Genomic DNA, 110,561 nt, shown 5'->3' on the forward strand with positions numbered 1-110,561 from the left:
TTGATAGTAACCAGATGCAGGTAGTCAATATATACAGTCTATATCCTTATCAAAATAGAAAACAAAATGAACAAAACAACAACAACACATAAATAACAAATCTTCAAATGAATAGAAGGAAAACCAAATAACCAAAATAATCAAAACTCAAGCAAACTTTAAATAGAGGAATTTCGCTAAGCATTCTTTTGCTGCTCCTTTTGCAGAATTGGCTTATAGCCTGTGGCTTGCCTTGGAGACATAGTAGACAAGCAGTTACTGATGGTAATAATATTTTCAAGAGAAGAGGAAGTAGGTCTGTTTTGTTGGAGTGGGGGTATTAAGGAAAAAGCCTATCAATACTGAGTATAAATGATATTACAGACTTTGTTTCATAGTCTGTCCAATGTTGTGAACTGATCTCCATGAAACTCTTCTGCATGACCCATCAGGACAAGTACAAATTTTCACGTGCACAGTCTTTCTGGATGACCAGCAGCTCTTGATTGATGTGCATCAACACTTCTCTGACTTCCTCCAAAAGTATACACTTGCTGGAGAGAGCTGAGGTGAAAGTAAGGCCTATTCAATCCAAAGAAGTTAAACTAAAGGAGGAAAATGCAGTCCACAATTGTGATGGACATTACAGATGAGATACAATAGTGGTGTATTTGCTGTGCACACTTAGTTCTCCTCCTGTAGCTCTTCTCTCCAAGAGAGATCTTGTCCTGGTCTGTGCCATGTTCGAGTTTCTGCTGGAGAACTTCAGACCTAGCAGAGCAAGGGAATAAAGGTTTAGTGAGTGGTTGTCAATTCAGCTCTCCCTCTTACATCAGCTCTGTTCAGTTGGACAATCCAGCATGACCTGTCAGCTGAGGTCAGTCCCTGCATCCCCAAGTGTCATAGAGTACCTCAGCTTTATATCTCAGCTTTTCAAACTGCTAGAATTTGAACTGTGGAATATGCACTGTACTGGGGTTAAGAGAAAAATGAGCATATTTTGTCACTGGTCCAGGTTTATTATATTGAATAATAACATTGTAGCTGGGTCTGAATCTGAGTTCAAGAATGGTATGAGCAACCTAGAATACCATGTGGATTCCTTCTGGAGAATATGTCCAGAAATGTGGTGAAAGTTCTGATTATGTTAGCACTGAAGGAACCTGCGTAGGTTCAATTTGTAACCACTGAATCTGCAAATACACAGAGAAGCCATCTCACTTCAAATCCATTCTCACTGAACAGATCCTGTAATCACTGAGAATGTGCTCACAGCATACACAAGGAACAGTAAAGTTTATTGTGATGGACATACATAACAGCACCCCTGTAAGACTATGCTTATTGTAATGCAAATTGTGAGACGACAGAAGAGAAAATGTTCTCAGATCTTATCAGAGAGTTAACAGGAAGAAAGAAGTACAAAATACAAAGAAATCCTGAGGATTATACATATCCTGTCATGGACAAAATTGACATAAACTGTACCAGAACAATACTCTGGGTAGTTCTTTAGGTGACTGAAGGTGAAAACCTTGTCAGTGATCAGCCATCCAAAAAGGATAGTTATATAGGGACAGGAAATCCAATTGGCTTCTGCCAGTCTGTGTTCCTGCCTGATCTCAAAAATATCAGAATGCTTCTACAATGTTCCTCCCAAGCCACTTTCCTGGGTGATCGGTTCTTTCTGCTTCAGAATGCCCTGCATTCTTTCCTCTAATCCTTCCTTATTCTGGTCATCAGATGAGTGTACTGTCAATGGAAGCATGCATGCATGTGTGTACACACAAACACACACACAGACACACAGACACACTAATACTAACTCGCAAACACACAAGCCATTTGTGTTTACACAATATAAACATAGTACATTGCAGTGTTTACTTTCCCTTTTAATGCTTAATATAATGATTCCCCAGGATACTCTGCAGGCCTAAAAACAAATGTTGAGTGGGTTATGAACATAGTGGTCATAGCCTATAGACAGCTCAGTCAGTGATGTGCTGTCCTCCCATAAACCGACATAGAATCAGGGTTCTTTCCCTATTACCAATCTGGCTTAGCAAGTTTCCAAGGCTGTGTAGAGCAGTCTTGTTTCCCAGCACATGATCATATGTTGGTGGTGGACTAGACTCCTGTTCTTGTTCACTGTTTCAGACTTTCCCCATAGAGTGCAGCTTCTTCTAATAGGAGCTCTCTTTACCATACCCTGAGTGACTTCATGCCCAAAGCTATGCCCCCAGAATCATAGGAAATCTCCATAACCAGGATCCAAATGAACAATGTTTCTACCTATTATGTGATTGTGTCACAGATATTTGGAGTAAATAAATAAATGCTTACATGGATTATCTCACACTGAGTCATAATCCATTGAAAGGCTCCAACCTCTCATACAGTTTCCCTCCTTGGACCACTACAACCCAGATGTGCTCTAGTTGCACACCTATTCTTTTCTCTGGGATCTCTGGGTCAACTAAGACTTCTGTTCCACTTAAAGAACATGGCTTCTCACAGGCCTTTCTGATTGTCCACTAACAGACCCGTCTGAATTTCATCATTTCTCCTAACTCCATTAAGGCTGAAATTAACTGAGAGAAAATGATGTTGATTGACAGCACTTGCAGAATGCTACACAGATAACATAGGGGAGCGCTTTAGATTATCTGTACACCTAAAGGGGCTCCTGAAACTGCCCTGTTCTTGCACCACAGCATAGCTATGGGGCTTTTGCTGGATGATGATACAACTCCAAGCAACTCAAATTCTCAATGAATAAAATCCAAGGCAAACTCCCAGCGGAAACTGTAGTGTGCCAAGGTAGCTGGAAAGAAATGGTAGCAGGCAATGTGGAAAGCAACCTTGGAGAAGACACAGTGAGTGACACAACCTTCCAGTGGGCTTTCACCATTCACAAAGGACAGAGAAGGATCATAAATCAATGGATTTTATAAAGCAGCCCCCCTTACCTCCATGTACTCCATTCCTTTGATGTGCTCCAAAGGATTTTGATGCAGACCAGTCATTTTTCCCTAATCACTTGAAAATCTAACTTTACACGTGTTTTGGGTTCTTTTGCTGTACAGAGCTAGGTGGAGATTCCAAGTGATTGGGGTGCTATATTTGATATTCATGAAGGCAAAGTGAACTCTTAGATTGTTTTTCTCATGAAACGGGGCAATAGAGACTCACCTGTGCAATTATGCACAGGGAAACACACACACACACACACACACACACACATACATACACACACACATACACACACACACACACGCGCACAAAAGAACCCATACTAGATCAGATGAGATCGGGTGCGTTCAGGGTGGTATGGCCGTAGACAGAACCCATACTAGAAACACTTGGAAAATCATCCAGAATTAAACCCACAACATGAGCATAAACATGCTGAGCCACAGCTGGTACACACAAACAGACACACACACACACACACACACACATACACACACTCACACACACAGAGTCTCATATACACACCCTAACACACACTCACAGACACACTCACACACACTCACACACACATACACACATACACACACTCACACACACATACACACACTCACACACACATACTCTATCACACACCCATACAGACACACACACAAACAAGCACAAACAGACACACACACACACACACACACACACACACACACACACACACCAAAAATCACAAGTCGGCAGAAAACAATGAAGATCCCATCATGCTGGAGGAACAACATAATATAGACTATTCAAAGCAGGTATTTTAAGAGAGAATCACTACTCAGCCATTTTTCCTGAGAGGAACAAAAAGGCCTAGATAGCACTCTTCTTGATGAGAATGGGGGTAGATAACTCTGTTCTTGAAGTCTCAAATCTCTCATGCCAATTGTCAGGTTTTGAGAACACCTTTCCACATCCCTGCTTTTCCAAGCATCTACAGAGTATAACGTCAAGATATGAACTCTCCAGCAACACTCGAACAAAACAGGACTGACATGCTGCTACTCTTTCTCTGTCAGGTACCATGATTTAGGAAGCATGAAGAGATGGTCTTGATATACAGGGAAAATGGTGGAGAAAGAACAAATCCACCAAAAGATGACAATGACAACCATTTCTTTGGCATTTCCACCAGGCTCTCCTCCTTCTAAACTATTTAGTTCCTGGAATCTCACAGGACCCCTGCAAAGAAAATGGGCTCTGGGCTTTTGCTTCATCCCTCAAAGCCCTGCTCTAGTCTAAAGAGGGGCTCCCACATAGCACCCTCCACACATATGGCATGTAGTGCTGTGATGTGTGATCAACCCATCTCCCTTAATAAACTGCAGATTCTCGAAGAGCAGGAGCATTTGCTTTCCAAACACGCAGTTTCTTGAAGAGGGGCTATCTCCACAGAAAGCCTTGTAAACCATCACATAAATGAACACTTGGATGAGACCTAGGTCAGGACATAGATCCCTCAATAGACAGCTACATTGGTTGTCTATGTTTATGGTAAGAAATGAGGACAGCCTGACCCTGAGTCCTAACCCTACCTGCTGTTGCTTGGCACTGGGGTCACAGATGTTCATTCCGGCCTCTTCACAGAGCCTCTTTGCCTCCACAGAGGATGCTGGCAGTTCAGTCTGCTCCACCAGCAGTTTTCTCTTCTCATTCAGCAAAATCTGTATATTGTTCCTCAATTGAGCTTGTTCACGCAGGAGCTGGGAGTGCCTCACGCTGAACCACAAACAAAAAATGGTAAATGCCTGCCAGCTTCTATTTGCCTGACACTCTTGCAAGTACAATCATCCCTTTAAGGGTCCTCATCCCCAGAAGTCCCTAGACTAGAGCCACAGTATACAAGTTAGCACCAATTAGAGGAGGTCAAATCCAGAGGACACATTCCCTGTGAATGAAAGTACTTCTGAAAATCCTGACACTAAGACGGTTTATATAAATCAAGGTAGAAGAAATGGTCCATAAGGGAGCTCATATGTCCATAGTATGCTGAAACCATCTGCAAGTAGAGGTCACATCCCCTCTGAGGGAGGATAGAAGACCCAATAGCTATATAGTCTTTCCATGTGTTTCTCATGGATCACAGATCTTTAAATCTCCTGTCAGAGTCCTAGAGATTCAGAGTTGATTGATATTCCCATCATGGTGCAAACCTTTTCTATCTAGAGGATCCTTAATGGGGAAAATAACAATTGGAGGGTCTTCTACACCCTTCACATGTAGGACAACTGAGTCCAAGAGCTACAAATCTAAGACCCTTGCCAGGAGGCAGGCTTCTTGTTAAGAATCAGACACCATGGAACCAGAGCCCTGACTTTTGTTCAAAGTCATACAGGACAGAAGCATTTCCTGCCTAGTGCTGGGTTCTCATCTCTGTCAGCGACTCACGGGTAAGAACTGTTCACTTGTATGAGCTCCTTGTACCTCTCCATGGCATCACTTATTGAGTTGGTCATCATTTGCATAGCCATCATTCTCATCTCATGTTCGGATTGAAGTACTGGCAATTCGACATGCAGCCTGGGTTAGGTCATGGCCAAAGGAACAAATAATGTTTTGAAGTCACGATTTCAGAATTAGGTGAAAGGTAAATAAAAATATATAATAAAAAATTTCAAGTTCAAGGAATGGTGGAAGGGAAGAAAATGGCAAACTCAAAAACCAGACCAAAACCCAACAGTGAGACTCAATCCACAGAAAATATTTCTATGTAAATAAGCAAACATTTGTTTTGAAATAAGGACGCCTTGGAATCCTGAGAGATCTGGTTCTGCAAAGACTCACTATATAGGAGTGGGCAGAGCCTGAGAGCTGCCTGTTTGGGAATAACAATGGTCAAGACCACAGTGACCATTTCTAGGTCACAATAAAAAATCCCTGGATAGTTAAAAAAATAAAAAATAAAGATCAAAGCAGGTGAAACAAATTAGGTAAAATCAGACTGTTCTATTACTCAAACTCAGTATGTACCACATACTTGCTCCTTCAAAGTATTTGTACTGGTTAAGTTTATTATCCTGGGCACAGGACAACAGAGCCACGGTACCAGTTGCAGGGACCTGACATTCAAGAGCTGGCAAGGTGAGCATGATGGAATTGACTAGTTCAGGAAGAAGATTCCTCCAGTCTGTGCCACATCTTTGGGCCCAAGAGAAAGCTGTGATGACATTTCTCTTGTTTTGAAAGCGGGTATACTCAATCCTTGGTTTCTATCGTTACATGAATTCCCAGAGGGCATAACTAAGTTTGACAGTGAAGAGGATTTATAGCACCTCCTCCCCTCAGGAGAGTCCTGGGTGCCACCAAGGTATAGAGAAGGAGCAAAGTGCTCTGTTGATCAATGTGGGCCTCCACGTACTCATCACTATCATGACCTGCAAACAGTTGATCAAACAAATCCTCAGACCCCATCAAAGGTCCCAGACGTCCTGATCCTGAGTAAAACACCACATATACTTCCACATACATACATAGCAACCCATATCCAAACACATTTAGAATGCCATCTACATGCATGGAGGTGCCATAGAATCAGTGTATAATGAACAAATTCAGAGGAAAGAGTGATGACGTGTAGGCATTTCATTCACACACACAGTTGCAGCAAGTGTGACAAGGTCCTCCTAGCTGTTGACAGAACCAATGCTAATCCAAGAGGCTCAGGGTCAAGTACAAAAGAGGTTGACCCTAAACACACAGCACCTAGCTCATCTCACAAGCAAATGCCTGCCAAAGCTCCTTAAAATCCAGGATGAGAGGTGAAACTTTCTCGTGCTATGAGTAAATCTTGAGGTAGCAGAGAGAGAGCGCAAGACAGTGAATAGGTTACTGGGCATAATGACTACCTGTGGTCCCACTCATCATAGATATAAAGATCCAGGATTTGATAAAGTTCATCCCTCTCGAATTGACACTTCTGGATTTCAAATTTGAGTTCCTCCAGTTCCTTTAGACACTCCTCTTGCTTACTGATGACAATTTGGGATGACGCCTTCCTACCAAAACCTGTAGACAGATAAACCCAAGTGAATTTGCATATTTGAAGCAATGGGCAGAATAGATCATTCTGAATCAGAAAAGGAGGTTGAGGAAGGGGAAATGGTAGAGACTGGGTGAATCCCTGAAAGAGCAGAAAAGCTTTCTTAAAGGTTGATTCTTAAGCTATGTACCTCTTCCCAACCTCTAATGCCATACACGTGCCACACTCACTATTACACAACCTCCCGCACTGAAAGTTATAATCTGACTGAGACATAAACATCTGCGACATTGTTATCTCATATCAGATGTGGTGCAGATAATCCTAGAGTTCATAATGACTTCATAATGCTTAGCACCATCAAGCTCTAATCATGTGTATTCCAGCCCAAAGTGTCTGAGAACTCAATTCATGACTAGGGGTGCATCCTTCTTTGTTCTCGCCATCAGAGACTTATGTAACCTACAGTAATCTAGAGGATGAAGTGCTTCAACTCCCAACCATGGATGGTCACATTGTTAATCTCACAGTGCCTCCTCCTGCCAATCATTGACACTCACAGTTAAAAAGCTTCAAGAAAAGACACTGAAGTCTTACAAATTTATGGCTTTCTCTCAAATTAAAGATCAGGAACTCCTGACTCTTGGTTTGTTTTTGAAAAATCCCAAGGCTCCTGCTTGTAAGGCCTAGTCTTAGAAGGCACATCTCAAACCTACCTACTTGAGGATGTTCCCCAACTCTGCCCACGACTTACCAAGCCTTCCCCAGAATGATTTCCTCCTTCCTGTTTCACTAGAGAGGGGGTCAGCTTCCCTTTGACCTGGTGCGGTCTCTCCTTGATCAACACTTTCCTTCCGAAATAGCCTGAGCAGCTGGTGAAACATGCATGCTTGTGAACCCAAAGGGAACTAAAGTAATATCCCAAAGGCAGTTGGTGTCACCACAACACTGGTGACATCACAGAAGATTCTAGGGAGCTCTTAGATACAATAGAGTGTCCAGTGAACGGCTTGCTGTTGATGTCACTGGAAAGTTCTATGGCCTACCTACTAACTAGCTCTCCCCACACTGATGAATTTCTGTGGGGACCCTTTCCTCCAGTCTCCCATGTGTCACTAGGAATACCATTTGGCAACCTCTATTTCAAAGCTAGATATGTCTCTCTGCTTCATTAGAAGTCAACAATGCTTTTGCTGGGGAGGGTTGCTTACAACCCTGAATTGGAGAACAGATTTTTCTTAGCACCCAAATCTCTAGGGACCAAGGAGGAGGGAGACTTTTCTTAAAAGTAAATCTACTACTCGAGACAATGCATGTGACATACATTTCGATTCCTGAGCTTTTCCCTTTTTCTGGAGGCCAATATGTTTCTTCTAGACCTCTGAATGTATAAAACCTGGAAATATTTGCTTACTGTGCAGTCCTTGACAGCTGACATTGTTTCCATTTACTTATCCATGTATTTCACAAAATCAATGGTCTATAATCCTATTTTTTTGCAATAAAAACTCCTTTTACTTGGGAACATAGGGATCAACTACAGGGCATATATAAAATAATAAATTTCTGTCTGTTTTATATATTATGGAGGACATCCTCCCTTTCTCAAATATAACAAGACAATTAAATTGGACATCAGTGAGCAAATGTCAACCTGGACCTTGTGTTACTGCATTGTAACTATATAACCTTCACTTCTCCAATATCATTCTTCGTGAATAGACAAGTCTAGGCATGAGAATATTGGGGACTACACCATGATCTTTTACTTGTAGCAAACATAAGAATCAGGAGGATGGAAAGGGAGTGGAATGGCCTGAATTCAGGTTGAACCTCAATTTTAATGGGTCCATACGTTCAGGAGGGAGTCTATTTGCCATTGTGATATATGGATTCTGTCTTCTTATCATAGGTGTTATAATAATTCAACATGAATGTGTGCTATAATGCCACCCCACCTCAGAGATGTAAGAGTGAAAATCATGTCTGACCTTTCTTGGAAGAACTCTGCCTTTTACTACCATCTGGAGTTATACAACATCACTATACAAAGCTCAGAAGAGAGGGGTGCAGATGTGCGGGCCTTAGAAGTTGAGGATCTTTTCTTCTGATTAAGCCACTTGTTTTTCCTATGTAATTTTTCCCTTGCTCTTTTACTAATGGTGGCTGACTTCTTTCCTGGCCTGAGGTAAACTGGAGTCCAATCTTTTGGATTACGGAACTTTCTATTTTTGAGATGACAGTCCCACCAAGGGTCCTACTGCATACAGAAGGTAGAATAAGTCTCATGGGCTGGAGTAAGTTAAAAACGTCTGTGACAGCAAAGAACTGATTAAGAAAACAAGAGCCCAGCTGCTCATCAAGATCACAGTTGTATGATAGTAAGAAAATGTGAATAGGGCATCAGGTGAAAAGATAAATTAATTAGGAGGTCATAGGCCTAGAAGGGTTATCATTTGCTCTCAGTGGAGCTGCCATTCTTTCTGCCATTCCTTGCCCTCTGCCACAGGACCAGAGACTTCCCCATACAACTGGCTGGCCTTGCCAAAGACCTGACAGGGCTCCTCCCTGTAGAATATGACACGTAGAGTCCTTGAGGACTCACCAAGAGGTCTCCTCCACACAGGTTCCTTGTTGTCAAAGGGAAATGTTCCTGCAGAATCCTACCATGGCAGCAGGAATTTCAACCTGGCTTCTCTTGGTCCAGCTCACTGGGTGCAGGCCTGAGGCCCATGGGTATCTGGGGAAAGAAGCAGTACGCACTACCTCACAGCTCTCTCTTTGTTGGATGCAACTGCTAGGACTGTGATAGGATTTTTGTTTCTTTGTGTGTTTATTAGAAATACCTACAAAGCTGATTAAAGTTGCAACATGCCTTCATACCCAGCGTGCAGAATGTTTTTACATCGTTGTTGTTCCTGTTTTATGTTTGGATTTTGTTTTTTAATCCCCTCAGGAAATTTCCCTGTGCTTAGTATGTTAAGCACATGCTCAGAAGGGATTGATTATTCATTTTCGGCAAAGCTTTTGTTCTTACCATCCACTCCACAGATGATGCCATTACGTACTTTGAAATAAGAAAACAGTTATAGAGAAGTAAATTAACCTGTAAGCTATCACAGAAGAAACACATCATGATTGTGGAATGGCACCCCAGTATTTTGTATTTCCTAAGTTATTTTTATTTTAAACTTTTTATTGGATTTTTTTGGGTACATTTCATCTTTTTTAAATCCTTAAAGGTATCTTTTATTCCTCTCCTCCCATTTACAAGGTGGAATTTCACCTGTGATTGTTAGTCCAGATAGTTTGGTCAATGGCTTAGATATCACCTTGGCCTAGTTTCCTTGGCATAAGCTGAGTTAGAAGCAGACTCAAAGATTCAGGATTCAACAAATAATGAATTCCACTACATCTGGATCCCTAGCCTCACAGCCAGGAAGGGACTGTATTTCCATTCACTATTTAAAAAAAAGATGCAGTTCATTAACATGTAAAAAATTTCTCAAGTATATTAAAGTGTTTACCATGGTCATACAGTTTTTCAAATACCTGGCATTCATCTTTTTCCAAAACCTAAAATTTCTTTCTTATTCACATTTTTTTAATTATTTTTTGGTATTAGTATCATTTTTTTAAATTTCAGTTTTTTTAATAGATATATATGTTTTATTCAAACGTTATTCCCTTTCCCAGCGTTTGGTCCATAAGCTCCCCTGTCTTTCCCTCTCCCATATGTATGGTCCCCCAATCCATGCCACTTAGAAACCCCTTCCTGGACATTCCCCCGCACTCAGGGTCCAACCTTGTTAAGAACAAGGGCTTCCCCTTCCACAGGTGCCCCAACAAGGATATTCTCTCCTACATATGCAGTTGGACCCCTGGGTCAATCCATGTATAGTCTTTTGCTAGTGGTTTATTTGGTTGGCATTGCTGTTCTTATGGGGTTGCAAGCCCTTCAGCTCTTTGAATCCTTCTTCTAATTCCCATAAAGGGTGTCCTGTTCTCAGTTCAGTAGTTTACTGCCAGCACTGACCTCTTTATTTGACATGCCCTGGATGTGTCTCTCAGGGGAGATGCATATTCTGTCCCTTTCAGTAAGCACTTTTTAGCTTCATCAATCTTACCTAGTTTTGGTGGCTGTATATATATGGGCCACATGTGGGGCAGACTCTGAATGGCTGTTCCTCCAGTCTCTGCTTTAGATTTGGCCTCCATATCCCCTCCTATGGATATTTTTGTTCCCCATTTTAAGAAGAAGTGGGAGCATCTGCACTTTGGTCATCCTTCGTCTTGAGTTTCCTGAGATCTGTAGATTGCATCTTGGGTAAATCGAGGTTTTGGTCAATATCCACGTATCAATGAGTGCATACTGTCAATGAGGGGTGCTGAGAATCTGGAAGAGAATGGGGGACAAGAGACGTGACGAAGGACTCCAAGACAAGAGTCTGATCAAGGCGACAGTTTTATTTTTCCCCAAGGCTGAATTTGTACCATAAAAAGGGTAACAGAGAAAGGAGAGAAGTAAGAAACATTTACCCACGCCAAGGACACAATATTCATGTGGTCAGGGAATCGGCTGATGTTGACAGGTTGTCAGAAAGGTCACAGGTTTGTCACATCTATTAGTTAGCAGGATGTTGGTTTTTCAGAAAGGTTACAGGTCATGACATTGGGTATCTTAACGTCACACATTATCATATGATTATTCATCTTGACCACCACATTTGTATTAGTCTTCTGCAGCTGGCTGGGGATTTTCCATGAACCCAGTCATACTTAATGCTAACCATAATAATAACATCAATAATGGAGGGCTTCAAGGCCATCGCTCCCAACAGCATACCAAGTGTGTTTTTCTGTGATTTGATTACCTCATTGTGGATGATATTTTCTAGTTCTTTCCATTTGCCTATGAATTGAACGTAGTCATTGTTTTTGATAGCTGAGTGGTACTCCATTGTGTAGATGTACCACATTTTTTGAATCAATTCCTCTGTTGAAGGGCATCTGGGTTCATGCCAGCTTCTGGCTATTATGAATAAGGCTGCTATAAACTTAGTGCAACATGTGTGTTTGTTTTATGTTAGAGTATGTTTTGGGTATATGCCCAGGACAGGTATAGCTGTGTGCTCAGGTAGTGGAATGTCCAATTTTCTGAGGAACCTTCAGACTGATTTCCAGAGTGCTTGTACCAGTTTGCCATCCCAGCAACAATGGAGGAGAGTTCCTCTTTCTCCACATCCTCACCACCATCTGTTGTCACCTGAGTTTTTGATCTTAGACATCCTGACTGGTGTGAGGTGGATTCTCAGCTTTGTTTTGATTTGCATTTCCCTGATGACTAAGGATGTTGAGCATTTCTTTATGTGCTTTTCAGGTATTTGATATTCCTCAGCTGAGAATGTTTTCTTCAGCTCCGAACCCCATTTATTAACAGGGTTGTTTGGCTCTCTGTACTCTAACTTCTTGTGTTTTGTGTATACTTTGGATATTACCCTCTATCAGAAGCAGGATTGGTAAAGATTTTTTCCCAATCTGTTGGTTGCCTTTTTGTCCTAATGACACTGTCCTTTGCCTTACAGAAGCTTGTCAGTTTTATGAGGTTCCCCCATTTGTCGATTCTTGATCTTAAAGCATAAGCCATTGGTATTTTGTTCAGGAAATTTTCCTTAGTTCTTATGTCTTCGAGACTCTTCCCTACTTTTTATTTATTACTTTTATTGTATCTGGTTTGATTTGGAGGTCCTTGATCCACTGGGACTTAAGCTTTGTCCAGGGTAATAAGAATGGGTCAACTTGCATTCTTCTACATGCTGACCTCCAGTTGAACCAGCTCCATTTGTTAAAAATGCTCTCTTTCTTCCATTGGATGTTTTAACTCCTTTGTCAAAGATCAAATGACCATAGGTGTGTGGGTTCATTTCTGTGTCTTCAATTATGTTCCACTGAGCTGCCTGTCTGTATGCCAATACCATACAAACTATTGCTCTGTAATACTGCTTGAGGTCAGAGATGGTGATTCCCCCAGAAGTTCTTTTATTGTTGAGTATAGTTTTGCTATCCTGGGTTTTATGATATACGAAATGACGGCAAATTGCACTTTCTACCTTTATAAAGAATTGAGTAGGAATATTATTGGTGATGGAATTGAATCTGTAGATTGCTTTTTGCAAAATGGCCATTTTTTACCATAATCATCCTGCCAATCTATGAGCATCGGAGATCTTTCCATCTTCTGAGATCTTCGTCAATTTCTTTCCTCAGAGATTTGAAGTTCTTGTCATACAGATTTTTTACTTGCTTAGTTCAAGTAACAGCAAGTTATTTTATATTATTTGTGACTATTGTGAAGGGTGTCATTTCCCTAATTTCTTTATCAGCCTGTTTACCCTTTGAGTAGAGGAAGACTACTGAATTGTTTGAGTTAATTTTATACTCGGACAGTTTGCTGAAGTTGTTGATCAGGTTAAGTAGTTCTCTGGTGGAATTATGGTGTTGCTTAAGTAGACTATCATATCATCTTCCAATATTACTATTTTGACTTCATCCCTTCTAATTTTTTCAATGACCTACTTTCATTGTTTGATTGCTATGGCTAGGACTTTAAGTACCACATTGAAAAAGTAGGGAAAGAGTAGGCAGCCTTGTCTAGTCCCTGATTTTAGTGGGATTCCTTCAATTTTCTCAGTTTAGTTTGATGTTACCTACTGGTTTGATGTATTTTGCATTTTCCTATATTTAGATTTAGGCCTTGAATTCCTGATCTTTCCAGGACTTTAATAATGAAAGGGTAATGAATTTTGTCAAATGATTTCTCAGCATCTAATGAAATGATCATGTGGTTTTGACTTTGTTTATATGATGAATTTCGTTGATGGACTTCCGTATATTAAACCATCCCTGAATCGTTGCCATGAGGCCTACTTGATCATGATGGATTATTGTTTGGATGTGTTCTTGGATTCAGTTTGCAAGAATTTTATTGAGCATTTTTGATCAATATTCATAAAGCAAAAGGTCTGAATTTCTCTATCTTTGTTGTATCTTTGTGTGGTTTAGGTATAAGAGTAATTGTGGCTTCATAGAAGGAATTTGGTAGTGCTCTGTCTGTTTCTATTTTGCGGAATAGTTTGGACAGTATTGGTATGAATTCATCTACGAAGGTCTGATAGAATTCTGCACTAAATCCATGTGGTCCTGGGCTCTTTTTGGATGGGAGATGTTTAATAGCAGTTTCTATGTCTTAATGAGTTATGGGTTTGTTTCAATGGTTTATTTGTTCCTGATTTAACTGTGGTACCTGGTATCTGTACAGAAAATTGTCCATTTCCTCCACATTTTCCAGTTTTGTTAAATATATGTTTTTGTAGTAGGATCTGATGATCTTTTAAATTTCTTCAGATTTTGTTGTTATATCTCCCTTTTATTTCTGATTTTATTAATTTGGATACACTCTCTGTGACCTCTGGTTAGTATGGCTAAGCGTTTATGTATCTTGTTGATTTTCTCAAAGAACCAGCTCCTGGGTTTGCTGATTCTTTTGATACTCGGTTTTGTTTCTTCTTGTTTGATTTCAGCCCTGAGTTTGATTATTTCCTGCCTTCTACTCCTCTAGGGTTTATTTAATTTTTTCTAGAGCTTTTAGGTGTGCTGTCAAGCTGCTGACATATGCTCTCTCTTGTTTCTTTTTGCAGGCACTCAGAGCTATGATTTTTCCTCTTAGCGCTGCTTTCATTGTGTCCCATAAGTTTGGGTATGTTGTATCTTCATTTTCATTAAATTCTAAGAAGTCTTTACTTTCTTTCTTATGTCTCCAATGACCAAGTTGTCATTGACTTTAACTTCCATGTATATGTGGGCTTTCTGTCCTACTTGTTGTTATTGATCAGCAGCCTTAGTCCGTGGTTTTTTGATAGGATGCATGGGATTATTTCTACCTTCCTGTACCTGTTGAGGCCTGTTTTTATGGTCAATTTTGGAGCAGGTACCATGGGATGCTGAGAAGAAGGTATATCCTTTGGTTTTAGGGTGGAATGTTCTATAAATATGTTAAATTCATTTGTTTCATAACTTCTGTCAGTCTTTCTGTGTCTCTGTTTAATTTCTGTTTCCCTGATCTGTCCATTGATGAAGTGTGGTGTTTAAATCTCCTACTATTATTGTTTGTGGTGCAATGTATGATTTTTTTTGAGCTTTAGAAATGTTTCTCATTGTTTAGGGACACAACTGCTATATACTTGACAAATATAACAATCACCCAGAACATCCGTAGGAAGCCTGTGACTGTTGGCCACATGAGGATGAGTTTCTTTCAAAGATCATCATGATTTTTGGTAAGATCTTCCCTGTAATTGGTGGCATGGCTTCCCACAAACATGTTTGTCTAGAATCTCCTCTTTGGTCAGCATCTCTTTCTTGTATTTATCTGACTCATACACCAGATGCCGGGCCTCAGCCTGTGCATGGTCATAGTCCTGGGGGAGGATCCAATGGTGAATCTCATCCTAGTCCAGCTTCCCATCCTTGTTCAGATATGGGAAATCATTGAACTGCTCCCCAGAAAAAAAACCCTGTCTGTCGCAGGGCAATTGTCCTCGTGAGAAAAAGATGTCCACAATGTACTCATCCTGGTCCACAAAACCATCCCCGTTCTTGTCAATATCCTCCAGGGTTTCCAGAACTACAATCTCCTTCATATGTTCTAAATCCTCTTAGTGTAGAAAAGCAATGAACTGGTCCTGAGTAGCTGTCAGGTCACCGTCAAGACCTTAAGCCTCCTCTCATCTCGTGGAGGCAACTTTTTAAAGTTGTGATGATCAGAGCCATCTTGGAATTCAGCAAGGTTAACCAGGTAGTAGCCATAGGTGGCCTGCTTGTATTCTTTCCATGAGATCTTTTCGTATATGTCCCTATCATAATCCTTCCAGAGTTTAGCCACATTATGGTTGATGTATGTTTTCTATACCTATTTGATCCAAACTTTCAGGTCTTCAGTAGTAACAAGGCCACCTCCATCACTGTCAATTGGATCAACGATTTTCCCCAGCCTCTCCTGCTCTTGTCCAAGCTTAGCTATCAAAGGTCTTGGAGTCCTCCTTGCCCAGGAAGTCCTCATGATCATACAGGAAGCTGTGCTTGTTCTCTGGTAGCCACTCTCCCTGCTCTGAATCGGGACAAACCATGTGCTCCTTGCTCATCATGCTCTTGGCCCTGAATGCCAGGACCAGTGCCAGCAGTAGCCTATGGAGAGTCCCAGGCTGACACCTGGCACCAGAGTCGGGATCAAAGGGAGGCAGCCAGGAAGTAGGGGCTCAGAGCACCTTAGCTGCTGTCCATCCCCAGAGAGGGCTTTTGTTACATTTCAAATGTTATCCCTTTTCCCGGTTTCCCATCCACAAAGCCCCTTATAAAGCCCCCTCCCCCTTCTACTATGAGGTTGTTACCACCCACCCAACCACCCAGGTCTAACTGCCTCCCTGTTCTGGTTTCCCCTACACTGGGGCATCAAGCCTTGACAAGACCAAGGGCTTCTCCTCCCATTTGTGCCCAAGAAGGCCATCCTCTTCTTCATTTGCAGCTGTAGCCATGGGTCTGTCCATGTGTACTCTTTGGATGGTGGTTTCGGCTCTGGGAGCTCTGGGTGTTTCTTATTGTTGTTCTTATGGGGCTGTAAACCCCTTCAGCTCCCTCAATCCTTTCTCTTACTCCCCCATTGGGGACCCTGATCTCAGCTAAATGGTTGGCTGCAAGCATCTGCCTCTGTATTTGTCATGCTCTTTACCCCACTCTTTTGAGAAGATCCCCACAGAGTAACGAAGATGTATTGTATTGAAGTGATTATGTATAGACAAATAGATGATGTCTTAATTCCTAATGATGGTTCTATAAAAATTCCTAAAATTAGATGAGTAATTTTAAGCTTTTATAATGAGAATGCTATTATGTTTTCTCTCGTAATCAAAATTGCATTGAGAACTCTGCCATTCTTAAAGTGTCATGAGTGAATTGCTTCTGCAATACCAAGCAGGATCTACAAATTAGAGCCCATCCTAAGAGGGTATAAACCAATTAACCAAAGTTCATAAAAAGGGAATGAGTGATTTACTATAGGTGCAAAGACTGAACGTAAATAATTGACTGGATTTGCCTATAGGTAATTTCACTTATTCTTTTCTCATAAAAATTACATCTTTTAACTCTCCATGAATGTGCAGAGCTAGTGACAGCTGGTGATGATTTATCCTGATGATTACTCTTCATGGATGTGCATGTAAACATTCTCTGTTGTAAACTGATTATCCAACTTATGATTTGAATTCCTGTGCAAACTTGTGCTGAACTTTTCACCATGTGATGCTGTGTTCAGAAAGATATACAAATGCTGAGGACAAAGAGACAGAAAGCTTTTTAGACAGAACTGAACTGAAGAGAACAGAACACAAGAAGAACATAGAAGTAAAGGCATAGCGTTGAGAGTAAGGCATTGAGAGTAAGGAAATTATTGTGTCATAAGACCAAGAGGAAAGGAGATAAGAAGAAGAGAGCAAGGAGAACCTTCTAAGTCAAACTTTATGGAGGCAGACTTTTGTCTTTTAGGAAAACTGAAGAACTTAGAAATAAAGGTTAAAATCACTGTTCTTCAGCCTTCAGCCTGGCTCACTGGCTAGCCTGTGCTCTTCAGTCAGGCTCACTGGCTAGCCTGTGCTCTTCAGTCAGGCTCACTGGCTAGCCTCTGCTCTTCAGTCAGGCTCACTGGCTAGCCCCTGCTCTTCAGCCTGGCTCACTGGCTAGCTTCTGTTCTTCAGCCTGGCTCACTGGCTAGCCTCTGTTCTTCAGCCTGGCTCACTGTCTAGCCTGTGCTCTTCAGTCAGGCTCACTGGCTAGCCCCTGCTCTTCAGCCTGGCTCACTGCCTAGCCTCTGCTCTTCAGCCTGGCTCACTGGCTAGGCTCTGCTCTTCAGCTGGCCTCACTGGTAGCCTCTGCTCTTCAGTATGGCTCACTGGCTAGCCTCTGCTCTTCAGCCTGGCTCACTGACTAGCCTCTGCTCTTCAGTCAGGCTCACTGGCTAGCCTCTGCTCTTCAGTAAGGCTCACTAGCTAGCCTCTGCTCTTCAGTCAGGCTCACTGGCTAGCCTGTGCTCTTCAGTCAGGCTCACTGGCTAACCTCTGCTCTTCAGTCAGACTCAATGGCTAGCCTCTGCTCTTCAGCCTGGCTCACTGCCTAGCCTCTGCTCTTCAGTCAGGCTCACTGGCCTATGGGGCCCTGGCACATCGCTTAACCATCTGCTCATGACTGCCTGACCACAATGACTACCTGACCGCCCTGACTTCTTAAAGCTGTCCTGTAGAAAGAGCACAAGAAACCAAAGAGAAACACCACAGGGACCTTTTCCAATGGGCTTTTTTCCACCTTAAGTACTTTTGTTATTTCTTTAAAAAAGTGAAATATAATTTCTGTAATTCATATGTTCAAGAGAGCTGTGCAGTAGTCATTGCTTTATGGAATTTTGTGCTAAATCAAAAGATTCCTTTATTCTATTACGATGTTATCTGTATGTTATAAGATGTATCTTTGAAAAACACAACACCAAATTCCTAAAATCTAAATGTTTTAAGACATCAGATGATAGAGAAACATAACTGCTTACCTATCTAGACTGGACTCTTTTGCTATACTGCAGGTACTATGAATTTTCCACATTACTTCCATGATTTTCAAGAATGATTAAGAGAAAAATAGGTTGAACATAATGGCCAGAAATGGGATTCTGTCAAGTTGTCTTATATTGGACAAGATACCAAGCTATAACTGGTCAACCTAAAACCACCTATTCCCAAAACTAACAGAACTTAAAGAAAATACATACTTTCTTATCATTCCTCCTCCCCGATGGTCAGAGATTTATTGAGCACCTACTACGATCCTAGCACTGTGCATCTAAGGGTGTAATGGTGAATAAAAAACTTAATAAAAAGCCTCATTGAGGAATAAAAAAATGAACCATAATTTTGGAACTCATGATTCAATATTAGCAATAGCACCATTTCTTTAACTGGTGATGTATGAAAACTTCATTATTTTTTCCATGGGCTTCTACCGTAATGATACTCAGTCTTGATTTTGTAAGTCACAAAAAGCAACTCACACTTCTTTCTTGGCTCCCACAACTGTCAAAGAGAACAACATTGTCGCTGTCCATTGTGCTTCCCTATAAATCCTGCTATGGATGGTAATACATTCCAGTCTTTTAAATGTGTAAACAGGCCACCACTTGAGGGGAAAGGTTATTATAATTACCCAAACCTGTATATTCTCTAAAATTTTCACATAGCATTTTACTGATATCACAATGCAAATTCACCACAAATATTTAACCAATGAAAAGAGAAATATTGAATAGCTCTGCAAATAGGATCAATAATCATATACACTTGAAAACAACTATCATGGAAACAAACGACATACTAGGAGAAAAGATACATCATTAAAAGGTACAGAAGCAGCAAAAAAGACACTACATTTCTTGGTTTAAAAGTTAGGTGATACACTTGATCTTTAAAGACAGACAATGTACTTGATCTTTAAGCCCTTCAACTGTGCCCTGTCCACATAGAAACTGCAGTAGATGACAATCTTTTGTAAGATTTATTTATTTATATGTCAGAAAATGCATCTGTCTTCAGACACAACAGAAGAGGGCATCAGTACTCATTACAGATGGTTATGAGCCACCATGTGATTGCTGGGATTTGAACTCAGGACCTCTGGAAGAACACTTGGTGCTCTTACCCACTGAGCCATCTCTCCAGCCCTCACATCGGCCTCTTACACAGCATCACAGTGGTCTATTTCACTAGATGGCTCCAGGATGATAACAGAGAAACTTTCACAGTTCCTGAGCACTTCTGAGTTCAAATACCATCAGTGCCAACTCTGTGCTGTTGGCACATTCTGACCTGTCTCCTAAGGGTTGTCAGCAACAAAAGGGACGGGTTAGCACCAGACAGTATTCACTGCCCTATCCTAAAAACCCCCTTGATTCTGAAAAAGCCACATTCCATGCTTGCTCCATATTTGAGGAAGCCAAATGGTTGATCTGGCTCAAGGCTCGACTTTTCTTAGCTCATCAACTTTCTTTTTCCACTTCTTGTCACAAGAAGTATTTTTTTATGTTGCAACTACAGTGCAATGTGTGAAGGAAACCACCATAAACTCTGGGTGCCACCTCTTGAAATTTAAAATTCACAAAACAATTCATGGCTTTCTAATCAGCACCATGGAAAATAAACAAAAACAAGCAAAACCATTCCAAAGGAACTTGCTGATCTGAAGGTCTGCTCATAGCAGGTAGGAAAGAATTAAATTATGCAGAACTGTAATCTCTCAGAGCTTTGGAGGCTAAAAAAGAGGAAATCTCTGTTTATGTTCCCTTTCTCCGAGTAATTGAAGGAGGGTATTTTACATCCTCCAAATACAATCTCTTGCAAGGGGCAACCAATTACAAAGTAGATCAGAAGAAATCTATTAAATAATACATTCATTGCCTAAGGTTTTTAGAAAATATTTTCCCTTGATCCCAGGCCTTTAACTTACATTAGAAACATTACAGGGAGTGTGCCACCAGGCTAAGCTGCCTCTGAAAAGCCTATCCTGCCCTGGCAGGTACTGGCCATTTAATTCCAAATCAACTGGAGAGAGGTGACAGCCCCAATTTGCTCTGGGGATGTCAGAGCACAGCTCTCATGCACACTCCAGATTACCTCTCCACTCTTTCCCAATGCCATAGGCTTTCCAATCCCTGCTTCAGCTCTCCATACATCCCTGAACCCTCTCTTCCCCTACCCAATGGGCTCACTTTGCATTGCCTCCTTCTGTCACTGCTTTCGCAGGGCGGGGGAGGGCGGGCAGAACCAGTCCAAGGAGGGGAGCAGGTCTCCTACCTACCTTGATGATGCTGCTCTTAAGGTGCAGCCCGCCCTGCTTGCTGCTTGCTGTCCCTGGGGACCAGACCGGAGGTCGGGCTAGGGGTCAGCGCGAGCACCAGGCCTCGAGGTCCCCTGGCAGGACTGGCCTCTTCCTTGGACACTGTGAGGCTGTAGTCTCCATTGGAAACCCCGCCGCTGTCATAGCACGCCCTCTGCTGGCCGAGGTGATGTCCAAAGGCGCTAAGGCCCCCTTCCCTGGCCGCTTCTTCTGCTTTTTCTTTTTTTTTTTCTTTTTTTTCTTTTTTTTTTTTCTTTTTTTCGTTCTCAGCTGGGGACCGACCCAGGGCCTTGTGCTTGCTAGGCAAGCGCTCTACCACTGAGCTAAATCCCCAACTTCTGCTTTTTCTTTTCTTTTCTTCTTTCTCTTTTTGTTCTCGATGTGGCTGCCCCTCTGCTCACTTTTCTGTTTCACAGACACAAGGCTTTTTTGTCCCAAGAAAGCCTCCTGGCTTAGCTGTGTGACTAAATGCTATTTGCCCTCTTCAGTGGACCTCTATTCTCAAGATTCTCTTGTTTTCTCAGCATCCCATTTGAGATGCTTGTTAGTAACTGTTACAGGTCTTCTTTACCACTGAGGAAAGACGGAATCCTACTGGAGGCCAGAAAGAATGTTCCAGACATGGATACAAGGCCTTCACTTCTGCCTGTTGAATTCAATACGCCTAAAGGTAGGGAGTGCTCCAGGTCTGCCGCCAGGCTCCAAGGGTGGGTCTCTGAGGGGTTGGAAAATGCCCCACCAATCTGGCTAAGATAAGGAAAGGATATGAAGAGAAAGTTACAGAAATTTGAAGGGCTAAGCTAAGTCGCTGAGAGTTAGTATAAGTTACAGAGAAAGTAAGGTTAAAAGAGAAAGAGGTAAAAAGAGCAGGAAGCTAGGGAAGAGAAGAGATAGAAAGTTAAGAAGAAGTTAGAGAGCTAAAGAGAGATAAAAAACGAGAGAGGAATATATACTGGCCACAGTAGTTAGGGAACCTAGGAAGATAGTACCTGGCAACAGAAGAGAATTCCTGGCTAAAGATCAGTGTGCCTAATGCAAAGAAAAAGGACACTGGGTCAGGGTCTGCCCAAGAAAGAACAAGAGGGGCCACTGGAGAGCTTCTTGGTCCTAGTGTGCTGGACAGGGACCCAATGCTCTGTGCTCCTATGCCCACCAGTGGGCCAATATCCAAAGACCTTGAGTGCAAGGGGCTACTGAAAACGAACAATACCTATGGACTGCCCGAAGAACAGTGGACCTTGGCGTGGGCTGGGTAACCCACTAGTTCATAGTCATCCCTGACTGCCCCAATCCCTTGCTCATGAGAAAATTGCTCTCCAAAATGGCTTGCGTGGGCCAAAATGGCTGGGTGAGGCCATGTGTATGCATATCTACAGACTGTGTATGTGGAGCTTAAGACCTATCTCAGTGCACCAGTACCTGATGCTGGGAGATGTGTGACTTAGTCCTGTTCTGCCTGGAACACATCACTCCTGCCAATCGGGCACTAACAATTATCACCCAATCAGGGCACTAACAATTATCACCCAATCCAGGACTTAAACTGTGATAGAGTGGCTGATGTTTTGCTTTTAAATAGAGTGTCCCAAAAGATGGGACCACTGGTCAGCTTCCATGGACTAGGTTCTCCACCAGTTGGGGACAATCTGGTCACCTTGCTGCCCAATCCAGACCTGGAGCCACCACAGCACGAGTGTCAAGTACTGGTAGAAGCCCATGGGTGGAGGAAAGACCTCTGCGACTGGCTGATTGACCCCTGCTGAAAGCCGAGGACCTTGTCCCCAGACGGGAACAGTTCTCTTCATGAATGAAGGTCAGAGACAAGTGGGTGCTGCCATGGTGGACAACACAATGTCATCTGGGATGGCTGAACCTCTACCCCCCAGCACATCAGCGCTGCAGATGCCTTTACCATCTCTTGGATGCCCTGGTGAAGCCAACAACTGCAAAAGACAGCCTCAATAATCATCAAGAAGATACTGGAAGAAATCTTCCCCAGTCTGGAGTGCCCAAGGTAATCTGGTCAGACAACAGCCCTATTTTCGTTGCCAAGGTAAGCCAGGGTGTGGCCAAGTATTTAGAGGTCGATTGGAAATTACATTGTATCTACAGACCTCAAAGTTCAAGACAGGTAGAGTAAATAAATAAAATTTTAAAAGAGACCCTGACCAAATTAAATTAACCATGGAGACTGGCGAAGACTGGGTGACACTCCTTCCCTCTTGCTCTCTTCAGAGCAAGAAATACCCCTTCCAGATTCAGCCTTACCCCCTTTGAGATCTTATATGAGGCCTCAGCCCCCCTGACTGTATTAGATGATGTTACTGAACCAACACGTCATGGTGCCATAGTAATAATGATTTGTGTGCCAGACAAAAAGACCTACAGGTGATACAGAAAGAAATCTGCTCATAGCTGACAGCAGCCTATGCCCCGGAGACCCCTGAGACATCCCATCAGTTCCAGGTCGGAGACTGCAGCTACACTGAGCCCAGACACTCGAGCCACGCTGGAAAGGAACATACCTGGTGCAGCTGACCACCCTGACAGCTGTCAATTCTCAGCCCTCACCAGTCGTGTACTAGCTGTTGGGGCTGAGAGCTGGGACCTAGAGGGAAATTCAGTCATATTTGTCCTTGGTTCTATCAGGATAGGTGTGGGATAGGCTTGATTTCCATTACAAATGATGTAACATTACATATGTTTGTACTCCTAATACTTCTTGGGACTGTGCTTCAGGGATCACAGTCTGTATAAGTTTAGAAGTTCTAAAAGCTAGTCATGACCTTGGTGTATAGGCTTAGATAGTGTCCAGATTAGAATCCTCATGTTAAGACAACAATACCAAGCTGTTATGCTAGATGAAGCTGAGTTCTCCATGAAGTTCTAGGATTAGAACTACTCCCAAAAGGAAGTGGGGAATGAAGAATTAAAATTTCAAAAAGTTAGGACATGCCTGAGAGGGTATTAGAGATAGGACTTGCCAAACCAGCTATCAGCTCCAAGGACATTGACCATCTATAGCCACCCCCTCCCCTTCCTTCACCCCCCTGAGTGAGATGAGCCACCCTACCTGCCTGCCGAGCTGCTAGAGAGCACGTACACCTTGCTGATGTAATTTCGCGCAGAAAGTAACTGTGCACCATTTGAAATGACCAATCATGTGTAACCTCGCGAATGCCCCTATATAAACCCCTGAGTTTGGAAGCTCGGGGTCGATTCCTCTGTCTCCTGTGTGGGATACGTGTCGACCCAGGATCCCGCTATACCGGGGATCTCGTTAATAAAAGCTACCTCCTGCTATTACATCAAGATGGCTACTCGTGATTCCTGGGGGCACCCCATCCCGCGACTGGAGTGAGAGACGCGGCTCCCAGTTTATGGTCTTTCACCAGCTGCCCCAGGCTTGAGGCTTGGGCATGGTGATTGTGCTTGCCACTCTCCTAGGCCGGCTCAGCAGGGTGCAAGCCACCACCTGCTGTCCTCACCTGAAGGCATCCTGATGGGGCTTCAGAGCCCAGGTCCAGCAGGCGAGCCTCAGGGCACGGGGCTGGGGTCTTGGCTCTGCACTTGTTGCCAGCCCCACACACATATGGCAGCATCACACATATGGCTCCTTCTACCAACCGCCACTAATTACCATTTGGACATTCCATCACAGTGTTCTCAAGAAGAAAGATTGTAAACAAACACAAAAAGAATGAAATTTAAAATCTTTTTTATCAGGCTGGAGAGATGGCTTGGTGGTAAAGAGCGCTGCTTCTCCAGTGCACCCATGTTCAATTCCCAGCAACCACATGGTGACCGACAACTATCTGTAGTGGGATCCAATGCCCTCTTCTGTCTGAAGCTCTCTTCTGACATGCAGGCACACTCGCACACAGAGTGCTCATGTACATAAATAAATAAATCTTTAAAAATAAAACCTTCTAATCAGTTAATGTATCTACATCTAGAAGCTAGAAAAGGGTCACAGCAATATTAAAAATAATTCAGAAATAGTAAAGGGATGTACGAGAGTCACAAAATTCACTGGGCAAGATGGTGTATACCTGCAATCCCAACACTCACAAGGCTGAGGTAGGTGGATTGCCTTGAGTTCAAGGCTAGCCTAAAGTGTGAGACCTTGTATTAGAAAACAAAACAAGTGGGGAGGGGATGGAGAGAGAGACAGAGAGACAGAGAGACAGAGAAAGACGGAGAGGGTGACAGAGACAGAGAGCCAGCGCCAGAGAGAGACAGAGAAAGAGACCTCGATGTCATTTCTTGCACTGATGACAAGCTACTGAAAAATGTGAATGTCTCCTACCAAGCACAGAGAGTGCTAATGACAGAATGGGTTTCTTATTAAGATATCATAAAATGTAGATGGAAAAATAAAGGAATGTATAATAAATAAAAGAGAAATCCTAAATTTGGAAAGCCTAAATTTAGAAGATTGTATAAGTTTCAGTCATACGGGTGGGGATGAGACGATGTGGGGGGAGAGAATAATCACAATAAATTATATATGTGTATGAAAATGTTAACTAAGAGCAACCAATGAAAAGAGAAAAGCAGGTTTGTTTTACGATGAAATTGATTTCCCATATGACACTATATAACATTTTGTAAATGGATTATATAAATTATCTGCAATAAAAAAATCAATTGTTATTAAAGATGTGGTGGTGTTCATATTAATTTCAAGTGTTTTAAATTCTTTTTTTATTTGCTAATTTATTGATTGATTTTTTTAAGATAGGGTTTTTCTATGCAGACCAGGTTGACTCAAAAAAGAGATTCACCTGCCTATGCCTCCAAAGAGTTAGGATCAAAAGTATATACACACACATGAAATTTACATTCTTAAAGTGATAAAAAATTACAGCTATAACTTGGTACAATTTTTGAACAGTGATCAAGTGAATAGAAATATCAGAAACACATGTAAGGCATTAGGTTACTGTTGTTAAAAGGATCTTGAGCAGCATATATAATTCAAATCATCCAGGAAATACATTGTAAAAAAAAACATGAAACTGGGTAAAGATGATTTAAATTTTTTTAATATTTAAAATTTTAAAGTGCATTCGATATGAAAGCTCTACATGATATACTTCACACTTTTGCTTATATACCATCTTCAATTTTATGTGCATTCTGCAGATATTGTCCATGTTTATTCAGGCTCTTAATATTTCCCTATGACTGATAACATTCACAGAAATCATATTGAGCAAACTGTATATGTTGACGTATAATAGAATTGTATTCTACACAGTATAGCATGGAAATATGTATACATAACTTCCCATATATGTGTGTATATACATATGTAAATGGCTCAAGAAAATGAGTATCACTTTATCATTGTGGTATTTTTGTCATCAAAATCCTGAGAACATTGAAATGGCATCAAATAGTGACCAGATCGGCAAAAAAATCCACAAAATAAAACTCTTACAAAGAATCTAACAATACTAGTAAAAGATGCAAAAATATTAAAGTCTCAATGAAATAAAAAGCCCAGATGAAATATTGTATAATATTTTCTCAACTCTAGGAAAATGTATTTTTGTAAAACTATCAATAAAAGGCCTGAAGTTTGAAGAAATCAAAAGTAGTACAGTATAACTTTGCAGTGGTCAATATTGATGCATACCATTTTGCATAACTGCATAAACTGTCTTTCTTTTGTTCCGTGGTCTACCGTCGAACTCAGATAGATTTATGGGGAACCATTACATTGTAGACTTAAACTGGATTAATTTGGGTGTGAGTAAGTCATATTTTGGTAAAGTTGCTTTAAAAATAAACCTTTTGATATTAGTACAGCAAATAATTCTCCCTGAAGGAAAAACCAGACACCAAGAACCTAGACCACTGCTGTCCAGGAGAAATTTCTAGATGATAGAAATATTCTATATCTGCTGTGTTTCTGGCTACGGATTCTGGCTGGCTGTTTGCCTCCTGGTTTGCCTGCTGTGACTAAAGAGGCAGATTTTAGTTCTAAGTTTAGTTCATCTCAAATAGCCATGTGTGACCAGTGGGTGCCATTTGGACAGTGTAGCCACAGAAAACTGAAGCAGTGTAACCAAAGACTCACCTAGGAGTCAGTTGACCTCCTAGAAGGTGACTTGGGAAAACGTTGGCAATGATAGCCTCTTGGGGAGCTCACCTTCACCAAAAGCAAACTGTGAATCCTTTACTCTTCTGCAATAGTCATAATGCAACTGGTCTCACACCCACCCCAACCCTCACCAAAGACACTTGAGAGGGAGCCTTACCCACTGTGTGCTTTAGATTTCAGTTTAGAAAGCACTTCCTTCAAAGTGGAGCAGACTGAGATTGCCAAGTCCTTTGTGTGGCTCCAGGGACTTGGGCCTGACCAGGGGTGAGGAGGAAATGAAGAATGACATTGGACTCACATACATGGGGAAGGCTGGGTCCGTGAGCTGGAGAAAATGCAGCATCCCAGAAGCTCAGCATGTTTATTATATAGAGCTGGCCAGGAAGCAGGGCTGTTGCACAGGGCAGCAAGGAGGTGGGCATTACATGCAGATAAACAAGGAGGGGAGGACTATGCATATGTAACTGACAAGGGGCAGATTTAGCTAATCTCAGTAGGAGCAGTCTCTGCAGGGAGCAGTCTTCAGGCTGTAAATATCCAGATGGGGCCAGGGAGAAAGGTAGAGTAGACTTTTTCTGTACACACTATCAACACCATCCTGAGAAGGCATTGTCATGTCTCTGAGCCTCAAGGGGCACGTGGGCCTTTGCCTTTTCCCCATGGATAAATGGCTTTGGGTCCAAGGCATGGTCATATCAGGTTTACAGCACACATCCACTTAGGGCTGCACTTCCTCAGGTCTTCCTCTGCTCCCACAGTGAGATCTCAAAAGAAAAACAGAAACCAAACAAAGAAAAAATGTGCTCAGTGAACTGGTTAATTCCCTTAACTGTACAGATCCAGTGTCCTAACTAGGACTTCTTCAAAGGCTACAGAAAATCCTGTGGACCTAAAGTAAGCAAGAAAAAAAAAACACCAAAGACCCTTGGCCCCCCAAAAAATGAATGGGAGAAAAAGTTTTTTAAAGATTTTCATAGAAAATTGTTTAAGAAAAACACACGGGAATTGTACTTAATAGAGTTAGTGTGCTGAGATGTGAGGCCCACTCACAGCATGCAGCATTTGGAAGTCTCAGACAACTTAACAGAAGAGGACTCCTAAATGTTCTTTGTGACCACTCTCCACATACTACTCACAGCTTAACACTAATCTCCAAAATTGAGTTGGGGACAGTGTTCACCATAGCAGATAATTGAAGCGTTAGTGCACACAGACACAGAGACAGACAGACAGACAGACAGACAGACACACACACACACACACACACACACACAAAACAAACACACACAAAAACACACTCACACACAAAACACACACAAAACACACACTCACACACACTCACACATATACTCACACACATACACACACACTCAAACACACACTCATACAAAACACACACACACACTCACACATACACTCACACACATATACACACACTCAAACACACAAGCACACACACATACACACACACTCACACATACACACACACAAAACACACCAAACACACACACACTCAGTAGCACACACAAGAGAAATATATATTCTATGAAATTTCTTGGTATATTTTTATTTGTAAGCCTCAATGCTGGAGTATTCTTGGTTTTGCATAAAGTGGGAGGAAAAGTCAGGCTTCATTTTCCCCGTTTTGAAATGACAGGTATCTGTGTGTTAAACATACTCTGATGGCTGTCCAGGCTGCCTCGGCCTATTTGACAGCATCCAGGTCACCTTGGTCAGGACACTGGTTGCTCTTCTTATTGGCAACTGGTTTGTAGCACAAGAGTTTTTCACATCCTTACCAATATTAGAAGTTTGGTGACACAAGCAGCTTGACAAACAGTAAAATTATTGTGGTTTTGCCTTTCTGGAGGACATTAAAATTTACATGTTTTGCATACTGCTTTTTTTCTTAGCATTTAGTCCTGCTTTAGCACTGTTCACATGTGGCCATGCAGCCAGCATCCTTTGCTCCAGGCTCTCAGCACCCCATTCCCATCACTGATCTGATACATACTTGGTCCCAGAGATGGACAGCAGAGGGATTTGACACACAGCATCCACTCTGCTCCACTGCTTTGCTTTTTGTAAATTCTTTACAATGGCTATTTCTTGATTTATTATTACTACGACCATGACTTGTCTTGATATTTTGAGATAGGATCTTCTTAGGCAGCCCAGGGTGGCCTTGATTTCACAATTCTCTGGACTTGGTCTTCCACCATTCCTGATTCTGAGTTTGTTATTAGAGGTAGTTATATGGCCCCATTTCCAAATAAAATGTTCTTCTGGCTCTATTACTTTGCCCTTTCGACAGACTTTTATTAATTATGCAAAGTAGATGGTGCTTAATGTCTAAATACTAGATATATTAACTCGTCAGTCCCAAAGACATCTCTGTGAATTAAACACTCGTTATCATCCTCACTGTGAAGATAAGGGAATTGAGTCACACAAAGGTAAAATAACTTCTCCACAGTTGAACATCTAATGGGTGTGAGAGCCAAGCTTTGAGTCCAACTACAAAGTAGATCGGCCTATAATGGCCTGGTCTGTGCTGCTGTATATTCAAATGCTAAATTCTGTCCCCTAAGGTCTGGTTGCTCCAAGACAAGGAGATCCTCATGTATACCAGATTTTTTTTTGCCTCCTAAGTTATCCCTGATTGGTTAATAAAATCCCTACAACACGGGCTGGGCAGAAGAGAGGGGACAGAGCAAAGTATCCCTGTGCCTGGGGGCTCAGGCAGGGTCCACGAGGAGATGGAAAAGACATGGAGGAGAAGGAAGGAGACAGCACCCCATAGGGTAGGTGGATCGTGAGTGTATTACCATGAGGGCCAGCATGTTAGAACAGGAGTGGCCCAGGCAGAGCATGGCAAGCAATACCTCGGGGTTATTGACAGGGAAGCAGAAAAATAGCACAGAGGGTAGATGTCTGCCCAGCTCTAGTACTTTAAGGCTTATTCTAAATCTGAAAGTTTTGTGTCTTTTATTTGGGAACTAAATAATCTACGGTGGGGTAGAAAACCCCTAATAATATTTACTGTAGCAATGGCCACTCATTTATTGTGGTATTTTAAATATAACACACATTGAATTTCACAATTCAGATGCAAGGCTTTTTATATTTCCAATGTGACAGTACACCTGAGGTCATGTCTAGGTATAGAGACATAACATGGCAGAAATACCTAGAACATTTTCAGGTCACCACAGGGAACAATGAAAGCCACAGGCTATACAGACTATGATGGATAAGGAGAAGGCTTAGTGCTCTCTGGGAGTCCCCTTCCCTAGTCTTGAGATAAGACTTCCAGTAAGCCAAGACCATAATCCTCTTTCATTTTCACTGAGCCAGGGTTAGACCCACATATATGATTTCTTAGCCTGCAGTGTTTTTTTTCCAAGTGCTGCCCTGTTTGAGGACTTGGCAAAGGTAAGCACCATCAGAGGAAGGCCAGCATATGAATTCTGTATAACTCTGCTCTGACAGCATGTACCTATCAAGTACTGGAAGCCTTGCTGGAAAGATTAATCAACCTCTAGGATCAAAAGGAAACAACCCGAGGGCCATATGGCTGTAAAGCAAGTCTGGAACCATAGCCCAGTATGGAAGTTCAGCCTTGGATCTTACATCAAACAGCGATAGCATCCAAAAGAAACACAAAACTGAAATGGCAAGGTGACTGGTAATGACCCCATGGCAAGGATATCTAAGTCATGTGGAAAGATCCCAGTGCAAAGACACATGTCCACGAAGCTTTCACCAAGAATCCCAATTCTGTGTTCTACAACATTATATACACACACACAAAGAATACTCATTTATGGTCAGCTATGGGGATTGATTCTCTGGTAATCTGACTTTGAGATTGACATAGATGTATAAAGGTGTTTGACAAGTGCTCTTGGGGACCATGGCTGTGACAAAGAGGAGAGAAGAGGATGGGGCAGAGAGCACTCTGGCTTTAATGCAGTCACAAGGGTATGCAGGCAGCCCTGTGTGGGTCTCAGGAGCTGGCCTGACCCTGAAATCTTAGCCTGCACTGGAACAAGCAGGAGGCCCGGCCTCAAAGTCTCCATTGGCTAAGGACGAGGTTCCTGGTCAGAACCCAGTTACGACATTGTAACCACATAGCCATCCCTTCTCCAATATCATTCTTCCTGAATTTCCAAGTCCTATCATGAGGATATTTGGGGCTCCACTCTGATCTTTTGCTCATAGCAAACATAAAAATCAGGTGGATGGGCAGGGAGTGGAATGGCCTAAGGTTAGGCTATACCTCAATTTTAATGTGTCCATAAGTTCAGGAGGGAGTCCATTGGCATTGTCATCTGTGGCTTCTGGGTCCTTATCCCGGGTGAGCTGACTCTGTGATACGATGCCACCTCACCTCACAGATGTTAGGGTGAAAATCATGTATGACTTTTCTGGGAAGAACTCTGCCTTTTCCTACCATCTGGAGTTATACAACATCTCTATGCACAGCTCAGAAGAGAGGGGTGGAGATTGTGGAGGCCTTAGAAGTTGAGGATCTTTTCTGATTAAGGCACATATTTTTTCCAATGTAATTTTCCCCTTGCTCTTTCCCTAATGATGGTTGTCTTCATTCCTGGCCTGAAGTAAACTGGATTCCAAGGTTTTGGATTAGGGAAGTCCCTATTTTTGAGATGACAGGCCCAGCAAGGGATCCCACTGCATACAGGTTCCTATTCCCAAGGAAGTTGTTGCTGCAGAATCACAGCATGGGGGCAGCAGCACAGGATATCTCCCAGCTTTCTCTCCTGCACCTGCTGCAACTGTAATAAGGCTGTTTGTTTGTTTGTTTGTTTGTTTGTTTGCTTTTTATTGGAAATACCTAAAAGCTGGTCAGAGTTAATACATGCCTTTAATACCAGCACCCACAAGGTATTTTTGTTTTTGCTTTTGTTTTTGTTTTATTTCATTTCATAATTTCTGTAATTGTTGTTAGGATTCTTATTGTTTTCTTTGGTAATTCCCTCTAGCTATTCACTCTGTACCTAGAATGTGAAGCCCATGCTCTGCATGGTCCTGTTATTCATGTTAAGGATTTTATTCTAACCACCGATGCCACAGATGAACACAATATTTACTTTCTAATCAGGGAAACAGGCATAAAGAGGAGAGCTATGTAGTTTGGTCTCAGGTAAGCAGGCAATCAGGAGTGTAGGATGGCTTCCCAATGTTTTGGATTAGGTAAGCTTCTGTTATTGAGATGAAAGGCCCTTGCTGAAACCTTCAGTTGAGTAACAGAGAGCCTGTAAAGACTGAAAGAGTGGTTGCACCTTGAAGGTGAAGGCTGGCCCTTCAGTGCCTCTGCAGCCTGAGGCAGAGTAATTTTGGGAACACAAGAGCACTTGGCCAGAGATCATAGGGGACTGCATTTTGCTTGAGCCCTGAGACCTGGATGAGAGGAGGCCTCCACAGTCCTGATAAAGGGAAGCAGAGTCACATAGATGGGAGGGAACAATGGATCTGTGATCTACATGTTATCCACTTCATTTATCTTTGCTGTGTACATAGTATATGTAAACGACAAGGGCATCCTACTTTATCACATCTAGTCTCTCTAGATGTTAAAGCATGTGCAAGTGTAAACACAGTAGAGTTAGTTCAGCAATACATTGTGTCCCATTTTGTTAAAGACCTTTATTTTATTTCTATTTATATATTTTTTCTTTTTCACTTTACGTTCTGCTCACTGACTAGTGATACTTAATTACTCTCTCCCACAATCCTTCCCCAATTCTCCTGGCACAGTCTCCTCTGAGTGTATGAGGGCCAACTGTCTCACTACCTCCCTTCTTTTAACAAAGCCTTCCCTGGGGTCATTGGTGAGGATGCTGGTTTTGAATGCCTTGGACTTGGCTTTCTTCATGTTACAGTTTGCTGGCTTTGAGAAGTTTGTGAAGAACTGTCTGTGAACTTGGTACTTCATCCAGATGGTACACAAGAGGCAGTGGTTTTGTTAATATTTTTGAGAGTATATTTCAATCAAACCTCTCCTACTAATATCCTAACAATGACAAAGGTAATGGGAGGCTACACATCTATTTCATTAGTTTTTAGTTCTCCTCAGACCAGCAGTGTAGAAGCCCACAAAGCTGGCAAAGTGAAGTGAGGTCACGCAGGGGTCCTAAGAGCATAGTCCTACTTTCTTAGAGTAACTCCTAGGGACTTACCATATCCATACACCCGTAGCTCCATATGCACTGGACCCTAGTGAAGTGCTCAACATTCATTGCTTTTGCCACGCAGTTTGCCACAAATGTTAGAAATCTGAAAAGTTCAGCAAATTTGAAGGTGTGAATAACTCCCAGTGACTGGAGTAAGCTCAAACAGTCTGTGACAACGAAGAAATGATTAAGTATCCAAGAGAGAAGACCCTCACCAGGATCGTAGTCCTATTCCAGTAAGAAAATTTAATAATAAGGCTTCAGGTGAAAAGATAAATTAGGAGATCTAGGCCAAATATTTTATCCTCTGCCCTCAGGGTTGCAGCCATTCTGTCAGCCTTTCCTGGCCTCTCACAGGATCAGAGTTCTCACCTGGAAGCAGGAATATCTTGAAGGCACATAATACATATCCACAGACGACTCTTTGGGTACAAACTGACAGGCAACTTCATGGCTTAAAGTTATTCTCTCTCTCTCTCTCTCTCTCTCTCTTTCTCTCTCAATCTCTCTCTCTCTCTCTCAGCTTGAGGCTGCACACACTCTCATTCTTTTGTGCACTCTGCCTTTTTTATTGCAGTTTTCTTTTCTCAAACTCCCACAATCATTCACACGTCTGTTCATTACCCTTTCATTCTCACACACACTCTTCATACACACCTCATACATATCTCACACACACCACATGCACTCTCCTTTCACGCACACACACAATCTTCATACACACCTCATACATATCTCACACACAGCACGTGCACTCTCCTGTCACGCACACACACAATCTTCATACACACCTCACATTCTCTCCTCACTCATTTTCAAATTCTCCTCTTATGTTCTCTCCCTGGCTCTCATATTTGTTCTTACATTTGCTCTGTGATTTACTCTCTCATTCACTCCCTCATGCACTCTCTCATTTACTCTTCACATGTTCTGTAGTTATTAATAATCCAAAAGCGGGTAGAAAAAAGAGCTTTTATAATCATTGCCAAATCAAATGCAAAGAATGACTAAATCCCACCAAGAACTAAGAATTACAACTGTTCCCCAAAGTTTCAGGCTTGCCCTATACCCAGGCCTGTGGCCAATATAATAATAATAATTGTAAACTTATCATGATTTAAACTTTAACCATTTACTTTTATACTTCAGAGTCCAAAGCTCTGAGGTCAGCTAATTGCATTTTCCTGTGACACTCTAATGATAAATGACATAGGCAAAACTGCCAGGCAGTGGCCAGAAAGAATCAAGGTAACCCTTAGCACACTAATTCCACTAGCGTTCTGTTCCTTGCACACAATGACTCTCATAAGGGTTCCAGTAGTTAGACTTAGTTTACTAGTATATTATTTTATATATTCTATACTTCCTTAACCAGTCTATAATATTATGGAAAACTTACTTCCTAACTTCAATAACTTTTTCCTTTCTTAGGGTCCCAATGTTGGCTCTAATTCATTTTCTCTCATTTTCTTCAAGCTGTCTTTGCAAGTAAAACCCTAATCTATAACTACAATTCTGCAGTTATTACATTTTTTTCCAAGATGAGAATACACAGTATGCACCTGGGCCACTAGGGCTGTGCTGTGCTGTGCCCCTATGCATCAATTTCCAATTGTCTAAGAATCATAACATCAAGGAACATCTAGTTTCACAAAATTCACCAGAGCAGAAGGAGAAAGAAGTAGGAAAGTCAGATATAATACAATAATTGTGCACACCAAGGCCAACTGATAGGCAGTCACACACAAATGAAATCTATACAGCCGTTGTCCAGGGCTAAGGTTTGGAGAAATGGAAACAACCAGTTTTTACAAAAAGCTACTGCGGGCTACTGAGATGTCTCCATTGTATGTTGTCCCCAGCATTAGCCAGAACTCAGACAACAAAGGGAGGTCAAAAGGATACAGATTGGAAGGGAAGAAGTCAAAATATTACTGTTGCAGAGGATAGGGTAGTATACATGGGACACCCCAAAAGTTACAACAGAGAACTCCTAAGCCTGATAAACAACTTCAGCAAAGTGGTTGGGTATAAAATTAACTCAAACAAATCAGTAGCCTTCCTCTACACAAAAGATAAACAAGCTGAGAAAGAAATTAGGGAAATGACACCTTACATAGTAGTCCCAAATCATATAAAAATACCTCAGTGTGACTTTTATCAAACAAGTGAAAGATCTGTGTGACAAGAACTTCATGATATGAAGAAAGAAATTGAAGAAGATCTCAGAAAATGGAAAGATCTCCCATGTTCATGGCTGGCAGTATGAAGATAGTAAAAATGGCCATTTTCCCAAAGTGACCTACAGTTAAATGCAATCTCCATCAAAATTCGATTCCAATTCTTCATAGGGTTAGACAGAACAATTTGCAAATTCATTTGGAATAACAAGTAACGCAGGATAGCTAAAACTATCCTCAACAATAAAAGGACTTCCCTGGGAATCACCATCCCTGAACTCAAGCAGTTTACAGAGCATTAGTGATAAAACTGTATGGTATTGGTACAGAGACAGGAAGATAGACCAGTGGAATAGAACTGCAGACCGAGAAATGAACCAGCACACCTATGGTCCCTTGATTTTTGACAAAGGAGACAAAAGCATCCAGTGGAAAAAGGATAGTATTTTTAGCAAAGGGTGCTGGTTCAAATGGAGGTCAGCATATGGAGGAGTACAAATTATCCCCTTCTTATTGCCCTGTGTAAAGCTTAAGTCCAGGTGGATCAAGGACCTCTACATCAAACCAGATCACTCAAACTAATAGAAGCAAAAGCAGGGAAGAATCTTGAACACATGGACACTGGAAAAAATTTCCTGAACAAAACACGAATGGCTTATGCTCTACGATCAATAATAGACAAATGGGACCTCATAAAGCTACAAAGCTTCTGTAAGACAAAGGACACTGTGGTTAGGACAAAACAGCAACCAACAGATTGGGAAAAGACCTTTACTAATCCTACAACTGATTGAGGGCTAATATCCCAAATATACAAAGAACTCATGAAGTTGGACTGCAGGGAGACTAATAACCCTATTAAAAATTGCAGTTCAGCGCTAAACAAAGAATTCATAGCTGAGGAATATGGAGTGGCTGAGAAGCACCAAAAGAAATGTTCAACATCTTTAGTTATGTGGGAAATGCAAATCAAACAACCCTGAGATTCCACCTCACACCAGTCTGAATGGCTAAGATAAAACACTCAGGCGACAGAAGATGCTTGCACGGATGTCAGAAAGAGGAACATTCCTCCATTGTTGGTGAGATTGCAGACTGGTACAACCATTCTGGATATCAGTCTGGAGGTTCCTCAGAAAATGAGACATTGCACTAGCTGAGGACCCACCTATACCTCTCTTGCACATATACTGAAAAGATGATCCAACATACAACAAGGCACATGCTCCACCATGTTCATAGCAGCCTTATTTATAATATTCAGAAAATGAAAAGATCCCAAATGCCCTTCAACAGAGGAATGGGAACAGAAAGTGTGGTACATCTACACAATGGAGTACTACAGAGATATCAAAAACAATGACTTCATGAAATTCATAGGCAAAGAGAATGAACCAGAAAATATCATCCTGAGTGAGTTAACCCAATCACAAAAACACACACATGGTATGCACTCACTGATAAGTGGAATTTAGCCCAATTGCTCAAGTTCTCCAAGATTCACAGACCAAATGAAATTCAGGAAGGATGACCAAAATGCTGATTCTTCACTCCTTCCTTTAAGGAGAAGAAGAATCCCTATTGAAGGGATAGGGAGGCAAAGTTTAGAACAGAGCCTGGAGGAATGGCCATTCAGAGTCTACCCCACGAGTGGCCTATACATATACAGCCTCAAACTAGATAAGGTGGATGAAGCTAAGAAGTGCAGGCTGATAGGAACTGGATATAGATGTCTCCTGAGAGGCACAGCCAGATCATGTCAAATACAATAGCAAATGCTAGCAGCAAACCATTGATCTGAGAACTGGACCTCAGTTGGAGGAATTACAGAAAGATTGAAAGAGCTGAAGGGACTTGCAACCCCATAAGGACAACCATGCCTGCCAAGCAGAGTTTCCAGAGACTAAACCAATACCAATCACTATACAGGGACTGTGCCATGGCTCCATCTGCATGTGTATCAGAGGATGGTCTTCTTGGGCACAAATGGAATGAGCAGCCCTTGGTCCTGCCTAGGCTGGGAAAGTGGATGGCTGGTGAAGGGAATACTTTTATAGCAGAGGTGGAGGGCAAAGGTATTCAGACTTATTTCTGGAAAACATGGAAGGAATAACATTTGAATTCGAAATGAAAAATATCCAACTAAAAATCAACAACAACAAAATGGTATTTTGAGCTTCGAATCAAAAAAAGCCACAGTCAGGAAACAAAGAATTGTATGCCTATGGTTTTCTTCAAATATGCTCAGGGCCCAGGTAGGTTCTGGGCCCAGGCTGAACCAAGCAGGTTCCTGCCACTGACTTCTCCTCTATTCCTGTTTCCAGAGGCATCATGCAGATTAATATTGGGCCAGAGATGTGGGCAGAGCTGGTCAGAAGTGGCTTTCTTTCCTGTGGTCTCAGGATTATCTGCATTCCTGGGTGTTCAGCATTTTATGCCCCGGGATTTGGGTGCAGGATTCCCGATGGCTTTAAACTCCCTTATACCATGTTTATATGTCCTGGGAGGTGTTACAGAAAAATTAATGTTTATCCTATTAATTTGGTCAAAACTGTCATCGACAGAGTATAATTTAGAGGTAACTATATATTTGACAGCAAGCATACACAGTGGGTAATGTATGCATGATGAAGTTGAAATTCAGAGTGGGAAACACAGTGATCAGGGACTGTATGACTGCCTTTGAATCTCAGTCTGACTGGGAAGTGATTTGATGCCCAGTCCCCATGAGAATGCAGAGATCCATCCCTCCCTGATAGCTGTGGGACTTCAGATGTTGACACTAATGATCAATAAAGAAGGTTCTTAAGAGTGAAGAGTTTGAGATTACTCCTTTATTGACCAGAATACATCCAATTTACTTGATAGTAACCAGATGCAGGTAGTCAATATATACAGTCTATATCCTTATCAAAATAGAAAAGCAAATGAACAAAACAACAACAACAGATAAATAACAAATCTTCAAATGAATAGAAGGAAAACCAAATAACCAAAACAATTAAAAATTAACCAAACTTTAAATAGAGGAATTGCACTAAGCATTTTTTGCTGCTCCTTTTGCAGAATAGACTTATAGCCTGTGGCTTGCCTTGGAGACATAGTAGACAAGCAGTTAGTGATGGTAATAATCTTTTCAAGAGGAGTGGAAGTAGGTCTGTTTTGTTGGAGTGGGGGTATTAAGGAAAAAGCCATCCAACACTGAGTAGAAATTATATTACAGACTTTGTCACAAAGTCTTTCCAATATTGTGAACTGATCTCCATGAAACTCTTCTGGATGACCCATCAGGACAAGTACAAATTTACATGTGCACAGTCTTTCTGGATGACCAGCAGCTCTTGATTGATGTGCATCAGCACTTCTCTGAGTCCCTCAAAAAGTGTACACTTGCTGGAGAGAGGCAAGGTGAAAATACAGCGTATTCAATCCAAAGAAATCAAACTACAGGAGGAAAATGCAGTCCACAGTTGCTATGGACATTACAGGTGAGATGCAATAGTGGTGTATTTGCTGTGCACACTTAGTTCTCCTCCTGTAGCTCTTCTCTCCAAGGGAGATCTTGTCCTGGACTGTGTCATGTTCGAGTTTCTGCTGGAGAATTTCAGACCTAGCAGAGCAAGGGAAAAAAAGGTTTAGTGAGTGGTTGTCAATTCGGCTCTCCCTCATACATCAGCTCTATTCAGTTGGACAATCCAGCATGACCTGTCAGCTGAGGTCAGTCCCTGCATCCCCAAGTGTCCTAGAGTACCTGCGCTTGGATTTATATCTCACCTTTCAAACTGCTAGAATTTGAACTGTGGACTATGCACTGTACTGGGATTAAGAGAAAAATGAGCATTTTTCCCACTGGTCCAGGTATATGACATTGAATAATAACATTGTAGCTATGTCTGAATCTGAGTTCAAGAGAGGTATGAGCAACCTAGAATACCATGTGGATTCCTTCTGGAGAACATGCCCAGAATTGAGGTGAAATTTCTGATTATGTCAGCACTGAAGGAACCCGTCTAGTTTCCATTTGTAACCACTGAATCTGCAAATACACAGAGAAGCCATCTCACTTCAAATTCATGCTCACCGCACAGATCTTGTAATCACTGAGAATGTACTCCATGCAAATCTTCCCAGCGTACACATGGACATTAAAGGTGATTGTGATGTAGAAACAGAACAGCACCCCTGTAAGTCTATGGCTAGTGCAAGGCAGTTTGTGAGAGGACAGAAGAGAAAATGTCCTCAGATCTTTCCGGAGAGATCACAGGAAGAAAGGAGTAGAACATAGCAAGAAATCCAGAGGATCATATATATTGTTTCATGGGCAAAATTCACATGAACTGTACCAGAACAATACTCTGAGTAGATCTTTAACTGCCTGAGGCTGAAATCCAGGTGGGGTGGTCATCCACCCAAAAAGGGTATTTATATAGGGAAGGATATTCAAATGGCCTCTTCCAGCCTATGTTCCTACCTGAACATTAATGCTTAATGTAAAGATTCCCCAGGATTCGCTGGAGGCATAAAAACAAATGTTGAGTGGGATATGTACATAGTGGCCAGATCCTATAGACAGCTCAGTCAGTGATGTGCTGTCCTCCCATAAACCGTCATAGACTCAGGGTTCTTTCTCCATTAACAATCTGGCTTAGCATGTCCCAAAGGCTGTGTAGAGCTGTCTTGTTGCTCAGCAAAGGATCATATATTGGTGGTGGACTAGACTCTTGTTCTTGTTCACTCTTTCAGACTTTCCCCAAAGTGTGCAACTTCTTCTAATAGGAGCTGTCTTTACCATAGCCTGAGTGACTTCATGCCCAAAGCTAGAATCATAGGAAATCTCCATAACCAGGATCCAAATCAACAAATTTTCTCCCCGTAATGTGATTGTTCCACAGATAATTTGAATACGTAAGTAAAAGCTTGCATCGATTATCTCACACTGAACCAGAATCTATGGTAGGGCTCCATCGTATGGTACACTTTTACTCCTTGACTGATGGACGTCTGGATAGATTCTCCTTCAGGGCTACTCTGGGACCACTACAACATTGATGCTCCCTAGTTGCAATGGCAATACCTACTCCTTGTTGTGGAATCACTGGGTTAACTAAAACTTCTGTTCCACTTTCTGAACATGGCTTCTCATAGGGCTACCTGTTCTTACACTGTCAGACCCATTTGAAGCTCATCATTTCTCCTGACTCCATTGAGGCTGAAATTAACTGAGAGAAAATGATGTTGATCGACAGCACTTGCAGAATGCTACACATATAACATAGAGGAGCGCTTTGGATTAACTGTGCACCTAAAGGGGTTCCTGAAACTGCCCTGTTCTTGCACCACAGCATAGCTATGGGACATTTTCTGGATGACGATACAATTCCAAGCAACTCAAATTCTCAATGAATAAAATCCAAGCCAAACTCCCAGGGGAAGTTGTAGTGTGCCAAGGTAGCTCGAAAGAAATGGTAGCAGGCAATGTGGAAAGCAACCTTGGAGAAGACACAGTGAGTGACATAACCTTCCAGTGGGCTTTCACAATTCACAAAGAACAGAGAAGCAGAATAAACTCATGAATTTTTCTAGAGAAGCCTTGCCCTTACCTCCCAGTACTCCATTCCTTTGATGTGCTCCAAAGGATTTCAATGCAGATCAGTAGTTTTGCCCCTAATCACTTGAAAATCTAACTTTACAGGTGTTTTTGTGTCCTCTTTTTGGGGGTTGCATTTCTAAAGGATTTTATTGTCCTGCTTCTACACCATAACAAAAAGGGACCTGCAAGCTCTAGGCCTGTACCATTTGTTACCCCTGTGAAACATGACTCACTTGAACATATTTCCACTCCTCCCCCAGACTTCACAAGATAATTCTGTTCTGAAATTTTTGGAAACAATAAATTAGTAATTTTAGTGTCCTTTTGCTGTACAGAGCTAGATGGAGATGCCAAATGACTCGGCAGCTCTATTTCATGTTTCATGGATGTAAAGTGAATGCTTAGAGTACTTTTCTCATGAAACTTGGAAATAGAGGGAAACATACGTTCACTACTGCAAACACACACACACACACACACACATATACCCACACACCACACACACACACACACACACACACACACACACACACAGACAAACACACACACACAGATACACACTCGCATGCACAAATGAAAACTTTGCTCTTATGCAGCACATTTCCTGTTGAGTGAGGAATTAGAGGGAACAATGCTGTGTACAAGTCTCTTAGACACAAGCAAGATGTGCTGCCCTGGCCTGTACTCATTTCCACTTCAGGAAACCTTTCTATGCAGATACTTGCTGGTCCGACAAGTAAGTTACATGTTCTGCACAGATAGCCTAAACAACACAACATCAAATCCCCAAGAGAGAAATTTCTAGGAAAAGACTCCATCAAGCTCTATGCTGACTCATCATAGGCCCCTCACTAAAACTACCCTGTTTCCTTCATAGAAGTCTTTGGAAGCACCAGAGAAGACAGTAACTCATGGTCAGTTCCGAGGAACATTTGGTCACATTAGAGTTCCTGTGATATAAAAACAACCTCAATGTCAGTCAGTAAACGGCTAAATAAATGACATACAGTGAATTTTCTGAAATGCAGCACTGTGTACAATATTGAGAGGGAATCTATCCTGAAAGAATGCAGTGCCCATGATATAGTCAGCAAAGCAATGTCAGCAGAGGGTTGCACTCTAGGATTCCATGCAAGATCATGGGGAAGCCAATAAGACAATCCAGAATCTTCCCGGGGGATAACTCTGTTCAGGTAAAGTAAAGAAATCTAATCCTTATTTTTAAAATAGCTGAATGGTTTAAGAATGTGTTGAGACAAATAAGAGAGGGGGCTCCACTTGGAACTGGATGAATGATGCAAAGACTGCTGGCCAGCACAAAACAGGAAGCTTCATGTTTGTTGAGAGACCTAGGCTTAAAGGACTAAGTTAGATAATGACTGGACAAAACTGCATGTCATGAACTGGCCTCCCCGCGTGCTCCCTAAGATGCAGGTCAGCACAGCAATGCACCTTTCTTGGTGAGAATTGGGGGTACATACGGATAACTTTGTTCTTGAAGTCTCAAGTCTCTCATGCCAACCCTCAGCCTTTGAGAAACCTTTTCCACATCCTTGCTCTTCTAACCAGCTTCAGGTTGTAAGGCCCAGTTATGAACTCTCAGGGGCACTCAAATAAGACAGGATTGACATACTGATACACAGGCTCTGTAGTTACCCAAGATCTATGAAGCATGAAGTCACCATCTTCATATACAGGGACATGAGGGGAGGAAGAACAAAAGCCACCACAAATGACAATGAGAACCATTTCTTTGGCATTTCCACCAGGCTCTCCTCCTTGAAAACTACTTACTTCCTGAGTCTCACACGATCCTGAAAATAAAATGAGCTCCAGGCTTTTGCTTCATCCCTCAAAGCCCTGTTCTAGTCTAAAGAGGGGCTCCAACATAGCACCCTCCATACATAATGGCATGTAGTGCTGTGCTGTGTGATCAACCTATCTCCCTTAATGAAGTGCAGATTCTCGAAGAGGAGGAGCATTTGCTTTCCAACATGCAGTTTCTTGAAAAGGGGCTATCTCCACAGAAAGCCTTGTAAACCATCACATGAATGAACACTTGGATGAGACCTAGGACAGGACATGGATCAGTCAATAGACAGTTACATTGGTTTGTCTATGATTATGGTAAGACATGAGGACAACCTGACCCTGAGGCCTAACCCTACCTGCTGTTGCTTGGCTCTGGGGTCACAGATGTTCATTCCGGCCTCTTCACAGAACCTCTTTGCCTCCACAGAGGATGCTGGCAGTTCAGTCTGCTCCACCTGCAGTTCTCTCTTCTCATTCAGCAAAATCTGTATATTGTTCTCCAATTGAGCTTGTTCACGCAGGAGCTGGGATTGCCTGATGCTGAACCACAAACAAAAAATGGTAAATCCCAGCCAGCTTCTATTTGCCTGTCACTCCTGCAAGTCCAATCATCCCTTCAAGGGTCCTCATCCTCAGAAATCCCCAGAATAGAGCCACACTATACAAGTTAGCACCAATTAGAGGAGGTCAAATCCAGAATCCACATTCCACATGAATCAAAGTACTTCTGACAATCCTGACACTAAGACGGTTTATATAAATCAAGGAAGAAGAGATGGTCCATAAGGGAGCTCGTATGTCCATGGTATGGTGAAACCATCTTCACGTTGTGGGGAAAGCCCCTCTGAGGGGTAGTTGACGACACAATAGCTATACAATCTTGCCATGTGTTTCTCATGGATCACAGATCTTTAAATCTCCTGTCAGAGTCCTAGAGATTCAGAGTTGATTGATATTCCCATCATGGTGCAAACCTTTTCTATCTAGAGGATCTTTAACGGGGAAAATAACAATTGGAGGGTCATCTACACCCCTCACATGTACGACAACTGAGTCCAAGAGCTACAAATCCAAGACCCTTGACAGGAGGCAGGCTTCTTGTTAAGAGTCAGACACTACAGAACCAGAGCCCTGACTTTTGTTCAAAGTCATACAGGACAGAAGCATTCCCTGCCTAGTGCTGGGTTCTCATCTCTGTCAGCGAATCACCGGTAGGAACTGTTCACTTGTATGAGATCCTTGTACCTCTCCATGGCATCACTTATTGAGTTGGTCATCATTTGCATAGCCATCATTCTCATCTCATGTTTGGATTGAAGGACTGGCAATTCGACATGCAGCCTGGGTTAGGTCATGGCCAAAGGAACAAATAATGTTTTGAACTCACGATTTCAGAATTAGGTGAAATGTAAATAAAAATATATAATAAAAAATTTCAAATTCAAGGAATGGTGGAAGGGAAGAAAGTGGCAAAGTCAAAAACGAGACCAAAACCCAACAGTGAGACTCAATCCACAGAAAATATTATTATGTAAATAAACAAACATTTGTTTTGAAATAAGGACGCCTTGGAATCCTGAGAGATATGATTCTGCAAAGACTCACTATATAGGAGTGGGCAGAGCCTGAGAGCTGCCTGTTTGGGAATAGCAACTGTCAAGACCACAGTGACCATTTCTAGGTCACAATAAACAATCCCTGGATAGTTAAAAAAATAAAAAACTAAAGATCAAAGCAGGTGAAACAAATTAGGTAAAATCAGACTGTTCTCTCTACTACTTAAACTCAGTATGTACCACATAATTGCTCCTTCAAAGTATTTGTACTGGTTAAGTTTATTATCCCAGGCACAGGACAACAGAGCCATGGTACCAGTTGGAGGGACCTGACCTTCAAGAGCTGGCCAGGTGAGCATGATGGAATTGACTAGTTCAGGAAGAAGATTCCTCCAGTCTGTGCCACAGCTTTGGGCCCAAGAGAAAGCTGTGATGACATTTCTCTTGTTTTGAAAGCAGGTATACTCAATCCTTGATTTCTATCCTTACATGAATTCCCAGAGGGCATAACTAAGTTTGACAGGGAAGAGGATTTATAGCACCTCCTCCCCTCGGGAGAGTCCTGTGGGCCACCAAGGTATACAGAAGGAGCAAAGTGCTCTTTTGATCAGTGTAGGCCTCCACGTACTCATCACTATCATGACCTGCAAGTGTTGATCAAACAAATCCTCAGACCCCATCAAAGGTCCCAGACCTCCTGATCCTGAGTAAAACACCACATATACTTCCACATATATACATACCAACCCATATCCAAACACATTTAGAATGCCAACTACATTCATGGAGGTGCCATAGAATCAGTGTATAATGAACAAATTCAGAGGAAAGAGTGATGACGTGCAGGCATTTCATTCACACACACACAGTTGCGGCAAGTGTGACAAGGTCCTTCTAGCTGTTGACAGAACCAATGCTAATCCAAGAGGGTCAGGGTCAAGTACAAAAGAGGTTGACCCTAAACACACAGCACCTAGCTTATCTCACAAGCAAATGCCTGCCAAATCTCCTTAAAATCCAGGATGAGAGGTGAAACTTTCTCGTGCTATGAGTAAATCTTGAGGTAGTAGAGAGAGAGCGCAAGACAGTGAACAGGTTACTGGGCATAATGACTACCTGTGGTCCCACTCATCATAGATATAAAGATCCAGGATTTGGTAAAGTTCATCCCTCTCGAATTGACACTTCTGGATTTCAAATTTGAGTTCCTCCAGTTCCTTTAGACACTCCTCTTGCTTACTGATGACATTTTGGGATGATGCCTTCCTACCAAAACCTGTAGACAGATAAACCCAAGTGAATTTGCATATTTGAACCAATGGGCAGAATAGATCATTCTGAATCCGAAAAGGAGGTTGAGGAAGGGGAAATGGTAGAGACTGGGTTAATCCCTGAAAGAGCAGAAAAGCTTTCTTAAAGGTTGATTCTTAAGCTATGTCCCTCTTCCCAACCTCTAATGCCATACACGTGCCACACTCACTATTACACAACCCGCGGCACTGAAAGTTATAATCTGACTGAGACATAAACATCTGCGACATTGTTATATCAGATGTGGTGCAGATAATCCTGGAGTTCATAATGACTTCATAATGCTTAGCACCATCAAGCTCTAACCAAGTGTGGTCCAGCCCAAAGTGTCTGAGTACTCAATTCATGACTAGGGGTGCATCCTTCTTTGTTCTTGCCATCAGAGACTCATGTAACCTACAGTAATCTAGAGGATGAAGTGCTTCAACTCCCAACCATGGATGGTCACATTGTTAATCTCACAGTGCCTCCACCTGCCAATCATTGACACTCACAGTTAAAAAGCTTCAAGAAAAGACACTGAAGTCTTACAACTTTATGGCTGTCTCTCAAATTAAAGATCAGGAACTCCTGACTCTTGGTTTGCCTTTGAGAAATCCCAAGGCTCCTGCTTGTAAGGCCTAGTCTTAGAAGGCACATCTCAAACCTACCTCCTTGAGGATGTTCCCCAACTCTGCCCATGACTCACCAAGCCTTCCCCAGAATGATTTCCTCCTTCCTGTGTCACTAGAGAGGGGGTCAGCTTCCCTCTGACGTGGTGCGGTCTCTCCTTGATCAACACTTTCCTTCCGAAATAGCCTGAGCAGCTGGCGAAACATGCCTGCTTGTGAACCCAAAGGGAACTGAAGTAATATCCCAAAGGCAGTTGGTGTCACCACAACACTGGTGACATCACAGAAGATTCTAGGGATCTCTTAGATACAATAGAGTGTCCAGTGAACGTCTTACTGGTGATGTCACTGGAAAATTCTATGGCCTACCTACTAACCAGCTCTCCCCACACTGATGAATTTCTGTGGGGACCCTTTCCTCCAGTCTCCCATGTGTCACTGGGAATACCATTTGGCAACCTCTATTTCAAAGCTTGATATGTCTCTTTGCTTCATTAGAAGTCAACAATGCTTTTGCTGGGGAGGGTTGCTTACAACCCTGAATTGGAGAACAGATTTTCTTTAGCACCCAAAACTCTAGGGACCAAGGAGGAGGGAGATTTTTCTTAAAAGTAAATCTACTTCTCCAGACAATGCATGTGACACACATTTCGATTCCTAAGCTTTTCCCTTTTTCTGGAGGCCAATATATTTCTTCTATACCTCTGAGTGTATAAAACCTGGAAATATTTGCTTACTGTGCAGTCCTTGAAAGCCGACATTGTTTCCATTTACATATCCATGTATTTCACAAAATCAATGGTCTATAATCATAATTTTTTGCAATAAAAACTCCTTTTCCATGGGAACATAGGGATCAACTACAGGGCATATATAAAAGAATAAGTTTCTGTCCCTTTTATATATTATGTAGGACATCTTCCCTTTCTCAAATATAACAAGACAATTAAATTGGACATCAGTGAGCAAATGTCAACCTGGACCTTGTGTTACTACATTGTAACTACGTAGCCATTACTTTTACAATATCATTCTTCCTGAATAGCCAAGTCCAGGCATGAGAATATTGGGGGCTGCACCATGATCTTTTACTTCTAGCAAACATAAGAATCAGGAGGACGGGAAGGGAGTGGAATGGCCTGAGGTCAGGTTGAACCTCAATTTTAATGGGTCCATAAGTTCAGGAGGGAGTCTATTTGGCATTGTGATTTATGCATTCTGTCTTCTTATCATAGGTGTTATAATAATTCAACATGAATGTGTGCTATAATGCCACCCCACCTCAGAGATGTAAGAGTGAAAATCATGTCTGACCTTTCTGGGAAGAACTCTGCCTTTTACTACCATCTGGAGTTATACAACATCACTATACAAAGCTCAGAAGAGAGGGGTGCAGATGTGCGGGCCTTAGAAGTTGAGGATCTTTTCTACTGATTAAGCCACTTATTTTTCCTATGTAATTTTTCCCTTGCTCTATTACTAATGGTGGCTGACTTCTTTCCTGGCCTGAGGTAAACTGGAGTCCAATCTTTTGGATTACTGAACCTTCTATTTTTGAGATGACAGTCCCACCAAGGGTCCTACTTCATACAGAAGGTATGAATAAGTCTCAGGGGCTGGAGTAAGTTAAAAACGTCTGTGACAACAAAGAACTGATTAAGAAAACAAGAGCCCAGCTGCTCATCAAGATCACAGTTGTATGATAGTAAGAAAATGTGAATAGGGCATCGGGTGAAAAGATAAATTAATTAGGAGGTCATAGGCCTAGAAGGGGTAGCCTTTGCTCTCAGTGGAGCTGCCATTCTTTCTGCCATTCCTCGCCCTCTGCCACAGGACCAGAGACTTTCCCATACAACTGGCTGGCCTTGCCAAAGACCTGGCAGGGCTTCTCCCTGTAGAATAGGACACATAGAGTCCTTGAAGACTCACCAAGAGGTCTCCTCCACACAGGTTCCTTGTTGTCAAAGGGAAATGTTCCTGCAGAATCCTGCCATGGCAGCAGGAATTTCAACCTGGCTGCTCTTGGTCCAGCTCACTGGGTGCAGGCCTGAGGCCCAGGGGTATCTGGGGAAAGAAGCAGCACACACTACCTCACAGCTCTCTCTTTGTTGGATGCAACTGCTAGGACTGTGATAGGATTTTTGTTTCTTTGTGTGTTTATTAGAAATACCTACAAAGCTGATTAATGTTGTAACATGCCTTCCTACCCAGCATGCAGAATGTTTTTAAATCGTTGTTGTTCCTGTTTTATGTTTGGATTTTGTTTTTTAATCCCCTCAGGAAATTTCCCTGTGCTTAGAATGTTAAGCATGTGCTCGGGATGGATCGATTATTCAAGTTAGCCAAAGTTTTTGTTCTCACTACCACTCCACAGATGATGCCATTTCTTACTTTCAAATAAGAAAACATTCATAGAGAAGTAAATTAACCTGTAAGCTATCACAGAAGAAACACATCATGATTGTGGAGTGGCACCCCAGTATTTTGTATTTCCTAAGTTATTTTTATTTTAAACTTTTTTTTCTTTTTCTTTTTTTTTTCTTTTTTTTTTCTTTTTTTTCCGGAGCTGGGGACCAAACCCAGGGCCTTGCGCTCACTAGGCAAGCACTCTATCGCTGAGCTAAATCCCCAACCCCTATTTTAAACTTTTTTATTGGATTTTTTGGGTACATTTCATCTTTTTTAAATCCTTAAAGGTATCTTTTATTCCTCTCCTCCCATTTACAAGGTGGAATTTCACATGTAATTGTTAGTCCAGATAGTTTGGTCAATGGCTTAGACATCACCCTGCTCTAGTTTCCTTGGCATAAGCTGTGTTAGAAGCAGGCTCAAAGGTTCAGGACTCAACAAATAATGAATTCCACTACATCTGGATACCTAGCCTAACAGCCAGGAAGGGACTGTATTTCCATTCAGTATTTAAAAAAAAGATGCAGTTCATTAACATGTAAAAATATTTCTCACGTATATTAAAGTGTTTACCATGGTCATACAGTTTTTCAAATACCTGGCATTCATCTTTTTCCAAATCCTAAAATTTCTTTCTTATTCACATTTTCTTTTTTTTGATTATTTCTTAGTATTATTTTCATTTTTTAAAATTTTAGTTTTTTTACTAGATATATATTTTTTATTCAAACGTTATTCCCTTTTCCTACTTTTGATCCATAAGCCGCGCTGCTGTGCCCTCTCCCATATGTATGGTCCCCCAATCCACGCCACTTAGAAACCCCTTCCCGGACATTCCCCCGCACTGAGTGTCCAACCTTGTTAAGAACAAGGGCTTCCCCTTCCACAGGTGCCCCAACAAGGCTATTCTCTCCTACATATGCAGTTGGACCCCTGGGTCAATCCATGTATAGTCTTTTGCTAGTGGTTTATTTAGTTGGCATTGCTGTTCTTATGGAGTTGCAAGCCCTTCAGCTCTTTCAATCCTTCCACTAATTCCCATAAATGGCGTCCTGTTCTCAGTTCAGTAGTTAACTGCCAACACTGACCTCTTTATATGACATGCCCTGGATGTGTCTCTCAGGGGAGATGTATATCCGGTCCCTTTCAGTAAGCACTTTTTAGCTTCATCAATCTTACCTAGTTTTGGTGGCTGTATATATATGGGCCACATGTGGGGCAGGCTCTGAATGGCTGTTCCTTCAGTCTCTGCTTTAGATTTGGCCTCCATATCCCCTCCTATGGATATTTTTGTTCCCCATTTTAAGAAGGAGTGGGAGCATCTGCACTTTGGTCATCCTTCTTCTTGAGTTTCCTGAGATCTGTAGATTGCATCGTGGGTAATTTAAGGTTTTGGTCAATATCCACTTATCAATGAGTGCATATTGTCAATGAGGGGTGCTGAGTATCTGGAAGAGAATGGGGGACAAGAGATGTGAAGAAGGACGCCAAGACAAGTGTCTGATCAAGGTGACAATTTTATTTTTCCCCAAGGCTGAATTTGTACCATAAAAAGGGTAACAGAGAGAGGAGAGAAGTAAGAAACATTTACCCACACAAAGGACACAATATTCATGTAGTCAGGGAATTGGCTGATGTTGACAGGTTGTCAGAAAGGTCACAGGTTTGTCATATCTATTAGTCAGCAGGATGTTGATTTTTCAGAAAGGTTACAGGTCATGACATTGGGTATCTTAACGTCAGACGTTATCATATGATTATTCATCTTGACCACCACATTTGTATTAGTCTTCTGCAGCTGGCTGGGGATTTTCCATGAACCCGGTCATACTTAATGCTCACCATAATAATAACATCAATAATGGAGGGCTTCAAGGCCATCGCTCCCAAGAGCATACCAAGTGTGTTTTTCTGTGATTGGATTGCCTCACTGTGGATGATATTTTGTAGTTCTTTCCATTTGCCTATGAATTGAACGTAGTCATTGTTTTTGATAGCTGAGTGGTACTCCATTGTGTAGATGTACCACATTTTTCAAATCCATTCCTCTGTTGAAGGGCATCTGGGTTCATTCCAGCTTCTGGCTATTATGAATAAGGCTGCTATGAACATAGTGGATCATATGTGTTGTTGTATTTTGGAGCATCTTCTGGGTATATGCCCAGGACAGGTATAGCTGTGTGCTCAGGTAGTGCAATGTCCAATTTTCTGAGGAACCTTCCGACTGATTTCCAGAGTGCTTGTACCAGTTTGCAATCCCAGCAAGAATGGACGAGTGTATCTCTTTCTCCATGTCCTCCCCAGCCTCTGTTGTCACCTGAGTTTTTGATCTTAGCCATCCTGACTGGTGTGAGGTGGATTCTTAGGGTTGTTTTGATTTGCATTTCCCTGATGACTAAGGATGTTGAGCAGATCTTTAGGTGCTTTTCGCTATTCGATATTCCTCAGCTGAGAATGTTTTCTTTAGCTCCGTACCCCATTTATTAAAAGGGTTGTTTGGCTGTCTGTACTCCAACTTCTTGTGTTTTGTGTATACTTTGGATATTAGCCCTCCATCAGATGCAGCAATGGTAAAGATTCTTTCCCAATCTGTTGGTTGCCTTTTTGTCTCAATGACACTGTCCTTTGCCTTACAGAAGCTTTTCAGTTTTATGAGGTTCCCCCATTTGTCGATTCTTGATCTTAAAGCATAAGCCATTGGTATTTTGTTTAGGAAATTTTCCTTAGTGCTCATGTCTTCGAGACTCTTCCCTACTGTTTTTTCTATTAATTTTTGTGTATCTGGTTTGATGTGGAGGCCCTTGATCCACTTGGACTTAAGCTTTGTACAGGGTAATAAGAATGGGTCAACTTGCATGCTTCTACCTGTTGACCTCCAGTTGAACTATTTGTTAAAACTGCTATCTTTCTTCCATTGGATGTTTTAACTCCTTTGTCAAAGGTCAAATGACCATAGGGGTGTGTGTTCATTTCTGTGTCAATTATGTTCCACTGATCTGCCTCTCTGTATGCCAATACCATACAAACTATTGCTTTGTAATACTGCTTGAGGTCAGAGATGGTGATTCCCCCAGAAGTTCTTTTATTGTTGAGTATAGTTTTTGCTATCCTGGGTTTCATGTTATTCCAAATGACGACAAATTGCACTTTATAAAGAATTGAGTAGGAATACTGATGGTGATGGCATTGAATCTGTAGATTGCTTTTTGCAAAATGGCCATTTTTTACCATATTCATCCTGCCAATCTATGAGCATGGGAGATCTTTCCATCTTCTGAGATCTTCTTCAATTTCTTCAGAGATTTGAAGTTCTTGTCATACAGATTTTTTACTTGCTTGTTTCAAGTAACAGCAAGTTATTTTATATTATTTGGGACTATTGTGAGGGTGTCATTTCCTTAATTTCTTTCTCAGCCTGTTTACCCTTTGAGTAGAGGAAGGCTACTGAATTGTTTGAGTTAATTTTATACTCGGCCAGTTTGCTGAAGTTGTTGATCAGCTTAAGTAGTTCTCTGGTGGAATTTTGGTGTTGCTTAAGTAGACTATCATATCATCTTCAAATATTACTATTTTGACTTCATCCCTTCTAATTTTCATCCCTTTGACCTACTTTCATTGTTTGATTGCTATGGCTAGGACCTTAAGTACCATATTGAAAAAGTAGGGAAAGAGTGGGCATCCTTGTCTAGTCCCTGATTTTAGTGGGATTCCTTCAATTTTCTCAGTTTAGTTTGATGTTAGCTACTGGTTTGATGTATTTTGCATTTTCCTATATTTAGATATGGGCCTTGAATTCCTGATATTTCCAGGACTTTATTAATGAAAGGGTATTGAATTTTGTTAAATGATTTCTCAGCATTGAATGAAGTGTTCATGTGTTTTTTTTTCCTTTGAGTTTGTTTATATGGTGAATTTCGTTGATGGATTTCTGTATATTAAACCATCCCTGCATCCTTGCCATGAATCCTACTTGATCATGATGGATGATTGTTTGGATGTGTTCTTGGATTCAGTTTGCAAGAATTTTATTGAGCATTTTTGCATCAATATTCATAAATCAAGTAGGTCTGAATTACTCTATCTTTGTTGTATCTTTGTGTGGTTTAGGTATAAGAGTAATTGTGGCTTCATAGAAGGAATTTGGTAGTGCTCTCTCTGTTTCTATAACTGGTAAGCCTAAAACCCCTTGTTCCTGAAACTAACAGAACTTACAGAAAATACATACTTTCTTATCATTCCTCCTCCCCGATGGTGAGTGATTTATTGAGCACCTACTACGATCCTAGCACTGTGCATCTAAGGGTGTAATGGTGAATAAGAAACTTAATAAAAAGCTTCATTAAGGAATAAAGAAAAATGAAACATAATTTTGAAACTCAGAGTTAAATATAAGCAATACCACCATTTCTTTAACTGGTGATTTCTGAAAAACTCATCATTTTTTCCATGGGCTCCTACAGTAATGACACTAAGCCTTGATTTTGTAAGACACAAATAGGCAACTCACACTTCATTCTTGGCTCTCAAAACTGTCAAAGGGAACAACACTGTTGCTGTCCATTGTGCTTCCCTATCAATCCTGCTATGGATGGTAATACATTCCAGTCTTTTTTAATGTGTAAACAGGCCACCACTTGAGGGGAAAGGTTATTACAATTACCCAAACCGGTATATTCTCTAAAATTTTCACATAGCATTTTACTGATATCACAATGCAAATTCACCACAGATATTTAACCAATGAAAACAGAAATATTGAATAGCTCTGCAAATAGGATCAATGATCATATACACTTGAAAAGAACTATCATGGAAACAAATGATGTTATAGGAGAAAAGATACATCATTAAAAGGTACAGAAGCAGCAAAAAAGACACTACATTTCTTGGTTTAAAAGTTAGGTGATACACTTGATCTTTAAAGACAGGCAATGTACTTGATCTTTAAGCCCTTCAACTGTGCCCTGTCCACATAGAAACTGCAGTAGATGACAATCCTTTGTAAGATTTACTTATTTATATGTGAGACAATGCATCTGTCTTCAGGCACAAACCAAAGAGGGCATCAGTACTCATTACAGATGGTTGTGAGCCATCATGTGGTTGCTGGCATTTGAACTCAGGACCTCTGGAAGAACACTTGGTGCTCTTACCCACTGAGCCATCTCTGCAGCCCTCACAATGGCCTCTTACACAGCATCACAGTGGTCTATTTCACTAGATGGCTCCAGGGTGATAACAGAGAAACTTTCACAGTTCCTGAGCACTTCTGAGTTCAAACACCACCAGTGCCCACTCTGTGCTGTTGGCACATTCTGACCTTCTCCTAAGGGTTGTCAGCCACAAAAGGGACGGGTTAGCCCCAGACAGCATTCACTGCCCAATCCTAAAAACCCCCTCGATTCTGAAAAAGCCACATTCCATGCTTGCTCCATATTTGAGTAAGCCAAATGGTTGATCTGGCTCAAGGCTCTACTTTTCTTAGCTCATCAACTTTCTTTTTCCACTTCTTGTCACAAGAAGTATGTTTTTATGCTGCAACTACACTGCAGTGTTTGAAGGAAACCACCATAAACTCTGGGTGTCACCTCTTGAAATTTAAAATTCACAAAACAATTCATGGCTTTCTAATCAGCACCATGGAAAATAAACAAAAACAAGCAAAACCATCCAAAGGAACTTGCTGATCTGGAGGTCTGCTCATAGCAGGCAGGAAAGAATTAAATTATGCAGAACTGTAATCTCTCAGAGCTTTGGAGGCAAAAAAAGAGGAAATCTGTGTTTATGTTCCTGTTCTCCGAGCAATGGAAGGAGGGTATTTTACATCCTCCAAATACAATCTCTTGCAAGGGGCAACCAATTTCAAAGTAGATCAGAAGAAATCTATTAAATAATACATTCATTGCCTGAGGTTTTAAGAAAATATTTTCCCAGGATCCCCGTCCATTAACAGCACACTCCAGATTACCTCTCCATTCTTTCCCAATGCCTTGGGCTTTCCAATCCCTACTTCAGCTCTCCATACATCCCTGAACCCTCCCTTCCCCTACCCAATGGGCTCACTTTGCATTGCCTCCTTCTGCCACTGCTTTCCCAGGACTGGGGGAAGGGGAGGGAGGGGAGGGGAGGGGGCGGGGCCAGAACCAGCCAAGGACAGATGGGGGTCTCCTACCTACCTTGATTCTGTTGCTCTGGCGGTGCAGCCCGCCCTGCTTGCTGCTTGCTGTCCCTCGGGACCAGACCGGAGGTCGGGCTAGGGTCAGCGCGAGCTCCACGCCTCGAGGTCCCCTGGCCTGGGCTTAGTTCCTGGACACTGAGAGGCTGCAGTCTCCGTTGGAAACACCGCCGCTGTCATAGCGCGCCCTCCCTTGGCCGAGGTGACCCCAAGGCCGCTAAGGCCCGCTTCCCTGGTCTCTTCTGCTTTTTCTTTTCTTTTTTTCTCTCTCTTTTTGTTCGCGACGTGGCGCCTGCGAAGAGCTCGCCTCCAGGAAGGAGGACATCGTGCAGGCAGAATCACCTTTGGGCCCTGCCGGGGTTGGAGAGGGAGAGAGAGGAGTCAGCTTGGGCGGCGGCGCCCCGGCTGCAGGCACCTGCGGAAGGAAAACTCGCCCAGGCACACGCGCTGCTGCCGGCGCCAAATATAACGCGGGCGCCCTGTCCCCTCAGGCCCCGCGCTCACCCACGAGCTCCGCGAGCCCTGAGGCCGGGCTCGGGCGCGGTCGAATGGCGGGGTGGGAAGGACACGTGTGCCCACTCCGTGGTGCAGGCAACACGCGGAAGTGCTACAAGCGGAGGCGCCTGGTGTGGAGCTCCGGGCTGCGCCCAGGCCCGTCAGTCCCCCTCAGGGCTCTGCGGAGGCCCAGGGCTGCTTCTGAGGCCCCCAGGCCCACCGTGACCTAACCGCGGCCAAAGCCTCCAGATCTTCCAGGTGCCCCAGGCTGGAGGCTTGGGCATGGCGATTGTGGTTGCCACTCTGCTAGGCCGGCTCAGCAGGGTGCAAGCCACCACCTGCTGTCCTCCCCTGAAGGCATCCTGACCTGGCTGTGAGCCCACATCCAGCAGGCGAGCCTCAGGGCACCGGGCCATGGTCTTGGCTCTGCACCTTGTTGCCAGCCCCTCACACATATGGCAGCATCACACATATGGCTCCTTCTACCAACCGCCACCAATTACCATTTGGACATTCCATCACAGTGTTCTCAAGAAGAAAGATTGCAAACAAACACAAAAAGAATGAAATTTAAAATCTTTTTTATCAGGCTGGAGAGATGGCTTGGTGGTTAAGACCGCTGCTTCTCCATTGCTCCCAAGTTCAATTCCCAGCAACCACATTGTGACCTACAACTATCTGTAGTGGGATCCAATGCCCTCTTCTGTCTGAAGCTCTCTTCTGACAGGCAGGCACACTCGCAAACAGAGTGCTCATGTACATAAATAAATAAATCTTTAAAAATAAAACCTTCTAATCAGTTAATGTATCTACATCTAGAAGCTAGAAAAGGGTCACAGCAATATTAAAAATAATTCAGAAATGGTAAAGGGATGTACGAGAGTCACAAAATTCACTGGGCAAGATGGTGTATGCCTGGAATCCCAACACTCACAAGGCTGAGGTAGGTGGATTGCCTTGAGTTCAAGACTAGCCTAGACTAAAGTGTGAGACCTTGTATTAGAAAACAAAACAATTGGGGAGGGGATGGAGAGAGAGACAGAGAGACAGAGAGACAGAAGAGACAGAGAGACAGAGAGAGACAGAGAGGGAGACAGAGACAGAGAGAGACCTCGATGTCATTTCCTGCACTGATGACAAGCTACTGAAGAATGTCAATGTCTCCTACCAAGCACTGAGATAATCCTAATGACAGAATGGGTTTCTTATTAAGATATCATAAACTGTAAATGGAAAAGTAAAGGAGTGTATAATAAATAAAAGAGAAATCCTGAATTTGGAAAGCCTAATTTAGAAGACTGTATAAGTTTAAGTCATAGGGGAGGGGATGAGACGATGTGGGGGAGAGAATAATCAGAATAAATTATATATGTGTATGAAAATGTTAACTAAGAGCAACCAATGAAAAGAGAAAAGCAGGTTTATTTTATGATGAAATTGAGTTCCCATATGACACTATATAACATTTTGGATTATATGAATTATCTGCAATAAAAAATCAATTGTTATTAAAGATGTGGTTGTGTTCATATTAATTTCAAGTGTTTTAAATTCTTCTTTTATTTGCTTATTCATTGATTGATTTTTTTAAGATAGGTTTTCCTATGTAGACCAGGTTGACTCAAAAAAGAGATCCACCTGCTTATGCCTCCAAAGAGTTAGGATCAAAAGTGTATACACACACATGAAATTTACATTCTTAAAGTCATAAAAAATAACAGCTATCAACTTGGTACAATTATTGAACAGTGATCAAGTGAATAGAAATATCAGAAACACATGTAAGGCATTAGGTTACTGTTGTTAAATGGATCTTGAGCAGCATATATAATTCAAATCATCCAGGAGATACATTGTAAAAAAAACATGAAACTGGGTAAAGATGATTTAAATCTTTTTAATCTATTAAAAATTTTAAAGTGCATTCGATATGAAAGCTCTAAGTGATATACTTCACACTTTTGCTTATATACCATCTTCAATTTTATGTGCATTCTGCAAATATTGTCCATGTTTATTCAGGCTCTTAATATTTCCCCATGAGTGATAACATTCACAGAAATCATATTGAGCAAACTGTATATGTTGACGTATAATAGAATTGTATTCTACACAGTATAGCATAGAAATATGTATACATAACTTCCCATATGTGTGTATATACATATGTAAATGGCTCAAGAAAATGAGTATCACTTTATCATTGTGGTATTATTGTCATCAAAATCCTGAGAACATTGAAATGGCATCAAATAGTGACCAGATCGGCAAAATAATCCACAAAATAAAACTCTTATAAAGAATCTAACAATACTAGCAAAAGATGCAAAAATATTAAAGTCTCAATGAAATAAAAAGCCCAGATGAAATATTGTATAATATTTTCTCAACTCTAGGATAATATATTTTTGTAAAACTATCAATAAAAGGCCGGAATTTTGAAGAAATCAAAAGTAGTGCAGTATAATTATGCAGTGGTCAATACTGTTGCATACCATTTTACATAACTGCATAAACTGTCTTTCTTTTGTTCCGTGGTCTACCGTCGAACTCGGATAGATTTATGGGGAACCATTACATTGTAGACTTAAACTGGATTAATTTGTGGGTGAGTAAGTCATGTTTTGGTAAAGTTGCTTTAAAAATAAACCTTCTGATATTAGTATGGCAAATAATTCTCCCTGAAGGAAAAACCAGACACCAAGAACCTAGACCACTGCTGTCCAGGAGAAATTTTTAGATGATAGAAATATTCTATATCTGCAGTGTTTCTGGCTATGGATTCTGGCTGGCTGTTTGCCTCCTGGTTTGCCTGCTGTGACTAAAGAGGCAGATTTTAGTTCTAAGTTTAGTTCATCTCAAATAGCCATGTGTGACCAGTGGGTGCCATTTGGACAGTGTAGCCACAGAAAACTGAAGCAGTGTAACCAAAGACTCACCTAGGAGTCAGTTGACCTCCTAGAAGTGACTTGGGAAAACGTTGGCAATGATAGCCTCTTGGGGAGCTCAGCTTCACCAAAAGCAAACTGTGAATCCTTTACTCTTCTGCAATACTCATAATGCAACTGGTCTCACACCCACCCCAACTCTCACCAAAGACACTTGAGAGGGAGCTGAACCCACTGTGTGCATTAGATTTCAGTTTAGAAAGTACTTCCTTCGAAGTGGAGCAGACTTAGATTGCCAAGTCCTTTGCGTGGCTCCAGGGACTTGGGCCTGTCCAGGGGTGAGGAGGAAATGAAGAATGACATTGGACACACATACATGGGGAAGGCTGGGTCCGTGGGCTGGAGAAAATGCAGCATCCCAGAAGCTCAGCATGTTTATTATATAGAGCTGGCCAGGAAGCAGGGCTGTTGCACAGGGCAGCAAGGAGGTGGGCATTACATGCAGATAAACAAGAAGGGGAGGACTATGCATATGTAACTGACAAGGGGCAGATTTAGCTAATCTCAGTAGGAGCAGTCTCTGCAGGGAGCAGTCTTCAGGCTGTAAATATCCAGATGGGAACAGGGAGAAAGTTAGAGTAGACTTTTTCTGCACACGCTATCAATGTCATCCTGGGAAGGCTTTGGCATGTCTCTGAGCCTCAAGGGGCATGGGGGCCTTTGCCTTTTCCCCATGGATAAATGGCTTTGGGTCCAAGGCATGGTCATATCATGTTTACAACACACATCCACTTAGGGCTGTACTTCCTCAGGGCTTCCTCTGCTCCCACAGTGAGATCTCAAAAGAAAAACAGAAACCAAACAAAGAAAAAATGTGCTCAGTGAACTGGTTAATTCCCTTAACTGTACAGATCCAGTGTCCTAAGTCTAGGACTTCCTCCAAGGCTACAGAAAATCCTGTGGACCTAAAATAAGCAAAAAACAAACAAACAAACAAAAAGAAAACCAAAAACAAAAACAAAACCAAAAACCAAACAAAGACCCTTGTGCCCCCCCCCCAAAAAAATGAATGGGAGAAAAATTAAGGTTTTCATAAAAATTGTTTAAGAAAAACACACGGGAATTTACTTAATAGAGTTAGTGTGCTGAGACGTGAGGCCCACTCACATCATGCAGCATTTGGAAGTCTCAGACAACTTAACAGAAGAGGACTCCTAATTATTCTTTGTGACCACTCTCCACATACTACTCACAGCTTAATACTAACCTTCATAATTGAGTTGGGGACAGTATTCACCATTGCAGATAATTGAAGCATTAGTGCACACAGACACATACACATACACACTCATACACACACTCACACACACAAAACACACACACTCACACGCATACACACACACTCACACATGCATACACAGTCACACACATACACACACAGAAACACAGACACTCACACACACAAGTACACACACATACACACACACTCACACGTACACACAAAACACAAAACACATACAAAACACACACACTCAGGAGCACACACAAGAGAAATGTATATTCTATGAAGTTTCTTGGCATATTTTTATTTGTAAGCCTCAATGCTGGAGTATTCTTGGTTTTGCATAAAGTGGGGGGAAAAGTCAGGCTTCATTTTCCCCCTTTTGAAATGGCAGATATCTGTGTGTTAAACATACTCTGACGGCTGTCCAGGGTGCCTCGGCCTATTTGACAGCATCCAGGTCACCTTGGTCAGGACACTGGTTGCTCTTCTTATTGGCAACTGGTTTGCATCACAAGAGTTTTCCACATCCTTACAAATATTTGAAGTTTGGTGACACAAGCAGCTTGACAAACAGTAAAATTATTGTGGTGTTGTCTTTCTGGAGGACATTAAAATTTACATGGTTTGCATATCACTTTTTTTTCTTAGCATTTAGTCCTGCTTTAGCACTGTTCAAATGTGGCCATGCAGCCAGCATCCCTTTGCTCCAGGCTCTCAGCACCCCATTCCCGTCACTGATCTGATGCATACTTGGTCCCAGAGATGGACAGCAGAGGGACTTGACACACAGCATCCACTCTGCTCCACTGCTTTGCTTTTTGTAAATTCTTTACAATGGCTAGTTCTTGATTTATTATTCCTACGAACATGACTTGTCTTGATATTTTGAGATAGGATCTTATTATGCAGCCCAGGCTGGCCTTGATTTCCCAATTCTCTGGCGTTAGTCTTCCACCATTCCCTGATTCTCAATTTGTTATTAGAGGTAGTTGTATGGCCCCATTTCCAAATCAAATGTTCTTCTGGCTTTATGACTTTGCCCTTTCCACATACTTTTATTAATTATGCAGAGTAGATGGTGTTAAATGTTTAAATACTAGATATATTAACTCATCAGTCCCCAAGACAACTCTGTGAATTAAACACTCATTATCATCCTCACTGTGCAGATAAGGGAATTGAGTCACACAAGGTAAAATGACTTCTCCTCAGTTGAACATCTAACGGGTGTGAGAGCCAAGCTTTGAGTCCAACTACAAAGTAGATTGGCCTATAATGGGTTGGCCTGTGGTGCTGTATATTCAAATGCTAAATTCTGTACCCTAAGGTCTGGTTGCTTCAAACAAGGAGACCCTCATGTATACCAGATTTTTTTTTTGGCGTCCTAAGTTATCCCTGATTGGTTAATAAAATCCCTACAACATGGGCTTGGAAGAAGAGAGGGGACAGAGCAAAGTTGCCCTTGGCTTGGGGGCTCAGGCAGGGTCCATGAGGAGAGGGAAAGGACACGGAGGAGAAGGAAGGAGACACCACCCCATAGGGTAGTTGGATCATGAGTGTATTGCCATGAGGGCCAGTCTGTTAGAACAGGAGTGGCCCAGGCAGAGCATGGCAAGCAATACCTCAGGGTTATTGACAGGGAAGCAGAAAAAATAGCACAGAGGGTTGATGTCTGCCCAGTTCTAGTACTTTAAAGCTTATTATAAATCTAAAAGTTTTGTGTCTTTTATTTGGGAACTAAATGATCTACGGTCGGGTAGAAACCCCCTTATAATATTTACTGTAGCAACGGCCACTCAATTATTGTGGTATTTTAAATATAACACACATTGAATTTTACAATTCATATGCAAGGCTTTGTATATTTCCAATGTGACTGTACACCTGAGGTCATGTGTAGGTATAGAGACATAACATGGCAGAAATACCTAGAACATTTTAAGGTCACCACACCGACCAAATGAAAGCCACAGGCTATACAGACTATGATGGATGAGGGGAAGGCTTAGTGCTCTCTGGAGTCCCCTTCCCTAGTCTTGGGATAAGACTACCAGTAAGTCAAGACCATATTCCTCTTTCATTTCTTAAGGAGCCAGGGGTAGACTCAGATATATGATTTATTGCCTGCAGGGTTTTTTTTTCTGCAAGCGCTGCCCTGTTTGAGGACTTGTCAAGGGTAAGCACTGTCAGAGGAAGGCCAGCATATGAATTCTGTATAACTCTGCTCTGACAGCATGTAGCACAATCCTATCAAGTACTGGAAGCCTTGCTGGAAAGATTAATCAACCTCTAGGATCAAAAGGAAGCAACCCGAGGGGCACATGGCTGTAAATCAAGTCTGAAACCATAGCCCATTATGGAAGTTCATCCTTGGATCTTATGTCAAACAGTGTTAGCATCCAAAAGAAACACAAAATTGAAATGGCAAGGTGACGGGTAATGACCCCATGGCAAGGATATCTAAGTCATGTGGAAAGATCCCAGTACAAAGACATCTAGCAAAGATACTGAAAGAGTGTACCCCAAAACGGGGAGCCCCGTCTCTTGCTCTGATCGAGGGCTGTGGTGCCCCCAGGAATCACGAGTAGCCATTCTTGATGTAACAGCAAGAGGTAGCTTTTATTAAGGAGATCCCGGGTCTTAGCGGGATCCCGGGTCGATGAGTATCTCACACAGGAGACAGAGGAATCGACCCCGAGCCTCCAACCTGTGGGGTTTATATAGGGAGGTTAGGGGCATTCTCTCGGTTACACATGATTGGTCAATTCAAATGGGGCACAGTTACTTTCGGCGCGAAATTATATCAGCAAGGAGTATGTGCTCTCTAGCAGCTCGGCAGGCAGGTAGGGTGGCTCATCTCACTCAGGGGGGTGAAGGAAGGGGAGGGAGTGGCTACTGATGGTCAATGTCCTTGGGGCTGGTAGCTGGTTCGGCAAGTCCTATCTCTGGCTCTCCCTCAGGCACGTCCGGCCCTGCACATCCGGACTCTGACAATGAGTAACCTTTTAAAAACTCTAGTTCTACATTCCCCGCTTCTTTTTTTTGTTAATAGTTCTAATCTTAGAACTTCATGGAGAACTCAGCTTCATCTAGCATAACAGCTTGGTATTGTTGTCTTAACATGAGGATTCTAATCTGGACACTATCTAAGCCTATACACCAAGGTCATGACTAGCTTTTAGAACTTCTAAGCTTATACAGACTGTGATCCCTGAGGCACGGTCCCAAGAAGTATTAAGAGTACTAACATATGCAATGTTACATCATTTGTAATGGAAATCAAGCCTATCCCACACCTATCTTGGTAGAACCCGGGACAAACATGACTGAATTTCCCTCTAGGTCCCAGCTCTCAGCCCCAACAGCTAGTACACGACTGGTGAGGGCTGAGAATTGACAGCTGTCAGGGTGGTCAGCAGCACCATGTATGGTCCTTTCCAGCGAGGCTCGAGTGTCTGGGCTCAGTGTAGCTGTAGTCTCCGACCTGGAACTGATGGGATGTCTCAGGGGTCTGCGGGGCATAGGCTGCTGTCAGCTGTGAGCAGATTTCTTTCTGTATCACCTGTAGGTCTTTTAGCCTTGCACACAAATCATTATTACTATGGCACTATGACGTGTTGGTTCAGTAACATCATCTAATACAGTCAGGGGGGCTGAGGCCCCATATAAGATCTCAAAGGGGATAAGGCTGAATCTGGAAGGGGTATTTCTTGCTCTGAAGAGAGCAAGAGGGAAGGAGTGTCACCCAGTCTGCGCCAGTCTCCATGGTTAATTTAATTTGGACAGGGTCTCTTTTAGAGTTTTATTTATTTACTCTACCTGTCCTGAACTTTGAGGTCTGTAGATACAATGTAATTTCCAATCGACCTCTAAATACTTGGCCACACCCTGGCTTACCTTGGCAACGAAAATGGGCTGTTGTCTGACCAGATTACCTTGGGTACTCCAGACTGGGGGAAGATTTCTTCCAGTATCTTCTTGATGACTATCGAGGCCGTCTCTTGCAGTTGTTGGCTTCACCAGGGCATCCAAGAGATGGTAAAGGCATCTGAAGTGCTGATGTGCTGGGGGGTAGAAGTTCAGCCCTCCCAGATGACATTGTGTTGTCCACCATGGCAGCACCCACTTGTCTCTGACCTTCATTCATGAAGAGAACTGTTCCCGTCTGTGGACAAGGTCCTCGGCTTTCAGCAGGGGTCAATCAGCCAGTTGCAGAGGTCTTTCCTCCACCCATGGGCTTCTGTCAGTGCTTGACACTCGTGCTGTGGTGGCTCCAGGTCTGGATTGGGCAACAAGGTGACCAGATTGTCCCCAACCGGTGGAGAATCTAGTCCATGGCAGCTGACCTGTGGTTCCATCTTTTGGGACACTCTATTTAAAGGCAAAACATCAGCCACTCTATCACAGTTTAAGTCCTGGATTGGGTGATAATTGCCAGTGCCCGGCTGGCAGGAACGGTGTGTTCCAAGCAGAACAGCGCTAAGCCACACACCTCCCAGCATCAGGTACTGGTGCACTGAGACAGGTCTTAAGCTCCACATTCACAGTCTGTAGATATGCATACACATGGCCTCACCCAGCGATTTCAGCCCACGCAAGCCAATTTGGAGAGCAATTTTCTCATGAGCAAGGGATAGGGGCAGTCAGGGATGACCATGAATTAGTGGGTGGGTTACCCGGCCCACGCCAAGGTCCACTGTTCTTCGGGCAGTCCATAAGTATTGTTCGTTGCCAGTAGCCCCTTGCACTCAAGGTCTTTGGATATTGGCCCACTGGGGGGCATAGGAGCACAGAGCATTGGGTCCCTGTCCAGCACTCTAGGACCACGAAGCTCTCCAGTGGCCTCTCTTGTTCTTTCTTGGGCAGTCCCTGCCCCAGTGTCCTTTTTCTTTGCATTAGGCACACTGATCTTTAGCCAGGAATTCTCTTCTGTTGCCAGGTACTATCTTCCTAGGTTCCGTAACTACTGTGGCCAGTATATGTTCCTCTCTCATCTTTTATCTCTCTTTAGCTCTCTAACTTCTTCTTTTTGTCTCTTTTCTTCCCTAGCTTCCTGCTCTTTTTATCCTCTTTCTTTCTTTCTTTTTTTCAATCTCTCTGTCTGCACCTTCTTCTACAGCTATTTTTCTCTGCAACTTACAATAACTCTCTCAGTGACTTAGCTTAACCCTTCAAGTTTCTGTAACTTTCTCTTCATATCCTTTCCTTATCTTAGCCAGATTGGTGGGGCATTTTCCAGCCCCTCAGAGACCACCCTTGGAGCCTGGCGGCAGACCTGGAGCACTTCCTACCTTCAGGCGTCTGAAGAGAGCAGGCAGAAGTGAGGGCCTTCTATCCGTGTCTGGAACATTTTTTTCTGGCCTCTAGTAGGATCCCGTCTTTCCTCAGTGGTAAAGAAAACCTATAACAGTTACTAACAAGCATGAAGAGGGCAAACAGCATTTAGTCACACAGCTAAACCAGGAGGCCTTCTTGGACAAAAAGCCATTGTACAAATAAGCACAAGCTTTGTCTATGAAACGGAAAGGTGAGCAGAGAGGTAGCAGAAAGGCCCATGGAAAAGAAAACATTAATCCTGACCTTGGCCACCGCCTGATAAGGCAGGCTCCCTTAAAGAACTTCTCTAAATGAGTGCTCTCCTACTGTGAGCAAATGTCAGAAATTCCTTTCTTGTTCTTGTTTTCCTTATAGTCCTCTCCCACCTCGCTCTCAGCCTTTTCAGATAGTTCCTCCTGTAGCATTTCTAACACAGCCTGTCTCTCTCTCTCTCTCTCTCTCTCTCTCTCTCTCTCTCTCTCTCTCTCTCTCTCTTTGATAGCCTGTTGAAAGCATTTCTGATCTTTTAGGCAGCTACGCACTAAGTGTCAACATGGCTGAAACTCTGCCTTTAAGATTCCTTACTCCCAAGCAAAATTTAAATCTTTCTCTAGCTTATCTCAGCTGGCTGCGAGCACAAGCACAGATAAAACACTGTTTTAAAAATTAACTTTGGCTATCAACCAACATACCGCCACTAGAGCAGGGTCCATAAGATTAAGTTTCTTACTCACTAAGCATTAAGGGGACCAAGTAAAACTCTTCGACGAACAAAGCAAAACATGATTTCAAACACAGTCGTCGGTCCAAGATTTTAAACACAGTCAGATCTTTTTGACTGTCAGTTGCCGGGTCCTCCCTGCAAAATTCAGCTCGTGGAACGTTCTCATGCGTCCCAGATCCTGCGCGATTGGGGCGTCCCCCTGTGCGCTTTCTAAAAAGGAAAAAGAAAAAAAAAGACTATTCGGAGTAGGAATCCTTCATCTACTCACAGGCGCCTATTCGGGGTGGGGAACCTTCTTCCACCTGTGCACAGGGCAGGAATCCTCCTTCTGCCCAGACAGTGCACTCTCAAGGTAGCTTTCTACTGGGTGGGAATCCTTCTTCCACCTGTGCACACGGCAGGAATCCTTCTTCTGCCCAGACAGTGCACTCTCAAGCCTGCTTTCTACGGGGTGGGAACCTTCTTCCACCCGTGCACAGGGCAGGAATCCTCCTTCTGCCCAGACAGTGCACTCTCAAGCCTGCTTTCTACGGGGTGGGAACCTTCTTCCACCCGTGCACAGGGCAGGAATCCTCCTTCTGCCCAGACAGTGCACTCTCAAGCTAGCTTTCTATGGGGTGGGAATCCTTCTTCCACCCGTGCACAGGGCAGGAATCCTTCATCTGCCCAGACAGTGCACCAAGACCTTAAACCGGTACTGAAAAACACAGACTACAAGACTTAATTCACACACACTCACACACAGCAGCCGCTTTCCAGCACTCACACTAACGTACCTCCAAGTGGCATTCATGGTTCCGGGGGGGTCACGCTCAGATCCCGGACGAGCCCCCAAATGAAAGAGCATACCCCAAAACGGGGAGCGCAATCTCTCGCTCCGATCGCGGGCTGGGGTGCACCCAGGAAGCACGAGTAGCCATTCTTGATGTAACAGCAAGAGGTAGCTTTAATTAACAAGATCCCGGGTCTTAGCGGGATCCCGGGTCGACACTTATCTCACACAGGAGACAGAGGAATCGACCCTGAGCCTCCAAACTCGAGGGTTTATATAGGAGAGGTTAGGGGCATTCTCTCGGTTTCACATGATTGGTCAATTCAAATGGTGCACAGTTACGTTCGGCGCGAAATTACATCAGCAAGGAGTACGTGCTCTATAGCAGCTCGGCAGGCAGGTAGGGTGGCTCATCTCACTCAGGGGGGTGAAGGAAGGGGAGGGGGTGGCTATAGATGGTCAATGTCCTTGGGGCTGATAGCTGGTTTGGCAAGTCCTATCTCTGGCTCTCCCTCAGGCACGTCCGGCCCTGCACATCCGGACTCTGACAATGAGTAACCTTTTTAAAACTCTAGTTCTGCAATACATGTCCATGAAGCTTTCACCAAGAATCCCCATTCTGTGTTCTAAAATACTATATATACACACACACACACAGTGAATCCTCATTTATGGTCAGCTATGGGGATTGATTCTCTGGGAACCTGACTTTGAGATAGAGATAGATGTATAAATGTGTTCGACAAGTGCTCTTGGGGACCATGGCTGTGACAAAGAGGAGAGAAGAGGATAGGGTAGAGAGCACTCTGGCTCTAATGCAGTCACAAGAGTATGCAGGCAGCCCTGTGTAGGGCTCGGGAGCTGCCTGACCCTGAAGTCTTAGCCTGCACTGGAACAAGCAGGAGGCCCGGCCTTAAAGTCCCCATTGGCTAAGGACGAGGTTCCTGGTCAGAAACTAATTACCACATTGTAACCACATAGCCATCCCTTCTCCAATATCATTCTTCCTGAATTTCCAAGTCCAATCATGAGGATATTTAGGGGTCCACTCTGATCTTTTACTCAGAGCAAACATAAAAATCAGGTGGATGGGCAGGGAGTGGAATGGCCTAAGGTTAAGCTAAACCTCAATTTTAATGGGTCCATAAGTTCAGGAGGGAGTCCATTTGGCATTGTCATCTGTGGCTTCTGTGTCCTTATCCCGGGTGTGCTGACTCTGTGATACGATGCCACCTCAACTCACATATGTCAGGGTGAAAATCATGTATGACTTTTCTGGGAAGAACTCTGCCTTTTCCTACCATCTGGAGTTATACAACATCACTATGCAAAGCTCAGAAGAGAGGGGTGGAGATTGCGGAGGCCTTAGAAGTTGAGGATCTTTTCTGAATAAGGCACATATTTTTTCCTGTATAATTTTTCCCTTGCTCTTTCACTAATGATGGTTGACTTCATTCCTGGCCTGAAGTAAACTGGATTCTAAGGTTTGGATTAGGGAAGCCCCTCTTTTTGAGATGATAGGCCCAGCAAGGGATCCCACTGCATACAGGTTCCTATTCCCAAGGAAGTTGTTGCTGCAGAACCACAGCATGGGGGCAGCAGCACAGGATGTCTCCCAGCTTTCTCTCCTGCACTTGCTGCAAGTGTAATAAGGCTGTTTGTTTGTTTGTTTGTTTGTTTTTTATTGGAAATTCCTACAAAGCTGGTCAAAATTAATACATGCCTTTAATACCAGCACCCACAAGGTATTTTTGTTTTTGTTTTATTTTATTTCATTATTTCTGTAATTGTTGTTAGGATTCTTATTGTTTTCTTTGGTAATTCCCTCTACCTCTTCACTCTCTACCTAGAATGTGAAGCCTATGCTCTGCATGGTCCTATTATTCATGTTAAGAATTTTATTCTTACCACCAACACCACAGATGATCACATTATTTACTTTCAAATCAGGAAAACAGGCATAAAGAAGAGAGCTATGTAGTTTGGTCTCAGGTAAGCAGGCAATCAGGAGTGTAGGATGGCTTCCCATTGTTTTGGGTTAGGTAACTTTCTGTTATTGAGATGAAAGGCCTCTGTTGAAACCTCCAGTTGAGTAACAGAGAGCATGGAAAGACTGAAAGAGTGGTTGCACCTTGAAGGTGAAGGCTGGCCCTTCAGTGCCTCTGCAGCCTGAGGCAGAGTTCTGTTGTGAACACAAGGGCACTTGGCCAGAGATCATAGGGGACTGCATTTTGGTTGAGCCCTGAGACCTGGATGAGCAGAGGCCTCCACAGTCCTGATAAAGGAAAGCAGAGCCACATAGATGTGAGGGAACAATGGATCTTTGAACTGCATGTTCTCCACCTCATTTATCTTGTATACATAGTATATGTAAATGACAAGGGCATCCTACTTTATCACATCTAGTCTCTCTATCTGTTAAAGCATGTGCAAATGTAAATACAGTAGAGTTAGTTCAGCAATACATTGTATCCCATTTTGTTAAAGAACTTTGTTTTATTTCTATTTATACATTTTTTCTTTTTCACTTTACGTTCTGCTCACTGACTACTGATACTTAATTACTCTCCCACAATCCTTCCCCAATTCTCCTGGCACAGTCTTCTCTGAGTGTATGAGGGCCAACTGTCTCAGTACCTCCCTTCTTTAACCAAAGCCTTTCCTGGGGGCATTGGTGAGGATGCTGGTTTTGAATGCCTTGGACTTGGCTTTCTTCATGCTCCAATTTGCTGGCTTTCGGAAGTTTGTGAAGAAATGTCTGTGAACTTGGTCCTTCATCCAGATGGTACACAAGAGGCAATGGTTTTGTTAATATTTTTGAGAGTATATTTCAATCAAACCTATCCTACTAATATCCTAACAATAACAAAGGTAATGGGAGGCTACACATCTATTCCATTAGTTTTCAGTTCTTCTCAGAGCAGCAGTGTAGAAGCCCACAAAGCTGGCAAAGTGAAGTGAGGTCACGCAGGGGTCCTAAGAGCACAGTCCTACTTTCTTAGAGTAACTCCTAGGGACTTACCATATCCATACACCCGTAGCTCCATATGCACTGGACCCCAGGGAAGTGCTCAACATTCATTGCTTTTGCCACGCAGTTTGCCACAAATGTTAGAAATCTGAAAAGTTCAGGAAACTTGAAGATGTGAATAAGTCCCAGTGACTGGAGTAAGCTCAAACAGTCTGTGACAACAAAGAACTGATTGAGCATCCAAGAGACAAGACGCTCACCAGGATCATAGTTTTATCCCAGTAAGAAAATTTGAATAATAAGGCTTCAGGTGAAAAGATAAATTAGGAGGTCATAGACCTAAAAGTTTTATCCTTTGCCCTCAGGGGAGCAGCCATTCTGTCAGCCTTTCCTGGCCCTCGGTCACAGGATCAGAGTTCTCACCTGGAAGCAGGGTTATCTGGAAGGCACATAATACATATCCACAGACTACTCTTTGGGTACAAACTGATAGGCAACTTCAAGGCTTAAAGTCATTCTCTCTCTCTCTCTCTCTCTCTCTCTCTCTCTCTCTCTCTCTCTCTCTCTCTCTCTCTCTCTCTCAGTTTGAGGCTGCACACACGCTGTATTCTTTTGTGCATTCCGGTTTTTTTATTGCAGTTTTCTTTTCTCAAACTCCCACAATCATGTACACGTCTGTTCATTACCCTTGCATTCTCACACACACTCTTCATACACACCTCGTACATATCTCACACACACCACATGCACTCTCCTGTCACGCACACACACATAATCTTCACACACACCTCACACATATCTCACACACAGCACATGCACTCTCCTGTCATGTACACACACATAATCTTCATACACACCTCACACATATCTCACACACACCACATGCACTCTCCTGTCACTCACACACACAATCTTCACACACACCTCACACATATCTCACACATACCACATGCACTCTCCTGTCACTCACACACACAGTCTTCATACACACCTCATACATATCTCACACACAGCACATGCACTCTCCTGTCATGCACACACACAATCTTTACACACACCTCACACATATCTCACACACACCATATGCACTCTCCTGTCACGTACACACACATAATCTTCATACACACCTCACACATATCTCACACACACCACTTGCACTCTCTTGTCACGCACACACACAGTCTTCACACACACCTCACATTCTCTCCTCACTCATTTTCACATTCTCTCCTCATGCTTTCTCCCTGGCTCTCACATTTGTTCTCAGACTTGCTCTCTCATTAGCTTCCTCATTCACTCTTCACATTCTCTCTCCACTCACTCTTCACATGCTCTTCTCATGCTCTCTCATTCGCTCTCACATTTGTTCTTACATTTGCTCTGTAATTTACTCTCTCATTCACTCCCTCATGCTCTCTCTCATTTACTCTTCACATGTTCTGTACCCTTTCTCTTGCCCCAGTCCTTTATTAATAATCCAAAAGCGGGTAGAAAAAAGAGATTTTATAATCATTGCCAAATCAAATGCAAAGAATGACTACATCTCACCAAGAACTAAGAATTACAACTGTTCTCCAAAGTTTCAGGCTTGCCCTATACCCAGGCCTGTGGCCAATATAATAATAATAATTGTAAACTTATCATGATTTAAACTTTAACCATTTACTTTTATACTTAAGAGTCCAAAGCTCCGAGATCAGCTAATTGCATTTTCCTGTGACACTCTAATGATAAATGACATAGGCAAAACTTCCAGGCAGTGGCCAGAAAGAATCAAGGTAACCCTTAGCACACTAATTCCACTAGCGTTCTGTTCCTTGCACTCAATGACTCTCATAAGGGGTCCAGTAGTTAGACTTAGTTTACTAGTATATTATTTTATATATTCTATACTTCCTTAACTAGTCTATAATATTATGTAAAACTTACTTCCTAACTTCAATAACTTTTTCCTTTCTTAGGGTCCCAATGTTGGCTCTAATTCATTTTCTCTTATTTTCTTCAAGCTGTCTTTGCAAGTAAAACCCTAATCTAGAACTACAATTCTGTAGTTATTACATTTTTTCCAAGATGAGAATACACAGTATGCACCTGGGCCACTAGGGCTGTGCTGTGCTGTGCCCCTATGCATCAATTTCCAATTGTCTAAGAATCATAACATCAAAGAACATCTAGTTTCACAGAATTCACCAGAGCAGAAGGAGAAAGAAGTAGAAAAGTCAGATATAATACAATAATTGTGCACACCAAGGCCAACTGATAGGCAGTCACACACAAATGAAATCTATAAAGCCGTTGTCCAGGGCTAAGGTTTGGAGAAATGGAAACAACCAGTTTTTACAAAAAGTTACTGCGGGCTACTGCGATGTCTCCATTGTATGTTGTCCCCAGCATTAGCCAGAACTCAGACAACAAAGGGAGGTCAAAAGGATTCAGATTGGAAAGGAAGAAGTCAAAATATCACTGTTGCAGAGGATAGGGTAGTATACATGGGACACCCCAAAAGTTACAACAGAGAACTCCTAAGCCTGATGAACAACTTCAGCAAAGTGGCTGGGTATAAAATTAACTCAAACAAATCAGTAGCCTTCCTCTACACAAAAGATAAACAAGCTGAGAAAGAAATTAGGGAAATGATACCTTTCATAATAGTCCCAAATCATATAAAAATACCTCAGTGTGACTTTTATCAAACAAGTGAAAGATCTGTGTGACAAAAACTTCATGATCTGAAGAAAGAAATTGAAGAAGATCTCAGAAAATGCAAAGATCTCCCATGTTCATGGCTTGGCAGTATGAAGATAGTAAAAATGGCCATTTTCCCAAAGTGACCTACAGTTGCAATGCACTCTCCATCAAAATTCGATTCCAATTCTTCATAGGGTTAGACAGAACAATTTGCAAATTCATTTGGAATAACAAGTAAGGCAGGATAGCTAAAACAATCCTCAACAATAAAAAGACTTCCCTGGGAATCACCATCCCTGAACTCAAGCAGTTTACAGAGCATTAGTGATAAAACTGTATGGTATTGGTACAGAGACAGGAAGATAGACCAGTGGAATAGAACTGCAGACCCAGAAATGAACCAGCACACCTATGGTCCATTGATTTTTGACAAAGGAGACAAAAGCATCCAGTGGAAAAAGGATAGCATTTTTAGCAAAGGGTGCTGGTTCACATGGACGTCAGCATATGGAGGAGTACAAATCATCCTCTTCTTATTGCCCTGTGTAAAGCTTAAGTCCAGGTGGATCAAGGACCTCTACATCAAACCAGATCACTCAAACTAATAGAAGCAAAAGCGGGGAAGAATCTTGAACACAAGGACACTGGAAAAAATTTCCTGAACAAAACACGAATGGCTCTTGCTCTAAGATCAAGAATAGACAAATGGGACCTCATAAAGCTACAAAGCTTCTGTAAGGCAAAGGACACTGTGGTTAGGACAAACCAGCAACCAACAGATTGGGAAAAGACCTTTACTAGTCCTACAACTGATAGAGGGCTAATATCCAAAATATACAAGAAGTCGTGAAGTTGGACTGCAGGGAGACTAATAACCCTATTAAAAATTGCAGTTCAGAGCTAAACAAAGAATTTATAGCTGAGGAATATGGAGTGGCTGAGAAGCACCAAAAGAAATGTTCAACATCTTTAGTTATGTGGGAAATGCAAATCAAAACAACCCTGAGATTCCACCTCACACCACTCAGAATGGCTAAGATCAAACACTCAGGATATAGAAGACGCTTGCACAAATGTGAGAAAGAGGAACAATCCTCCATTGTTGGTGAGATTCCAGACTGGTACAACCATTCTGGATATCAGTCTAGAGGTTCCTCAGAAAATTAGACATTGCACTAGCGGAGGACCCAGCTATACCTCTCTTGCACATATACCCAAAAGATGCTCCAACATACAACAGGGCACATGCTCCACCATGTTCATAGCAGCCTTATTTATAATAGTCAGAAAATGAAAAGATCCCAGATGCCCTTCAACAGAGGAATGGAAACAGAAAGTGTGGTACATCTACACAATGGAGTACTACAGAGATATCAAAAACGATGACTTCATGAAATTCATAGGCAAAGAGAATGAACTAAAACATATCATCCTGAATGAGTTAACCCAATCATAGAAACACACACATGGTATGCACTCATTGATAAGTGGATATTAGCCCAAATGCTCAAATTCTCCAAGATTCACAGACCAAATGAAATTCAGGAAGGATGACCAAAATGTTGATTCTTCACTCCTTCCTTTAAAGGAGAAGAAGAATCCCTATTGAAGGGATAGAGATGCAAAGTATAAAACAGAGCCTAGAGGAATGGCCATTCAGAGTCTACCCCACATGTGGCCTATACATATACAGCCTTCAAACTAGATAAGGTGGAAGAAGCTAAGAAGTGCAGGCTGATAGGAACTGGATATAGATGTCTCCTGAGAGGCACAGCCAGATCATGTCAAATACAGCGGTGAATGCTAGCAGCAAACCATTGAACTGAGAACTGGACCTCAGTTGGAGGAATTACAGAGAGATTGAAAGAGCTGAAGGGACTTGCAACCCCATAAGAACAACCATGGCTGCCAAGCAGAGTTCCCAGAGACTAAACCAGTACCCAACCACTATACAGGGACTGTGCCATGGCTCCATCTGCATGTGTATCAGAGGATGGTCTTCTTGGGCACAAATGGAATGAGCAGCCCTTGGTCCTGTCTAGGCTGGGAAAGTGGATGGCTGGTGAAGGGAATACTTTTATAGCAGAGGTGGAGGGCGATGTTATTCGGACTTATTTCTGGAAAACAAGGAAGGAATAACATTTGAATTCGAAATGAAAAATATCCAACTAAAAATCAACAACAACAAAATGGTATTTTGAGCTTCGAATCAAAAAAAGCCACAGTCAGGAAACAGAGAATTGTATACCTCTGGTTTTCTTCAAATATGCTTGGGGCCCAGGTAGGTTCTGGGCCTAGGCTGAACCAAGCAGGTTCCTGCCACTGACTGCTCCTCTATTCCTGTTTCCAGAGGCACCATGCAGATTAATATTGGGCCAGAGATGTGGGAAGAGCTGGTCAGAAGTGGCTTTCTTTCCTGTGGTCTCAGGATTATCTGCATTCCTGGGTGTTCAGCATTTTCTGCCCCAGGATTTGGGTGCAGGGTTCCCGATGGCTTTAAACTCCCTTATACCATGTTTATATGTCCTGGGAGGTATTACAGAAAAATTAATGTTTATCCTATTAATTTGGTCAAAACTCTCATCGACAGAGTATAATTTAGAGGTAACTATATATTTGACAGCAAGCATACACAGTGGGTAATGTATGCATGATGAAGTTGAAATTCAGAGTTGGAAACACAGTGCACAGTGACTGTATAAATGCCTGTGAATCTCAGTCTGACTGGGAAGTGATTTGATGCCCAGTCCCCATGAGAAAGCAGAGATCCATCCCTCCCTGATAGCTGTGGGACTTCAGATGTTGACACTAATGATCAATAAAGAAGGTTCTTAAGAGTGAAGAGTTTGAGATTACCCCTTTATTCACCAGAATACATCCAATTTACTGGGTAGTAACCAGATGCAGGTAGTCAATATATACAGTCTATATCCTTATCAAAATAGAAAAGCAAATGAACAAAACAACAACAGATAAATAACAAATCTTCAAATGAATAGAAGGAAAACCAAATAACCAAAACAATTAAAAATTAACCAAACTTTAAATAGAGGAATTGCACTAAGCATTTTTTGCTGCTCCTTTTGCAGAATAGACTTATAGCCTGTGGCTTGCCTTGGAGACATAGTAGACAAGCAGTTAGTGATGGTAATAATCTTTTCAAGAGGAGTGGAAGTAGGTCTGTTTTGTTGGAGTGGGGGTATTAAGGAAAAAGCCATCCAACACTGAGTATAAATGATATTACAGACTTTGTCACAAAGTCTTTCCAATATTGTGAACTGATCTCCATGAAACTCTTCTGGGTGACCCATCAGGACAAGTACAAATTTACACGTGCACGGTCTTTCTGGATGACCAGCAGCTCTTGATTGATGTGCATCAGCACTTCTCTGGGTCCCTCAGAAAGTGCACACTTGCTGGAGAGAGGCAAGGTGAAAATACAGCGTATTCAATCCAAAGAAATCAAACTAAAGGAGGAAAATGCAGTCCACAATTGCTATGGACATTACAGATGAGATGTTATAGTGGTGTATTTGCTCTGCACACTTAGTTCTCCTCCTGTAGTTCTTCTCTCCAAGGGAAATCTTGTCCTGGACTGTGTCATGTTCGAGTTTCTGCTGGAGAATTTCAGACCTAGCAGAGCAAGGGAATAAAGATTTAGTGAGTGGTTGTCAATTCAGCTCTCCCTCTTACATCAGCTCTGTTCAGTTGGATAATCCAGCATGACCTGTCAGCTGAGGTCAGTTCCTGCATCCCCAAGTGTCCTAGAGTACCTGCGCTTGGATTTATATCTCACCTTTCAAACTGCTAGAATTTGAACTGTGGACTATGCACTGTACTGGGATTAAGAGAAAAATGAGCATTTTTCCCACTGGTCCAGGTATATGACATTGAATAATAACATTGTAGCTATGTCTGAATCTGAGTTCAAGAGAGGTATGAGCAACCTAGAATACCATGTGGATTCCTTCTGGAGAACATGCCCAGAATTGAGGTGAAATTTCTGATTATGTCAGCACTGAAGGAACCCGTCTAGTTTCCATTTGTAACCACTGAATCTGCAAATACACAGAGAAGCCATCTCACTTCAAATTCATGCTCACCGCACAGATCTTGTAATCACTGAGAATGTGCTCCATGCAAATCTTCCCTGCGTACACATGGACATTAAAGGTGATTGTGATGTAGAAACAGAACAGCAACCCTGTAAGTCTATGGCTAGTGCAAGGCAGTTTGTGAGAGGACAGAAGAGAAAATGTCCTCAGATCATTCCGGAGAGATCACAGGAAGAAAGGAGTAGAACATAGCAAGAAATCCAGAGGATCATATATATATTGTTTCATGGGCAAAATTCACATGAACTGTACCAGAACAATACTCTGAGTAGCTCTTTAACTGCCTGAGGCTGAAATCCAGGTGGGGTGGTCATCCACCCAAAAAGGATATTTATATAGGGAAGGATATTCAAATGGCCTCTTCCAGCCTATGTTCCTACCTGAACATTAATGCTTAATGTAAAGATTCCCCAGGATTCGCTGGAGGCATAAAAACAAATGTTGAGTGGGATATGTACATAGTGGCCAGACCTATAGACAGCTCAGTCAGTGATGTGCTGTCCTCCCATAAACCGTCATAGACTCAGGGTTCTTTCTCCATTAACAATCCGGCTTAGCAAGTCCCAAAGGCTGTGTAGAGCTGTCTTGTTGCTCAGCAAAGGATCATATGTTGGTGGTGGACTAGACTCTTGTTCTTGTTCACTCTTTCAGACTTTCCCCAAAGTGTGCAACTTCTTCTAATCGGAGCTGTCTTTACCATAGCCTGAGTGACTTCATGCCCAAAGCTAGAATCATAGGAAATCTCCATAACCAGGATCCAAATCAACAAATTTTCTCCCCGTAATGTGATTGTTCCACAGATAATTTGAATAAGTAAGTAAAGCTTGCATGGATTATCTCACACTGAATCAGAATCTATGGAAGGGCTCCATCGTATGGTACACTTTTACTCCTTGGCTGATGGACGTCTGGATAGATTCTCCTTCAAGGTTACTCTGGGACCACTACAACATTGATGCTCCCTAGTTGCAATGGCAATACCTACTCCTTGTTGTGGAATCACTGGGTTAACTAAAATTTCTGTTCCACTTTCTGAACATGGCTTCTCATAGGGCTACCTGTTCTTACACTGTCAGACCCATTTGAAGCTCATCATTTCTCCTAACCCATTGAGGCTGAAATTAACTGAGAGAAAATGATGTTGATCGACAGCACTTGCAGAATGCTACACACATAACATAGAGGAGCGCTTTGGATTATCTGTGCACCTAAAGGGGTTCCTGAAACTGCCCTGTTCTTGCACCACAGCATAGCTATGGGACTTTTTCTGGATGACGATACAATTCCAAGCAACTCAAATTCTCAATGAATAAAATCCAAGCCAAACTCCCAGGGGAAGTTGTAGTGTGCCAAGGTAGCTCGAAAGAAATGGTAGCAGGCAATGTGGAAAGCAACCTTGGAGAAGACACAGTGAGTGACATAACCTTCCAGTGGGCTTTCACAATTCACAAAGAACAGAGAAGCAGAATAAACTCATGAATTATTCTAGAGAAGCCTTGCTCTTACCACCCAGTACTCCATTCCTTTGATGTGCTCCAAAGGATTTCAATGCAGATCAGTAGTTTTGCCCCTAATCACTTGAAAATCTAACTTTACAGGTGTTTTTGTGTCCTCTTTTTGGGGGTTGCATTTCTAAAGGATTTTATTGTCCTGCTTCTACACCATAACAAAAAGGGACCTGCAAGATCTAGGCCTGTACCATTTGTTACCCCTGTGAAACATGACTCACTTGAACATATTTCCACTCCTCCCCCAGACTTCACAAGATAATTCATTCTGAAATTTTTGGAAACAATAAATTAGTAATTTAAGTGTCCTTTTGCTGTACAGAGCTAGATGGAGATGCCAAATGACTGGGCAGCTCTATTTCATGTTTCATGGATGTAAAGTGTATGCTTAGAGTACTTTTCCATGAAACTTGGAAATAGAGGGAAACATACGTTCACTACTGCAAAAACACACACACACACATATACCCACACACACACAACACACACACACCCCACACACACACACACACCACACACACACAAACACACACACAAACACAGACACACAGACATACACAGATACTCACTTGCATGCACAAATGAAAACTTTGCTCTTATGCAGCACATTTCCTGTTGAGTGAGGAATTAGTGGGAACAATGCTGTGTACAAGTCTCTTAGACAGAAGCAAGATGTGCTGCCCTGGCCTGTACTCATTTCCACTTCAGGAAACCTTTCCATGCAGATACATGCTGGTCCGACAAGTAAGTTACATGTTCTGAACAGATAGCCTAAACAACACAACATCAAATCCCCAAGAGAGATTTCTAGGAAAAGACTCCATCAAGCTCTATGCTGACTCATCATAGGCCCCTCACTAAAACTACCCTGTTTCCTTCATAGAAGACTTTGGAAGCATCAGAGAAGACAGTGACTCATGGTCAGTTCCCAGGAACATTTCATCACATTAGAGTTCCTGTGATATTAAAACAACCTCAATGTCAGTCAGAAAAAGGCTAAATAAATAACATACAGTGAATTTTTTGGAATGCAGCACTGTGTACAATATTGAGAGGGTATCTATCCTGAAAGAATGCAGTGCCCATGATATAGTCAGCAAAGCAATGTCAGCAGAGGGTTGCACTCTAGGATTCCATGCAATATCATGGTGAAGCCAATAAGACAATCCAGAATCTTCCCGGGGGATAACTCTGTTCAGGTAAAGTGAAGAAATCTAATCCTTATTTTTAAAATAGCTGAATGGTTTAAGTATGTGTTGAGACAAGTAAGAGAGGGGGCTCATCTTGGAACTGGACGAATGATGCAAAGACTGCTGGCCAGCACAAAACAGGAAGCTTCATGTTTGTTGAGAGACCTAGGCTTAAAGGACTAAGTCTCCAGGAGCACTCAAATAAGACAGGACTGACATGCTGATACACAGGCTCTGTAGTTACCCAAGATCTATGAAGCATGAAGTCACCATCTTCATATACAGGGACATGAGGGGAGGAAGAACAAAAGCCACCACAAATGACAATGAGAACCATTTCTTTGGCATTTCCACCAGGCTCTCCTCCTTGAAAACTACTTACTTCCTGAGTCTCACACCATGCCTGTAAAGAAAATGGGCTCTGGGCTTTTGCTTCATCCCTCAAAGCCCTGCTCCAGTCTAAAGAGGGGCTCCCACATAGCACCCTCCATACATAATGGCATGTAGTGCTCTGCTGTGTGATCAACGTATCTTCCTTAATGAAGTGCAGATTCTCGAAGAGCAGGAGCATTTGCTTTCGGAACATGCAGTTTCTTGAAAAGGGACTATCTCCACAGAAAGCCTTGTAAACCATCACATGAATGAACACTTGGATGAGACCTAGGTCAGGACATGGATCAGTCAATAGACAGTTACATTGGTTTGTCTATGTTTATGGTAAGACCTGAGGACAACCTGACCCTGAGGCCTAACCCTACCTGCTGTTCCGTGGCACTGGGGGCACAGATGTTCATTCCGGCCTCTTCACAGAGCCTCTTTGTCTCCACAGAGGATGCTGGCAGTTCAGTCTGCTCCACCAGCAGTTCTCTCTTCTCATTCAGCAAAATCTGTATATTGTTCTTCAATTGAGCTTGTTCACGCAGGAGCTGGGAGTGCCTGACGCTGAACCACAAACAAAAAATGGTAAATCCCAGCCAGCTTCTATTTGCCTGTCACTCCTGCAAGTACAATCCTCCCTTCAAGGGTCCTCATACTCAGAAATCCCCAGAATAGAGCCACACTATGCAGGTTAGCACCAATTAGAGGAGGTCAAATCCAGAATCCACATTCCACATGAATCAAAGTACTTCTGAAAATCCTGACACTAAGACGGTTTATATAAATCAAGGAAGAAGAGATGGTCCATAAGGGAGCTCGTATGTCCATGGTATGGTGAAACCATCTTCACGTTGTGGGGAAAGCCCCTCTGAGGGGTAGTTGAAGACCAAATAGCTATAGACTCTTTCCATGTGTTTCTCATGGATCACAGATCTTTAAATCTCCTGTCAGAGTCCTAGAGATTCAGAGTTGATTGCTATTCCCATCATGGTGCAAACCTTTTCTATCTAGAGGAACTTTAACTGGGAAAATAACAATTGGAGGGTCTTCTACACCCCTCACATGTACGACAACTGAGTCCAAGAGCACAAATCTAAGACCCTTGCCAGGAGGCAGCCTTCTTGTTAAGAGTCAGACACTACAGAACCAGAGCCCTGAGTTTTGTTAAAGTCATACAGGACAGAAGCATTCCCTGCCTAGTGCTGGGTTCTCATCTCTGTCAGCGACTCACCGGTAAGAACTGTTCACTTGTATGAGCTCCTTGTACCTCTCCATGGCATCACTTATTGAGTTGGTCATCATTTGCATAGCCATCATTCTCATCTCATGTTCAGATTGAAGGACTGGCAATTCGACATGCAGCCTGGGTTAGGTCATGGCCAAAGGAACAAATAATGTTTTGAACTCACGATTTCAGAATTAGGTGAAATGTAAATAAAAATACATAATAAAAAATTTCAACTTCAAGGAATGGTGGAAGGGAAGAAAATGGCAAACTCAAAAACCAGACCAAAACCCAACAGTGAGACTCAATCCACAGAAAATATTTCTATGTAAATAAGCAAACATTTGTTTTGAAATAAGGACTCCTTGGAATCCTGAGAGATATGGTTCTGCAAAGACTCACTATATAGGAGGGGGCAGAGCCTGAGAGCTCCCTGTTTGGGAATAACAACTGTCAAGACCACAGTGACCATTTCTAGGTCACAATAAACAATCCCTGGATAGTTAAAAAAATAAAAAAACTAAAGATCAAAGCAGGTGAAACAAATTAGGTAAAATCAGACTGTTCTCTCTATTAGTTAAACTCAGTATGTTCCACATACTTGCTCCTTCAAAGTATTTGTACTGGTTAAGTTTATTATCCTGGGCACAGGAAAACAGAGTCATGGTACCAGTTGGAGGGACCTGACCTTCAAGAGCTGGCAAGGTGAGCATGATTGAATTGACTAGTTCAGGAAGAAGATTCCTCCAGTCTGTGCCACAGCTTTGGGCCCAAGAGAAAGCTGTGATGACATTTCTCTTGTTTTGAAAGCAGGTATACTCAATCCTTGGTTTCTATCGTTACATGAATTCCCAAAGGGCATAACTATGTTTGACAGGGAAGAGGATTTATAGCACCTCCTCCCCTCGGGAGAGTCCTGTGGGCCACCAAGGTATACAGAAGGAGCAAAGTGCTGTGTTGATCAGTGTGGGCCTCCATGTACTCATCACTATCATGACCTGCAAACTGTTGATCAAACAAATCCTCAGACCCAATCAAAGGTCCCAGACGTCCTGATCCAGAGTAAACCACCAACAAATACTGCCACATATATACACACCAACCCATATCCAAACACATTTAGAATGACAACTACATCCATGGAGGTGCCATAGAATCAGTGTATAACGAACAAATTCAGAGGAAAGAGTGATGACGTGCAGGCATTTCATTCACACACACAGTTGCAGCAAGTGTGACAAGGTCATTCTAGCTGTTGACAGAACCAATGCTAATCCAAGAGGCTCAGGGTCAAGTACAAAAGAGGTTGACCCTAAACACACAGCACCTAGCTCATCTCACAAGCAAATGCCTGCCAAATCTCCTTAAAATCCAGGATGAGAGGTGAAACTCTCTCGTGCTATGAGTAAATCTTGAGGTAGCAGAGAGAGAGCGCAAGACAGTGAACAGGTTACTGGGCATAATGACTACCTGTGGTCCCACTCATCATAGATATAAAGATCCAGGATTTGATAAAGTTCATCCCTCTCGAATTGACACTTCTGGATTTCAAATTTGAGTTCCTCCAGTTCCTTTAGACACTCCTCTTGCTGACTGATGACATTTTGGGATGATGCCTTCCTACCAAAACCTGTAGACAGATAAACCCAAGTGAATTTGCATATTTGAACCAATGGGCAGAATAGATCATTCTGAATCCGAAAAGGAGGTTGAGGAAGGGGAAATGGTAGAGACTGGGTTAATCCCTGAAAGAGCAGAAAAGCTTTCTTAAAGGTTGATTCTTAAGCTATGTCCCTGTTCCCAACCTCTAAAGCCATACACGTGCCACACTCACTATTAAACAACCCGCGGCACTGAAAGTTATAATATGACTGAGACATAAACATCTGTGACATTGTTATCTCATATCAGATGTGGTGCAGATAATCCTGGAGTTCATAATGACTTCATAATGTTTAGCACCATCAAGCTCTAACCAAGTGTGGTCCAGCCCAAAGTGTCTGAGAACTCAATTCATGACTAGGGGTGCATCCTTCCTTGTTCTCGCCATCAGAGACTTATGTAACCTACAGTAATCTAGAGGATGAAGTGCTTCAACTCCCAAACATGGATGGTCACATTGTTAATCTCACAGTGCCTCCTCCTGCCAATCATTGACACTCATAGTTAAAAAGCTTCAAGAAAAGACACTGAAGTCTTACAACTTTATGGCTTTCTCTCAAATTAAAGATCAGGAACTCCTGACTCTTGGTTTGCCTTTGAAAAATCCCAAGGCTCCTGCTTGTAAGGCCTAGTCTTAGAAGGCACATCTCAAACCTACCTCCTTGAGGATGTTCCCCAACTCTGCCCACGACTCACCAAGCCTTCCCAAGAATGATTTCCTCTTTCCTGTTTCACTAGAGAGGGGGTCAGCTTCCCTCTGACCTGGTGCGGTCTCTCCTTGATCAACACTTTCCTTCCGAAATAGCCTGAGCAGCTGGCGAAACATGCCTGCTTGTGAACCCAAAGGGAACTGAAGTAATATCCCAAAGGCAGTTGGTGTCACCACAACACTGGTGACATCACAGAAGATTCTAGGGATCTCTTAGATACAATAGAGTGTTCAGTGAACTGCTTACTGGTGATGTCACTGGAAAATTCTATGGCCTACCTACTAACCAGCTCTCCCCACACTGATGAATTTCTGTGGGGACCCTTTCCTCCAGTCTCTCATGTGTCACTGGGAATACCATTTGGCAACCTCTATTTCAATGCTACATATGTCTCTCTGCTTCATTAGAAGTCAACATTGCTTTTGCTGCAGAGGGTTTCTTACAACCCTGAATTGGAGAACAGATTTTTCTTAGCACCCAAATCTCTAGGGACCAAGGAGGAGGGAGATTTTTCTTAAAAGTAAATCTACTACTCGAGACAATGCATGTGACATGTATTTCGATTTCTAAGCTTTTCCCTTTTTCTGGAGGCCAATATATTTCTTCTATACCTCTGAGTGTATAAAACCTGGAAATATTTGCTTACTGTGCAGTCCTTGAAAGCCGACATTGTTTCGATTTACATATCCATGTATTTCACAAAATCAATGGTCTATAATCCTATTTTTTTGCAATAAAAACTCCTTTTCCTTGGGAACATAGGGATCAACTACAGGGCATATATAAAACAATACATTTCTGTCTGTTTTATATATTATGTAGGACATCCTCCCTTTCTCAAATATAACAAGACAATTAAATTGGACATCAGTGAGCAAATGTCAACCTGGACCTTGTGTTACTACATTGTAACTACATAACCATCACTTCTCCAATATCCTTCTCCGTGAATAGACAAGTCTAGGCATGAGAATATTGGGGACTACAACATGATCTTTTACTTGTAGCAAACATAAGAATCCGGAGGACGAGAAGGGAGTGGAATGGTCTGAGTTCAGGTTGAACCTCAATTTTAATGGGTCCATACGTTCAGGAGGGAGTCTATTTGACATTGTGATATATGCATTCTGTCTTCTTATCATAGGTGTTATAATAATTCAACATGAATGTGTGCTATAATGCCAGCCCACCTCAGAGATGTAAGAGTGAAAATCATGTCTGACCTTGCTGGGAAGAACTCTGCCTTTTACTACCATCTGGAGTTATACAACATCACTATACAAAGCTCAGAAGAGAGGGGTGCAGATGTGCGGGCCTTAGAAGTTGAGGATCTTTTCTACTGATTAAGCCACTTCTTTTTCCTATGTAATTTTTCCCTTGCTCTTTTACTAATGGTGGCTGACTTCTTTCCTGGCCTGAGGTAAACTGGAGTCCAATCTTTTGGATTACCGAACCTTCTATTTTTGAGATGACAGTCCCACCAAGGGTCCTACTGCATACAGAAGGTATGAATAAGTCTCAGGGGCTGGAGTAAGTTAAAAAGGTCTGTTACAACAAAGAACTGATTAAGAAAACAAGAGCCCAGCTGCTCATCAAGATCACAGTTGTATGAGATTAAGAAAATGTGAATAGGGCATCGGGTGAAAGATAAATTAATTAGGAGGTCATAGGCCTAGAAGGGTTATCCTTTGATCTCAGTGGAGCTGCCATTCTTTCTGCCATTCCTCGTTCTCTGCCACAGGACCAGAGACTTCCCCATACAAATGGCTGGCCTTGCCAAAGACCTGGCAAGGCTTCTCCCTGTAGAATAGGACATGTAGAGTCCTTGAGGACTCACCAAGAGGTCTCCTCCACACAGGTTCCTTGTTGTCAAAGGGAAATGTTCCTGCAGAATCCTGCCATGGCAGCAGGAATTTCAACCTGGCTGCTCTTGGTCCAACTCACTGGGTGCAGGCCTGAGGCCCAGGAATATCTGGGGAAAGAAGTAGCAGGCACTACCTCACAGCTCTCTCTTTGTTGGATGCAACTGCTAGGACTGTGATAGGATTTTTGTTTCTTGTGTGTTTATTAGAAATACCAACAAAGCTGATTAAAGTTGTAACATGCCTTCATACCCAGCGTGCAGAATGTTTTCAAATCGTTGTTGTTCCTGTTTTATGTTTGGATTTTGTTCTTTAATCCCCTCAGGAAATTTCCCTGTGCTTAGAATGTTAAGCACATGCTCAGGAGGGATCGATTATTCAAGTTAGGCAAAGCTTTTGTTCTCACCATCCACTCCACAGATGATGCCATAACTTACTTTGAAATAAGAAAACAGTTATAGAGAAGTAAATTAACCTATAAGCTATCACAGAAGAAACACATCATGATTGTGGAATGGCACCCCAGTATTTTGTATTTCCTAAGTTATTTTTATTTTAAACTTTTTATTGGATTTTTTTGGGTACATTTCATCTTTTTTAAATCCTTAAAGGTATCTTTTATTCCTCTCCTCCCATTTAAACAAGGTGGAAATTCACATGTAATTGTTAGTCCAGATAGTTTGGTCAATGGCTTAGATATCACCCTGGCCTAGTTTCCTTGGCATAAGCTGACTTAGAAGCAGACTCAAAGGTTCAGGACTCAACAAATAATGAATTCCACTACATCTGGATACCTAGCCTCACAGCCAGGAAGGGACTGGATTTCCATTCACTATTTAAAAAAAAGATGCAGTTCATTAACATGTAAAAAATTTCTCAAGTATATTAAAGTGTTTACCATGGTCATACAGTTTTTTAAATACCTGGCATTCATCTTTTTTTCAAAACCTAAAATTTCTTTCTTATTCACATTTTTTGATTATTTTTTGGTATCAGTATCATTTTTTTAAATTTCAGTTTTTTTACTAGATATATATGTTTTATTCAAACGTTATTCCCTTTCCCAGCTTTTGGTCCATAAGCCCCCCTGCCGTGACCTCTCCCATATGTATGGTCCCCCAATCCATGCCACTTAGAAACCCCTTCCTGGACATTTCCCTGCACTCAGGGTCCAACCTTGTTAAGAACAAGGGCTTCCCCTTCCACAGGTGCCCCAACGAGGATATTCTCTCCTACATATGCAGTTGGACCCCTGGGTCAGTCCATGTATAGTCTTTTGCTAGTGGTTTATTTGGTTGGCATTGCTGTTCTTATGGGGTTGCAAGCCCTTCAGCTCTTTGAATCCTTCTTCTAATTCCCATAAAGGGCGTCTTGTTATCAGTGCAGTAGTTTACTGCTAGCACTGACCTCTTTATTTGACATGCTCTGGATGTGTCTCTCAGGGGAGATGCATATTCTGTCCCTTTCAGTAAGCACTTTTTAGCTTTATCAATCTTACCTAGTTTTGGTGGCTGTATATATATATGGGCCACATGTGGGGCAGACTCTGAATGGCTGTTCCTTCAGTCTCTGCTTTAGATTTGGCCTCCATATCCCCTCCTATGGATATTTTTGTTCCCCATTTTAAGAAGGAGTGGGAGCATCTGCACTTTGGTCATCCTTCTTCTTGAGTTTCCTGAGATCTGTAGATTGCATCTTGGGTAATTCGAGGTTTTGGTCAATATCCACTTATCAATGAGTGCATACTGTCAATGAGGGGTGCTAAGTACCTGGAAGAGAATGGGGGACAAGAGATATGACGAAGAACTCCAAGACAAGAGTCTAATCAAGGCGACACTTTTATTTTTCCCCAAGGCTGATTTTGTACCATAAAAAGGGTAACAGAGAGAGGGGGGAAATAAGAAACATTTACCCACGCTAAGGACACAATATTCCTGTGGTTAGAGAATTGGCTGGTGTTGACAGGTTGTCAGAAAGGTCACGGGTTTGTCATATCTATTAGTCAGCAGGATGTTGGTTTTTCAGAAAGGTTACAGGTCATCACATTGGGTATCTTAACGTCACACGTTATCATATGATTATTCATTTTGACGACCACATTTGTATTAGTCTTCTGCAGCTGGCTGGCGATTTTCCGTGAACCCAGTCATACTTAATGCTCACCATAATAATAATATCAATAATGGAGGGCTTCAAGGCCATCGCTCCCAACAGCATACCAAGTGTGTTTTTCTGTGATAGGATTACCTCACTGTGGATGATATTTTCTAGTTCTTTCCATTTGCCTATGAATTGAACGTTGTCATTGTTTTTGATAGCTGAGTGGTACTCCATTGTGTATATATACCACATTTTTCGAATAAATTCCTCTGTTGAAGGGCATCTGGGTTCATTCCAGCTTCTGGCTATTATGAATAAGGCTGCTATGAACATCGTGGATTATATGTGTTGTTGTATGAGGGAGTATGTTTTGGGTATATGCCCAGGACAGGTATAGCTGTGTGCTCAGGTAGTGCAATTTCCAATTTTACAGGAACGTTCAGACTGATTTCCAGAGTTCTTGTACCAGTTTGCCATCCCAGCAACAATGGACGAGTATTCCTCTTTCTCCACATCCTCGCCAGCATCTGTTGTCACCTGAGTTTTTGATCTTAGACATCCTGACTGGTGTGAGGTGGATTCTTAGGGTTGTTTTGATTTGCATTTCCCAGATGACTAAGGATGTTGAGCATTTCTTTAGGTGCTTTTCAGCTGTTCGATATTCCTCAGCTGAGAATGTTTTCTTTAGCTCCGTACCCCATTTATTAACAGGGGTATTTGGCTCTCTGTACTCTAACTTCTTGTGTTTTGTGTATACTTTGGATATTAGCCCTCCATCAGATGCAGGATTGGGAAAGATTCTTTCCCAATCTGTTGGTTGCCTTTTTGTCCGAATGACACTGTCCTTTGCCTTACAGAAGCTTTTCAGTTTTATGAGGTTCCCCCATTTGTCGATTCTTGATCTTAAAGCATAAGCCATTGGTGTTTTGTTTAGGAAATTTCCTTAGTGCTCATGTCTTGGAGACTCTTCCCTACTTTTTATCCATTACTTTTAGTGTATCTGGTTTGATGTGGAGGCCCTTGATCCACTTGGACTTAAGCCTTGTACAGGGTAATAAGAATGGGTCAACTTGCATTCTTCTACATGCTGACCTCCAGTTGAACTATTTGTTAAAACTGCTATCTTTCTTCCATTGGATGTTTTAACTCCTTTGTCAAAGATCAAATGACCATAGGTGTGTGGGTTCTTTTCTGTGTCTTCAATTATGTTCCACTGAGCTGCCTGTCTGTATGCCAATACCATAGAAACTGTTGCTCTGTAATACTGCTTGAGGTCAGAGATGGTGATTCCCCCAGAAGGTCTTTTATTGTTGAGTATAGTTTTGCTATCCTGGGTTTTATGTTATACCAAATGATGGCAAATTGCACTTTCTACCTTTATAAAGAATTGAGTAGGAATATTGATGGTGATGGCATTGAATCTGTAGATTGCTTTTTGCAAAATGGCCATTTTTACCATATTCATCCTGCCAATCTATGAGCATGGGAGATCTTTCCATCTTCTGAGATCTTCAATTTCTTCAGAGATTTGAAGTTCTTGTCATACATATTTTTTACTTGCTTGGTTCAAGTAACAGCAAGTTATTTTATATTATTTGGGACTATTGTGAAGGGTGTCGTTTCCCTCATTTCTCTCAGCCTGTTTACCCTTTGAGTAGAGGAAGACTACTGAATTGTTTGGGTTAATTTTATACTCGGACAGTTTGCTGAAGTTGTTGATCAGGTTAAGTAGTTCTCTGGTAGAATTTTGGTGTTGTTTAAGTAGACTATCATATCATCTTCAAATATTAGTGTTTTGACTTCATCCCTTCTAATTTTTTCCCTTTGACCTACTTTCATTGTTTGATTGCTATTGCTAGGACGTTAAGTACCATATTGTACTTAAGTAGGGAAAGAGTGGGCAGCCTTGTCTAGTCCCTGATTTTAGTGGGATTCCTTCAATATTCTAAGTTTAGTTTGATGTTAGGTACAGGTTTGATGTATTTTGCATTTTCCCATATGTAGATTCAGGCCTTCAATTCCTGATCTTTCCAGGACTTTATTAATGAAAGGGTAATGAATTTTGTCAAATGATTTCTCAGCATCTAATGAAATGATCATGTGGTTTTGACTTTGTTTATATGATGAATTTCTTTGATGGACTTCCGTATATTAAACCATCCCTGCATCCTTGCCATGAGGCCTACTTGACCATGATGGATGATTGTTTGGATGTGTTCTTGGATTCAGTTTGCAAGAAATTTATTGAGCATTTTTGATCAATATTCATAAATAAAATAGGTCTGAATTTCTCTATCTTTGTTGTATCTTTGTGTGGTTTAGGTATAAGAGTAATTGTGGCTTCATAGAAGGAGTTTGGTAGTGCTCTGTCTGTTTCTATTTTGCGGAATAGTTTGGACAGTATTGGTATGAAGTCTTCTATGAAAGTCTGATAGAATTCTGCACTAAATCCATCGGGTCCTGGGCTCTTTTTGGATGGGAGATGTTTAATAGCAGTTTCTATGTCTTTATGAGTATGGGGTTGTTTCGATGGTTTATTTGTTCCTGATTTAACTGTGGTACCTGGTATCTGTATAGAAAATTGTCCATTTCCTCCACATTTTCCAGTTTTGTTGAATATATGTTTTTGTAGTAGGATCTGATGATCTTTTTAATTTCTTCAGATTTTGTTGTTATGTCTCCCTTTTATTTCTGATTTTATTAATTTGGACACTCTCTGTGACCTCTGGTTAATATGGCTAAGCGTTTATGTATCTTGTTGATTTTCTCAAAGAACCAGCTCCTGGGTTTGCTGATTCTTTTGATGCTCGGTTTTGTTTCTTCTTGTTTGATTTCAGCCCTGAATTTGATTATTTCCTGCCTTCTACTCATCTAGGGTTTATTTAATTTTTTCTAGAGCTTTTAGGTGTGCTGTCAAGCTGCTGACATATGCTCTCTTTTGTTTCTTTTTGCAGGCATACAGAGCTACGCGTTTTCCTCTTAGCGCTGCTTTTATTGTGTCCCATAAGTTTGGGTATGTTGTATCTTCATTTTCATTAAATTCTAAGAAGTCTTTAATTTCTTTCTTATGTCTCCAATGACCAAGTTGTCATTGACTTCAACTTCCATGTATATGTGGGCTTCCTGTCCTATTTGTTGTTATTGATCAGCAGCCTTAGTCCGTGGTTTTTTGATACGAGGCATGGGATTATTTCTATCTTCCTGTACCTGTTGAGGCTTGTTTTCTGACCGATTATATGGTCAATTTTGGAGAAGGTACCATGAGATGCTGATAAGAAGGTATATCCTTTGGTTTTAGGGTGGTGTGTTCTATAAATATATGTTAAATCCATTTGTTTCATAACCTGTTAGTCTTTCTGTGTCTCTGTTTAATTTCTGTTTCCCTGATCTGTCCATTGATGAAAGTGGCGTGTTTAAATCTCCTACTATTATTGTTTGTGGTGCAATGTATGATTTTTTGAGCTTTAGAAAGTTTTCTTATTGTTTAGGGACACAACTGCTATATACTTGACAAATATAGCAATCAACCAGAATATCCGTAGAAAGCATGTGACTGTTGGCCACATGAGGATGAGTTTCTTTCAAAGATCATCATGATTTTTGGTAAGATCTTCCCTGTAATTGGTGGCATGGCTTCCCACAAACATGGTCCAGTTGTCTACAATCTCCTCCTTGGTCAGCATCTCATCCTTGTTCTTATCTGACTCATACACCAGATGCTGGGCCTCAGCCTGTGCATGGTCATAGTCCTGAGGGAGGATCCAGTGGTGAATCTCATCCTAATCCAGTTTCCCATCCTTGTTCAGATCTGGGAAATCATTGAACTGCTCCCCAGACAAAACCCAGTCGGTCTCAGGGCAATTGTCCTCGTGAGAAAAAGATGTCCACAATGTACTCATCCTGGTCCACAAAACTATCCCTGTTCTTGTCGATATTCTCCAGCGTTTCCAGAACTACAATCTCCTTCATATGTTCTAAATCCTCTTAGTGCAGAAAAGCAATGAACCAGTCCTGAGTAGCTGTCAGGTCACCGTCAAGGCTTTAAACCTCCTCTCATCTCGTGGAGGCAACTTTTTAAAGTTGTGATGAACAGAGCTATCTTGGAATTCAGCAAGGTTTCCCATGTAGTAGCCATAGGTAGCCTGCTTGTATTCTTCCCAGGAGATTTTTCATCTATGTCCCTATCATAATCCTTCCAGAGTTTAGCCACATTTTGGTTGATGTATCTTTTCTGTACCTGTTTGATCCAAACTTTCAGGTCCTCAGTAGTAACAAGGCCGCCTTCATCACTGTCGACTGGATCAACAATTTTCCCCAGCCTCTCCTGCTCTCGTTCAGGATTAGCTATCAAAGGCCTTGGAGTCCTCCTTGCCCAGGAAGACCTCATGATGGTACAGGAAGCTGTACTTATTCTCTGGTGGCCATTCGCTCTGCTCTGAATCAGGACAAACCATGTGCTCATTGCTCATCATGCTCTTGGCCATGAACGCCAGGACCAGTGCCAGCAGCAGCCCATGGAGAGTCCCAGGCTGACACCATGCACCACAGTCATGATCAAAGGGAGGCAGCAGGGAAGTAGGGGCTCAGAGCAGCTTATCCGCTGTCCCTTCCCCAGAGAGGGCTTTTGTTACATTTCAAACGTTATCCATTTTCCTGGTTTCCACAAAACCCCTTATAAAACCCCCTCCCCCTTCTACTGTGAGGGTGTTACCACACCCACCCAAACACCCAGGCCTATCTGCCTCCCTGTTCTGGTTTCCTCTACACTGGGGCATCAAGCCTTGACAAGACCAAGGGCTTCTCCTCCCATTTGTGCCCAAGAAGGCCATCCTCTTCTACATATGCAGCTGTAGCCATGGGTCTGTCCATGTGTACTCTTTGGATGGTGGTTTCGGTCCTGGGAGCTCTGGGTGTTTCTTAGTGTTGTTCTTATGGGGCTGTAAACCCCTTCAGCTCCCTCAATTCTTTCTCTTTCTCCTCCATTGGGGACCCTGCTCTCAGCTGAATGGTTGGCTGCAAGTATCTGCCTCTGTATTTGTCATGCTCTTTACCCCACTCTTTTGAGCAGATCACCACAGAGCAAAGAAGATGTATTGTCTTGGCGTGATTATGTACAGACAAATAGATGATTTCTTAATTCTTATGATGGTTCTATAAGAATTCCTAAAATTAGATTAGTAATTTTAAGCTCCTTTATAATGGGACAGCTATTATGTATTCTCTGGTAATCAAAATTGCATTGAGAACTCTTCCTTCTTAAAGTTTCATGAGTGAATTGCTTCTGCAATACGAAGCAGGCATCTACAAATTAGAACCCATGCTAAGAGGGTATAAACCAATTAACCAAAGTTCATAAAAAGAGAACTAATGATTTACTATAGGTGCAAGGACTGAACGTAAATAATTGACTAGATTTGCCTATAGGCCATTTCACTTATTCTTTTCTCATAAAAATTACAGCTTTTAACTCTCCATGAACATGCAGAGCCAGTGACAGATGGTGACGGTTTATCCTGATGATTACTCTTCATGGATATGCATGTAAACATTCTCTGTCGTAAACTGATTATCCAACTTATGATTTGAATTCCTGTGCAAACTTGTGGTGAACTTTTCACCATGTGATGCTGTGTTCAGAAAGATATACAAATGCTGAGGACAAAGAGAGAGAAAGCTTTTTAGACAGAACTGAACTGAAGAGAACAGAACTCAAGAAGAACTTAGAAGTAAAGGCATAGCGTTGAGAGTAAGGCATTGAGAGTAAGGAAATTATTGTGTCATAAGAGCAAGAGGAAAGGAGATAAGAAGAAGAGAGCAAGGAGAACCTTATAAATCAAAGTTTATGGAGGCAAACTTTTGTCTTTTAGGAAAACTGAAGAACTTAGAAATAAAGGTTAAAATCACTGCTCTTCAGCCTTCAGCCTCGCTCACTGGCTAGCCTGTGCTCTTCAGTCAGGCTCATTGGCTAGCCTGTGCTCTTCAGTCAGGCTCACTGGCTAGCCTCTGCTCTTCAGTCAGACTCACTGGCTAGCCTCTGCTCTTCAGTCAGGCTCACTGGCTAGCCTCTGCTCTTCAGCCTGGCTCACTAGCTAGCCTGTGCTCTTCAGTCAGGCTCACTGGCTAGCCTCTGCTGTTCAGCCTGGCTCACTGGCTAGCCTCTGCTCTTCAGCCTGGCTCACTGACTAGCCTCTACTCTCTCAGGCTCACTAGCTAGCCTCTGTTCTTCAGTCAGCCTCACTGGGCAGCCTCTGCTCTTCAGTCAGTCTCACTGGCTAGCCTCTGCTCTTCAGTCAGGCTCACTGTCTACCCTGTGCTCTTCAGCCCGGCTCACTGGCTAGCGTCTGCTCTTCAGTCAGACTCACTGGCTAGCCTCTGCTCTTCAGTCAGGCTCACTGGCTAGCCTCTGCTCTTCAGCCTGGCTCACTGGCTAGCCTGTGCTCTTCAGTCAGGCTCACTGGATAGCCTCTGCTGTTCAGCCTGGCTCACTGGCTAGCCTGTGCTCTTCAGCCTGGCTCACTGACTAGCCTCTGCTCTCTCAGGCTCACTGGCTAGCCTCTGTTCTTCAGTCAGCCTCACTGGGTAGCCTCTGCTCTTCAGTCAGTCTCACTGGCTAGCCTCTGCTCTTCAGTCAGGCTCACTGTCTACCCTGTGCTCTTCAGTCAGGTTCCCTGGCTAGCCTCTGCTCTTCAGTCAGGCTCAATGGCTAGCCTCTGCTCTTCAGTTAGGCTCACTGACTAGCCTGTGCTCTTCAGTCAGGCTCACTGGCTAGCCTCTGCTCTTCAGCCTGGCTCACTGGCTATCCTCTGCTCTTCAGTCAGGCTCATTGGCTAGCCTCTGCTCTTCAGTCAGACTCACTGGCTAGCCTCTGCTCTTCAGCTAGGCTCACTGGCTAGCCTCTGCTCTTCAGCTAGGCTCACTGGCTAGCCTCTCCTCTTCAGCTAGGCTCACTGGCTAGCCTCTGCTCTTCAGTCAGGTTCACTGTCTAGCCTCTGCTATTCAGTTAGGCTCACTGGCTAGACTCTGCTTCTCAGCTGGGCTCACTGGCCTATGGGGCCCTAGCACATCGCTTAACCATCTGCTCATGACTGCCTGACCACACTGACCACCTGACCGGTCGCCCTGACTTCTTAAAGTCATTCCCTAGAAAGAGCACAAGAAACCATAGAGAAACACCACAGCAAACTTTTCCCATGGGCTCTGCTTTAACCTTAAGTGCTTTCATTATTTCTTTAAAAGAGTGAAATATAATTTCGGCTATTCATATGGCTAAGAGAGCTGTGCAGTAGTCATTGCTTTAGGGAATTTGGTGCTAAATCAAAAGATTCCTTTATTCTATCACGATGTTATCTGTACGCTGTAAGATGTATGTTTAGAAAACGGAACAGTAAATTCCTAAAATATAGATGTGTTAAGACATCAGCTCATGGAAAACATAACTGCTTACCTATCTAGACTGGGCTTTTTTGCTATACTGCAGGTACAATCAATTTTCCACACTACTTCCATGATTTTCAAGAATGATTAAGAGAAAAATAAGTTGAACATAATGGCCAGAAAGGGGGTTCTGTCAAGTTGTCTTATGTGGGACAAGATACCAAGGTATGACTGGTAAACCGAAAACCCCTGTTCCCAAAACTAACCGAACTTACAGAAAATACATACTTTCTTATCATTCCTCCTCCCCGATGGTCAGTGATTTAATGAGCACCTACAAGATCCTAGCACTGTGCATCTAAGTGTGTAATGGTGAATAAAAAACTTAATAAAAAGCCTCATTAAGGAATAAAGAAAAATGAAACATAACTTTGAAACTCAGAATTCAATATAAGCAAAACCACCATTTCTTCAACTGGTGATTTCTGAAAACTTCATCATTTTTTCCATGGGCTTCTATAGTAATGATACTGAGTCTTGATTTGGTAAATCACAAAAAGCAAGTCACACTTCTTTCTTGGCTCCCACAACTGTCAAAGGGAACAACACTGTTGCTGTCCATTGTGCTTCCCTATCAATCCTGCTATGGATGGTAATGAATTCCAGTCTTTTCAATGTGAAAACAGGCCACCACTTGAGGGCAAAGGTTATTAAAATTACCCAAACCGGTATATTCTCTAAAATTTTCACATAGCATTTTACTGATATCACAATGTAAATTCACCACAAATATTTAACCAATGAAAATATTGAATAGCTCTGCAAATAGGAGCGATAATCATATATACTTGAAAACAACTATTATGGACACAAAGGACGTACTAGGAGAAAAGATACATCACTAAAAGCTACACAAGCAGCAAAAAAGACACTATATTTCTTGGTTTAAAAGTTAGGTGATACACTTGATCTTTAAAGACAGGCAATGTACTTGATCTTTAAGCCCTTTAACTGTGCCCTGTCCACATAGAAACTGCAGTAGATGACAATCTTTTGTAAGATTTATTTATTTATATGTGAGACAATGCAGCTGTCTTCAGACACACCAGAAGAGGGCAACAGTACTCCTTACAGATGGTTGTGAGCCACCATGTGGTTGCTGGGATTTGACCTCTGGAAGAACACTTGGTGCTCTTACCCACTGAGCCATCTCTCCAGCCCTCACAATGGCCTCTTACACAGCATCACAGTGGTCTATTTCACTAGATGGATCCAGGGTGATAACAGAGAAAGTTTCACAGTTCCTGAGTACTTCTGAGTTCAAATACCACCAGTGCCAACTCTGTGCTGTTGGCACATTCTGACCTGTCTCCTAAGGGTTGTCAGCCACAAAAGGGACGGGTTAGCACCAGACAGCATTCACTGCCCTATCCTAAAAACCCCATCGATTCTGAAAAAGCCACATTCCATGCTTGCTCCATATTTGAGGAAGCCAAATGGTTGATCTGGCTCAAGGCTCTACTTTTCTTAGCTCATCAACTTTCTTTTTCCTGTTCTTGTCACAAGAAGTAGTTTTTTATGCTGCAAATACACTGCAATGTTTGAAGGAAACCACAATAAACTCTGGATGTCACCTCTTGAAATTTAAAATTCACAAAGCAATTCATGGCTTTTTAATCAGCACCATGGAAAATAAACAAAGACAAGCAAAACCATTCCAAAGGAACTTGCTGATCTGGAGGCCTGCTCATAGCAGGTAGGAAAGAATTAAATTATGCAGAACTGTAATCTCTCAGAGCTTTGGAGGCTATAAAAGAGGAAATCTCTGTTTATGTTCCCTTTCTCCAAGTAATTGAAGGAGGGTATTTTACATCCTCCAAATACAATTTCTTGCAAGGGGCAACCAATTACAAAGTAGATCAGAAGAAATCTATTAAATAATACATTCATTGCCTGAGGTTTTAAGAAAGTATTTTCCCATGATCCCTGCCCTTTAACATACAATAGAAACATTACAAGGAGTGTGCACCAGGCTAAGCTGCCTCTGAAAATCCTGTCCTGCCCTGGCAGGTACAGGCCATTTAATTCCAAGTCAATCTGGAGAGGTGTGACAGCCCCAAGTTGCTCTGGGGATGTCAGAGCACAGCTCTCATGTACACTCCAGATCACCTCTCCATTCTTTCCCAATGCTATAGGCTTTCCAATCCCTGCTTCAGCTCTCCATACATCCCTGAACCCTCCCTTCCCCTACCCAATGGGCTCACTTTGCATTCCCTCCTTCTGCCACTGCTTTCCCAGGGCAGAGGTGGGGTGGGCAGAACAAGTCCAAGGAGGGGCGTGGGTCTCCTACCTACCCTGAGGCTGCTGCTCTGGCGGTGCAGCCCGCGCTGCTTGTTGCTTGCTATCCCTGAGGACCAGACAGGCGGCCAGGTCCGCGCGAGCGCCAATCCTGGATGTACCCTGGCAGGACTGGCCAGGGGTTCTTCCCTGGACACTGCGAGGCTGTAGTCTCCATTGGTAACCCCGTCGCTGTCATAGCGCGCCCTCCGGCGGCCGAGGGTACCCCCAACGCCGCTAAGGCCCCCCTTCCCTGGCCTCATCTTCTGCTCTTTTTTTCTTTCTCTTTTTGTTCAAGATGTGGCGCCTGCGAAGAGCTCGCCTCCAGGAAGGAGGACAGCGTGCAGGCAGAATCACCTCTGGGCCCTGCCAGGGTCGGAGAGGGAGAGAGAGGAGTCAGCTTGGGCTGAGGCGCCCCGGCTGCTGGCACCTGCGGAAGGAAAACTCGCCCAGGCACACGCGCTGCTGCCAGCGCCAAATATAACGCGCGCCCGGTCCCCTCAGGCCCCGCGCTCACCCACGAGCTCCGCGTGCCCTGAGGCCCGGCTCGGGCGTGGTGGAAGGGCGGGGTGGGAAGGACACGTGTGCGGACTACGTGGCGCAGACAACACCAGGAGGCGCGAAAAGGGGAGTTGCATGGTGCTGGCCCAGGCCCGTCAGTCCTCCCTCAGGGCTCTGCGAAGGCCCAGGGAGGCTTCTGCGGGCCCCCAGGCATACAGTGACTTACCCAAGGCCATCACCTCTGGAGCTTCGAGCTGCCCTAGGCTTGCAGCTTGGACATTGTCATTGTGGTTGCCACTATCCTAGGCTGGCTCAGCAGGGCGCAAGCCACCACCACCTTTCCTCACCTGAAGGCATCCTGATGGTGCTTCAGAGCACAGGTCCAGCAGGCAAGCCCCAGGGCACGGGGCCGGGGTCTTGGGTCTGCACCTTGTTGCCAGCCCCTCACACATGTGGCAGCATCACACATATGGCTCCTTCTACCAACCGCCAATAATTACCATTTGGACATTCCTTCACAGTGTTCTCAAGAAGAAAGATTGCAAACAAACACAAAAAGAATGAAATTTAAAAACTTTTTTATCAGGCTGGAGAGATGGCTTGGTGGTTAAGAGTGCTGCTTCTCCAGTGCTCCCAAGTTCAATTTCCAGCAACCACATTGTGACCTACAACTATCTGTAGTGGGATCCAATGCCCTCTTCTGTCTGAAGCTCTCTTCTGACATGGCAGGCACACTCTCAAACAGAGTGCTCATGTACATTAATAAATAAATCTTTAAAAATAAAACCTTCTAATCAGTTAATGTATCTACATCTAGAAGCTAGAAAAGGGTCACAGCAATATTAAAAATAACTCAGAAATAGTAAAGGGATGTACGAGAGTCACAAAATTCACTGGGCAACATGGTGTATGCCTGGAATCCCAACACTCACAAGGCTGAGGTAGGTGGATTGCCTTGACTTCAAGGTTAGACTAAAGTGTGAGACCTTATATTAGAAAACAAAACAATTAGGGAGGAGATGGAGAGAGAGACAGAGAGACAGAGAGACAGAGAGAGACAGAGAGACAGAGAGATAGAGAGACAGAAGAGACAGAGAGGGAGACAGAGACAGAGACAGAGAGAGACAGAAACAGAGAGAGACCTCGATGTCATTTCTTGCACTGATGACAAGCTACTGAAGAATGTCAATGTCTCCTACCAAGCACTGAGATAATGCTAATGACAGAATGGGTTTCTTATTAAGATATCATAAACTGTAGATGGAAAAGTAAAGGAATGTATAATAAATAAAAGAGAAATCAGACATCGAAAACCTAAATTTAGAAGACTGTATATTTTTAAGTCATAGGGGAGGGAATGGGACAATGTGGGGGAGAGAATAATCAGAATAAATTATATATGTATATGAAAATGTTAACTAAGAGCAACCAATGAAAAGAGAAAAGCAGGTTTATTTTACGATGAAATTGAGTTCCCATATGACACTATGTAACATTTTGTAAATTGATTATATGAATTATCAGCAATAAAAAATCAATTGTTATTAAAGATGTGGTTGCGTTCATATTAATTTCAAATATTTAAAATTCTTTCTATTTATTTGCTTATTTATTGATTGATTTTTAAGATAGGGTTTTCCTATGTTGACTTCAAAAAAGAGATCTACCTGCCTATGCCTCCAAAGAGTTAGGATCAAAAGTGTATACTCACACATGAAAGTTACATTCTTAAAGTGAGAAAAAATTACAGCTATCAACTTGGTACAATTATTGAACAGTGATCAAGTGAATAGAAATATCAGAAACACTTTTAAGGCATTAGGTTACTGTTTTCAAAAGGATCTTGAGCAGCATATATAATTAAAATTATCCAGGAGACACATGTTGAAAAAAGACAAGAACGTGGGTAAAGATGATTTAAATATTTTTAATCTATTAAACATTTTAAATTGCATTCGATATGAAAGCTGTAAGTGATGTAATTCACATTTTTGCTTATATACCATCTCCTATTTTATGTGCATTCTGCAAATATTGTGCATGTTTCTTCAGGTTCTTAATATTTCCCCATGACTGATAACATTCACAGAAATCATATTGAGCAAACTGTATATGTTGACATATAATAGAATTGTATTCTACACAGTATAGCATAGAAATATGTATGTCCCGCGCTTCGTCTCGCCAGCAGGAACGATGCGGCACACACAGGATCCTACTACAGAAAAGCTTTAATGCGTCTTGAGAGGGAGAGCATAAGCTTACAATGCGGAGACGGAGAGTGAGGAATAACCGTCCCTTATATAGGAAACTATCCTCGCCTAGGACGTGTCACTCTCTGACTGGTCGCTGCCAATTATGCCAGATGACCTACCAAAACGTACGTGTCCCTTTGAGTAGGGAAGTTACCAGGCGCCTGCGTATTGCCCTTTTTACTAGGTGCGTTCTGCCGGATGCCGGTGCCATCTTGTAATGGAGTTTGTGAGGACAGCTCCTCGGACAGCTCCTCACATCTGTGAGGACAGCTCCTCGGACAGCTCCTCACATCTCCCCCTTTTCTGTTTTTTTTTAAGCAAACAGGACACCCAGATATAGGAGGGTGAAGACAGAGGTCATATCCTCGTACAAAGTTGGCGAACCTGTACAAGAGAGATACCCTTAGGCTGTTGTTGGGACCCAGGGCACTCCCGACCTGTCGCACTGCCATTTTTCCAGGGAGGGAAAACTGGGGCAGAAACCCTCATGTAATATGACATGCCTTCCAGGGAGCATATTTGGTAGAACTTCCCTGTGCGATGCTAAGCTCGTCACCCCTCATGGGCTGCTCAAGCCGGACACTCTAATCCTGTGCAATGAACCGAGGTTCTAGGAGTGCAAGAGCTGTCCAGCCGGCGACCTGTTGCTTGAGCATGTTCAACCAGATATCGGCTGACGCTCCTTGTTCAAGGGCTACAAAGCGCCTGGGCGATCACTACTTTGTCCTTTCTTGTTTGAGATCTCAATTTGCAAAGCAACCAGAGGAGTAACACTAATCCACAGCAGAGGATCACTCCAAAAAGTCCTACTCCCACCCATTCCTTGAAATAAGAGACTGCTGAGGTGATCCAGGACGACAATCCCTCCGTCAAAGACAGGTCCAGTCGGGTAGAATTTACTTGAATGATGGTCGCTCTCAGCTCCCGAAATGTCTGTTCAAACTCCGAGGTCCAATTCTGTAACAGATGCTGTGAAAGACTCTTAGACAGATTAGCAGCTCAGGTAAATTTGTCATATTATATGGAGGTGACACAAAGGCCTGGGAGTTTTTGCTCACAGCCAAGCTGGGCCAGTTGCCATAGAATGTCTAATTGCTCTCGGACCAGATCTATACGTTGGTTGACAAGCATAAGGCCTCCCTATATCTGAGTATTGGCTGAGGCCTGTCTGTCCCGAGCCACAGAGATGGTGGCCGATAAATCATTGATAGTTTGGGTTGTCTGTACTGAATTTGACAAGGCCAATGCCGAGGCAGTAACCGAGGCAGCGACTGCTGTCGTAGCAATAATGCCAGCAATAATAGCAGAAGTACCAAAATCTCTTTTTCCTCTAAATAAGGTCATGGTCCCCGGGGCATCAACAGGTATCGGGATAAAGCGAGGCATGCGGGTAACTACTGCGATATGAGTAGCTGTCCAGACAGAGGCAGCAGGTTTGATGTTCCCCGTCCAGGAAAATGACAACCATCCCTTTTCGCCCTTTCCTCCAAGTAGCATCGCCATGGGCGTAAGATCAGTGCAGCTACCATTAACGCAATGTAAGGCCACCACCATAGAGAACTGTGGCGTTAGCCACAATGTCCTCCTCACCAGTTCCCCATGTGGCCTCCCTTAACCAAGCAGAAGATTGATTATATAACATAATGCAAGGGAGATCAAAAGATGTTTTGTTGAATATGCCAAAACAAAGGCTGCCCTTAAGGGAATAGTCCTATTTTCTTTTTTTTTTTTTTTTTTTTTTTTTTTTTTTTTTTTTTTTTTTTTTTTTTTTGTCGTTCAACCTGTGGATCCTTAGGTAAATAGGCCAACCCTAAATCCCTGTTAGTGGTACATCACCGGCATCGGGAGTGGAAAGGTTGACATTATTCCCCATCGTAGCTCGCCCTGCACCGTTGCTGGCATCCATGGAAGAAGAGTGAGGAGGTGCAGGAGTCCCAGTCCCTTCTTGATCACTTGCTGTGATGCTCTGAGTAAGTCGTCCTGGGATCCATATGGGATTTTCATTGTCCTGTGGAAAAACACAGACAGCTCCCCTGGATCTTATTAAAACAGGATCCGGGCCTTTCCATTCATTTGTTAATACATCCTTCCATTTGACTAATTCTTTTGTCCTCTTGGGCTCTGAGCAATGTCGCTCAGCCGCTGTTTGTCCAGCTTCATCAAGATTTAAAAAATTTAAAGTAAAAAGGGCCAGAGCAGTGGCCACTCGGGGTGTTGGGGGGAGTTCTATCATAATTCCCCTTCTTTGTTTTATTAAATATGATTTGAGCGTCCGATGAGCACGCTCTATGATTCCCTGTCCTTGAGGGTTGTAGGGCAGGCCCGTCAGGTGGGTAACTTGCATCTGAGCACAAAACTGACGGAATTTTTGAGATGTATAGGCAGGGCCATTGTCAGTTTTTACACATCTTGGCTTTCCCCAAGCACTCCATGCTTCAAGGCAGTGCTGAATGACATGTGTTGTTTTTTCTCCTGTAAGTGGGGTGGCATGTAGAATGCCAGAACATGTGTCTATAGATACATGCACATACTGTAATTTTCCAAAAGTAGAATTATGAGTAACATCCATTTGCCAGATTTGCAATGGCTGTATTCCTCTCGGGTTGACCCCGATGTGAGGAACTGGGAGGAACTGGCAGCACTGCTGGCATTGGGTGACTATATCCCGTGCCTCTTTTCTAGTTATAGAGAAGCGGCGGTGTAAAGTTTCTGAGGTGACATGGAAATTGCCATGAAAGGCTTTAGCGGCCTCTAAAGGAGAGGCCAGGGCCACAGCTATCATTTTTGTGGCTTTGTCAGCCAAATCATTCTCTGAACTCATTGGGCCAGAGAGTCCAGAATGGGCCCGTATATGAATAATGTATACAGGGAATCTTCTATTTAATAGGATAATTTGGATTTTTCGGAAAATATCTGCCACCTTACTAGTGGTTTTAATTATACCGGCGGTTTCAAGAATACTAACAGCACTAGCTCGGCCTCCTCCTCTGAGTCTAAGGTTTTATTTTCAGAGCTTTCAGAACTGTCGAGGTTCAGCGCTTCTAGCTCTTTCACAGGGTATAGGCTGGCTCCCCCTCCTGGTTTATGTGTAGAGGAGGAAGTGCTGGAATCTGAAAATTTCAACGCTCCCTTGTCTGCGGACTTACCGGGAGGGCCCTTTTTCTTTCTTAGGACGTCTTTTTTCTTGCACGCGCCCAACCTCTCACTACGTTCGGTTTCTGACAGACTTTCCCAGACTACCTCGAGAGTGGCCTGTCCTTCTATTACTGCTGCCTTACACGTTTCATCCTTTAAACAATTCTTAACCAGCTTCCATATAGCTTTTGTCCCGAGGCACAGATCATCTTCCGCCAATTTTCTGTCAAGGTCTTTTCCAAGTTTGTTCCATGAGGCAATCGTAAACGAGCCTGAACAGGCAAACCAAGGCGCCACCCTCTCCACCTCCTTCACAAAGTTTTTAAGTGTTCCTCCTCCAATTTTGATGTTGCTCTGCTTTAACACTGTTTCCAAGGCTGTGACCACAGCCTGTGAGGATCCCATGATGGGCCAGGAACGCCGGCGGCTTATCTACGTCCGTCTGACAAGGCGTGAGGTGAAAGGGTAGAGACGGACACGCTGCTCTCTTATGTACGGGAGTCTTACATGCGCCTCCCCGGACGGTGCCGCTTATCTACGTTGGCCTTATCGCGTCCTTGCTCCTCAACAGTCAAAATCGAAGGTAAAAGGGAGCTGCGCGAAGCTCACTTATATACGAGAGACTGAGACGCGCCTTCAGCTGCTGTGATCGTCCTTTTAACAGCGAAAACGGTGAAAACAGAACATAAAGAGTAGGGTGGCTCCCAGGACAAATACTATAGCCTCAACAAATCCTTCCCAAGGCGGTGACAACCCCAGACCAAAGTCCAAGAGAGGGCTGCCTCTCCGAACGTATCTACCTGCAGTTCTGAATCCTCCTTGTCGCCAAGGGATCTCCGAAGGTGCTGACGATGGCAAGGTCTTTCCCGGGTTTTTGGCACCAGATGTCCCGCGCTACGTCTCGCCAGCAGGAACGACGCGGCACACACAGGATCCTACTGCAGAAAAGCTTTAATACGTCTTGAGAGGGAGAGCATAAGCTTACAATGCAGAGACGCCAAGTGAGGAATAACCGTCCCTTATATAGGAAACTATTCTCGCCTAGGACGTGTCACTCTCTGACTGGTCGCTGCCAATTATGCCAGATGACCTACCAAAACGTACGTGTCCCTTTGAGTAGGGAAGTTACCAGGCGCCTGCGTATTGCCCTTTTTACTAGGTGCGTTCTGCCAGATGCCGGTGCCATCTTGTAATGGAGTTTGTGAGGACAGCTCCTCACATCTGTGAGGACAGCTCCGTGGACAGCTCCTCACATCTGTCCATGTGTACTCTTTGGATGGTGGTTTAGGCCCTGGGAGCTCTGGGTGTTTCTTACTGTTGGTCTTATGTGGCTGTAACCCCCTTCAGCTCCCTCAATCCTTTCTCTTACTTCTCCATTTGGGGCCCTGTTTTCAGCTAAATGGTTGGCTGCAACTATCTGCTTCTGTATTTGTCATGCTCTTTACCCCACTCTTTTGAGCAGATCACCACAGAGCAACGAACATGTATTGTCTTGGCATGATGATGTGTAGACAAATAGTTGATTTCTTAATTCCTAATGATGGTTCTATAAGAATTCCTAAAATTAGATTAGTAATTTTAAGCTTTTATAATAGGACTGCTATTATGTTTTCTCTGGTAATCAAAATTGCATTGAAATCTCTTCTTTTCTTAAAGTGTCATGAGTGAATTGCTTCTGCAATACCAAGGAGGCACCTACAAATTAGAGCCCATCCTAAGAAGGTATAAACCAATTAACCAAGGTTCATAAAAAGAGAGCTAATCATTACTATAGGTGCAAGGACTGAACATAAATAACTGACTGGATTTGCCTATAGGTAATTTCACTTATTCTTTTCTCATAAAAATTACAGCTTTTAACTCTTCATGAACGAGCAGAGCCAGTGACAGATGGTGACGGTTTATCCTGATGATTACTCTTCATGGATATGCATGTAAACATTTTCTGTCATAAACTGATTATCCAACTTATGATTTGAATTCCTGTGCAAACTTGTGGTGAACTTTTCACCATGTGATGCTGTGTTCAGAAAGATATACAAATGCTGAGGACAAAGAGAGAGAAAGCTTTTTAGACAGAACTGAACTGAAGAGAACAGAACTCAAGAAGAACTTAGAAGTAAAGGCATAGCGTTGAGAGTAAGGCATTGAGAGTAAGGAAATTATCGTGTGATAAGAGCAAGAGGAAAGGAGATAAGAAGAAGAGAGCAAGGAGAACCTTTAAAGTCAAACTTTATGGAGGCAAACTTTTGTAGAAACTTTTAGGAAAACTGAAGAACTTAGAAATAAAATTTAAACTCACTGCTCTTCAGCCTTCAGCCTGGCTCACTGGCTAGCCTGTGCTCTTCAGTCAGGCTCACTGGCTAGCCTCTGCTCTTCAGTTAGGCTCACTGGCTAGTCTCTGCTCTTCAGTCAGGCTCACTGGCTAGCCTCTGCTCTTCAGTCAGGATCACTGGCTAGCCTGTGCTCTTCAGTCAGGATCACTGGCTAGCCTCTGCTCTTCAGTCAGGCTCAATGGCTAGCCTCTGCTCTTCAGTCAGTCTCACTGGCTAGCCTCTGCTCTTCAGTCAGACTCACTGGCTAGCCTCTGCTCTTCAGTCAGGGTTACTGGCTAGCCTGTGCTCTTCAGTCAGGATCACTGGCTAGCCTCTGCTCTTCAGTTAGGCTCACTGGCTAACCTCTGCTCTTCAGTCAGGCTCACTGGCTAGCCTCTGCTCTTCAGTCAGGCTCACTGGCTAGCCTCTGCTCTTCAGCCTGGCTCATTGGCTAGCCTCTGCTCTTCAGCCTGGCTCACTGGCTAGCCTCTGCTCTTCAGTCAGGCTCACTGGCTAGCCTCTGCTCTTCAGCCTGGCTCACTGGCTAGCCTCTGCTCTTCAGCCTGGCTCACTGGCTAGCCTTTGCTCTTCAGTCAGGCTCACTGGCTAGCGTCTGCTCTTCAGACAGGCTCACTGGCTAGCCTCTGCTCTTCAGTCAGGCTCACTGGCTAGCCTCTGCTCTTCAGCCTGGCACACTGGCTAGCCTCTGCTCTTCAGTCAGGCTCACTGCCTAGCCTCTGCTCTTCAATCAGGCTCAATGCCTAGCCTGTGCTCTTCAGTCAGGCTCACTGCCTAGCCTCTGCTCTTCAGACAGGCTCACTGGCTAGCCTCTGCTCTTCAGTCAGGCTCACTGCCTAGCCGCTGATCTTCAGTCAGGCTCACTGGCTAGCCTCTGCTCTTCGGTTGGGCTCACTGGCCTATGGGGCCCTAGCACATCGCTTAACCATCTGCTCATGACTGCCTGACCACCATGACCACCTGACTGCACTGACTTCTTAAAGTCGTCCTCTAGAAAGAGCACAAAAAACCAAAGAGAAACACCACAGCAAACTTTTCCCATGGGCTTTGCTTAAGATTGAGTACTTTCATTATTTCTTTAAAAAAGTGAATTATAATTTCTGCGATTCATATGGCCAAGAGAGCTGTGCAGTAGTCATTACTTTATGGAATTTGGTGCTAAATCAAAAGATTCCTTTATTCTATTACGATGTTATCTGTATGCTGTACGATGTATCTTTAGAAAACACAACACTAAATTCCTAAAGTCTAGATGTTTTAAGAAATCACCTCATGGAGAAACTTAACTGCTTACCTATCTAGACTGGCCTCTTTTGCTATACTGCAGGTACAATCAATTTTCCACACTACTTCCATGATTTTCAAGAATGATTAAGAGAAAAATAAGTTGAACATAATGGCCAGAAAGGGGGTTCTGTCAAGTTGTCTTATGTGGGACAAGATACCAAGCTATGACTGATAAACCTAAAACCACCTGTTCCCAAGACTAACAGAACTTACAGAAAATACATATTTCTTATCATTCCTCCTCGCCAATGGTCAGTGATTTATTGAGCACCTACTACAATCCTAGCACTGTGCATCTAAGGGTTTAATTGTGAATAAAACTTAATAAAAAGCCTCATTAAGGAATAAAGAAAAATGAAACATAACTTTGAAACTCAGAATTCAATATAAACAAAACCACCATTTCTTTAACTGGTGATTTCTGAAAACTTCATAATTTTTTCCATGGGCTTCTATAGTAATGATACTGAGTCTTGATTTGGTAAATCACAAAAAGCAAGTCACACTTCTTTCTTGGATCCCACAACTGTCAAAGAGAACAACACTGTCGCTGTCCATTTTGCTTCCCTATCAATCCTGCTATGGATGGTAATGAATTCCAGTCTTTTCAATGTGAAAACAGGCCACCACTTGAGGGGAAAGGTTATTAAAATTACCCAAAACGGAGTATTCTCTAAAATTTTCACATAGCATTTTACTGATATCACAATGTAAATTCACCACAAATATTTAACCAATGAAAATATTGAATAGCTCTGCAAATAGGAGCGAAAATCATATATACTTGAAAACAACTATTATGGAAACAAAGGACGTACTAGGAGAAAAGATACATCACTAAAAGCTACACAAGCAGCAAAAAAGACACTACATTTCTTGGTTTAAAAGTTAGGTGATACACTTGATCTTTAAAGACAGGCAATGTACTTGATCTTTAAACCCTTCAACTGTGCCCTGTCCACATAGAAACTGCAGTAGATGACAATCTTTTGTAAGATTTATTTATTTATATGTGAGACAATGCATCTGTTTTCAGACACACCAGAAGAGGGCATCAGTGCTCATTACAGATGGTTGTGAGCCACCATGTGGTCGCTGGCATTTGAACTCAGGACCTCTGGAAGAACACTTGGTGCTCTTACCCACTGAGCCATCTCTCCAGCCCTCACAATGGCCTCTTAAACAGCATCACAGTGGTCTATTTCACTAGATGGCTCCAGGGTGATAACAGAGAAACGTTCACAGTTCCTGAGCACTTCTGAGTTCAAACACCACCAGTGCCAACTCTGTGCTGTTGGCACATTCTGACCTTCTCCTAAGGGTTGTCAGCCACAAAAGGGACGGGTTAGCACCACACAGCACTCACTGCCCAATCCTAAAAACCCCCTCGATTCTGAAAAAGCCACATTCCATGCTTGCTCCATATTTGAGGAAGCCAAATGGTTGATCTGGCTCAAGGCTCCTCTTTTCTTAGCTCATCAACTTTCTTTTTCCACTTCTTGTCACAAGAAGTATGTTTTTATGCTGCAACTACACTGCAGTGTTTGAAGGAAATGACCATCAACTCTGGGTGTCACCTCTTGAAATTTAAAATTCACAGAATAATTCATGGCTTTCTAATCAGCACCATGGAAAATAAACAAAAACAAGCAAAACCGTTCCAAAGGAACTTGCTGATCTGAAGGTCTGCTCATAGCAGGCAGGAAAGAATTAAATTATGCAGAACTGTAATCTGCATAAATTGCCTGAGGTTTTAAGAAAATCCCCATCCTTTAACATACAATAGAAACATTACAGGGAGTGTGCCACCAGGCTAAGCTGCCTCTGAAAAGCCTGTCCTGCCCTGGCAGGTACAGGTCATTTAATTCTAAGTCAATCTGGAGAGAGGTGACAGCCCCAAGTTGCTCTGGGGATGTCAGAGCACAGCTCTCATGCACACTCCAGAGCACCTCTACACTCTTTCCCAATGCCATAGGCTTTCCAATCCCTGCTTCAGTTCTCCATACATCCCTGAACCCTCCCACCCCTACCCAATGGGCTCACTTTGCATTGCCTCCTTTTGCCACTGCTTTCCCAGGACAGGGGGACCAGGTGGGGGGGGGGGGGCAGAAGCAGTCCAGGGAGGGACGCGGGTCTCCTACCTACCTTGATTCTGCTGCTCTGGGGCTGCAGCCCGCCCTGCTTGCTGCTTGCTGCTTGCTGTTCCTGGTGACCAGACCGGAGGTCGGGCTAGGGGTCCCCGCGAGCTCCATGCCTCAAGGTCCCCTGGCAGGGCTGGCCTGGGCTACTTCCTTGGACACTGCGAGGCTGTAGTCTCTGTTGGAAACCCCGCCGCTGTCATAGGGCGCCCTCCCGTGGCCGAGGTGATGCCCAACGCCGCTAAGGCCCCCTTCCCTGGCCGCTTCTTCTGCTTTTTCTTTTCTTTTTTTCTTTCTCTTTTTGCTCCCGATGTGGCGCCTGGTAAGAGCTCGCCTCCAGGAAGGAGGACATCGTGCAGGCAGAATCACCTCTGGGGCCTGCGGGGGTCGGAGAGGGAGAGAGAGGAGTCAGCTTGGGCGGAGGCGCCCCGGCTGCTGGCACCTGCGGAAGGAAAACTCGCCCAGGCACACGCGCTGCTGCCGGCGCCAAATATAACGCGGGCGCCCGGTCCCCTCAGGCCCCGCGCTCACCCACGAGCTCCGCGTGCCCTGAGGCCCGGCTCGGGCGTGGGCGAACGGCGGGGTGGGAAGGACACGTGTGCCCACTCCGCTGTGCAGGCAACACCCGGAGGCGCGACACCGGGAAGCGCATGGTCCGGAACTCAGGGCTCCAACCAGGCGCGTCAGTCCACTCTCAAGGCTCTGTGGATGCGAGGGCGGCTTCTTCAGGCCTCCAGGTCCACCACGAAAAACCCGCGGCCATCACCTCTGGAGCTTCCAGGTGCCCCAGGCTGGAGACTTGGTCAGGGCGATTGTGGTTGCCACTCTCCTAGGCTGACTCAGCAGGGCACAAGCCACCACCTGCTGTCCTCACCTGAAGGCATCCTGATGGGGCTGAGAGCCCACATCCTGCAGGCAGCCTCAGTGCTCAGGACCATGGTCTTGGGTCTGCACCTTGTTGCCAGCCCCTCACACATATGGCAGCATCACACATATGGCTCCTTCTACCAACCGCCACCAATTACCATTTGGACATTCCATCACAGTGTTCTCAAGAAGAAAGATGCAAACAAACACGAAAAGAATGAAATTTAAAATCTTTTTTATCAGGCTGGAGAGATGGCTTGGTGGTTAAGAGCGCTGCTTCTCCATTGCTCCCAAGTTCAATTCCCAGCAACCACATGGTGACCAACAACTATCTGAAGTGGGATCCAATGCCCTCTTCTGTCTGAAGTTCTCTTCTGACATTCAGGCACACTGGCAAACAGAGTGCTCATGTACATAAATAAATCTTTAAAAATAAAACCTTCTAATCAGTTAATGTATCTATATCTAGAAGCTAGAAAAGGGTCACAGCAATATTAAAAATAATTCAGAAATGGTAAAGGGATGTACGAGAGTCACAAAATTCACTGGGCAACATGGTGTATGCCTGGAATCCCAACACCCACAAGGCTGAGGTAGGTGGATTGCCTTGAGTTCAAGGCTAGACTAAAGTGTGAGACCTTTTATTAGAAAACAAAACAATTGGGGAGGGGATGGAGAGAGAGAGACAGAGAGACGGAGAGACAGAAGAGACAGAGAGACAGAAAGACAGAGAAAGATGGAGAGGGTGACAGAGACAGAGAGCCAGCGCCAGAGAGAGACAGAGAGACAGAAGAGACGGAGAGACAGAAGAGACAGAGAAAGACAGAGAGGGAGACAGAGACAGAGAGCCAGTGCCAGTAGAGACAGAGACAGAGACAGAGACAGAGAGACAGAGACAGAGAGAGAGAGAGAGACCTCGATGTCATTTCCTGCACTGATGACAAGCTACTGAAGAATGTGAATGTCTCCTACCAAACACTGAGATAATGCTAATGACAGAATGGGCTTCTTATTAAGATATCATAAAATGTAGATGGAAAAGTAAAGGAATGTATAATAAATAAAAGAGAAATCCTAAATTTGGAAAGCCTAAATTTAGAAGACTGTATAAGTTTAAGTCATAGGGGAAGGGATAAGACGATGTGGGGGGAGAGAATAATCACAATAAATTATATATGTGTATGAAAATGTTAACTAAGAGCAACCAATGAAAAGAGAAAAGCAGGTTTGTTTACGATGAAATTGAGTTCCCATATGACACTATATAACATTTTGTGAATGGATTATATGAATTATCTGCAATAAAAAAATCAATTGTTACTAAAGATGTGGTTGTGTTCATATTAATTTCAAGTGTTTTAAATTCTTTTTATTTATTTGCTTATTTATTGACAACAGTCTGTGACAACAAAGAACTGATTGAGCATCCAAGAGACAAGACGATCACCAGGACCATACTTGTATCCCAGTAAGAAAATTTGAATAATAAGTCTTCAGGTGAAAAGATAAAGTAGGAGGTCATAGACCTAAAAGTTTTATCCT

The 110,561-nt window shown here is 42.8% G+C and overlaps 3 protein-coding genes and 1 pseudogene across 9 annotated transcripts in view; all 4 read right to left on the reverse strand.

The window, feature by feature from the left end:
* Positions 1-7,879, reverse strand: part of LOC148003524 (disks large homolog 5-like) — a 7,921-nt gene extending 42 nt beyond the window's left edge. The window contains exons 1-5 of the mRNA XM_087568795.1: positions 7,719-7,879; positions 6,831-6,990; positions 5,374-5,505; positions 4,521-4,704; positions 1-750 (exon numbers count right to left, since the gene is read on the reverse strand). The exon at positions 1-750 is cut by the window's left edge and continues 42 nt beyond it. Of these exons, the coding sequence (XP_087424921.1) occupies positions 745-750; positions 4,521-4,704; positions 5,374-5,505; positions 6,831-6,990; positions 7,719-7,848 (612 nt within the window). The 5' untranslated portion in view covers positions 7,849-7,879 and the 3' untranslated portion in view covers positions 1-744. The remainder of the gene's footprint in view (positions 751-4,520; positions 4,705-5,373; positions 5,506-6,830; positions 6,991-7,718) is intronic.
* Positions 7,880-38,258: 30,379 nt separating this feature from the next.
* LOC148003525 (uncharacterized) lies at positions 38,259-55,147 on the reverse strand. 3 transcript variants are annotated; one of them, XM_087568854.1, is made up of 5 exons: positions 54,905-55,147; positions 45,514-45,673; positions 44,051-44,182; positions 43,198-43,381; positions 38,259-39,049 (listed from the first exon to the last, which is right to left on the reverse strand). In XM_087568854.1, exons 3-5 carry the CDS (start codon positions 44,140-44,142, stop codon positions 39,044-39,046), a joined length of 282 nt encoding a protein of 93 aa, XP_087424980.1. In that variant the 5' UTR covers positions 44,143-44,182; positions 45,514-45,673; positions 54,905-55,147; the 3' UTR covers positions 38,259-39,043. The 3 variants fall into 3 exon arrangements, with proteins under 3 accessions (XP_087424980.1, XP_087424981.1, XP_087424979.1); XM_087568855.1 differs by lacking the exon at positions 54,905-55,147 and adding an exon at positions 46,397-46,622; XM_087568853.1 differs by lacking the exon at positions 54,905-55,147 and having other exon boundaries at positions 45,434-45,644.
* A 19,740-nt stretch (positions 55,148-74,887) lies between these two features.
* Positions 74,888-108,611, reverse strand: LOC134480449 (reticulocalbin-1-like). Of its 5 annotated transcripts, XM_087568750.1 has the most exons (6): positions 108,160-108,611; positions 86,191-86,461; positions 81,929-82,088; positions 80,465-80,596; positions 79,614-79,797; positions 74,888-75,675 (listed from the first exon to the last, which is right to left on the reverse strand). In XM_087568750.1, the coding sequence occupies exons 4-6, from the start codon at positions 80,554-80,556 to the stop codon at positions 75,670-75,672; spliced, it is 282 nt and encodes a 93-aa protein (XP_087424876.1). In that variant the 5' UTR covers positions 80,557-80,596; positions 81,929-82,088; positions 86,191-86,461; positions 108,160-108,611; the 3' UTR covers positions 74,888-75,669. The 5 variants fall into 5 exon arrangements, with proteins under 5 accessions (XP_087424876.1, XP_087424875.1, XP_087424872.1 ...); XM_087568749.1 differs by lacking the exon at positions 86,191-86,461; XM_087568746.1 differs by lacking the exons at positions 86,191-86,461; positions 108,160-108,611 and adding an exon at positions 82,817-83,006.
* Positions 90,374-91,344, reverse strand: LOC148003526 (reticulocalbin-1 pseudogene; annotated as a pseudogene).
* Positions 108,612-110,561: the final 1,950 nt, after the last annotated feature.

Source organism: Rattus norvegicus, chromosome 9, assembly GCF_021556685.1.
Source record: "Rattus norvegicus strain SHRSP/BbbUtx chromosome 9, alternate assembly SHRSP_T2T, whole genome shotgun sequence".
In the NCBI taxonomy this organism is placed as follows: domain Eukaryota; kingdom Metazoa; phylum Chordata; class Mammalia; order Rodentia; family Muridae; genus Rattus; species Rattus norvegicus.

Bases quoted from the DNA above. Each gene is read 5' to 3' on its own strand.
- LOC148003525 (XM_087568855.1), bottom strand. From the start codon at position 46,526: ATGTTTCGCCAGCTGCTCAGGCTATTTCGGAAGGAAAGTGTTGATCAA. The intron at 45,674-46,396 runs GTGAGTCATGGG...ATCTGTCTACAG, and splicing joins ATCATTCTGGGGAAGGCTTG to GTTTTGGTAGGAAGGCATCA. The intron at 44,183-45,513 runs GTAGTCATTATG...GACCTAACCCAG, and splicing joins TATGATGAGTGGGACCACAG to GCTGCATGTCGAATTGCCAG.
- LOC134480449 (XM_087568746.1), bottom strand. From the start codon at position 82,946: ATGTTTCGCCAGCTGCTCAGGCTATTTCGGAAGGAAAGTGTTGATCAA. The intron at 82,089-82,816 runs GTGAGTCGTGGG...ATCTGTCTACAG, and splicing joins ATCATTCTTGGGAAGGCTTG to GTTTTGGTAGGAAGGCATCA. The intron at 80,597-81,928 runs GTAGTCATTATG...GACCTAACCCAG, and splicing joins TATGATGAGTGGGACCACAG to GCTGCATGTCGAATTGCCAG.